The 144,179-nt window shown below is 29.2% G+C and overlaps 5 protein-coding genes across 7 annotated transcripts in view; 1 reads left to right on the top strand and 4 right to left on the bottom strand.

Annotated features, from left to right (window-relative positions):
• The window catches only part of LOC147806253 (excitatory amino acid transporter-like), a 101,788-nt gene extending 93,945 nt beyond the window's left edge, over positions 1 to 7,843 (top strand). For both annotated transcript variants that reach the window (XM_087169039.1, XM_087169040.1), the window contains exons 8-10: positions 1,109 to 1,303; positions 4,481 to 4,615; positions 6,063 to 7,843. In XM_087169039.1, coding sequence (XP_087025165.1) covers positions 1,109 to 1,303; positions 4,481 to 4,615; positions 6,063 to 6,279 — 547 coding nt within the window. In that variant the 3' untranslated portion in view covers positions 6,280 to 7,843. The remainder of the gene's footprint in view (positions 1 to 1,108; positions 1,304 to 4,480; positions 4,616 to 6,062) is intronic.
• Positions 7,844 to 18,728: 10,885 nt separating this feature from the next.
• LOC107449346 (uncharacterized) lies at positions 18,729 to 34,740 on the bottom strand. Of its 2 annotated transcripts, none has more exons than XM_016064847.5 (8): positions 34,183 to 34,740; positions 30,905 to 30,999; positions 29,337 to 29,489; positions 26,818 to 27,081; positions 25,214 to 25,339; positions 23,685 to 24,014; positions 22,459 to 22,602; positions 18,729 to 19,458 (listed from the first exon to the last, which is right to left on the bottom strand). In XM_016064847.5, exons 2-7 carry the CDS (start codon positions 30,996 to 30,998, stop codon positions 22,487 to 22,489), a joined length of 1,083 nt encoding a protein of 360 aa, XP_015920333.1. In that variant the 5' UTR covers position 30,999; positions 34,183 to 34,740; the 3' UTR covers positions 18,729 to 19,458; positions 22,459 to 22,486. The 2 variants fall into 2 exon arrangements, with proteins under 2 accessions (XP_015920333.1, XP_015920332.1); XM_016064846.5 differs by having other exon boundaries at positions 34,030 to 34,431.
• Positions 34,741 to 64,065: 29,325 nt separating this feature from the next.
• LOC147806252 (uncharacterized) lies at positions 64,066 to 70,949 on the bottom strand. Its single transcript, XM_087169038.1, has 3 exons — positions 69,815 to 70,949; positions 67,475 to 67,623; positions 64,066 to 64,484 (listed from the first exon to the last, which is right to left on the bottom strand). Exons 1-3 carry the CDS (start codon positions 70,471 to 70,473, stop codon positions 64,357 to 64,359), a joined length of 936 nt encoding a protein of 311 aa, XP_087025164.1. The 5' UTR covers positions 70,474 to 70,949; the 3' UTR covers positions 64,066 to 64,356.
• Positions 70,950 to 87,595: 16,646 nt separating this feature from the next.
• LOC107449334 (uncharacterized) lies at positions 87,596 to 134,537 on the bottom strand. Its single transcript, XM_016064830.4, has 7 exons — positions 134,408 to 134,537; positions 124,570 to 126,307; positions 103,838 to 104,314; positions 102,084 to 102,200; positions 96,740 to 96,967; positions 93,552 to 93,794; positions 87,596 to 89,101 (listed from the first exon to the last, which is right to left on the bottom strand). Exons 2-7 carry the CDS (start codon positions 125,656 to 125,658, stop codon positions 89,048 to 89,050), a joined length of 2,208 nt encoding a protein of 735 aa, XP_015920316.1. The 5' UTR covers positions 125,659 to 126,307; positions 134,408 to 134,537; the 3' UTR covers positions 87,596 to 89,047.
• An 8,121-nt stretch (positions 134,538 to 142,658) lies between these two features.
• On the bottom strand, positions 142,659 to 143,792 carry LOC147806251 (uncharacterized). The gene has a single exon (XM_087149614.1). It carries the CDS (start codon positions 143,790 to 143,792, stop codon positions 142,659 to 142,661), a length of 1,134 nt encoding a protein of 377 aa, XP_087005740.1.
• Positions 143,793 to 144,179: the final 387 nt, after the last annotated feature.

Here is a 144,179-nt window from a genome sequence, read left to right as displayed (position 1 = left end):
CGGGTAAGGCATGGATGATTCTTTCTCTCTGTGTGTGTTCTATGTCCTTTCTCCTTTGTGTGTGAATGTGACCTGCCCTATAAACGGGTTGTGGTTGTCTGAATGGCGTGGCAGAAGTCGAATTCCTGGCCATAGATAGCTCCACTGAAAAGCAGGAACAATCGCACCCCCACTGCCTAAACAGGCATACGACAAAAAAAAGTGATTCAGTGATTTTACAGTAATTATTACTGTAAAAATAATGGCTTATCAGATTTTTTGTTTCGTAACATGCTTTGGTAAAAATAGATTTTACTGTATAAAGTGCCGGCTTCTGAGTGCTGGTACTTTTTACTATAGTTTGATCCGAATTTTTTCACAGTGTAGATCAATTTGTAATAAAAATGCGGTAACAATTTGTGGTTGATACAGGAAGATGAAATATAGTAAACATAGACATGGTGTTAACGTTAGATTGTTACCGACTAGTACTGAGAGCAGTTTTATCAGTTTCTCTTACTGTATTAACATTACTGTTTATCGTAACATTTTATATTTACGCTTAAATGATTTTTATGTTACATTGGGTCTACAAATAAGTTCCCGCTTTTCGTCACAAGATGGCACTACCAGAAGGTTATGTAGAAAATTACTGGTGTTAAGCGTTTTATTGTAAGTTTGTTCATCTGGTAACAACATAACCTTAAAATATCGGTAATTCCGTATTACGCTTACGTAACTGTTTTCGTGCGAAAATGTCAAGTTTTGTACCAAATAAGCGTCATTTGCGGAATTTTTGATTTGCTTCCTTAATTTGAAGTGATAGCTGAGGCGCATCCATTGCTTGGAGAGGCATGCGGTGAAACTGCTTTAAGTGATAGAGGTTGTCGTAAGTGATTTCAAAAGTTTATCAAACCATTACGTTAAATTTTTCACATTATTCATTTAGCAAGTTAAATATTTTACTTGATTCTGTACTTCATTACTTTCCCAATTGTTTCTTAATGTTAAATTTTTCACATTATTCATTTAGCAAGTTAATTATTTTACTTGACAGTGTACTTCATTACTTTCCCCAATTGTTTTTAAATGTGTGATGAAATAATTTTTTGTGTATATTCTGTTACAGTGCAGCTACCCTTCCTATTACTTTTAAATGCCTGGAAGAGAATAACCATATAGATTGCAGGGTAACGAGATTCGTTTTACCTGTAGGAGCTACTGTCAACATGGATGGGACGGCTCTTTATGAGGCAGTAGCAGCACTTTTCATTGCCCAAATGAACGGTATTGTCCTCTCACCAGGTGAAGTTATTGCTGTAAGGTGAGAAAATTTTGCTTTCTCAGTTTAAAATTTCGTTTTTTAAAATCCCTTAAAGGTGCTTTTTTCATTGGAGTATATATATACCCATTCTTGCATAAGTTAACTGGACATGGGGACATGGACATTGTATATCGGACAATGTAAGCAGGACATTTTACTAATTAATAATTATTTGAAAATGAATAAAAATATGAAATTTTTTAAGAAAAAAAGAAATACTCTACCTAGAGTATCATTTTTCTATAAAATCGGTCATATACTTTTCTTAGGAAGCATTAACTTTTCACTAATAGAAATAATTTACCGTGTCGATTTTCACCACGTATTATGCAAAAACGTGGTTTTCACAATGTTCTATTCAGCGTTTTCACAATTCATTCAACCACATTCCATTTCGACGTCCCGTCGGTCCTTAGCGTATGAAAGCGCCATTGATTTTACATGTTAGATGAAATACTTGGGAGTCCGCATGTGCGTCTACTCAGCTTAGTTCTGTGAGATTCTTCTAGCACTATCATGTGCCACTCTGCTGCATTTTGCAATATATTTTAAATTTCAGGCTTCATTTTCCATCCTCTGAAATCGAACCAAAATATCTTTCGAACTTTTTATGGTGGCTAACATAATCAAGCGGTTTTCGTGAAATTGTGAAAAAATTACTCACATTCTTTCAACCAGGGTCCTGCTATTATGAATTTGTGTAAAAAGGGTCCGGTTATTGCAAAACTTTTTCAAGGAGTTTTTAAATTATAAATCGATACAAGATTATGCTCGGCACTGTAAAATTATAATTAAAAAGATTAAATTTTCAAAAATAAACAGCAATTGCTGCTTCTAAATTAGAGATGCAACATGCAAATATTTGGTATTTAGCCTATACTGCTGAGCGCAGAATATTCATTTCGGACGAATAATGGAAGAATCGTCTGCCGAAGACAAAACTTAATTTGTTTACATCAATCTTTCTTGTTTTCTGCCCTGGGAAGGGTTTATTCAATTAACAAAACAATAATGAAGATAAACAAATTTGTGAAGGGTCCGATAAAATGAAAAATCATTATGTGAAGGGTCCGTTTTTAAGTTGAAATATTTTGTGAAGGATCCGTTTTTATGAAAATATATTTTGTGAAGGGTCCGTTAACGGACCCAAATTTCTTCTAAACAGACCCCTGAATATATATAGTGCTTAAAAATATTTTTGAGTGCTTAAAAAGTACTTCAAAGGGGCTTATTTTTTGTTGAATGATTTGGCTACGCACCCTGTTACACTGAGGAACCATCTTTTTGATGCATTTATACAAATACTTGATCTTGTCTTATTCGTGTGTGGGGAGAAATGAATTTTTGCTCCTAAAGCTACAGTTTTTTAAATGACATTTTAAGCCTATTTTTTGTCAAAATGTGTAAGCTTAAAAACGCTATACATAACAGATGATCGCGTAGTTATTGCGATAAACATCTAGAAGAGTTAGAGCACATCATCGGGATTAAATTTGAATGCAATTCCTTGCTTGGAAATATCGCCTATTCTATTATGACCTGTTCAGAAACACTAAGAAACAGCTCATAGTAAGGAAACGATTCTATCAAAGTATGATGACATTTCCGGGCGTGGGTTCCAATACAATTTTAATAATTATGTGCCCTAACTCCCTTAGACGTTTGTCGCAACATTTATGTGACCTCCTGTTATATATAACTTTTTTCAACAAGTGCATTTTGAATATGAAATATGAAATCAACGGTAATATGAAATCAGTGATACAAAAGTATCTAAGATCTGTTAAAAAATCTCTTGCAATAGAAGGAATAGATAATGTTCATTGTTATTGATATTTCATTGGCGATATTTAACAGAATTTATTTTCATTTTTAATATTATTGCAACTCAAAATCGAGTTGTTTATTAATGAAAATTGCTCATTTATTATGATCATCCTATTTTAATAATTTATTTAACAAATATTAGACTACTTAAATTGCTATTCAAATTTATCTAAAATTATTTCGTTCTTGCATTACAAAAAGAAAACAATTTTTTTTTAAAATTCTAAATAGATAAAACTTCTTTGAAAAAAAAACGTGCTTAAAAGCAGTAGAAATTTCAAAAAAAGATACATGTAGCAATAAAGGAAACGAAGGAAATAAAAATAAAACTGACCACCGAAGCCGACGTCTTCAGGGGGTACCGGCCCCGGTAGCCATAAAACAAAACCTTTTCTACTGAGGGAGAGGCAAATGCCTAAAGTAACTCCCTCAGTACCCCGAAGGTTTTGTATAGAAGTCCAGGAAAAAACTTGAAATACAAAGAACCAATTTAGAAAAGAAACTCAAACAAAACCATCAGAAAATAAAAACTCACTTTAACCAGGTCAAACAGCGATTTCATAGGCAAATCGAATAAAAAGGAAACACTTAAAACTAAATTGGTTCTTTGTATTTCATGTTTTTTCCTGAACTTCTATACAAAACCTTTGGGGTACTGAGGGAGTTACTTTAGGCATTTGCCTCTCCCTCAATAGAAACGGTTTTGTTTTATGGCTACCTGGGCCGGCCCCCTGAAGACGTCGACTTCGGTGGTCATATTTTTATTTTTATTTCCTTCGTTTCCTTTATTGCTACATTCGTTCTTGTATCTGATCTATTCAAGAGACAGTTTCAGTAGCAGACTTTATTAACCTCGCAATACGAAGGTTCTTTTAAAACATTAAAACAATTGGATACTTGCAAGTTACGTCATCGTAGGTAAATCTAGGCATTTGTCGATTCAGAAACCAATCAGGTTACGTGTCATTGTTTATTGGTATCCAAATAAATCTGATTTAAGTCTCATGATCAGCCAATCACTTCACTTCTTCTCGAGTTGTAAGTACCAAATTATGATTTAATGATCAAAAATACAATCAAATCGTAATAAAGATCTACTTCAGATACGTTAAGAAGACTAATTTTGCTTTACATCAAAATTAAAATGTGGAAGATCAAAATTTTTTAAAAATCGGGTTTAAAAAGAATTAAAAAATAACAAAAAAGACTAACCTTGGACAGTTAAAGAAATATTATTATTAAAAAAAAACATTTTTCATTATTTCTATAAAAACATTTTTGATTTGTGGCTGTTAATTTAAGAATGCTGCAGTTGCGATTTGAATTGATCAAAATAATTTTTATTTTTAGTTTAACTGCAACTGCTGCAAGTATTGGTGCAGCTAGTGTACCTAGTGCTGGTTTGGTCACCATGTTACTCGTACTAACAGCTGTAGGACTGCCCACACAAGATATCTCAATGATCGTTGCCGTCGATTGGCTCCTGTAAGTAGGCATTTTACTGTTTCGATTATCATGTTTTTTTATTGTTTTATCCATCCTTATCCATTGTTTTTGATCAAAATATTTTTTCCTGGTTTATGCTCCGAGGACAAATTTCGGCTAAGTGACTAAATAACTATCCTCACTTTTTCGAGGAAACGAATTCCGTTAGAATTTAAGAAATTTTTCAACATTCTATTTTTTTTCCGAAAAAAAAACCCGTCGTAGTGCGTAAAGTACTAACATTTCAAATAATCACTCCTTCATGAGTACCATACAGGTGGATCAATGTCACGCTACAAGCACAAGAAGAGCAGATAGAATAGAAAGATAAATTACACATATGCCCAAAGCGAGATTCGAATCCGGGATCTTCCTGATATGAGGCTTATTTTGACCACCAAACAGAACTGTTGGCTTATTTCGTCTTTTTATTTTCGATCGTTTAGCCTTCATTATAGTTAATAATCTCCCGTGATGCACTACAATGAGTTTTATTATTTTCATTTTCAACAGCTTCTTTTATCATTCTAACCATTATAAGCTAGTGTTATCCTTTCCACCATCAGTAGCTAATTTTATCACTTTCACCATCATTAGATTGTTTCATCATGTTCACTAATAGTAGTTAGTATCATCAGTAGCTAGTTATATAACTTAAACTTTTATAAGTTAGTGTTATCTTTTCCACCATCAGCAGATAATTTTATTAATTTCGCCATCAGTGTCTAGTTTTATCACTTCCACCATCATTGGGTAGTTTGATCATGTCCACTAATAGTAGCTAGTTATATAATTTAAACCATTATAAGCTAGTGTTATCTTTTCCGCCATCAGCAAATAATTTTTATCAATTTCGCCATCAGTATCTATTTTTACCCATTTTACCATCATTAGGTAGTTTGATCATGTCCACTAATAGTGGCTAGTATCATCAGTAACTAGCTATATAATTTAAACTATTATAAGCTAGTGTTATCTTTTCCACCATCAACAGATAATTTTATCAATTTCGCCATCCGTATGTAGTTTTATTATTTCCACCATCATTAGGTAGTTTGATTATGTACACTAATAGTAGCTAGTTATATAATTTAAACCATTATAAGCTAGTGTTATCTTTTCCACCATCCGCAGATAGTCTTATCAATTTCGCCATCAGTATCTAGTTTTATCACTTCCACCATCATTAGGTAGTTTGATCATGTCCACTAATGGTAGCCAGTTTCATCATTTCCATAATCCTTAAAGTTTTACTGCTGGCAGCTATTTTAATCCCTATCAGTACCAATCTTTTTAATTTCAACAGACAGCAACTGTTTTTGTAACTTTTATTATGAGTAGCTGTTTACAATTTCCACCACTTTAACTAATTACTAGTAACACTATATTTAATAACAATGACCATCGCTCCCCAACAATTATATTACTTATTTTCCTCTCTTTTTAGTGACCGTATCCGAACATCAGTGAACGTACTAGGTGACGCCTTCGGTGCTGGTATAGTTTATCACCTTTCCAAAAAAGAACTTGACCAAATGGATGCTGAACTTGCTGCAAAAGACGAACTAGAAATGGTTGATACCAGGAAATTCTCAATTGGTGGCAGAGGAAGTGTTGGAGGTGACAAAACCCACCACAAAGGGGGTGAAGAAAGCCAAATTTAGACAAAACTATGAATTTCATGAAAACCAAAATTAAGTTTAAAAGATTACAGTACAATGCGAGTTTGGGAACAACTCAGAACAATTTTGTGCTTATTTTGAGTTTGAAAATGGAAGCATCTTTTGAATTGATTGGAAATAAAAATCCGTTGAAATGAGTGCCTCAAAACCTCAGTGTTTTGATTAGAACGCTATTGCTTTAAAAATCATAAAAAATGATGGAATTTATTTTTGTGAAGTGAACGAAGTACTAATTTGTACAATTCTCGAACGCTATGGATTTAATTGTTAAAATTTTAGCTTCTTTCATAAAATAAATGACGCCTTACGTGTTTCATAGAATACTTCCATAAAAAAAATAGCTTTTGTAATAATCATTATCAATCATATACATTAAAATAAAATGTGTGTATTCATTTTTTTACTATTAAGAAAGAATATATTTTCAAAGTGATTATTTTTCAGGTCATGGCATGAATTAATACAGAATATGCAATTATTCTGTTTTGAAATCTTTTATTTATTGAATTTCATTATTACAAAGTTTTTTTTTTGAACTTGTAAATACTACTTCTATTTTTTTGCTTCTTCGTTCATTAAAAGTAAATAAAAATGTTTTGACTCTTATTATTTTTATTGGTTGTAAAATGACAATGTATTTCATATACAAATAATGTGATCTTTGAATACGCCTATCAAATATTGAAAAATAGTTTGGTTGTTGTATTTTTTATAAGCTTTCACTGAAATAATTTACTTAATCATACTACTTGAAAATCATCATGCATAAAAAACTGTAATATAAAATAAATTTACGATTTATTAAAAATTTAATGAAATTGCAATTTTAGATATAATTATGCTCAGAAATATAAGGTTGAATAAGAGTTTTTTTAATCAAGTTATGCAACTTCTCTTCTTTTAGTTGCGTAAAAAAATTGTTTTGCCATTTATTTGTTTTGCTATTGAATTGAATTGTGACTATTTCTAAAACTAACTCTCTAAAAACTGAACTCTGGTTCATTTGTATTAATATGAAGTTTAAATCAAACTACAATTGAATTTAATTGAAATTAAATTAAATTGTGATTTATTTGAGTTGAAATTAATTTAAATTTTGACTCAATTGAGTTGAAATTTAATTCAATTGAATTCAAATTAGTAGGGCATTCTCGAATCCCTGTATGATGGGATTTCAAAATACGAGCTAAAATAGATAAATTAAAAAAAATTAAGCATGTATTTAATCACTGCCTTTCTTAATAATAGAGTGTCATTATATGAAATACAAATAATACATTACATAACACTCCATTAATAATATTGAATCTCCTTTGAACAGACTTAATTGATAATTTAATTCATCATTTATAAAATACTGTACATAATTTTAGCTTTTAGAATCATTGTAGCTTTGTTGAATGATTATTAACCTTTATTGTTCATCAGCTTTGTATTGTAATGACAGTATTTGTGGCGAAAAAGAGAGCATTTTTACTTCATTTTTCTTTCACGTTCTTTACAGTGATTTGTGTATCATTTGAAAAATAAATAAATTTCTTTTCCATTTGTTTCATTTTATTTACACTTCAAACATTATCCATTCCATGTTTGCGACGCAGATTTCAGTATTTATTTACCCACCTAAATGACTATGTATACACTTTTATACAGAGGATGCAATAAGTTCGCATACACTATTTGCATCATGTCGTTGTTGTCGTTTCTAATGACACTTGGACAAACCAAGCTCGCAAGTTATTAACCTTTTGCGAATCAAGTCAGGAAGGGTCAGATTTCGTTTGACAAGAGAGCACCACAAGGGTGAAAGTAGCTCAGCTACCGCCATTCATTCGTGAGTCCACTTACTCAATTTAGGCATAGATATGTAGGGGAAAGAAATTTCCACCAGATTCCTGTATCCATGATACAATCCAGCGATCAACCTCGGTACTAATTTTTCTTCAGATTTTACGAGCACGTATATCATATGTACTCGGTGATTCTAAGCGGAGTGGAGGATTGAACTCCGGACAAGGATCCGATTCTGTAATCACTAAGCTACCATGGACCCTATTTGCATCCTAAAGTAGCCATATAACAAAAATACTAGAGTGTACCAATTCAAATCATGAACTAATACTTCATAAGTAAAGCTTTAAGAAAGGAACAAGCATAGAACTCTTGAAAAAAAAAACCAGAGGAGGGATAGTAAATACTATATTATTACTAGTAAATATCAAGAAGAGCTTTTCTTCGCTAATGCGAAATTTTTTGCTTTACAACAACCTCATAACCCTCAAAATGAGAAATTATTTGCTTTGCAACAACCTCATAACCCTCAAAATGAGAAATTATTTGCTTTACAGCAACCTCATAACCCTCAAAATGAGAAATTATTTGCTTTACAACAACCTCATAACCCTCAAAATGAGAAATTATTTTCTTTACAACAACCTCATAACCCTCAAAATGAGAAATTATTTTCTTTACAACAACCTCATAACACTCAAAATGAGAAATTATTCACAGTATCGATTCAGGATATAAAAAGAATGATGCATATATTTCAAAATACATCGCCAATTATGGTTTGAGGAGTTTTTACAAAAGGAAAACCTCAGGTTTTTATTTTTAAGAGAGATGAAAAATAGAGATTTTGGAAAAATTATCGAATATGGAGGTGAATCTTTGCTATCAACATGACGGTCCTCCTTTGCATAATGCAAACATTGTCCAAATCGAACACAGAGACTCTGGCTTGCTCAAAAGCTTTCCGTACTCTATCCATACCTGCCCAAAGTGAGTACAAAGACAAATCTGGCTGATTCAGAAGTTTTTCGTACTTAATCCATACTTGCTGTCAACATAATGATTCTCTTTTGCTTGTTGCAAACATTTTTCAACGCAAGCACAGAGACAAATCCGGCTGGTTCAGTAGCTTTCCGTTCTTAATTTATACTTGTTGTTACCATTATGGTACTTTTTTGTATAATGCAAATATTATCCAACGTTCAAGCAAAGACAAATCTGACTAGTTTTATGCCAAGAAACAAATCATTCAGAAATTACGCGAACCTTAATACATTAGATGTATATATGTTGCGCTTTAAAGGCATTAACATTGTAAATTCATAATGTGGCCGATGCTTATTGAAAAAGATACAGGAACATGGAGAAATAATAGAATTTCATTAAGGTAAGGATCGGAACCCCGAAAAAAAAAGAACATTGCATGGTGGTGGATAGATGGAGTAGAGCCAATTGATCTTGGAAAGAGGGATTTTGTATCTTTCTGGGCAATATATTTAACTATCAATAGGTTTTAGTAACGTGGGACTGATCAATTTCCCGAGCTACTAAAGACACATCATCACATTTTTTGAGATAATTAGATCAATATTATTAATTTCTTTGGGGGAAAGGTTTTAAATGATTACGCGTTAGATAAAAGTTCTATTAATGGATTACATTTAATATATAATTCTTTTAGCATTACATATATATGTATAAATATATATATTTGCACCAGGATACTTGCTGAAAAATTTTAAGTGTACAATTAGAACAGATTTTAATAGCGAATGTGGAAAGAGTGTGCCTGTGGACTCGCGTGCGTTGCTTTCACTGATTTTGAGAAAAAAAATTCAAGCTTGTAAAATATTTGAAATATGAAATCATACCAACCCCCAAGCTTTTTAAAAATTTTGGGCAAAACGTTGTTTCTTTTATTGTTAAAATTCTAAACATATTTAACAATGCCTCGGAATTGTTTGCTTGAAACTGTACAATAATTTATTTCCCTTATACAGTTTCAAGCAAACCTATCAATCCCATGTCAGCCTGGGAAATGACACTATCGCTATTTAAAAGAGATTGTCATAAAACACTGTTTAAAAAATATTGTCTTGCTGTGAATAATTCTTAAATAACAAAAAAAAAAATGATGAGGAAAAAATGGAACAAATCGTGGACTGAACAAACCAGTTCTATAGTTATAAAAAGAAAAACTTTATAGTAATAATTCGGTGTTACTCTCATCTTGTTTTACGAATTGTTTATAATATTTGTTGTTAATAATGTGTATTGTCCATTATTTAAATTTGTCTTTCATAATTATGGCGATAAATGTTCTTCTTATGAGCAAATCTGGCATGCATTAGAAAACAAGTAAAAATTCATTGGAGAAACATATTGTATGCTGGATCGACACTCCGTCACTTTTACATGTTCTATCTAAAGTAATTGGTTGGCATAAACAGCCGAAGAATATCCAGCAATAAAGATCATAATCTTCTAAGGGCTTTGAAACTCTGAAGCAAACTGTTATTAACAACTCTCTGGCTAGCTAATGAAAAGAAAACGTTTACTAATTACTTTTTTTATTACGAGTAAACAGGCATTATTCTCCGGAAGATTAGGATTACTGGCCCATGATATGGGAGATAGCCGAAATATCTGAAAAATATGGTAATAAAAAATGGTAAGAGAGCATTCAAAAGTTTTAAATACCTTAATTTAATTTTCTTGCTCATTTTGCCATTTTAATAGGGTTTTTTTTCCTTTTAATTTTTCCTTCTCAAGAACTAATTAATTAATTTTTTCAAATTTAAAAGTACGTACGTCAAAGTACCTACTTAAAAGTACGTAGATTAAATTAGTGTAAACATTTGTATAGCTTAAAATTTAAAACTTTATTAGTGAGTTAAATTATATTCATTAGTAAGTTAAATTATAAAAAATAATAAATAATTATGAAAAAAATATTTATTTGAAATTATTTTTGGATAAACAAGTTCTATAACTGCGTTTCGCTTTATTATTTATTTTATTTTAGTTTTCATTTATTTATTTATTTATTTATTTATTATTTTTTATTTTTTTGATTCGCAATTTTTTTGATTCCAGAGTGAAGGCGAAACTCACAAAAGGGATATTGACATAAAGTGACCCACAAATTTACAAAAAGAAAAATTAGTTTAATCAGAAGAAGTTAATTTTTATATTAAATTCCGAAGCTTGAAATAATGTTTGAACTAATTAATTAGCATATTTAAAGTTAGGTCTTTGAACGCTTAAATTTGATTTTTAGTACGTAAAAAGATCAAAAAGAGATCAATATTTCACAAGATTACAGTTGGATTTCAAGTAATAAACAAACTAATAAATTTCTAATAAGTTATTTCATAGGTAATCTAAAGATAAGACTGCAAAATTGCAAATAGAAGCACTGATTTTTTCCTATCAATAAATAGCATGCTAAATCCAAAAATAATCAGTAAATCAGAAATAAAATAAAGATGTGAGAAATATTGAAGTTCTTTAGCATTTACAATATTTATTCATAGATGTCAGCACTAAAACTAAATTCTCAAAACTTTTTAAAAGCAGCACAATTTTCATGGCACATTTTTGATAATATTATCAAATTGCACTTGGACCAAAAGGCATAATTCATTCCTAATGATTTACTTCTTTTTCTTCTTTTTTGACAAACATAAAAATATTATTTTGATTCATTGCATGAAAATGAACTAATCTTGCATGAATGGTTTCGGTAATAGGGACAGAAAGAAGAAAAAAAATTCTATAAAGTTTTCTATTTACAATATTTAATGCTAGATGTCAGCACTAAAATCTAATTCATAAGAGGAAATTTCTTTTTCAGGAAGACGATTTCTTTCATCGCAAAAAAATTCAATGCTAACCTTATTAAAATGTAAATTAATTCATTCTAACAGGAAAAAAAGGCAAACTATATTTTGCATGATTTTTTGTTTATTTTTCTCTTCCTATTTTTCAATCATGAGACATAAAAATATTATATTTTTCTTTTGTATTAAATATACTGAACTTTCTCGAATGGTAATAATACACATAATTTCCTAAATCGCATAAAATTAGGGAACTAACATCTAAAGTTCATATTTAATTTTTATTTTTACACAATCAAATTCGGATGCAGTCTATAAGTAATAAGAATAATAGTAAATGGGCGAAATAATTACGCATGATAAAAATGAAACTTCAAGTTAATTCTAGAAAAATACGGAAGTGCATATTTCTGTATCGACAGAAGAAATATTTTATGCAACAATCAAGTTTAAATATATATATATGTATCTATATCTATATCTATCTATATATATATATATATATATATATATATATATATATATATATATATATATATATATATATATATATATATATATATATATATATATATATATATATATATATATATATATATATATATATATATATATATATATATATATATATATATATATATATATATATATATATATATATATATATATATATATATATATATATATATATATATATGTAATACAAAAGTTATAAAAATACTTTAGTATTAATGAAAGCATTAAAACTTTTTCGTGTTCATGAAATGCAGATATTCTATTTTGGGACTTATAGGCTGAAAACATGCCAATGAATTATAATTAGATTTATGCTTCAAAAGAGGAGTTATTTTAAGATCTTTCACTTCCATATAAGGAAAGATTAAACAACTTTCTATGAGTAATAAATAATTTTAATGAGGCGTAGGATTACAATTTACTATTAAGTATGTATGATAATGATATAAAATACACAAAAGGCACCTTAAACTTTGAAGCTGACATATTATCCCGAGATATTCCTGACAATATTGAACACAATAGTAATGTTGATTTAAATAATGTAAGCCATTTTCACATCTTTTGCAATTAGATGAAATTCGCGAAGCCCAACAAAATGATAATTTAACTGGAAATTTTATTGAAATAGATAATGTTTTGTGTTTACGTAAAAAGGGTTTTACCGAAATTGTTGTTCCATTTTCTTTAAGGCATAAATTACTTGAAATTACTCATAAAAAATTTGGCCATCTCGGAATTCAAAAAACTATTAATTTACTTACTCCTGTTTACTATTGGGAAAATATTACTTTGGGCATTACAAATTTTAACAAACATTGTCATCCTTGTCAAATTAATAAAAAACGTAGACAGAAAAGATTTGGGTTACTTCAGGAAATGCCCCCAGTTGACAAACCTTTTGAAATAATTGCAATCGATAGTGTAGGTGGTTTTAATTATTACAATTCTACCAAAAAATATTTAACTTTAGTAATTGATCATCACACTCGATACATGTGGTCTTTTGCCTCGAAATCAATAACAACGGAAACCTATGTTAATTTTTTGCACCAAATTTTTCAAATTCAAACCCCTAAAAGTATTTTGAGTGATAGAAATGCCGCGTTTACTTCTTCCCATTTACAAAAATGTCTTAAACATAGCAAAATCAAACAATTGTTAACTACAGCTCATACACCCGAAACTAATGGAAAAGTTGAACGTTTAGGACAAACCATTGTAACACGTTTAAAATGTAAAATTAATGATTCTTCTAAAAAAGTTCCTTGGCCTAAATTATTAAAAGACGTAACTGAAGAATATAATTTAACTCCACATTCGGTAACTAAATTTTCCCCAGCTTTTTTAATGCTTGGCACTCTCCCATTTAATCATCCTTTATCTGAAGAAATTTTTCCACCAATAGAAGAAGCAAGAAAAATTGCAGTTGAAAGAACTAAACAATATCATGAAACAAATAAAAGTTATTATGATGCATGATTCACTCATATTGGATTTTCCCCAAATGATACTGTAATGTATGAAGATTTTAAATACCCCCATACTAGGAAACTTACCCCAACTTTTTCCGGTCCATATATAATTCTTGAAAAAATTTCTGATGTTAATTATAAAATAAATAAAAAGAATATTCATAATAAAGAAAATTCAGAAATAGTTCATGTATCAAAATTGCGAAGGTACCACCCACCTGACAAACTGAAATTATGTCACGAATAAAAAACATGTAATTATTTAAATGGAGAAGACTATATTTTATATTAAATTTAATGATTTTTCATTGTTAAAATAAATTAAAAACACCGAATATGACAACATTACACATGGTTCAATGAACATGTGGTCCCCTTTTTTTCTGGAAGATCCGTCCTTTCAAATTTTCTTCTTCATGTTCAAGGTTTACCCAATCTAAAAGGATATGGGGCGATGGTAGTTTTTCTCTGTGGAAAAAAAAAAATAATACTTAAGCATCTGTTGAAACTAGGATCTTCCAGCACATCATTGTTGAGACTAGGGACTGTTTTCCTCCTTTTGGGGAATACAGCCCCTAATCCAGCAAAAATTTCCCCCTAATAACACTGAAGTCTTAAACTTCAGATTAAAGACCATCGTGTCAAATTTTTTTACATTTTATTTTCAAAATGGACAAATTCTGAATACAAATTTCAGATTGAAATTTTTTTTGGAAAAAAAAAAGTGTCAATTTGTATTTTTATATCTCATATCACTTGTATTTTCATGTTTTTTAATATTTGCATTTTTAGAAAATTTTTATAGATTTTCTTATCTAAGTGAAAAGTTTGCTTAAATTGTGTTTGTAGGAGGAATAACTTTATTTATTGTGATTTTCAAGGGACTGAAAAAACTTGAATCACAAAAACTATTGAAAATGAAGATCTAATACTTCAAATTTTTTTTTCTTCCTCGAGCACTCCAAGAAAATTTATTTTTCATTGTGTACTAATGTGTATTTTTTTTTATAATTCATGATACGTTATATCTTGTTAAAAGTGCAATTGATTCTTTTTATATTTTTTGTGTCTTCATAAGGAAAGTTTTGCGAAAGGATAAAACATGTTCCATTTTTTCTTTCTGTTTAGTTGCCTAAACATATAGATTGCATTATTATGTTTTTTATTGTTGTTACTGTAAATTATATTTTTCACATAAATGGAAAAATGTTGTTTATTGTAAGAAAGAGGACAGTCGTACCAACATAAACTTTATAAATTCATAGTATTCTAAATGTTATTATTATTTTTTTCGGCTTACCAAAACAATTTTTTTGGGGGAGGGGATGTAATACAAAAGTTATAAAAATACTTTTGTATTAATAAAAGCATTAAAACTTTTTCGTGTTCATAAAATGCAGATATTCTATTTTGGGACTTCAAGGCCGAAAACATGCCAATGAATTAGAATTAGATTTATGTTTCAAAAGAGGAGTTATTTTAAGATCTTTCACTTCCATATAAGGAAAGATTAAACGATTTTCTGTGAGTAATAAATAATTTTGATGAGGCGTAGGAATACAATTAACGCAATATGACTGCCCTGTTTACACATTGTAAGTATCGTATAAAACCCAAGAGCAATGGTTTTTGCTTGTCTTTTTGTGTTTTATGTTTACTATCTGAACTCCGTCGTTGTGACGGGAAATCTGTCTTTCCCCCTCCGGCTGGAGAGTGGGTGAGATTTCTGTTTACATCATACTCCAGTAAATAAAGCCTGTTAAAATCTATCGGCTTATTATTTCTACAAATGTAAATTAAAAACAATAACAAAATATCGGAGTTTGTTACCCTGATATATATATATATATATATATATATATATATATATATATATATATATATATATATATATATATATATATATATATATATATTGGTGTTAACTTGAAATGAAGTGTCCCTTTTCGCAATTTTTTCGGATGTTCAAGAACAAAGTTTCAAAGTTTCTTACACCACAGTTTTTGCGGTTATACATGTAACCGTATTATGGAGATGTTTGAATTTATTAAAGTAGAGTAGGGGAGAGTGGGGTCAATTGTAAAATTTTTTACTTAACTATTTTTAACTAACAAAAAATCCTATATATTATTAGTATTAATTGACAGACGAGTAAAGCAGACTATCTCTACTACAAAAAAAAACCTTATTTTGAATGTTATTATGTTAGTTATTAACAATTTTTGACAGTCGTGCACTTGTTACGATTGTCTCCACTTACGGGGTTAATTGTAAGGGTTCATAAATTCAACTAAAACATAGTTAATTATACGTATTATCATGGTTGTGATATATTTTTTTATTGATCAGAATAGAAGTGATATTTCAGGAGTAAAAATAATAATGAGCAGAGACCTAAAGGGTTAAACTTTTAACTTTAAGGGGTTAAAAATTTCAATTTATGCTGTGAAAGGTGACAAATAAAATAATGCACATGCAACATAATATAAGTGATATAGGAAACTATTGGTGTTTCTTTAAAAGTTAAGTAATGGTTTGTAAACATAAGATTATTTATTTTCAACTGTTACAATCGTCTCTTTACTTTATTGTTACAATCGCCCCCAAGACGCCATTTCAGCTTTATTTGTTAAAAACAATGTTAGTTAATTAACAAAACTAATCTTTTTTTTTGAAATGTTAATTAAGGTGTCCACTTACATATTCGGTTAATAATTTTTAGTTGTTTAAACAAAATTACTTTGTTACAATATAATATTCCAATACCAAAAAAAGTACTTAAGTAGCGTGAAAATATCTTTTGTGATGTAACTCTTTCAAAAGTACATAAAAATTGTTGCCAGCAGGGGTGTACATGTTGATAAATACACCTTGTGCGCCACCTAGGAACCAACTCTAGAACCCGACACTCGAAATTTTTGCTCTGTTACCATCGTGCCCTGTTACAATTGACCCCACTCTCCCCTATGCCTTATAAAAACAAAATTAACTGTGATTAAAAATGGCCTTTTGTTTTATTTCGTTAGTCAAAAGAAACCGTTTAAGCTTTTTTGCCCTATACATTATACGCCAGGCCTGCTTTTATGCCATAGTTTGTTAAAGACTCAATACAGCTATTTCTTATAATTTTTTAACTGAATAAATACTTTAGATGTAAAATCTAACAGCTGTATTAAAAATGATTAAAATATAACAATACAAGAAATTTATTCAATTTCACTACAAGTATGCTATTTTTCTTTTTTATGAGGTAGTTTTTTACAAGTGAAAAAAGTTAGTCAACACGCTTTTCTATTTGGATCTTCTAACACCTCTTATAAAACACACTTTTTAAATTGATTATAATTATTATTACAGTTTTTATTAACTAGTGTTTTAAAATCTCATTGCTCACTTTCTGAAATTGATATCAAGCATAAAAATTTCAAAAATGTAAAATTTCCTGCTTAAATAAATAAAAAAAAACAATAGACTGATATCATTAATACTGATTATTTTTATTGAATGACTTTTACCTTTCGCAAAATATTTAAAAAATGATTCATTAAAGGTTGACTACCTAAAATACATACACACCCCTTATACGTTACCTAAAGTATAAGTCATCCTTAGAAATCAAAATGTGGTTTTATTGTTTCTAATTTTATCTTTTATCACTAAATTGCTTTATTTTAAGAGCGATATGATAGTGAAACTAAGTAATATTTTGTAATAGTCTTGTTCAATTTCTAGGGAAAAAAAGAATAATTTATTATTTACACAATAGATAGTTGAAGTGTTTGATATGTATGATTAAGTATTAGTTTTTGCGTGCCTAATGCTTTTTACTTGGTGCAATATATCAATATAATTGAAGTGTTTGCTTTAGGTGCAATTGATGGTTATCTATAATTAAAATGAAATTTTTTTGCTAAAATTGTATATTTTTAATACTTGATATGGTTTCGGACTTACTGAACTGAAGTAATAGTTAATCAATAAATATTAAATAAGGGCTCAATCATCGCTAATTTTTTCTGCTTTCGTTTTAAGATATAAGATCATGGATTCCTGATTAAGTCATGCACGTGAATTGCTTTTACATTTATAATTTATCATTTCATTAATATCAATTATCAACTGATATTGTTAGTTATTATTGATATATTATCAGTTATTATTTATCAGTTAATCTTTCGACGCAGATGAACACCGGTGACCCTGTTTTATAATTTTCCAACTCTCTAATTACAATCAAAAATGAGTTTTGATATTTTTTAATTATTAAAAACTATCTAGTAGCTACTAAAAATATCTGTTTTACGGACGATGCACCCAAAATGCTGGCATTTTATGCAGTAATTTCTTTCTGCTTTTGTTTTAAGAAATAAGATCATGGATTCTTTATTAAGTCATGCCCGTGAATTGCTTTTACATTTATAATTTATCATTTCATTAATATCAATTATTAACTGATATTATTAGTTATTATTGATGTATTATCAGTTATTATTTATCAGTTAATCTTTAGACGGAGATGGACACCGGTGACCTTGTTAAATATTTTTCTAACGCTCTAATTACTATCAAAAATATGTTTTGATATTTTTTTAATCATAAAAAAACAATCTAATAGCTATTAAAAATATCCATTTTACAGACGATGTACCCAAAATGCCGGTACTTTATGCAGTAATTTCTTCCAGACTTTTTTACAGTGCATACATTGTATTTTATATCCATCTAAACATCAAAGTAGACTTTGGCAAGTACTCTTTTTCAAATTAAGTTCTAAAAAAATGAAATAAATGAACCCAACACACGTACAGAGAAAATGAATCGCTTTTAATGATGAATGAATAAAACACAAGAAACATGTAAGTTTTAAATGCAACAAAATAACACAAAACACATTTCGTTTAAACTGAACATTTGGTGGTTTTTTCTTCAATGATTTTTTTCATCATTTTTCTAATTAATGATCGATATTCTTTCAAATAAACTCCCTTCAATAAATTATATGGGCACTTATAAAATCATAAAAAATCAATGAAGAATGGGAATGAAACAAAAAAAAATATTTAATGCAGTTCAATACAATATTTTACACATGAATCCCAAACTGTGACATGATTAATAAATAATTACTGTTAGAAAACAAACAATTGAAGCTTAAATTTTCATTACAACTTAAAAAAATTACTTGTTTTCTTAACCATTTTTAATGATTAATGAAATGTGTGCTTAGTTTATAAAGATTCATTAGTTTCGTAAAATGTTTAAATATTTCTCTATTAGCAGCGTAGAATGTTTTGCAATTTATTAAATGAAGAAAATTGTTTGTTTTCTAAAAGGCATTTGCATATGCAACACCGAAAATAAACTAATAAGAGGGTTTTTTTCCATCACAGTTTGAGAATAAATACAGATGATTAAATTAGATGAATAATTTAAATAAAATGATTCATAAATAGTTCATCGATTGATTTTGTTTTGCTTGATGGCCTTTTTTTTGGAGAAATCCAGCTCCAGTTGGTGGTAAAAATAATTTAGAAGACCTGAAAAAAATAGAAAATAAAGAGAATAAACTTATATTCAACAATTTAGTTTTTCTTTTCAATTTCTAAATTTAACTCACTCTATCAACAAAGAATGAAAGATAAAAATATATTTTAAAAAAATCTATATTCACAGAATTCTGAATTATTCATTGTATTTTCACGATTATATAGTCGTATTTCTTGGTAAAAACAAATTTGATAAATGGTAAAAATTAAATAGTTTATTATTATAGCAATCTTTTAAATAAACGAATTTGAAACACATTGTCTCAGCACAAGGAATAACTTTTAGTATTTTAACATTTTTATTTTGTTTTTAATTTCAAATTTTTTTAATTTTATTTCTGGGTATGTATAACTGATTCATATAGCGTTTATATGATACTTACTAGTCACCCTTTGGTAACTTTGAGGTATCTATACATATAAACTTGTTTTCAGACTAGTTATTTTAATTCAAGGTTGAAGGGGAAGTTTTTAAATGAGAACAACACATTTTTGCTTTATTTGCTTACAGTAAAGCTTCAGTGCATTTAAAACGAAGGTAATATCTTTCGATTATCTTATCTTGATTCGTTTGTTACAAGGAGAAGAAAGTTATTGCATCTGAGGAAATTACCGTATTGCATGGTTATAACATTTCTGGTAAGAAACCTCTCACCAGAAATGTTAATAAAACCTCTCACCATGTTAATAAAATTAAAATATACGGTTCTCAAACAATTCATTTGGTAATTTTTCGGGTCATATGGTAATGGTTTACCAAAAATTCTGGTTTTCAAAGTTGTAGTTTTTTAACCACACATTTAACACAAAATACAAAACTGAAAAATAAATTTAACCAATCAATTGTTTTTTTATGTCATATTCTAAGATATCATGATTAAATGACCAAATTTTACCACAATTACCAAACTCTTTCACGCAGTATAAACTCACATTTTAGTGTAAATTATACAAACATCATTCCTAAAGCGCTTCTGTAAAAATTACTTAACTTTTTGATATTCCCTCATAATTAGAAACACCGTAAATTTTATCTAGCATATATTCTGCTAGAATGACCATGTTTTTTCTCAGTGTCTATATCGAATTTTACTTAAATACAATGCCCCTACTTTTTGCACTTGATTGCCTAGGGGTATTCAACAGAGATTCATTGATTATTTACCAATGTTTACCCCTTACAGAGAACGGATATTCAGCTGATAATTAATGAATCGAACTAAGCTTTCATATCAAAACTAAAGTCATAAACTATCCCACTGAAAATACTGGATTAGAGACAGACATGCTTAAATTGCTCAAACTTGCAGTGAAATAAACAGCTTGGGTATTCAACAGCGGATATTCAGCTGATAATTAATGAATTGAACTAAGTTTTCATGTCAAAACTAAAGTCATAAACAATCCCACTGTAAATGCTGGATTAGAGACAGACATGCTTAAATTGCTCAAACTTGCAGTGAAATAAACATCTTGGGTATTCAACAACATTTTAAGTTCTTTTTGGTGTGGCGAGAATTGAGTTTCATTCGCGTAAACCGTAACGCTAACCTTATTTTCCAACCATACCGGTTCTGAGATTTGAAAGAATAGTTTTGAGTATGCACAGTGTAGACCAAATAGTGTTAGCGTTTGAGCTACAGGAAATAGTTATGCAAAATCTCCTTTAGAGAATATTTTTTGTCTTCGTTATCATCATCACAAAGCGGTATCATTGTAGCGGCTCTAGCTGCATTACCGGCGTGTGTTGAATCAACAGAAGCTGAATTTGTATTTGGACATTTAGCCCGCAAATTGTAAAAAATTCCTGATCAAATTTTTAAATCAAATCCTGGCATTTAGGACGTATCATCCGTAAAGTCCGGTAAAATATCATACCATAATTTTTACTGTAGTATTTATTTAGTTGGAGTGATTCAGTGATTTTATGGTAATTATTACTGTAAAAATTACGGCATATCAGATTTTTCATTCCGTAACATGTTCAGATAAGAATGGATTTTACGGTGAAAAATAGCTGCCCCCTGAGTGCCGGTATTTTTACCGTAATTTTATCCGGAAATCACTTGAGAATTATTTATACTTTTCTTTTGTTGATTGATATGATTAATTATTTACTAGTGTTATACGTAAATGTAGAGAAACTCTTGTGAATTGTGATGAAGCCTGTTCTTAATTTTAAATTGCTACCTTACATTTCAAGAGGAATTTAAAAGTTCCTGTTTTTGGAATTTTTTTCAAAGCAACACTTAATAGTTATTTGCTGAAAATTGTTTATTACATAATTATGATATTTTTTGAACAAAATATTTTATTACTGGTATGAATAAAGCTTGAATTGGAATTTGCGATGTCTTTGTGTTATATTTAATGCATATCTTAGATATGCATTAAAAGCACATGGATCATAAAAACCATACTCTTTAACTACATTTAAGTAGCTGAATAAAGCCCACCTTATAACAACAGGCGTTGTGGGTTCGACGGTCACGGAGGTTAAGGATACACTATTTCGTGAACAACGGCAGGCCATTCGATGGTCAGCTTTGTCGCTTCACCAACAAGAATAGAACCCCAGCCCTTTGATAATTACAGCTCTGTGTCTTAAGTTGTTATTATATTATAGTCAATAATATGAGATGTAAAGGTTTAAAATATTAACTAAATGATTCAATCAGTATTAAAAGCGATGCTATGATGTTAACACTATCTGAGAAATAAGAAAAATAAGTTTTATACATTATGTAATAATATTATCGCAAAATTTAGTTGTCATTTTTTTATTTCTGATTTCTTTAAAAACCACCCGAAAAAATTTTTCAAAATCTTCACTTTTAGAATGAAAGTTACACAATCTTTTAAATCTATCACCTCTGCATGCAGTCATAAAAGAGGACATCGCATTAATCTATCCGTGTTTAATTAATTAACATTGGAGTTGAATACGCTAAAAAAAAGTTAAGTTACGCAAAACGTCTTGTTCAACCTTACCTGAGTTCGTAGAATAATATTTCTAGATTCAAATCATACAAGGCAGCTGAGTATATCGTAGTGAGAATCCATATTGTGAATTGTTGGCATTCGTAGAAGCATCACTGTTGCTTTTCACTCGTAGCATGAATGGCTTACTGCGGGCTAAAGAAGAAACAATTACATACTTAAAACTAAAAAAAGAACTACAAACAAAAATTTGGTGATGAAATAGGTTTTAATGTACTTATTGAAATCAGAATACAATTTGCTGAACAATTTGATTGCGCGTAGCTCTCTGGTTTGGATAACCGGCTTAAAAAAAGGCGTCCTATGAATCAGTCACATTTTAAACTAGCAGGCGATGTGCGATAGCCTCAAAATAATATTACCCATTCACAATTTAAAGCATCTGACAATTTCTCGGCAATGAAATCTTAATTCACTGGTCCTCACCGTAAACAGAGATTTCATTGAGCTGAAAATAAAATTGCATTTCCAAATCTTTTTAAATATTACTGCATTTTAAATGTAATTTCGTTCATGATGCTTAAAGCAAACTTACTTTTGCCAATTTAATGCCTGATTTGCCCCTCTCAGAAACTGTGGTTTTTCTAGTTTTCTTTCTAACCTTCATTTTTCGTTGGCAACTTGTCGTTTAATATTTTAAATCGCTTTTATTTCTTCTCATTCACGTTTGGCAAGTCCTGAAAACTGGCGTTTGCTTTTGAAAGTTAGAAGCATGCTGACTGTTAATTCTTATTTGTATATTTTTGCAGCAAACTGAAGTTTTTAATCAAATAATGTAATGCATTGTGTTACGTCGCTTAATTAAAAATGCGTCTTTTTTTATTCATTTTTTATAAAGAAAAAATTTTAAAATAAAAATTTAGAGTTCAAATGGATCACATCATTTTGAACTTGCATACAATAATTAAAAACATGTCTCTTATGGACTAAAATTTTGTTCACATTTTTCTGCCTTCTCTCCAAAATTATTAAAAAGAGTAACCACTTCACGCAACATTAAATGTCCAACTAATTTCTAACATTTTCTAAAAAGATCCAAACACAAACGAAAGGAAAAATCCATGTATTATTCGGTATAAAATTATAAAGTTAAAATAAGTTCAAAAATTTAAAATTTTAGTAATTTTTGATAAATGTATCTAATGGAGAAAAAAATTGTCGATAATTAATCATTACTAAGTCTAGCGTCTCTCTATTTATATTGGAAAAATACTTACAGATGAGTAAATCTCTGTCGTGTAATTTTGTGCCACAGAAACGATCTTCTCCGGGTCCCATTCCATCCTCTGAGCCTTGATCAATGCCAACAAAATCGTCTTCATTACAGATTGAGCCACTTGCTCCACCGTCGTGGGGAGCACCCCAAGAGAAGGACCCTATAGTTTCGGTTTCCCATTTAATGGAACAGAAATTTTCTTCCACTCTGACACAGGAGGTGTAGCGCAAATTGCTCAGATAGCGCACTTGACCTTCTGCTCTAGCTCCATAATTAAAGCTCCTTACAACATCGCTCGGGTTCCTAAAGTATTGAAGGCAACCTGCTGGAGCTGAAATTGGAAAATAGGTCAAAATAACGTGATAGATTGCAGAAAAAAAATAGTTACGTTTTGAATTATCGTTATTACATTGGCAAACGGCAAAAATTATTTTTATCAAATACAGTTTTGATTGTTTCAGAATGCAAATTGATCACCCTATTCTTCGTTAATAAAAATTCAAACATATGGCTTTTTTCATGAGCTGTTCTTAAAACTGCTGCCTGATTTTTAAAAAAAATTTGAATTTCGTCATTAAAGAAACATGAAGTTTAAGAACTTGCAAAAATTTGTATACCAAATGATGTAACACTTTTCAGTCATTTATTATTGAAATAAAAAAAAATACGAAGGAAATATATTTATTTATATTTTGCATGTGATTAATCTTTCAACGCATGCGTTTTACATTTGTATGAAAAATGTTTTCCTGACTTAAAAAAAGAAAACAGAACCATATTTCCAGAATTGGCTTCACTCATATTTCGAAAGTAAAAAAATTGAAAGCTGAAATGCGTTTTCGTTTAGAAAAAACACACATTTGTGTTCTGCTTTCGTAACTCAAGTTATCGTCTGCAGTAATTGGTTAGCTTTTCTAAATTTAGTGCTTGAATCATCTGAACAGTGGCACAATAAAAAAAATTAATAAATAAATATATATTTTTATGTTTTTACATGGGTAAAATGTTAATTACGTGGGTAAAATGTTTTCCTGTCTTGAAAAACTTAGAACCTTATTTCCAAATTGCGACTTCATTCATATTTTGAAAGTAAAAAATTCGAATGATAAAATGTCTTTTCATTCAGAGAAAACATGCATTTGTGTTCTGATTTCTGAACTAAAAATATCGTTTGCAGTAATTGGTTAACCTTTCTAGGTTTAGCTTTTGAATCATTGAAATTGCGTAGCAGTACGTGTAAATATGATTATTTTATCAAAAGTTACGCAAGTGTTCAACTTTTTTTTTGTTTTGTTTTGCACACTGATCACTTGCCTTAATTCTGTTTTTGAATATGACGATTTTACTCTGAACGATCAAAAATGTAATTCGCTAAAAACACACTAAAAATGATTATAATTTTTAAAAAAAGCATGCGTAAGATAGAACTATTACTTTCTAAAAGTAACAAATATATGTTTGTTCAGAGATATACCTATTTTATTAATTAGCCATTGAAAAATTTCAGTTATATTTAGGAATATAATTTACCCATATTCAGACTTCCGCATTCTATCATTGAAATCTTGATTTTCCATCTTCGAGACATTTTGTCACCATTACTTACAACACTCAACACAACTGGATTTCCTGAGCCACGCCCCATGTCAACATACACTGAAAATAATAATTTTTATTAATTTTTTAGCAAAAATATTAGTTGAAATTATGAATTCAAAACAATTTACATTCAGTAATAAGATATAAAATTTACAGAATTTTTTTTCAACATTTAATACATGCCGCAAGAAAAATAAAAACCGTAAATCGTAATTGTTACTTAAGTTCTAAATGAAATGGAAACATTTCAAGGTATAAATTATAAAATTTAAGGATTTTTCTTAGATATAAAAGCGAAAGTAATTCTTTATTTGAAAAATATATTACATTCAATAGTTGAAATTCGCATTGTCTTAAATAAAATTAATACCTTAAAAACCTTTAAACATCCATTTTGAAATTTTTTTTTTAAGAAAAAAAACAGTAGCTCTTTAAAGTGAGTAAAAGAATAAGTGAAAACGATTTTTTAGAATTGCTTTCCAATTTTATAATTAAAACATTTGCTTCGATAATACAATCAGTTAGATGTTTAACAATGATATTAATAGTAGTAGTAAAAAGCAAAAACAGTCCTGCAATAGCTATTTTATTTTATTTTATAACCGTCGTTGAACAGCCGACCCAATTTTTGGGTTTGCGACTAATGTTAAACTCCATAGCCTTGTAATTTTAAAACCAATCCAGAAGACAAGGGAACTCCTGGATCAAGTATTAGGAGAATTTTGCCTTCGTGGAGGACTTTTTGATGGAACTAACCCGCATTTACGTTACATGGAGAGGAAGATCACGAGAACCTCCCACAGTTAGCCTGACGTCAAGGGGACTCTAACCCATGATCCGTCAACCACTGAGGATATTTCACGTCAGCACTGTGGCCGGTGCAAGCCAGATGCGGAATTCGCATAGACCGGCCATCTCCGGGATCGAACCCCGGTTCACCTCATTGGAAGGCGAAAGCTCTGTCCCCTGAGCCATCGCGACTCTGCAATAGCTATTTGTAGACCAAGGGATCATGGAGGTTGGAGTGCCACAATTTTGAGATCTGCGACGTAATGGTGGCAATATGGTCTCAGCATTGCTCGCCGGCGACCTTTACTTCTGAAACTAGTTGCAACTCTTTAATCGAAAGCTGGGTGGCTTTAAGCCACTATGGTGGATAGTACCCCATTTCTTCATAATGCCAGATCAGAGTCATAACCATTGTGTCATCGTGGCTTAATCAACAATAGCAAGAAACGTTTTAATGTGAAGGTATTATATCATCTCACCACTTAGTAGTCTATTGCAATTGAATACCTACAAATGACGTCATCATACGCAAATCATGGCATTTGTCGATTCAGAAGTCAATCAGGTTGACAGACACGCGTGATGTCGTTTACAGGTATCCAATTAAATATGACTTAAATCACAAATTATCACTTACCTTCCCCTCGAGAGGAATGTCCCCAATTTAGAGCATAATTTGAATTTTTAATAATTTTATCAATCATTTTACGAAATTTAAAATTAACTGTAACAAGCAATAAACTTACAGTGCTGTCCTTTATTTTCTCCGCACAGAATTGGCAATCTTTCTCCCACTGTGGTACGCACCATGAAGGAATCTGTCGTGCACAAACCCATATCATCAGGTTCGGACAAGAAAAATTCGTGGAAATCCAATCTCAATTGGCAAACGTTATCAGGCTTTTCGATAGTCACTTGGCATGTGTCTGTACCATTTTCTTGATTTGGGTAATTTCTGTTTACAAACACCGTTTCATTTTGACTTGTAATATCACCACATGTAAATTTAGCTGTAAGAATAAAAACAAATTTTTTTTTTTACATTTCCAGTGAAATGAGTGAAATTGAGATACATTTAAAATACACTCTTTAGATACTTTTTTTTAAAATTTAAACTTTCTCTCGATAAGTTTGTAAAATAAATTTATTTTATGGCAATAAATTTATTTGATATCACTGTTAATTTTTTTTTAATTTTTGAAAATTACTATATTAAATAATTACGCATTCAAATTTTTAAATTTAAAAATTATCTTGCATTTATAAGTTAAATTTTTACTATAAGCAATAAATTTATAGTTAAAAGTTGATTAAAATGCTCAGTTGATGTTTTACTCAAAATACAAAAACAATGTTTAGTATTACGGTAAAAAGATACATAAAAAATTTATGGTCTGAACTACCAGAATATGGAAAAAATTTACAGTGTTTCTGGCTCGATGGGAACATGAAAAAGATTGGCAATTTTAATCGAAGTTATTTATTCAAATTTTTAAATTTTTTAAATTTTTTATTAAATTATGGTTTTATAATGCGTGATAAAATTTGCTAAATGTGGTTATTTTATCATGATACCTTAGAGCATGGCATTTAAACAATCCATTCGGCTGTATTTATTTTTTAATTTACTATTTTTTATTAAATTTGTGGTAACTATAAGATGGAAAACCTGAATTTTCGATTACCAGATGAACGGAAAGATACAAAATGAATAGTTTAAATACCGTATACTTTGATTTTACTACCGGGATTATGTTGGTTTATTTTACCGACCGTTGGTATTTCCGTTGTTAAAAAAATTCTGGTAAAATTTACCATATGGTACGGAAATTTTACCAGAATTTTTTTCGCCGTGTAGCAACAAAAGATCTGAAAATCTTTTAGATTATTTAACAAAACCTTTTTTAAAATAAATATAGCATTTCTGTATTTTTTATTTGAATTATCATACTTTGTTGGACATGAAAAATTTTTAGAAACTATTTTCCTTTCGTAATAACATGATTTAAAGAATACTATTGACCATCGAAAAATAATTATATGCAGAGAGTCTGAAAAAATTTAGAATAATTATGTACAGAGAGTATGAAAAATTTAGAATAATTATACACACAGCCAGAAAAAATAATCATATAAAAATAATTATATACATAATTATATATGTTATTTAGACTACTGTCCGAAGCCAACGCAAGGAATATCAGAACCAAATTTTATATGTTAGATGAACTCACTTGACCCCTTACAGTTTACTCTGGTTATATTTTAAAATTACAAAGTAATAACTTGAGAAGACACAATTACAGATATACAATTAAATGAAATTTGCACGGTAAATTTAAAAAGTGAAATTGTCACACTAGAGTATGTTGGAGTCATTCAGGATTAACTAACTGCGTTAATAAATCAAGATATTTTAAGGGGAAAAAATTCATTAGGAAATGCTCAAATAATCTCACAACTATGAAACAAGAGTAGTTTTTCTTAAACCTCTAAAATTATGGGAGAGAACGACACCTTTCCCACACCTCGGCTTTAGAGGAAGAACACGTTTGGTTACATTTTGAAAACACTTAGATTCTAGTTTATAGAGGTTTATCTGGTTTATGATCTTCTTAAAGCATGCAGAATTAATCTATTCTGCCAGGTATTTAAATTCTACGGTATTAAAGAGAGAATTGTGTTCTCTAAACAATTTTTCAGTGTTAAGTTATTTTTTTATTTTAAATCCAATTAAATATCCCTTAATGCGTTAGCTTCTCATCAAAATTAATTTTCCAGTTATTCCTGATGCATGAGTTTTTTTAATTATTAAATTTTTAAACTAGGCAAAAAGAAAATTATTTTGAAGCATCTTAAAAATATTTAAAAAAAAACCCTATTTTAATTTCATAATTTCCCATGAGATTTATTGGCTAAGGAAATAAAAAAGCACTAAATTTGGGATGAATGTCTCGATTAATATAAGAACGATAATAATTTCCAGGCTATTTCAGCTTCTCTATTATGTTCTCACAAAAGCACGAGCCATTACACAATGAGCTATTATCCTTCCGGAAATTGTTTTTGCGGTAGAAGTCTCGAATTTTTCTCTTCTAAGCTCTGAATAAAGCCGATCGAACTCTGAATAGAATGAAAAATTAATACTGCAGGGTATTATTCCATTCAGGGAATTTATCGCTTTTGGCGACGTCTTTGATGATGGCTAAGACTTGCCTCTTTTAGAATGGATATTGATTAAGTATTATGTCGATTTGTCACTTACACAGACAGCAAGTACTCAAACCACGAGCACATGTTCCAATATTAGTTCCTTTTCTTCGATCACAATCGTTGGCATCACTTAAACATATTCCTTCATCACCAGATATTCCTTTGCATGGAGAATTTTGATATCGAATTATAGTAATAAGGTCACCTGTAAAAAGAAATGAGTGATGTCTGTAATAAATACGGAATTAAAAATGCAGCAAAATAAAATTTGTGTATGTATAATACATAAATTATTATGCATAAATTTGATAATAAACTTTGGACAACAAGCAATTAAATTCTAATTTCTTCTATAAGTTAATATTTTTAAGTTCACAGGTTAAATACAAAATTTTAGTACAAAACTGAAAAAAGAATTAAGGAAATTCTTTTTTTCTTAAAAAAAAATCTTATTGTATATAAGCAAATTTAATTTTTACAAACGAAAGCTGAAAATGTTATATTATAAGCCTTGAGTATATGTTAGTAGCCCAAGCGCCAGACGATAATTATTATAGACGCGGTAAAAAACAAAAAAGAAATAAGCTCTTTCAGGCTGGCTTATTTCGATAATAGAGATTTTCATTTAATTTAAAAGCATGTAAAGTAAAAGAAATATTAGAAATATTCAAACCGTATTTTACATCGATTTAAACTTACAGAGAAAAAAATATGAATAGTCTCTCCTATCGTGTAAAAACGAAACTAGGATTTTTATTTACTTCATAAAGTATTTATATTATTTTAACCAAGAATGTATTTGAAATGCAAAGTCTAATTTTTTTTTTAAAAAAAGGTGAATTATTTAATTAATCAAGATTAGTTACTTATTGAAATGTGCTGAGAAAAAATTTAAACAATATATGTTTTATCTTGAAGAAAAAAAAGTTTCTGAAAAATGATGGGTTGAAAAAAAATGCCGACAGTAAAAATTTAGTAGAGAAATGTAGCACAATTAATTTAAATGCAAACGATTATTTTAAAATTGATAAATAATTGCACTGCTACGTTTCCGAATGGCAACACATTGAAAATCTGTTTGGAACAATATTTTAAGAAAGTTTCAATTATGACTCAAGAGATATTTTATGGAATAAGCGGATTAAAGAATAAAAAAAAACTGTACAATAAGCGTACTTAATAATAAACTAAAGACGTAACTAAGTATAAACTAAGACAGTGGTTCAAAGATGAAGAAATATTTTTGCAGCCAGGGTAAGTTTTATTTTATTGATAAACTTCCATCACCATTTATTTTAGAAAAGCTTAAATGCTTTTGGTACAAATCAAATTTTATCAAAGCTCGAATTTTTTCATTGAATAAACGTAACTTAGACAATTTTTAAAAATATTTCTAATTTAAAATCCAAAAAGATGAAAAAAAAAAGTTTATTTTTTTCATAAATTTAAACTAACAACTTCTTCATTAGAATTCTCTAATATCTTTCTAACTTTCCTATTTTAAAATTATAATCTATCTATAAATACGTACTTGAAATTCGATAAGTTTACTGCGCAAATCTCGACTCAAATCAATTCAGCAATAAAAATACATTTACATTTAAAAGAAATTATTCTTACCTAAGTTAGCTGGTCTATTTTGAGCAAATGCACCATCCAAGAACAAAGTTACTCCAAGAAAAATTAACGCCCCAGCAGCAAGTTGCCTCCACATCCTATTATGGAAAAAATCAAAATCTTTAATTAAAAAAATTTCAAGAAATTATCAATAAAATTATTTACACTTTTTCTCCATGACTACGATTTTAAAATTTTGGTTTTTCCATGATAAAAATTTAATAAATTCCAATTATACTAATTATAAAATTCTGTTTCTATTTGTTATTGCCTATTATTAGGTCTTCAAATTTTTAACTCATTCACTTATTAATATCTTCTTGTTTTCCGAATTTCCTTTTTGGAATCCATGCTGAACTGTTCCATATTTTTTTGCCGGTGCCATAAGTATTAAAAACATTTATCAAATTATTTTCTTTTGTTTTCATTTATACGTTGTTTTGTGTGCAATTTAACTTAAACGGTAAGATAGCTGTGAGTAATAGAAACTATTGAACTATTCTTTGTTAAATATATTATTTGTTACAAATTTTTAACTAATAAAAAATAAACTTTTGAGTATCATATGTTACTCAAAAGGGGAGAACAATTTATAAAATGGAAATTATACTATGTGTAGAATGAGGTTTATCGAAATATATTTTATTACATTTTTACATAGAACTGATGTAAATATTCTTTATTTAATATTTTGTAATATTTTTTTATTAGAGTTCACAGAAATCCAGAAACTAAGCGAATGTGTTAAACAGATTTAAAACTTTCGGATTCCAGATAAGAAAAATTATATACATACATATACACTTTAAAATGACAAAAATAATATAATGATAGTATAAGTAACAGATTTTGGTTATTTTCGTCCTTAACTTTTCCTTTCAATAACATGAAAATTACATTTTCCAAAATTACTGCTATCACTGTTTTCCTCTGATCAAGATTACTAGATGGATCGGTCCAACTAGGATGGGAATCGTGAAAGCGTACTTTAAATAAAAATGTTTCTCTTAAACTATTCATAAGGCTTTTTAAAAGTTTTTTTAAAAATTTATTTGCCATAAGATAAGAAGATAATAAATATTTTGATTTTGATCAAGATTATTGAGAAAAATGTTCACGTTTTCTATTTTTGTTGTTAAAAAAACAATTTAACAGACAATAAAAAAGTTTTTATCAGGAGTTAAAAGAAAAAATTATTATCATTTGGCTTTCTAAATAACATTTTATTGAATTCTTTTTAATTATTTTATTGTTCATTGCGTCACTCTAAAAAATTTTGTTAAGAAAAATAAATATTATTAATTTTTTCAGTGAAAGATTTTTTTCAACGATTAGATAATCTGTAGGCCATGGCATATTTGAAAAGATTACTGAGCCCGCTGAGATTATTTTCACACTTCAAATTGAGTAAATTTACAAGTCAAATTATATTCACAAATTATTTATGTTACATACAGAAATTGTTTTTAGGATTATGTTGGCCCCAAGAAATTTTTTGTGATTTATTGCTTACATTTCAAGAATTCCGAACTACAGAAAAAAAATGTGCAGTAGGTTTAAAATCTTAAGCTTAAATTTTTTATTTTTATTTTTAATATATTTTTGGATTTTCATTTCTTTTTATTTCCAATTCATTCTACTTAAACAGAATATAAACTACTTGCTTTAAAGTGTGTAGAATAATTTTCAAAGCATAAATTCCATCATTTTTTTAAAAAAATTTTTAAGTATACGCAATTTTTATCAATTTCAAACTATTTTGAATTTTTAATTAAAATTTCAATTATTAAATTTCTAATAAATTATTTAAAATTAGATATCGAGAAAAATCTCCAAATCAAATAATGATAAATTAAAAAAATGATGTTTGTAGCAACTAAGATTGGAATTTAAGATATTTATAAACCTGTCAATCAGGTTACTAATAGTAATGATTTTAAAAAATAAGCATCAATCTTTAAAAAAAATCTGTGTAATATTTGGGTACTGTTTCGAGAAAAGTTAATTTAAGCGGCTTATTTTGTTTCGAAATAGATACAACAAATAACAAAGTAACATTAACGGAAAAAAAACTTGAATTCAGCTCTAAGATTTTATAAGATCACCGCTATTAAGGAATATTTTATTCATTAATTCCGTATTAAAATGTCTCATGAAATATAAAATCGTAAATTTAAACAATATAACATTTCAAGGTTGTGAATTCCCGGAAGATAGGTAACCGACGAACCGTAATAATGGCCTCTGGCATTGAATCCACTAATGGACATTCCGGTTTGAAATCATAAAACGTGAGTTTTACTGCTCAAGCGGGCATGAAGCCAGACGTGTGACAGATATTAATATGGTAGAGAATCCACATTAATTGTTTTGTTCTTTTCAATTATCCTTCTTTTTCAGATTCATACACTTAGTTATAATTAAAAATATATAGTTACATATATCAAACTCTTCTAATTTATTGCTTTAGTCTAAGTTAATCAAAATTATCCTTTAATAATCATATTTTAATTTATTCTAAGAAAACAAAAACGCTTTATAAATACTTTTACAGACATAATGGTACAGTAGTTAAAGAAAAGCTTAATAATTACGCGTTTTCAAAAAGTATATCGAGTCTTAAATTTACTTCACAGTTAACTTTATTTTGCAGTTTGATAATGAAATTCTTTTTTAAAAAAATTATGTAACGGTTGCTTTAATTTTACGCCCAAAAAATGCCATGCATACTCCAGTATTTAGCAGGACTTAGTTAAAAAAGGTTAGCTTAATGAATGATAACAATTTAACAACTCAAATAAATCGTGAAATAATTTTATGTTTCGTAATTAACAGGTACCTTAACAGGAATATACACAATTGTATTTTTTACTATGAGGAATTATAAATAAACGCAGTAATTTTTTTTTTCTTATTTAATATGTCAGCTAATGCAATTTATGATAACAAGAGGGAACATCAAGAATATATTTTCAAAACATTGCAATAAATATGGAGCAAAAAATTTAAAAAAAGTAGAATGTAACTTTAATAATAGCATCAAGCTAGAATAATATCATATTATTTACTTGATATAAAAAAAATAAGTCATGCCATATTTACACGTTAAAAATAAAATTTACACTTACTTTATTGGCTGATGCTATTTGCTGGAGTTACTTAAAGAAAGTGGTATTTTCGGCAAACAGAATTTCCTAGGATGTTTGCCCAAAAAATGTTTGACACGATTGCCAAAATATCAAAAGTACCCCTTTTTTAATAGAGTAGCATGTCTTACTCACCTAAAAACTCAAGGGTACTTGCTTCTCTGAACCGATCTGAAGGTGTGTGGGCCACGAGTCATGCAATCCCAATGTCTTGGCAATCCGGAAGTATGACCTGACCTTGCTTTATAGATTGCCTAAAGCAGGTTGCCGAGGAATCCCCTCCCCGCATCTTCACCAATAGATGTCTTGAAATCTCACAAGCGAATCAACACGGTCGTTGGCCCCGACGGGGTCACATCTCATCCCCTCCGGCTGTGTATTGACCTCCAGTCTTTCTCCAACCTTGATCAAGGATGATAGAAGATGAGGAGGATGAAGTTGGAGAAAGCGACCACTTGCTGATCAAAAATATTCTTGGAGAGGGTGGTAGCCCAATTTTTCTGGATAGGGTGTCAACGTCAAAATGACAGAAAGTTTTTTTGTTTTTTGTTTGCTTTTTGTGATTGACAAGTTAAATCCCCGGAGTATGAATAGATTAGTCATAAATACAAGTTTCGGCACTTATAAATAAGGGATATTTGTTTCTTCTTCTTTTAATTTACTTGAAGATGTCTAGTCCTTTAGTCGTCTTGTCTCGAATTCTTTATGATATCTTCTTTATCCAATCGCAAACACTTTCTTAAACTTGTTTATCAATGTTTTTATAAACAATTTTTTTGCCAGCTGGGCATGGAAGGAAAATTTTTCTAATTTTTTCCTCCCAAGTAATTCGCTATTAAACAATCAACATGATTTTTTTTTTTCAAAAATATTTTTGTAAGGCAAACTGCTCTTTAAATTTTGTATGTTTACATGAGTTTTTTTTTGCTTTTTTTTTTTGCTGCATGCTGTAGTTATTTATGATTATATATATGTAATTTGATACTTGAAATTTCACCATACTTAAATTGAACTAGTTTACTTATATCAATGTCCTGTTTTTAAAAAAATTTATAACAAAGAATTACATTTAACTTAACCGTTGGATTTATAAGAGAGAATGAAAAAATATACGATGCATGAAAAAAAATGAGAATACAAATACCGGGTGTTCCATGAATGTAATACCGGATGTCCCTTTAATGCTTTTAGAATATTTTAAAAAAATGAAGTAAAAGAAAAATGCGCATGAGGGGTCTGAAATTAATATTTAAGCTAGGAAAAATGACATAATTGAAACGAAATTCTTATTAAAGTATGTGAGTCAAAAATCATTAAAGCATGTTTGATTGCAGCAGGAAACAGAAAAGAGATGGCTATGATTAGAAACTTCTCTAAGTGACAAAAGGCAGTCAAGCTGGTTCTAATTGTTTATCCCGCTTTTCCCACTTGTTATTCGATAGATTTCTATAGCACTTTTCCTTGAATTAAATTTCAGATGTTCAGAAAAATCTATTATATATTTAACTATGTAAATGGTAAATCAAATTATTTTTTTTACCTTTTTTTTTCTCTAACGATTCTTTCTTCCGTAAAAATTAAATATTAAATTTTTTTTATGAGTTGTAAGCAATGTCATAATGGATATGCATCACTTGTTTTTTTTATTTTCTTTTATGCAATGTATGATGGAAGTATGTAACAGTTACTAATATAAAATTTAGCAATACTGTTTATAATTATCAGTTCTTGCAACAAATATTTCATAAATGCTACTTTGTGATAATCGAAATTTGTAATAATAATGCACTCTTAATCAGTGTTTCGAAAAAAGTTCATTTATTCATAGTTAACGATAACTACTTTCTTTCAACAAAAAAAATTAGTGATATAAGCTACTTTCGAAATAAAGTCCCTACTTTACTACTTTCAAGAGACGAACTTCGCAAGAGCACTCAATTTACACTCGTGTTCCAATTTTTTTTTCCGAATAAAAATCAGACTTATTCAAACAGGGAGAATTATTAAAAAAATCTTTATTCATGTTTACATAAACCAGTTTATTATTCTAAACCATTTTAATTTTTTTCTCTTAACCTTCAACTTTTTATGCCTTTCTCGAAAGATTACTTCCATTGGCTTCAAAATGTTGCTGATGGTACACAATTTTTCGCAAGTGATTTTAATTTTACTTAGTGTCCTTTTCTTGGCGCGGAAATGTCACTTGTATTGACGTCATTAAAACGGGATGGATGAATAAAACTTAGTTTCAATAAAAATGACACCTACTGATATAATTATGTGTAAAAACAAATTTGCGAATTATGAGTGATAGAACTATTTTAAATAAATAAACAATTATGTTTTTTATTTAAGTTTGCGTTTACTTACATACCATACAAATTAGTTTACTTGTTTACTTTAAGACATTAGAGTTTTGTTTGTTTGAGATGTTTAGTTTTCTTCGAAAATAACTTTTTTTCCTAACTCTAAAACTAAATCTTTGGTAAAACTAAATCAAACATGAGGTTACTAATCTCTTTCAGCAATCGTCAAAAAGAGCTCTCTAAATAAGATTTGCACTCATCAATATTTTGAATACATTTGAATCTGCTTATTGGTTTAGTTAATATTTTTTATTTTGATATTTTTTCGTGTTTCCTCATTTGCGCGGCCAGTCTGAGAGGTTTTAATGGTTTCTCTTAAAGGTTTTCTTCAACATAAAGTCTATGAAAAAAATTCCGTGTCTCCCAAAAGTGGTCGTGAATAGAGGAGGTTGCAGCGCAGAGATGGTCTTTCCTGGAAGTTTCACTGTATTAATCATTATATATAATGGATACATTAAGGAAAAAATCCTGGTTTGGAGCATCAGGCGTAATTCTTATTAACACTCACCCACAGAGACATTCTTATTACGTCTACCAACGGACTCGAGAAGATTTGTACCAATAGTACTTTGAAAAATTAGTTACGCTTGAACCTTGTTTCCTTACTAAAAATAAAAGTAATTACTAGGAATTCCTGCAAATCATAGTTTAAGCTGTAGCCAAGGATTTCTTAGCGGAAGATCTTAACTCAAAATAAAAAAAAATCTCCACCAAAATGCTAATATGCCACATGGCTTATCTTATGAATAGTACTTAGCTTATCATTCTAAAAGCTTTGGGTTGCTTTATTTGTATACACTATTTAAAATTTCACTGAAAAACAATTTTTCTTACAAGTGTGGAGCTAAAACTTTCTGTTTTTTTTTCTAATCAATTTCGTTATTTATTTGTAGCACAGAATTTCCATTTTTTTTATTTAGTTTGAGAAGTATTTTTTTAATGTTTGAAATTTTGGTGAATTTTTTTCTTTCAAGAATCTGTTTTTTTTTCTTACCAACTTTGTTAGTAATTTGTAGCACAGAATTGAAATTTTTTATTTAGTTTGGGAAGTATTTTTTTGATATTTGAAATTTTGGTGAATTTTTTTCTTTCAAGAATCGGTCAAAATAATTTAGCGACAAAGCTAAAATGTTTTTATTTTATGATAGTATTTTTAGATAACTTTATAGTAAATATGCTACTATAGCTGAAATCCTGCTACAAATTGCTGAATTTTTTATATCTACCTACACTGTTTCTTTTTAAAAGTAGCTCATTACACTTCAAATTCAGAAAAATAAGTAGCGACTACAGTAGTTTCACTATTTTTAGCGTTCTACTTTGGACTATTACTTAAAAACAACAAATAAACACCAATATCGTTTTTCACAAAATTTACTTAAGAAAACAAAATAAATATTTTTTTAAAAACTGAATAGAAAAACATTTGGAAGAAAAAGTTATAATTATTTTTTTAAACCTCATGAACCTTAAAAAATTATTGACCTTGAAAATTTATCTATTTTAAAAATAGCGCTTAATAATTCAATTATGAATAAATTTTAGAAAATGTATAAATTGAGAAATAGAATATATCTTTTCGCAGGACACGCCATTTTTATTCACTTTTTGATTTATTGAACATTTAATCTATCTTTATAGCATTTTAAATCTGTGCGTAATATAAAGAACAAGAATATAAATGAATAAGAATGCTTTATATTTTATTTAGAATGGAAAAGTTAGGTTCATTAAATTGCTGACTGTTTTTTTTTTTGTCTTATTATTGTTTCTTGTAAAGCAGAAAATGTTCAATGAGCACAAATGAGAAAAAAATGAAGACATGCTGCTGTTTTAGAATAATAAAAAAAGCACCATCATCAGTTTTATAACACGGCAAACATATTAAGTTTGTGTCTCGGCCCAAAGTGAAAAGTTAAAGTGTTAAACGAATACCCAAAGTCTTGAAAAATCTCTTGACTTCTTAAAATAAATTTAGTAGATATGCAAATGACCCGAATTTCAGAAAATTATTTAAAAAAATTTCGATATAAAATTATCTTTTTAATCAACAAAACTTAAAATTAAAGAGAAGAAAAGACATTAAAAACTTTATAAACATATAATAATTATAATTATAAACATTATAAACATATGAATATGTTAGTTTCTTCAATAAAAAATACAAAATTGAGAACTTATATTAGCTATATTCAGTGCATAATTATTTTTATTTTCATAATAGCTCTTTAAAATATTATATCATCAATTATAATTATGTTATTACGAAACTTAGTGGTTTGTTATACTATAATTATTTTACCCGTATGCCCTAAGTAAGGACGGGTCGGGGTAAATTTTTCCATACTATAATTATTATAAAATGAAATAAGGTATGAAGATTCTTAATATGTAGTTTATTAAACTTGTAGTATTATGCAGTTTTGTTATGCCACTATATTATGTAATATGAATAACACAAAAGTAAGATTCGTAAAGTAATAATCTCGCAAAAATTGGAAGATTCTTAGTCACCTATTTTTATAATAATTTCCTAGATGAAATAAACTGCTAAAAACTGTCGAAAAATTTTGTGTAACCAAAAGTAAATTTATTTGTAATTAAGAACTTAGCATTTCTATTACAAGTAATTGGCTAAACAATTCAGAACTTAAATTGTCTTAATGGAAAGAGGAGACGAAATGTTACAGATTAGGGAGTTAGGATATTGTTTGTATTTACGGTTTAAATCTATGACACATGTTGATTTAAATAGAGTGTCAAATTTGAAACAGATTTTTTTTTCCAGTTCCGTTTCTAGGCGTGACTGCATGCAGTTCATTAAAAAAAATAGTTTGCAATGAATTTTTTTTAAAAAAATTAGTCGACCTCGATATATCTAATTTTACTTACGCCTTCACACCAGGATTTGAATATTAGAGTAGTGGGCTTTTGTGCCAATCATCGCAAAAAGGCTAATGGGTACAAAATGACCTAATGAGCAACATTTTATTTCCCACATCCACTGTAATAGGAAGTGCGACCCGGCGTAGAATATTTCCAAAGGGTGGAAATAGTATCTTCTCTTTCTGAAGTTCTTCATGATACTTTTTTTTTGCCATGGAAATTAGAAAAGTGGATGACGATAACTGTCTTATTATGTAAATATGTGTTGGTTGCAGGTGCTTGGATGCAGATTCTCGTGAATTTGCAGATGATTAATCGGACGAAGTGTTCTCATTATTATTAAGAACGTTTCTTTTTTCTTTAAAAGATGCAACAATTTTATAGCATTAATAAGCAATATCATGCATTTAATAGAGAAGTTGTATGTGACTTTAGCGTTCTACTGACCTGATGTGAATTTTATCTTGTGTGAATAATTTCTAAACGGTTAGAGGTTAAATTAAATTATAATTCGTCTTTTTAAATATTTGCACGTGTTATACAATTCTTTTTTTTTGGTGTTGAATATTATGGTTAATAATTAAATAAACTAGTTTTTGAGAGCACCTTTTCAAGGAATTCTTACTGATGCAATAAAGATATAAAAAAAGAACATTTTTTGCCTTAAATCTGTTATTCTATTCCTTATTATACTTATCGTTTTAGACGAACATTAGTAAATAAATAGCAAAATAACTCAAAATAAATTTTTAGGCTTATTCTTAAACCATTGAGTTAAATTATTAATGACATTATTATAACAATGAATTTTTAAAACAAATCATAAAATGATGTTTGGGGTCTTTATTATTAATCTAAAAATTCTCCTCATCCAATAAAATACAAAAACGACATTAAATCATAAAAAAAATATTTTCCATAAAATTTAAATACGTACCAAAATTAAAAATTGCTTTATGATTCAAAATATGTAATTACTAAATAAAAGCATTGCTAAGAGGAAAGAGCTTAATGTGAATACGTTGGTGCTTCTTTTGTAAATATGACTTATAAATTCACACATAGATATCATAATAGAAGATAGAAAAAGTTTAACATTAAAACAAAATAGAAAAAGTGTAATTTTTTAACATAAAAAATATAAATTATAATTTATGAAAAAACCTATTTAGCAAATTTAATGAGCGATAAAAGAGCATGGTTTTACTTAATACTTTTAATCAGAATATCAGAAACAAAATTGTGAGCCTTACATATAGGTAAGCTCTAAAAGGTTTCTCAAAATTAAGCAAAAATAAGTCAAAATCGCTCCGAAACAAATGTAGTCGAATTTGAAAACCCCACGTATTCAAAAACCAATTATGATCCTTGGGTTCGTAGTAGGATACGATACCCACTATAGTAGTATAGCCCAGTTTAGGGAGAATTAAGAAGCTTTATATAGTGGCCGCCGCAGTGATACACCATATTATACTTATCTCCATTTTCAATAGAGCAAAGAATTGAAATTTTTTCGGAAATATTGGTTTCAATAGTTTAATAGGAGATCAGTAATTCTAATTTCACTTTTTTTTTTAAATTCCCTATCCCCGAAAACTTTTAGGCAAGTGGAATGCATGTTAGGATGTGTCATTGCAGCTACCACTTAATAAACCTTCCTAACTTTCCCGGCACTTGGGGGAACAGTGCACCAATAAAAAAAAGACCATCCTGTATAATTTTTAGTCTAAGGATCGTATCTTCACGTTCTGGGACTCAATCTTGATAATTCGAGAGGATGACCTTAAATATGCTAATTAATTAGTGCAGACAATATTTTAAGCTAGGAAATCAGACACATAAAGTACTTTCTCTAAATAAAAAGATCTTTATTTCAACTGATTTGGGATTCCAGATTCTCACAATATATGGAGTAGCCGCCATCTGGAAAATATGTTCCCAATAGTTAGGTCAGGAGAGTGAAACTAAGTTCGAAACCCTTAATGTTAATTTTACATTTAGCATATTTCGCCATAACTCGAGAATTTTCTAAGCGAATTAAAACATTTCTGTACAGAATTGTAACATTTGTTTATACGAAGACAATTCCATGTAAAAAAAAAAATTAGTAAATAATTATTATTTCATATTGTTTTTCTCAATAATAAAGAAATATTTAATAATAGGCGAAGCATTTTGAATTGTAAGGTTGGCAAGTTTTCAAATAATTTCAAAGTACTTAATTTTACATGACAAAATGCAAAATTTGAATAAAATCGAACGAAAAGTTTCTAAGAAATTGAATTAAAAAAAAAGTCACATATTTAATCATCTCAGGAACTATTCGATCGATTTCACTCAAATTCTGGACTTCTTCATGCGAAATTAAATATTTTAAGTGATAAAAAAAATGTGTGCCTGGCAATTTTCCAATATCATTAGACAAAATTATAACAAATGATAAATATTTACTGAAATAAATTTTTTGAAGGGAATTTTCCACAATTAATTTTTCAAATCGTTGACAAAGTTCCCGAGATATGGCGAAATACGCTAAAAGCAAAATTAATAAAGGGGTGCAAACTTTGGATCGCTCTCTTGACCAAACTATTGGGACCATATTTCCTACATTGCTGTTACTCCCTCATTTGATTCTTTAACTTAAAATATCGCATGTACTAATTAGTTATTATAGGTGAGGTTAACAGCACAAACCATTAAGATTGAGTCATAGAACTTAAAGATCCAATCATTGGATCAATTATTCAAGGTAATCCTTTTTTTTTTTTTTTCGCGCACTGTACAACTATACTAGTTAGGGAATTCATCTTTATGTGAATTCGGAGGTTCTTGATTTTAAATCAGCCGGCATCCTACTTACTTCTTTCTCACCCATTCCTCCCTTCACCTCAATTTTGAGACTAAGCATTTCTCTCAATTAAGAGTATATGATGTTTTATTTTTTAATACACGAGGCTTTCAAATTTAAATTTAGATATTGTCACACATTTTTGCTCAATTTCGAGAAAATCTATTTTACAGTGTATTTATTTAAACTTTCAGCGTATTTTTGAAGTTCAGTCATCTATCTATATTATATAAAACGCTAATAAGTACGTATGTATTAATGAAACCGATGATATTTCTTTTCTCGCGCTGGCAACAGTTTTCATTTTTAATTGATTGGATTCGGCGCGCAAGAGCACGTAGTGAGCATCATATGGCTAATATATATTATATAAAACGTTAATACGTCTTAATTGATAGGCTTCGGCGCGCAAGAGCACGTAGTGAGCATCATATATCTAATTGGGTGAATTCTCACCGAATTGGGTATAATATAAAAAAAACACAACTACTTCCACTTAGTAGGAATAACATTTACCATGACGCAATGCTAAATTCTATGCCACTATCCACATAAATCAATTATGAATCAAAAATCGAATATCAATTACTTTTCTTTATAATGCAATAAAATCTGGCGAGCAGCTATTTAAACGATCAAACACTTCGTTTGTTTATTTGTGGCTTGAAGTTAGGCTCGCAGAAAATGCCGTTCATGGGTTAAATTTAGTAGGAATAACACAACCTGTGACGTAGGCTATAGTATACCCAATTATCAAATAAATTCTCACAAAACTGTCTTCATCGAAGCCGATGCTTTACATCCGGCGTTCAGTACTATTTATTTCATATTGTTTTACAACACATGGTTTTAGCCCTCTGGTGGGAAAGACTTTAAAACAAAACTTACAACAGTTACTTTTCTCAACAACTGAAATTTAGAATAGTGTGATTAAGAAAAATATGTGAACTGTTTGCAATTTCAAATTAATATTGAAATGCACAGGTTTAGAATTTTCTACAGTGAAAAGTTTTCGGAACTTCAGTGTTCAAAAAAGTATACAAAAGCTAGACGTTAAGAACGTATCCAATGAGCGAGCAAAGCTAGCATCGGATTGCGAAGCAATCCGAAACGAACTGCGAAAGCTGTTCCGGGGGTTGGCAAGCGCCAGCGAGCAGGGGGCGAAGCCTCCTAGTTTAATTTATTTGCAATATTGAAGAAAGTGAAGGAAAAATAGAAAAAAAACTTAAATAACTAAAGAACTTTTAAATTTTTTAATCGGATTGTAATGTAGAATACAATGCCATAAAACGTAAGTGTCGCATTAATGTTATCATCATCGAAAACACTACTGTCAGAAATCATTACATTTTATACACAATGAGTAGCTTTGACAGATAATTGAGGGCAAAAGATAACGATACCTTTCTATCTAAAAAAACCTCCATATCGTGGCACACGGTTCTCTGTTTGGCCTTCTAAGGATATTTCACTTGCTGGATAAGTCATTTTCACATAAATATGCAATAATAAAATGGAACGGAAAATCCCTAAACGACTTTCTGCACTAATGTATTAAACTAAGGAAATATACTATTATAAATTTCTCGAAAAAATGGTTAAATAACAGTTAATTTAATTCTTATTTTACCAGATTAAAACAAAAACAAACAAAAAAGTAGTGCGTGGGGTCCCTCCGCGCGGAAGAAGTTAAACTTCGTAACCTGCGACGTTAATTGTAGAAGAATCAGCAGTCGTAGAAGGATCACTAGTTCTACTCAACGACTCTTTTTCCTGCTCCGCTCGCTTCCGTGCTCTGTAGTCACGGTAATATTGTGCATTTTTCCCACGTGGACCTCTTGAACCAGTGGAAGTGTTTGTGGTTGCCTCATCGTCTCGCCATGGAAAATGTATTTGTATTAATAATCTATGTGAATGCGTCATAATGTAATTTCAGAAGAGAAACAATCAATTGATATTCACAAGAGACGTACCTTGACATGACCTTAAATCCGTCGCATTGTCCGTGGGATTGTTTTCACTCATTTTTTACAATTGTTATCCACTAAGTTTGAAAATAAAAAATACTACCCTATTAAATTATATGTGTATCAAATCAAACTAAAATATTTATAGAAAAGCAATACTTTTATGACTTTTATTATTTTTATGCTAGTGAGAACCAAAACAATATGGAAATGAATGAGGGAAAACTGGATCCTACCACGTGATTTCCCGGCCAATAAAAATGTAGCGTTAAACGTTTAACGCAACCTTGTTGGAAGTCGCATAAGAAGTATAACTTCAATAAAATAACCATGGTATTCAAACTGTGAACTGTTAGAAAAATCGTTTATTGATTGTTTTCATCTAACACGGTTAAAAAACACGAACTTTATCTGCATCAGCTAGGCCCTAGCAGTATAGTAGTTGTCTAAACTATCGCAGAAAGTAGTCTAAATTATTACAGCAGTCTAAATTATCTGTAAAAAAAGGCATTTTATTCTTCATTCTCAGAAGATGAAAAGTTATTTTCATTAGTTAAATTAAAATATTTTAAAATTATAATTAACAATCAAATAACTTAATAATAAATGTAAAGATAAACAGATTTTTACTGATTACTCATATTTCTTAACAGTTTTTTAAGAACAATTTTTGGTGCACAGAATTGTTCTTTAAAGTTTTTATTCAATGCAATTAAATTGACTATAAAAATTGCACACCACAATTAGCAATACTAAGGGAAAAGTCTTCATAGATATTAGTCACCAAATATTATCAATTAAAAAAAATTCGAAAATTTTATCAAAATTCATTTAATAACTTTTGAAATTAATAAAAATTTACTTCAAAAATTTTAAAATAATTTTTATAATACTGAACGTTTAAATACCTTTCTTTTCAGAAATACGATATGTTATTTTAGTAATGTATTATCCCTAAATTTTATTTTCAATATTTTAATTGATTTCAAGTGTCCTGTTATTATAGCAATTTTAAGAATATTTTAGAATCTCTGTACCAAAGCTCTATGTTATGTGATTTGGTCCAGGACTCACGTAGCTGAAATGCAAAATTTACACAATTATAATTATTTCCTAATTTAGTTATTAGCTAACAGGTTGAACATATTATATTCCTAAAATAATTATAAGACCTGTTACTGGATGTCTTTGTTTCTTGTTCTTATAAATACGCATCTGTTATGCTAGATTTCATATTTACATTTGCTAAACTATAATACTTGCTGCAATAGATAGAGAATTAATTTTCAAAACAAAAAATTCTTTTCTTGAACTTTTACTTTATTTTAGATACTAAGAAAAAATGGGAGGGAATTTTCATTTTATTTTTACGGATTGGAAAATCTTTGATTATAACTATTTCTCCAAAAGCTTTTTATATATTCAAGTAGTTTACCTAAATGGGTTAAAGTTGAGGGTTGTGCATCATAGTTAATAATAGTCCTATGTTACGCTGTATGCTACTAAAAAATATATTGTTTATAAATTAGGATGTCACTTTATTTTGACTATCATGCAGAAAATGAAATTGTCTGATCTTTAAACGTACCTGTGATTGTTAAAATAGTATTTTCAGTTAACAGGAAGTCTCACGTTTATCACTATCAAATGTTATTAGGATTGCATATCAATAAAAGCTTTCTGCGTATATTGTAACTCATTTCAAGTTTAAACTCATTTTCAAGACTCAGAAATACCAGTCTACATGTTCACATCCGTTAAATTATATTATTGCCTACAATAGACAGGAAATTGATAGTTTTTTTTAAAAGAAAAAAACAGTTTTTTCTTTCCGCTTCTACACTTTATTATTAAACCTTTATTTATTTATGAAAACATTGATAGAATAGTGAAATCTTAGTGACCATCACTATCAAACACAATACTGTTAAATCAAGCGTTAATTTTGACACAATATGACCTATATATTTCCTTTCAATCATGATTTGAGTAACAATGGAGTTATTAGGGATGGTTCATAGAGTGTTCGAAAACGTGATCGGTTTTCTAATTTTTTTTTAAACAAACTTTTAATTTAGAGCTTATTTCCAAAAGGTAATAAAGAACAATTCTTATTTTCTCAAACGAAATGGAAATAACTTATTTTTTTAATTATTTTGTTTGTTAGTTTAGTATGATTTGTTGTCAAATCTAGAGCCATAAGAAATCTTGTTTATTTAATAAATTTTTCAAGCTGATTTTCTCCAAATCTTAATTTAAATATTTAAAAATTTTTAATGGTTGAAAAATTTTCAGATATGTTTTAAAATTTAATGATTTTTACTAGTTATTCGAAATATTTAAATTTTTGAGACACGAAAAATTATATAAGTCTTTTTCTTAAAACTATGTTTCTAAATTTTTTTTAAAAATCAGGGTAGTGATGGATTCTTGTGTTATTTTGTTTTTTCAAAACAAATAGTTTTGGAACTTCTTTTAGAGCAAAATTTATTGTTATAAATGTTTTAAAATTTTCATGATTTGGGCTAGACGTTTGAAATACTTACATTTTTGTGACACGGATAATTAAATAAGTGTTAACTTTTAACTTTTTAAAAAAAATCAGAATAATGATGAATTCTTGTAGTATTTTCTTCAAAACAAATAATGTTAGGACTTCTTTTAGTGCAAAGTCTACTTAATTTACTGTTCTATGATAGTATGATAAAAGTAAGCTACAGATACTTTTCGCAAAATAATAAATCTCCATATAAAATCTAGAAAAAGTTCGTGAATAACTTGAGCACCGATTTGGATCGTGTTTACCTCAGAAGTTTGCAAATTTCAGAGGAATGGTTTGTAAACTATCACCGCTTCCCGTCGTTATGTGGTTCGAGCACAATATCGAAAATACGAAATTTCATTGTTGAAAACAATTGTCACAGATTAAAACTAAACATTTTAATAACAAATTCAGCCCGATATCTACGATAACATACGAAAAAATAACATAGAAAAATTAAATCCTCTCTCAGTTGAGCAATATGAATTTTATATATTTACATACTGTCTTGATTTTCGACTGTAGGATTTTAAATCTTGAAATATTTGAAATTCTACTTATCTAAAAGGGTGAGCCAGTTGATCATCAGCATATTAATAAAATTATTAAATATGTTCTAACCATTCAAACATTTATTTGATGAAGTTGTTCGTAAAATCTAGGTTCTCGTTGAACCTCAATCTGCTTAAATTATCAGAAATTAAATCTATGAGAAAAAAATGCAACTCAAAATGTTTAAAAATTTGCTACGTCTTATAACTTTTTATTTACACTTAAAGTGTGAGCTTTATGCCTTTCTTCGGAAATTTTTCGACTACGCTAAGACTAACGCTTCTGATGGAAAAATGCAAGAGTTGAGCAATGAAGCAATTTTATTAAATCTTTGTCTCCCCTTCCTTATTTGAAAATAAATGCTATCTTTTTCCCCTGGTAAAGCGAGTACCCATTTTACGTTTTCCCATTATAAAAGTTGTGTGTTGATTAAATAAAAGGCAGTTAGGGCTCCAAAGCATTTGAGTAAAAAAACTAAGAAAATTAAATAAAAGTAAAATATTTACAAACAGACAAATAATATTTTTCCAGCAGTTTTAACTAAATGATTTATTCGGAACATAATTAAAACTATATAGCCACTACTGCATTAAATGCGAGTTTGCACGCAATAAAAGAGCCTGAACATTAAACCAAAACTTCTATTGAACATTTCTTCGCAAAACCGGGGTTCTTGTTAAACTAGAGCGAGTTCAAATGTATTTTCAAACTATAATAAAAATGATGCACTTACCTATACAGGTAAATTCGTTGAATACAATGGTTAATAAATAATTATCACAAAAATTTACAGATATAAATTAAAATGATTAAATTCAAATCAATTTACAGATATAAAATGTTATTGCTACGAGTTTCTCAAAAGTGAATTGGGTAAACTTCAATTAATGTTCTATTTACAATGCGCTGCTTTTATATACTTTTTTCCTGATTAAAAATTTAAGGTAAAAACAAGACTGGCGCCCATTAACCAAAAAAGGGATACATGACCTCAGAAAAACTGTTATAAATGAAAAGATTTATATTTGGGGTCTGATTAGGAGTCACAATGTATTTTAAAGTACAGAAATCAATGAAATTCCAATCTCCACCTATGGAATTCCCAAAGATACAGATGAGGAAAAGCCATTTTTGTAGTTTCGAAAAAAATGGTTCTTTATCAAAGCAGTGAACTTCTGGCCCCACTTTTTCTGTATCATCGGCTCTTACTTGCCACGGTCAAGGTCTAAACGAAGGTCATACCTGAGTTTTCTGACGAAATAACAGAAAAAATCACGTTTACCTACTTTACCTTGCGTTGGATAATAAAAGAAAAACAGTTACATCAAAACAAATCCGTTTGAGTGTTATGTAAGCGAAAATGTAAATATTTGCATAACAATTCTGGTCAATTTTCTTTTTTTGAGAGTATATTTATGAGAATGGTATTCTTTTTAATAAAATTATTAAAAGCACAATGTTATAGAAGAAAAATTATTATTCTAAATATGTATTGTAAACACCTAATAAATTTTTCGTACTTTTTCAATTGTTTCAATTTGACGCATAGAGTTTTAATAATAATTAATATCTGTAATTAAAATTGCTATAGACATCAAATAAAAACACTTTTTTTTAAAAAAAAAAGACTTATGTCATTAGAGGATGTTCATACAATTTGTTTGCTAAGAATGATATAAAGTTTGTACATTCTTAGAATGGGCAGCAAAATAAAATTCGTATTCATATATAGACTTAATCTTTCTCTACTGAGCCCAGTCATTTTATGAAACAGTTGCAATTAGTTTTTTTTCAAGTATATAAGATGATCGCTATACGTTTATTAACACTTAATATTTTAAGTGTGCGAACCCATCAAAAGGATTGCTGATGATGAGCCCCCTGGTTATTTTCAATTTAAAAATAATAATACGAAAGAAAGAAAAGAATTAGTAATTTAGGTAATACTGATATTATATTTATTGGTGCGTTTTAGTATGTACTATACATACTAATGTAGCAAACAAAATATCTACTATAAGTACTGTGAAACTAGGTTTTTCATGGCTCACCAAATATTATATATACCAAACAATACAGTTGATTATGGTAATTTTTAACTATCATTGAGTTGACCTTGAGCAATCGCATTATGCAAAATGATACCGAACATCATTAATCTTTATTTTAATGGGATAAACTTCGAAAACATGTTTTGTTTAATCCAATATCGTAATGTTATCACCAAGAACAACACATTATAATAAATGAAAAGTCTGAAATTGGTTTACCTTAATTTTGTCACTATATCTCTTACAGTTTTATCTCACTTTGTAGCGCTGAGCATTTCCATTTTATTGACCATTTAGTTTTTCTTCAGCGCGTACGAAAAGCGAGTATTCAACCGTTAACAGTTATAATATACTGAAAAGTGTATAAATAAATGTTATGAGCACAAAATACTTATTTTCAACGTGGTTTTCCTCAACCAAAAAATTAAAATCATTAAAGGGCCAGTGTGTGAGAAACAAAAATTATTACGATCAAGACGCAATTAAATTAGATGTTGAATCCTTTTAAGGACTGTTTTATTTTTCTTGTTTTTAATTCGTGTAAGGCTCTACATTTCTCCTTAATGTATGTAAGATGGTTCAAGTTTTTCTGCATCTTAGCGTTCAATGTCAAGCGAGTGATTTTCTAGGGTATTTAGTTGACTATTTATTGTTAAGAGCACTAACCTTGCTCTTCCACCCAAACAATACTAAAATAGAGTCACTTACATTCTTCATTAACTGAGTACCTATTAAATAATAGATTTATCAACATAAATAAATGTTATATATTTAAGACTAAAATAAGAACTTTTCTCCGAAAAATCTGAATTTTTTTAAAACATTGTCGCTTACTTACTTCTTCCACTTAGCTACTTACTTAATAACTTTCGAACAGGTTTTAAATTTTTTAATTAAAAGAAAAGATAAAGTGATGCTTTGTGAAAGTCTTAAGTGAAGAGTTTTATATGCAAAAGTATCGGCTTTTAATATTCTCTAATTAGAATGTAAGTTGTGCGTCATAATTTATTATTTCTAATAGTTAAATAAATACCTGAAGTAATATGAAATGCTTTAAGTAAATTTTAAATAATTTCTGTTTAGAAGCACATGACATATACTAATAAATGTCTTCGGTACAAAATTAATATCTTTAAGAAAATCATCCAAAAAAGTTATATAAATATGTTTTTTTTTCTTTTTACGAACTTGTCATTTCCATATCTCGAATATTATCTCTTCAAATATTAATATTGGCACGTGTCAGTCAGAAGTACACGTCAAATATTTGGCAATGAAGTCCTCTCTAATCATATTTTGACAGACTGTTTTGACGGAACAATTGAAAAAAAAGGAACCCATAATTATTCACTTCCTCCATTTTTAATGTCAGATATCGATAAAAAAACTACCGATTTAATGTTTATTTGAGTTTCCCATATTGCTTGGCAACGTTGATTAGTTATCTCATTTTTAGTGCTACATTTGTTATCCTGGGAATCTGCCTCGAATGTTCTTTTTTGCCCACTTACTTTAAAAATATGAGGCATGGCAAAAGATAGTGGCCAACACTGTTTTTTTTCATTAAATTAAACATCAATTTACGCTAAACAAAACAAGTCCTATACATGTACTTGAAATTTGAATGTCAAAATGTAACTTTTTGCAACTGAAGGCACCAATATAAACCTTTTAAAAATTGTCTACAATCTTTACTTAAGGAAGGACTGGAAATTTTTAATTTTTGTGCTATATGAAGTGTTCTATGATTAAATACATATGCAAAGTAATTGGTGTTTCTGTAAATTAGTAAAATTATGGTTTATATACTTTTTTGTGTATAGACAAAAAAATATTGATTTCATCAGGTTTCTGACTAAATAAACCGACCACGGTGCTGACACAAAATATCCACTGAGGTAGACGGATCATGGGTTAGAGTCCTCTTATCGTTAGGCTATCCACTGCAGGTTTTCGTGGTTTTTACTCTCCATGTACCGCGATTGTGAGTTAGTACCCTCAAACAGTTATCCATGAAGACAAATTGCTCCCAATACTTGATTCAGGAGTTCTCTTGTCCTCTCAATTGTGTTCAAAATTGCAAGGCGACAGAGCTGAACCACGACTTAATAATTAACCATATAACTAACCATAAATCATACCAATGAAGAAAATATAGACGATTTATGTTGCAGACTTATGTAGAATAAAGTACATTTGAATCGATGAGTTCGAAAATCCTTAATCTCCACTAATTTTCAAAATTGAAATTCTTGCACTCATAAATTTTGTTGAAGTAAATACACAGATAAGGGTATAAAAAATTCATTTACTTCTACTTGATAAAGAATATTTTGTGCCGTAAAATCTCAATTTAGTTCAGAAACATGCCATATTCTTGAGATGACCTGTTCTCAGAATAAACGTGGAAATATGCTACTTGGCTGCGTTGTTACGTATGAAATCGTTCGCATAACCTGACAATTAATTATTTAGTTTAGGCTTGTTATTTTGTTGATACTTTTTGCTACCAAATGAGTTATTAAGAGGATGGTTCATTAGATGGTATATGCAAGAAAATAAAAAGGGATAAAAGTAACTATGAATTTTAAAGGATGTGACTACAAATAATATCATACTAAATTTTAAAAACTGCTGGTTGAAGCATTACAAAAAAGTTTTATAAAAATGCTCTTACTAAAAAGCAATAAAGTAGAAACAACAGTTTCAGGTGTCATATTAATTTAACTTATAAAAGCACTACACCTGGTGAAGTTGAAGTATCTCTTTTTACTGGTGATTCATGCAAATTAAAATATTTGCTCTGTACAGAAAAGTACCCTAAAAATGGCACAATAAGCAATTAAGGAAGCATATTTTGAGTAAGATTCTATAAATTAAAGAAAATGGCTGACATCAAAAAAGGTTTTTACAATCTAAGCCAAATGAGTTTTTATCTTTCTATGAAGAAAATTTTAAGCGCTCAGGACACATAGACATAGCCCAAAAGGTTACTGAATCTACACCAATACTCATGAATATGTAGTCTAAGACTTAAATAAAGTCTTTATTTCGTTTCTAAATGACAAATTATTAATATTTTAGCTTGTTAAAAGTAATGTATAATATTTGCTTTAAGGTTTCGTCCGAAAATCAGTCATTTCGGTCACCGGTAATGTTATGACACAATTGCAATAGAATATTTTGTAACCAGCTATATTTTATTATCAAAAATAAAAATAATTGTATGTATCTAATTGTTACTTAACTATTCAGTTGTCTCTTCGGTTAAATTCGTTTTTTTGGAGATGACTGGTTTTCGAACTCTTTGGTTCATTTATTCTAATGTTGCACAAATACATTGGACGTCAACTTTTACACAGATTTTATTAATGCCGCATGTTCAATTTGGGTTCCTATCAGAGCTCGAAAAACCGCCCGTCCTCGGCGGTCAAAAATTCCCCGCGGACAACAAATTTCTAGAATCCAACGTCCGCACGGACGGCCATTTTCCCGTTAATGTTCGTGATACATTGTTTTTGTTATCTTACAAGAGTTTAGCGCCTCACTTCTAAAGTGACCCTCTAATCTAGAAATATAGCAACATACTGATCATGATGGAATTGATATTTTCTCTGTCTGGGAGTATTGCAGATGTTGAAAGAGGTTTTTCAGCAATGAACTTACAAAAAAACACATTACGTACTGGTCTTAAACAAGAAACGTTAAACGGAATTATGAACATCTACCTAAATGGAAAACCCCTTTCAGATTTCTGTGCAGAAACCTCTGTTAATCATTGGCTTGATTGTGGAACTGGCAAACGTCATATTTGATTCATTTAGAAAACACAGTACCCTCGGATAAATTGACATTCCAGATAACTTGACCTTTGTCATTTAAATTGTTTCATAAAATAAATACTAGGTTTTACTATTAGTAACCTAGTATTTCTTTTACTGTATAATGTAATCATAGTAACTACTAATTCAATGAGCAATTTATATAAATGTTAGTAATAAATAAGAGAAAATTATATTTTTATTTATTTAGAAGCTACGGGTTAGTTTCAAAGGAGGACGGGGTACATTGTTGGACAAGCTGTCCTCGGGGACGGGTAAAATTACTTATTTTCGAGTTCTTTCGAGTCCTGGTTCCTTTATTAATCTTTGGTTTCATTTTATGTTTAAATTATAGAAGTACCTTTGATCCAGTTATAAGCAGTTTTACTCAGTTTATAAGTGAATTGTTTTGGATTTCTGCAGATAAACCTGTCATTCTTATCTTTCATAATTCCAAAATCACAAAACTTCAAGAGCTCACAAGATTTATTGATATTTGTTTATTGATATTTAGAAGTATTACATAGATATAAAAACATTAGTTTAAATAAACAAATGTAAAAAAATTTTTTTGTTAAACTGACATTATTAAGACTCATAAATATTACTACTTGTGTAGATGAATTTTAATTATTGATTGTTCCTTTAAGAAATGATTTAAAAATGTGTATTCTATCGAATTTTGCTTATAATTTTTTAAAGAATCAGTATATATATATTATACAAGTATAGATAATTAACTGATGCTAATTGTTTGAAATATTTAATTAAAAACTGAATTCCGTTGATTAGTAAGTTTATAAGAATATATATATTTATTATTTTTATACCATTTAGCATAATACTAATTTTTGAGTAAAAATAATAAGTAATTTTTTCTATTGTTTTATAATACCAATTTAAATAACTTGCAATTACTTCCATGGCATAATTTATAAAACATTTAACATTTCTGCCTGCTTTTCCAAACGCATTTATCTTAAAATTGAAATTTTTGTTTCAATATACATTTTTTAAAGTTGAGTCGTTTAACAAGTTTTTTTTTTTTTTTTTTTTTTTTTTTTTTTTTTTTTTTATCTCATTTGAATTTGTTAAATTTCTCTTTATTTCCCAATGAATGAAAACCAGAACTCCTATTCTATTCTCACCTAATCTATTCTCAAATGATAAAAAAAAGTTTTTTCAGAGTCAAATTCCAAAAATAAATTTAAATTTTGACTCTTTCTAAGCTACAATATACAAAAGTGTGACAAAATGACTTTGACTAAGTATTTTTTACTTTATGTAAATTTCCAAATGAAAAAATGCGATATCTTTTATTTAACTTTATACCACAGACAGAAGCTATCATAAGTTAATTATTAAATTTTACTAAATGTAATTAAATAGGAACCCTCGTTGTATCAAAAAATAATCATGAAAATAAGAAGATTTAGAACTAAATGAAAAAACTATAACCTGTAAAACAATAATATTTTGAATTGTCTAATATAAATTATTTAACATTTGACATATTTAATAAAAGGATCTTATTTAAATTAACATTATATTAGGGTTTATCCCAAAAGTAAAATAAAAACTCGATAATGTAATCAAATAACGCAAAGTAAATGTTGTATTTTTTGTTCTCAAGCGATAATTCTCGTTGCGGCAGTAAAATATGGCCGTTGGACAGTCTGAGAAATGTAATTACATTCTTTTTCCCCGAATTCGGGATGAGATTTGATTGAAAAGGTGCCCTTCATCTTGTGGCATACTCTTCGGTTGCTGGACACATTCCAAGTAGTTCAAGTGTAATTTTTGACTTATGATTAATGATTAGATTTGACCTAAGAATGATCATATTTTGAAAAATAACTCATGCATAGTTTTGAAATGTTTATAAATTATTGAATTTAGAAAAAATTAAAAGTGTATATTAAAAGATACTTAAAATTCCCCCCCCCCCCAAAAAAATACTGCGTTTTTCTTAAAATGAAAATGTTGCTCTTATTTTCTATGATCAGCAATGTCCTTTTGAGTTAAATTTTTTATGGGAGAATAAACTACTGATTAAGCATGAATGCGCTCTTCACACTTAGAAAAAATAATCATTGTCAACAGTACCTGAATATGGTAAAATTTACCGCATTTTTGGCTCTATGAGAACACAAGGTTCGATAATTTTTACGGAAGTGCTTCCTTAATAATTTTAGTAAAATTAACAGTAAATTATGGTATTATAATTTGGGATAAAATTTGAAAAATTTATCTTAATACCTTAGAACAAAGCTCCCCAACCGTTTTATCTTTGTGAAAAAGTCAGCGTTAAACGCGGCCCTCTGATTTGGGGGAGGATTGTTTGTATTATAAATTGTTTTGATTTAATAATTTGAATTTAATTGCACTGAAACATGTTTTCAGAACAAATGCAAATACATGCGTGGTATTAGTGCAGTTACAGGTGACGTCTCTCAGCTCCCAGTTAACTTCTTGTCTATGGGAAGATGAACAAACACGAGTGAAATAAGCAAAAGGAAATAAAATGGAAATAATTTAATGTTCTGGGCATTGGTGACCGCTGCTCTAGAGCATGGCATAAAAACCATTTATTCCGTTATATTTGCTTTCAATTTTGTATATTTTACTAAATGTGTGTTAATAAGAACTATTATTTCGAAAACCAGTATTTCCGGTAAACTGTTGTCATATGAGTAGAAAAATTGCCAAGTGAATGGTTTAAACATCGTAAATTTTGATTTTATTAACCAGAATTAAGTGTTTTTTTTTTATACCAGAAACTTTATTAGCATGCAGTACGTTAAATAAACAATAATGTTTTTTCTCCGTGCTCAGGTGGTAAACATTAGTTCGTTTCTGGCAATTCGTCCCGAGATATCATTCGCGAAATTTTCGTCCCTATTTAATTAAAATAAATGCCTAAATCAACAAAATTTCACAAAGGCACTTTAAATCTAAATTATTTACGCTTTTCTAAGACTTAAAACAACCTGACATTTAAAAACCAATTAAATATATCCTCCCTGACAATTATGACGGAAATACAATGACATCGATGTTTTCACTACATTAGCATGTAACTAGGAGAATTACATAAATTAGTTTAGGAGCAGAACAGTGAATGATAAAATAATAAAACAATGAGCTACCAAATGAATGGATGAGGGTGAAAATAAACCAATGAATTAATAAATTTGGAAATAAAAAAAGAATCAGTGAATCAATCGATGAACATCTACGTGAATCAACAGATCAACGAAACCACTATTGTGGGAATAGACGAATCTGTGAATTAATTTACAGTGAATCAACGAAGAGGAAAATCAGGGAATCAAACGGTCAAAGAATAAATAAAACAGTACTTGAGAGAATTACTACAAGAGAAAATCAATGAATCGTGCAATATAACATTCTCGCCTTCGTTTTTTGTTTTTTTTTTAGTAATTCATATATTCTGCAAATTGATTAGATATTTAGGACATTCGATGGCTTGACAATGAAAAACGCGTATTCGCTTTTTCGTTGGTTCTATGATTTTTAATTTGATGTTTAATTCTTTAAAACAACAGTTCATTAATTCGATAGTTTGTAAAATCACTAACTCATGTATTTGTGTCGTGCATTTCCTGAATAATAGGTTTATTGATTCATTTATTCGCTCATTAGTTGATTAGGTAATTTATTCACAGACTTTTATATTTGTTTTGCGCCAAAAAGAAAATTTTATGTATAATTCGTTTATTAACAGCTATACTTGTAGTAAGAACGTATTATCATAGAAAATTGCTGAAAACAGAAAAAATTTATTTTTACACCGGCTCTATTTTAACCTTTGTAATAAGAATGCGAAATCACATTTAATAACTCGAAATAACGAATGTTTGTAGACATTTATCATTTTGTTTTAGTTTTCCGTCACAAACTAAATAATCTGAGTTTTCGATTCGAGTTATTTGACTTTTCGTTAACCTTTTTTTTAATATATATTCTCTTATCTTATATCTTTATTTTAGCTTTCTTTTTCCCATTTAAAAACAGTTTCACTTCCTTTTTCTCTATAAAAGCTCTTCTCTTCTAACCCACCGATCCTAGATAAATGCCATCGCCTCCATATCGGAAATTTATCAATTCAATTCAATGCTGCAAATGGCAGTTTGCTGTGGTTGCTAGGCGACAGAATGGTAAATTTAGCGAAAATTCGAAAGAAGTTTTCTAACATGTTTCGTTTGTATTATGCAGCAGAATTGATGACTACAAATAGTATTTTCTACAATAACCTATGTTGAAGAGAATTATATAGTTCAAAAGCCTCTTTTAAAACTCATATCTTATAGTTTGAATGAAACAAAAGAACTTAATGTTAATAAATGAGCTTTTGAATTGGTTATTGCTTAAAAAGCTATGTATTTTTGATTTGAAGAGTAATTCTTATGAATACCGTAACTTTGCAAAGAAGTATTAGGTAAAAAATGAATCTCGATTTGATTATTTAAGGGGGGACCCCACCCTGAGATGGTAAAATATTAACGTTTTTCTTGAAATTTTTTTTAAGTAGAGACAATGCAGAGACTCCTTGTTTTTTTATGTTATTTAGCTACAATTTAAGTCTATTTTAAAAAAAATTTATTTTACAAAATAATAAAAAAATAGGTTGCGGCAGCTCCGTGTGTGGCTGGTCATCAAAAAGTAGCACCTCACTGGCCTCATGGATTTAGAAGTCCTGAAACATAGGAAAACGATTTTGTTTAGATTTTCAGAAACATAAAGACATTATCTAAAAAGTAGCATAGCGGTTTTTTGATATTCGCAAAATTACCAAAATGGCGGCAACTTAAAAAAAAAAGTTAAGTTTTTTATTAAAAAAATATTCATTAAAATACTGATATAAAATCGAAATATAAAAATATCAAAAAACTCCTAAACTACTTTCTAAAGAATATATTTTTACGTAATTTAAAATAAAGAACAGTTTATTTCGTTGTATAGATCATGAGAAAAACGTTAGGCCAGATCAAAACACAGTGGTTTTGAAAAACGCTTTTAAAGTTTTGACTAATGGTAGGGAAAAACGTTTAATTTCATATATATAATGGTCGATAAATGAAATGCCTACAATAATTTTCTATATACAGTCAACAAAATGGATGAGGCACAAAAAGAATGTCGCCCCTCCTAATCCTGCCGAACGGGCCTTTCTACCTGCTTAGCGACGACTCTCTATATTTTCTTCCAAACGAAGTTAGATACCGAGAAATCGTTTTAGACAGACATCAGGAAGGGTACAAAGATTCGAAAAATGCAATAAATTATTTTTCGAAATTTTGAAATATTCAGGGTGGGGTCCCCCTTAAGTAGCATACAAAAATTGCCAGCTTCTTTACTTTTTAATAACTGAAAAAAAATGCGAAATATGAACGAAAACGCAAGAAATTGAGTCAAATGTAAAACATTGTTATGTCAGACGTAAATGTTATGTCAAACTCTCTTTCCTTAATGCTAAAAAAGAGTTCGAACATGATTTTTTTTTTGCATTTAATTAAATGTATAAAAAAGAATAATTAAAAATTATGAATCAGTTTTAACATAAAAATTGAAATTAATTAATATAAAAATTGTAAATAAAATTTTTTTTATAAAGTTTGAAGTTTTTAAACTTGAATTTTAAAATTGGACTGCATGAAACTTTTTTGTTGCTATTTTAGGTATTAAAAATCTATACTATCCTTTTACAATTAGTATCGAAAGTAGTATTTTTTTTAAAGAAAAATAATGTCTTAGCCTGAGCCTCTAATCAACGGACAGTGACGTTTTTCCTTAAATGACCATTTCAGCTTGTAAGATTAGTAATTTTCAAGTTTGCAACTTTAATCAGATGGGATGAAATTTGGGTACACTACCTTTAATGTTGAGTATTATGAAGATAAGTATATCGGTATAACTTTATGTTTAAAAAAGGAAACTAGATTAAAAGGAGTACTGTTCGAGAATAAAAAGCTGTTTCAATTGATCTGTTCGCAGCACCTGTTATTGTGAATAAAACATCTGTTTCTTTGATATAGTTTCATACAATTTGTTTAAATTTAAAGTAAAAAGGAAAAAAAACCTTTCTATGAGACCATTGTTCTCGTCACTGAAGATTACTTTGTGAATAAATATATGATCAACCTTGTATTTCCCTTTAAAAAAATATCTATGACGCGGATTAAGTTTCTCTCTTACGTTGAAGACATTACGTTTCTTGATTTTTATCAGTTGCTATTTTACAATGTATTTATAAAAATAATTTACTGAATCTCAGTTGCTACAAGTAAGGTCTATTAAATTATGCTTAAATGGGTTAAAAGTGACCAAGAAACAACTAAAAATATAAAAACAAACTCAATTTGAAAAAATGTGCACTTTTCTTTTTTATTACAACTGTTCAACTATCATTCTAGAGATTTTATCTTAAGTACTTTATATCCAAATTCAGCATTTCAGCAAATATAAAGGTTTATAAAGTAAAGACAGGCCAGCAGCTGAACACTCCTTCAAACTTTATTTTGCAAAAAAAGTTAATGAAAACCGAATACCGTTTTTTCATAGTTTACTGTACACTGAATTTAATTTTTAGTTTTGCATTTTTTACTAGATGTGTGGTAAAAAGAATTATAATTTTAAAAATTCGAATTTCCTGTAAACCGTAACCATATGAACGGAAATCGTTACCAAATGAATACTTAAAATACAAGCAAATGTGTTTTATTAACCAAACTGTTATTTTTTTTACCAGCAACGTCATTACCGCACAGTCCGGTTGTTTTATTCGACATTTTTTCCTTATAGTTTTACATTGAATCATTATAGCAAAAAACTGTCACCACATGTCCTTCTGCCGAGCATACCGTTTGCGAGAATGGAATAAAAAATTTTATAAGGGTTTTATATGGTACGGATTCAAGGATTCCGTTACTATTAAAACGGAAAAATGGCTAAATGAATGGTTTAAATACCTTATATTTTGTTTTTTTTTCCCAGAATTAAGATTTTATTTCCCTGAAATGCAGTACGGCAGTTTTACCAGAATTATTTTCTCTGTAAACAGTGAGCTCTTTCATTGCTTCTCTTTTAATTGTATTTGGTTTTAATTGTTTTCTTTCTCTTCAAGGAAGAATACGCTTTAATACTACCTCTCTCTGAAGACTAGAATCTGTAAAGAAAGTCCGGGTTAGAACAGTTTTTAGCGTATTCTTTGCTTGTAGTATACAAACAACAAGGAATAATAAACAAGGAATAATAAGCAAGGCAAATTTGACCGTCATTTCCGAACTATTTGAAAAAATATCAGCTATGATAGTCGGGGTAAAAAATAATTATATATTTAAAAAGAAGGATAATTTTTATAGGAAAAAATCGCAAAAAAAGTTATTCTGGCAAATACAGATATTTTGTTGAAAAATGAAAATTCTGCAGATACTCGGTTAAACACACATTTAATTATTCATTGTCTGAATGTTTCTTACAAATTTGAATTAATATTATATCTAAAGCAAATTATAAACATTATTGTTCTGAAATTTATACATAAAATGAATAAAAAAATCTATTTATATTTAAAGCTAATAATTTAAAGATTAATAAAAAAAATGCATCGTTGAAGAGTATGCGTTTTCCCTAAAGGTAAAGGAATAAATTTTTTATGTTGCTAAATATATAACTACTAACTATAAGCGACTAAACTTCAGTACTGTAGTTATATAAGAGGAAAAGAATCTCTTAAAAGTATTTCTAAAGAAAGTCATGCAATTGACTTTTAGTTCCATATTTATGCACCGCATAAACGTTGTTTTTTAAAGTGTAGATATGAAAATTTAATGAGTGTTGAGGTTGAACCTATCTCGTATCATTTTAGCACAATGTTAAAAACTGCACACTAATATAATTTTTTTGTTACTCTCCATGTAGCTCTACTTTTTAAAAATAATTTGTTTTTCATTTTTTCAAAAAATTGCTTATTTTGCTGAATTGATTATTATCATTTTTTCCTTTTTCTGATAATCAAAAAAAGTTAGATTGAATATTTGCTTATGAAAATGAAAGTTGGTTTACATTAAAAGTTTCGAAGGATAATTCGATGCAAATTTTAATTATAGTAAAGATTATTTTTAACTGTAATGCTTATTTAAAACTACTTTTTTCGTGAGAAATTCTAGTTTCTAGAAAATGTACTTTTATCAAAAATTACAATTTCTGATTAATTTGAAGCTTTTAAAGTAATATAAATGAGCATGTACATAAATATCAAAAGAAAAAGAAAATTAATTTGAGTGAAGTACTTAAAATTTTGAACTTTTAACAGAAATTTTTTCTGAGTTTAATTAAAAATTTTATTATAGTAGGTATTAAATACATTATATGTTTTTCAGTCATTTTTTAAATACTTTTTTTCTTGCTAGTTAAAACATCCGATAAAATTATTTTTGTTCCATGAAACGCAGGAAACAGTATAAACAAAGATAAATAGTATTTAAAATTCAGGTAAATAATAGATATCGATTTTTGTAAAGATATAATTTTGATAACTAAGATACCAAGTATAACTGAAGACTTAATTTTATTGTTCTTTGTTAAATATGACAGATATGAAATTGAATTTATCACTTATTTTGATTAAAGATAGGCATAAACTGGCCGATACTCGTAAACTAATGGCGCAGATACATTATAAATTTGCAGATAAATTTCTATAAAAAAAACGAGAATGTCACTTGAATGAACCTTAACGTTTATTCAAGTGTCTTTCTAAACCAATACTATTTTCGATTATATTAATATTTGTTAAGATAAATTTTATCGTTCAAATAAAAAAGTTTAATTCATTAATCTGTTTATTCCCCAATTTAATATATATATATATATATATATAATAATAATAATAATATATATATATATTATAAAACTTGTATATCCAGAGATGATTTTATGTAAAATATAATTTTAATAGATCTTTTAATGTTTTTAATATTTACTTCAAGAATGAATAAATATATAAAATTGATGGGCTTACAAATTTTACAATGTTTTAAAATAGGCCATTTTAAATGAAAAAACTCAGTACGTGATAATCCAATCATAACATCAAAAGCTATTAAGTTGGTCTGTTTTTATTTGACAATCCTTATTACTTAATACATTTTTCGAAAGCAATCTTCAGTGTTCATACTGTCTTTTATTTTGTTGCAAATACACGATTAAGCACATTCATTATTACTTCAGTAAAATTAATGTCCTTATTTTATTAACAAAATGAATTATGAATATGATATTATGAATAAATAATTATACATACAATTATACAAATATACTATTACAAAAATACTAGGAGCAACTTATTAAACTCTGAATTTACTAATTTAGCTTTGTAATACCAACTGCGTCAAAAGTCTGATTTTGACAAATCAATAAGACTGTCTCTTGCAAAATATAATGCATTTTTAAGGTAAATATTTGGGTATTTGTTAAGTGTAAATGATGTTGAAATTGCTGTGTATTTGTAAAGGTTATATTTATTTCAAAATATAACTTACAATTTAAGGTGTTTATCTTTTAACCTCTAGGAGATTTTCAATTTATCAATCTTAGTGTTTAGAATTTACTTAAAAACAACTTAATAATTAGCAGCTAATAATTTTATTCCTTTTGATTACCATTGTAATGTTTTAATGACTTGTATACAAGGTTAAATATGAGGTATATCTGGCAAAGCTGTATTTATTTAGAAACATAACCTCACATTTCTATCGCGTTTTTTTTACTCCTGCTGGAAGTTAACAGTTTTCAACCTCTGATTATTTTATTTATGCTTTAGGTCATTATTTGTCCACGTAAGGTTTTAACTAATTGTTATAAGGTATAAATTAAACAACTTAGTTTGGTAATGAGGTTTATGAGGGGAAAATGAGGGTGAAATTGAAGTATGTTTGCAGACGTGGTATGTGTTTCAAAACATCTCCTCACATTTCCACTAGATTTCTATTTACAAAATCTAAACCTATAAGAAGTTGTCATTCATAAATATTAAATAATTTATACTACAACTAAGGTTGATTTTTAACAACTACTATTAACACCTTAGGTTGGCAATGATGTATTTTACGAAGTGTGTAAATGAGGTTAAATATGAAGATCATTTACTGAGGTTGTGCTTCCTTACTATGACGTGTTCAATAGTGCACAAAGGAATTGTTCATATTAGAGTATCACTAGCGGTATATGACGAATTTTCGGGCATGGGTTGCTATGCAATTTTAATCCTGAGAATGTGCCCTAACTTCCTTAGAAGTTTGTTACAACATTTATGCGACCTTTTGCAATCTATAAAGTTTTTAAACGACCAAGAAAATAGACTAAAAATGACATTTAAAGAAAGTAGCATACGGAGAGAAACCGATTGAATATTTGTATTTAGCGATACAAAAGTATTCAAGCACTAATAAAAACAAAACAATATGTATTTTGAGTTGCAGACAAGACTTAATACAGCACAATGTTCGGAATCTAATTTTTTACAGAATTTACAATAAATAAATAAAATAAACACTACTTTCACTTTTGAGAATCAAATATTTAAATCTTTTTTTTAAAGCAAAATATTCTGAATTTTATAACCAAGTATAAAAAAGAAATGTTTATCCGATAAATATCCTATAAATTTTGCAAGAAGTTACATTATGGGTACATTTTACTGTCTAATGTTCTATATTCCTGGCTATAATTATTAATTTATAAGAAACATTTTTTATGAAAATCGAACAATTTTATTATAAGAATATGAGTTTTAAATAAACTGCAATTATAATTTTGATATTTATATTCAAATAAAACTTTCACAAGCATTACGTACGATATATAAATATGCTAGAATTTTAATGCAGAGGAATGGTGCTAAATTATTAGATATTTTATCAATAATCAAATGAATACACAATCACTTAAACTGCAGACAATAAGTATATAAAATGTTTATTTGTAAAATAATAAATAAAAACTAGCAATAAAATAATCTTCTTACTCTACACTCAAGACACTGAAAACTTAACGGCAGGAGTAAAAATAATTTGTCAACATGCATTGACATCAACAAAATGACAAAAGTGAAGTGAAGAATAACACAAATGAAAAGAAATGAATAACACAAAATGATATTCCAGTCCTATTTACAGATATTTATTCAACTCCTCTCTAATGATACCGATGAAGAAATAAAATGTGGGGATGAATCAATATTTCCATCTTTCCTATGAGTATAATTCATTAATGGATCTCCCATGCATGTTCTTTGGACCTTTGCATAATCCTTTCAATTCTTCGGGCTTCCTCTTATTCTTTATCCAGGATATTTCTTCGTCACATTCCATTTCAGTTTCTGGAAAACAGATGTAAATAAAATATTAAAACTTAATATATATAATTAATAATAGTTTGAATTAAAACTAATTTGACTTTAAATTATACAAGTTCAAATCAATCAGTAGCATAAACTGCATTTACATGGGTTTTTAGAATCCTTGTACAGGAAACGAAAATGGAATGAAAGTTACCGATCACAAATATTTAAGAGAGGAAAAATCAGTTTTTAAAATTTGCTGAAACACTACTAAGGAAAGCAGGATTCAAAACATCACATATTTTTTGATTTTCAGATGAAACAAATAAGAGTTTAGAAGCGATTATTCGATACACCTCCCGGTTTTTAGCTGTCAACTTAACTTATTTGTTTTTCATACAATCATTCTTGCTATTTATTCGTCAAATTTAAATTTAAATCTGATTTTTTAGTTATTTAAATCTTATTTTATTTGGAATTAGTTAAAAAAAATATTAATTTATTGTTAATAGCAGTTTTTTACAACTGGCACATAAAGGGAAATCTGAAATTAAGTTGAATTATCTAACTGCATTGTCTAACAATAAGTACTTGAGCATATATCACAGAAGGAAAAAAAATTATCATATTCAACAATTGGTAGAACCTTCACGAGGACACAATCACAATACAGTAATTGTATGAAGGATATTGTTACTTTGTTCTACTTGGTTTGGAGAAGATACGCAAGTTCCTTTTCTGATTTTCGATGGTGGTGTCCTACGATCTTACTCATTCCAAAGGTTTAGATCAAGGATCTCTACAAGTCAACTCATTCGATTAATTTCATTATTACCATACCAATCCAAGGAGGACTCGTTGACATGGCATAACATTATTTTAAAATACTCCCTGGTATAAAACGAAGTCTTTTAAAAATTTAAATGCTTTCTCGCTTTTAATAGAGTTCTTTAAAGTTCATAAGTGTTTTGAAACATCTATCCCAGATGGAAAATTTAATAATCAGGAAGAATATTTGTTACTCGTTGTTCATATCGGTTTCTACATAGATTCATTTAATTTTCATTCTTTTTAAGCACTGTTTTGGAATTTTAAAACTTATGTTTTTCATTAAAAACTTTAAAAATAGGATTTAGTCTCATATATTCTCTTACATTGAAGGAAAAGAATATATTATTCGAAGTTTCAGACAGTCGTAAAAGAATGTTTTTTTTGTCTTCAACGTACTCTTATATTCGATGAATAAAAAAGCAACTTAAGAGTCCAAAATTTTGTTAAATTCAAAACAACTTAAATAATTTAGAATTGAAAAAAAATATAGCCATTGAAATATTTTCGAGTCAGTAAGATATTTTTAGAATTTGCTAAATGTGCTTTGATGCCCTTAAATACACACACTCAGTCATTGCTATCATTATTTGAATATAGATGGTAAATATGATACAATTATCATGTTCGATGGTAAATGTGAAGTAACAGCCGTGTAGAAAGTTTCATAATGTAATCATTATCTGAAGACAATACATATGTAGTCTTGACGTAAAACGTGGATGTCACTGCTTTGATATATCTATAGATAAAAAGATATTGATATGATATCTGTTCTGCTACTCATTCTAAGTTGTTGAGTTTACATTTATTTTTCTGAAATGTGAAGCTATACTTTATTTGTTTCTGTCTAGAACTGAAAAATAATTTTGAGGCTTATTTTTTCATAATTAGGTTATGGCTTTAAGATTTCTAAATGGGTCTTAATGTCATTTGGTATTTAAGTGTATCTAAAATAGCGGAATGAAATCATACATAGAAAAAAAAATAATTTCTCTAAAAGTAGAATAAAATAAATAATTTTAAAATGTACCTTACTTTGAAAGTTTGATCTATGGGAAAGTGGCAATAGTAATAATATAACAATAATGAGATTATTGAACCACAATGAACCCTTATTAATAGGTTCGTAATGGGCAAGCTTTCAATAAAGTTAAATTTCAAAACAATTATAATATTTTCTTTTCATTTTTGAAACCTAAAGAAAAATCAAATAAATTTACTTTTATCATTTCAGGCTTAAAGAGTTCAATTTTTTAATTGTTTAAAGTTTTTAAAAAAATAACTTATTTTATTATTTTTCAGATTAAAAATTTATTTATAAAACGTCCAGCTTTTCCATATACAATAACGTATTTTATATTTAAAAAATAACAGAAAATATTTTTCGTGTAAAAGATAGGCATATCGTGAATCTGACTAAGTTTTGAACATCCAGCTTCCATTTATAACATTGAAAGTACCGAGAGAATAAGACTTATGAAAGATTCATTTTTTCTTTACTGCAACAGCGTATATCTGCTAGCAAGCAAGCTCTAGTGACAGACACAGAGATGAAATTTGCTTTTCTTTTTAAAATCCTGATGGCTCTGTAAAATAGAGTCTTGACTGTTTTTCTACCTCTCTTTGATATATTTTAAGTTGATGTCTAAGTTCGGGAAATTATAATTGCTCAAAATTCTTATGTTTGGACCAACATAAGTTGCGCTGATTGCAATGAAATGAATATGAAACAACCTTTCTTACTATATTTAAAGAAAAAAAAATTAGTTCCGTATTTCTTTTAAGAAATATAAATTCCAACTATACCTTTTTTCTTATTTCGATACTAGTTTTTACATTTTAATATTGCAAATGTTAGAAGATCAATCTATACACCAGTATTTCAATTCATTTTATTTAAAAATAATTTTTGTAAAGCTTTGATCATTATGTGTTGTTATGCTTGGTTCTCTTCCTTTTAGAGCAAAAGCTGTAAAAGTTTATCTGTTAAGCATGCTATTCTATAAATCGCATTTAACAAAAGTAAGAGATTAAAATAAATGCGCGTTGACTTTCACGTTAGTATGAAGGACCAGGCTTCTAAGAAGTTCAACAAAAAAACAACCAATGGTAGGAAAAAATTAGTAGGGAATAGGAATTGGTGTAGATCAATTTTATCAATAAATATACCAGTAATATAAAGACGTAGTGTAACTTACCGAAAAGATAAACTTTTGTGAGTTGATCCCATACGCAATTCCATGTTAATTCAGGTAAGGATCTTAGTGGATTACCAGATAATATCACTTCCTTTAAACCGGGCATCCTTTGGAAAAAATCTTTAGGCAAACTTGACAAATCATTGTAACTAAAATTAGAAAGAAAAAAGACTTTCATTACAACAAGATAGTCATAAACTAATATTCAGTGCGTTACTTCTTAATCTCTATTTTATATTTTTAGATATTTTAGTCTTCAATTTGATCTAAATTGTGAGATGACAGAAAATAAAGGCACAAAATTAGTCAGGGGGATGGTCCATCATCATCATTGGACTGAAAGCAAAGGCTGGGCAGCCTTGATCCCAAGAATTGTAATTTTGGTCCTAATCCAGAAGACAAGGGAGTTCTGATTAAGTATCGGAAGAAATTTGTCTTGTGGGGACTTTTTGAGGGAGCTAACTCCCATTCGCGCTGCATAGACAGGAAAAGCTCCCACGGTTAGCCTGACGGTAAGGGGACTCTAACCTATGATCCGCCTACCACTTAGGATATTTTACGCAAGCACTGGGATTGGCCCGAGTTGGATGCATAATTCGTATAGACGTGGAAGAGACTCGAACCCGGGCTCCTAATTAAGGGAGAGGCGAACGCTCTATCCCCTGAGCCACCACTACAATTTTTAAATGCAATCAAGGCTAACAATTATAATTATGGCGACTAATGCAATGTATTTAATTATACACGTCTAAAATAGTGCGTATATAAATATATAAATATTTAGCCTCGTTATGTATATTTTTAGCCTAGCTGGATGATCTACTTGCTGGATGTGCGAGACTGCTGAGACTATTTGGCTGCTAGGATTCTATTACACACACTATCTTTATGTGTATTCATATGAGTCACTTAACCTGGGGCAAGTTTGCTGAAAATTAATTAACTATCAGATATAATATGAAATTAATAATTTTATTGTAATCTGCCATATGAGAGGGTAACCTTAAATATCGACATCTTTAATTTATAAATACACTAGTATTTTTGTATGCAAAGTGTTTTTCATCATTCTTGCTTATACATCCCATCTAAAATACAAGGGTAAAGAAATTCTATTCCGGTTAAAATTAATTTTTAATTGAATCTCCACACACTGAGTGGTACAAAACTTAATTACTCTCTTAAAAGGGGTTTCAATGCTTGACATATATTTATTTATTTTACCTCTTTTGCTCTAGGTGAGTTTACTTATCACTTTTGAGATCTACGGATATTTTAGGTGGCCCATAGATTATAAGGTGGAATTATAATATAAGATTATAAAGTAAAATTGTAATATTTCTGTCTTCAACACATTTACAGGAGAGATTCATACACTAATGATCAAACAGTCATTTGAAAAAAATCAACTGGATTTATTTTCCTGCACTTGTTAAGAGTAATTAAAAACCAATTATGCTTCTGAGAATTACATTATAATTCTTTATTACAACTCTAAGCTTCAAAATCACACGAATATATCAAAGTTTACATTTCTGGGACTTTAGTAAGTAAATGAAACTAATTTTACTTTAAAATTATTATTAAAGTTCATGCTCATTTTAAATTAAAAATTTAAAAATACTCAAAATGTTTGGTTAAAAATTTTAAAGCTAACGAAAATTTGATATTTTATAAAAATTTCTCATATTAATTTGGTTGTCTATTTAGTTCCGCTAACACTAAATTACTTGAATTTAAAGATTGCTTCAGCTAAAAAAAAAGTTGTCAGTCAAGATTAAAATAGTTTAAAATATTTGGATCAAGAAAGATCAAAGACTAGGAAAGTTTTTTCTAAAAATTATTTTTAATTTAAAATTGAGAACACAAGTTAGAGTGCTTAGTTTTTAGTTTCAAACCCGATCATACCACATTAAAGAACTTATACAGCGATGTTTATACGACTTTTAACTATGATCTAGAAATACATTTCATCCATAATTTGTAATTAGAATTATTCAATGAGTTTTAGAAACATACACAATTAGTATTAAAAAAAATTAAATTAAAAACCTTCTCGATATCTATAAAAATTCTTTGTAAAATTAGGAAACTAATACTTTGAAAACACTTTAATTTTAGATTTTTAAAATACTTTACTAAAACTAAATTTTAAAAATACATTCTATCAAATGTTAATGAACGATACATATTATTAACGTTTTTCTTATGCAATAAAGTTTATTTTTTCAAATGACATTAATTCAATTCACATTTCGCTTAGTTACTAGATAGATCGAAACAATTACAGCAATATATCTACTAAGGAAATCTAAAAAGTATTACAACAAAACTAGTTACCTTATATCTATCTTAAAAAGATGCGTGGCAGGATTAGGGAACATTGATCGTTTCACTTCTTTAATTCGATTGTCAGATAATGATATTTGTTCTAAGTACGGCATACTTGCAAAGGCATGGTCTTGAATCAAATGTATCTCATCATAATCTAACACTACCTCTTTAAGATTCGGTACTTTATCTTTCAGCCACATATCGTCAACTTGATTGATGTTGTTGTGCTGCACATTTAGGACATTCAATTTTGAGAGTTTTGCTATTTTAAATGTCTCTTTGCTCCTAATCATAGACTCTGTTTCAACATTTAAGACACTGAGGGAGGAATCAAGACCGGCAAAGGCTGGCTCGTTGAACTTCAAAAACGAATGACTTATCTGGATTTTCTTGATCTTCAGACCTTTGAAAAGGTTGATGGGTAACATTTCTTCAATATGTAGATTATGAAGCAATAATGTGTGAACTTCATAATCACCGATTATTTTCAAAACTCTCTCCAAAACGTCTGCAGAGTTGAAATCAGCGCATCTTACAAGAGAACCATAAGCAATCCTACCACATGTGCATGGTTTTAGATCTTCCATGTATGGGCAAGTAATAGAAACTGAATTCGTTGCTGTCAGCAGCACCGCAAAAATGCTAAGTAGCATTAAAGTAGCCATGTTCTACAAATCTCTTCAAGCTCTTTTTTTTTAAACAACCTATCACTTTCGTGGCAGTAAAGGGAAATGATCGTTCCGATACCGGTTGGCTTTTATCACCTAGCGAAATATTGACAAGTGGCAACTGATAAGAACCGCTTTTAGCGACACTTTTGTTTCAATATTTAAAAGTAGCTAATGCCGTCTTCTTAAATGGCATATGATAAGCTTCTGACTTACCTGCGTTAAATAAATAAAGAAAAAAATGCATTGCGTAAAAATATAAGAAAAATGATGAATGGTTGCACAATATTTGATCTCAGATTAAAGGATTTGATAGAACTCTATGGATTTCGTGGTTTAAATACTGTTTAGATTAGAAATGTACTGGAAGTTTCTTTTAAATAAAAGAGAAAACTGATTTTAAATCTTAATTTCTTCTAATGTTTATCTAAGGCCACTAAGTATAGAAAATTGTGGAAAACATCCGTGTGAGTAGAATATTGCTACACCAACCATATTTGCTCAGAAGCGTAAAGGATATTTAGTCCAATTTCTGCTCGTTTGTAATGTTTTTTTGTAGATTTGTAGATGAGTGCGACGGCATCTTTGCTTTTGCTTACAGCTCTGTATTTAATTGTAATGTTTTTTTTTCTCTCAGTAATGCCAAACATCTGATGGGTATGGTTTCCCCTTCTACGGCTTGTTTTGGGGTTCGATACTTCCTGACAAAGGTGTTAGGGGAAAACGGATTAACCTTTCCTCGGTCCGTTCTTGGTGGCTGGTAGTTTACTCTACTTTAATACTCCCCGTGGTTACAAATCCGAAAAAGTTCTCGCATAGTTGGATTCTTAATAAGAGAGGTTCGAGGGTTGAGAGAATACCATCACCATCTGCCTTCCGATCTGAAATTTAGTAGTGTAGTGCGTTACGCTGGTATTATGTTTTAGATTACCGTTTAGATTACCGTTAAGGAGGAATCCCAAACCATTACTAACTACCAAAGCTATATTAAAAGCCAAAACAAATTCTTAGACGTCTTTCTTTATTTTGAACCATATTGTCTTTTAGTTTAGAAGACGGTCTGAAAAGTTTTTTTCTCTCAGATTGCAGCAGATGTATGCAATGAAAATAAAATGATAAAATGAATTCTTCGTACAATTGATACAAATAAGCTGTGCAAATAATGTTTATTTAATGATACGTGAACTGATCGTTAAGACACGGATCCCAGCAGATCCCCGAAGTCAAGCATAACTGGCTGTAGTCAGTGTGCAGGTGGGTGACCACTTTGATCAGCCTGTCATGGTGCTGAGGGTACATGTGCGGTATTGGTTCTCGTTGAACTGTTCTACCGTAAAGGGCTAGACTTGACGCATAGATAGTCCGGCTAGTGAAGAGGGGTTGTCATCCCCTCTGCAGAGAACCAAAATTGTGATGTCATGCCTTCAGATCGTTGGGGATACTTTTAACGACCGTAGCTACTAACCTATTTCTGAGCTCTAGTGTGACGCAAGTAAATTACAACTACAACTTATTTGTTGATTTACATGCATATGCAAGTTTGTTCGATTAAATGAATGGTTTATAAATTCTTGCCAAGTACTAGAACAAACAGCACATAATAGAGAAAGATAGAGTAAAGATGCATTCAGGATCATGGTGGAATTCGAACCTGATGCTTCTACTATTCAGTGAGTTTTAGGAAGAGGCGATACCCCTCGTCGATGGAGGACTTGTAAATTTCTACTTTTTCCTTAGATGCTTCAATACCATTTTCTTTAAGTTTTAAGGTTTCTCATTTTAAATCTGATTTTTCTAGTCAGACTTCAGGAAAGAATTATTATCGCTAGTTGGATCTTTGCGTCACGAGCGGTTTGTTACCCATTCTAGCAATGTGGGATTCTCAACTTCAGTTACGGTCTATATTTGATAAGATTTTTTTTCCTGGTTAATGACGTCAGAAGACTGTCCACACTGAACAGTTTTTAGACTATATATGAATAAGATATAAGTAATCGCAAGAAAAATGTAGATGCCCCTTTTTGTTACGAGTTTTTCTTCCCCTAAAAGCGTAGGTTAATACAAAACCTAAATACAAAAGTTTCGAAGCATAAAAGTACCAAGTTCGATCTCTGAAGGAAACAAAATATTATCCTTGCTCTCTTTATATCTTACGGATTGCCATTTTTTAGGGAGTTTATAATCATATTTTGATTTATTTTTCAGTCATAGTATCAGTTCATTCCTGATTATTCAAACGAATGCTTGATACTTCATTATTTCTTGACCTTTGTATGCAATGACTCACTTAATTGGACATTCAAATTTTTTATACAGCATTCAGTTTTGTTTAAATTTTGAAGCATTATATTTTTCCTTGCACCAATATCGATTTCAACTGGCATCTCTTTTACACATGCTTTGTAAAACAATTCTGCTAAGATACAGAAACGTGTGGTAAGAAGATACTTTATTTATGTCGCACTAGAGCTGCAAAATTGGGCTATTGGCGACGGTCTGGGAAACATCCCTGAGGATGATCCGAAGACATGCCATCACAATTTTGATCCTCTGCAGAGGGGATGGCACCCCTGCTTCGGTAGCCCGACGACCTGCACGCGAAGTCGAGCACTTTACAGTAGAACAGTTTAACGAGGTTTAACGAACAGTTTAACAGATACCGCACACCCTCGCAGTCTGATTCAAGTAGTCACCCACCCGCACACTGACCGAAGCCAGCGATGCTTGACTTCGGTCATCTGCTGGGAACCGTGTCTTAACGATCAGTCCACTGCGGCACGCTTTTCTGTGAAGTAAAGATGGCTTCTGTGCGATGTTGACCATATCGTCACAATCATTCCTTCGGTGTTGAAATTGTGACCTCTTAATGCCTAAGACCCCAAGACTTAGATAAAAAACATTTTACGAGTAAAACGAACGAAGTAAAACTTTTTCACTATGGGTTAATCCTTGAGCAGAATTAACTTTGAACAGGGTTGACCTTTAAAAATAGAATGCAATTGTAAATAACAATGAAAATCATATATATTTTAATTGCAACTTTTTTAAACATTTGATAATGAGAGTCACAGAAAATTTTCATTTTCACACTAAAAAATGCCAAAAAAAGATTATTGCAGAATAAGTTTATTGGTTAGAACAAGATTAGATGAGGGAATGATCATCCGTTTTTGATACATTTTCGTCTGCATCCATTTAGCTAGCCATTATTCTCGCATTTGGAATATATTATTAGAATCCTTTTCAAAGTAAAATTAAAAATGTATATATCGTAAACTAATGAGAAAATTGGAAACTGTCAATGTCACTTTGCAAAGACTGACTGCAGTAATTCTAAGAAAAAACGTCATCAGTCTGCAAAGAGCCGCATTTTTCAATTAGCCTTCGGCACATACACATGAGAAGTCGCATATTAACATTTAAATTAAGAAGAAACTATAGAAGTTTTTCAAATCCCGAAAGACGATATGAAAAATAAGATTTCCTGATAAAACTTTGAACTTATGCTATTGTTTATAAATTCCTTTCAGATTCTATTGAAAATAAAATAGATTTTAATAAACCGGCCAGGTGGCCGAGTGGTTAGCGTGCCTGACTGCGAAGCCAATGGCTGGGGGGTTCGAATCCCGCTCTGGGCATGGATGTTTCTCTCTCTGTCTGTGTTGTCTTCTGATGTGTGAATGTATGAATGCGGCTCACCCTATGAACGGGTATTTGTGGTAGTGTGGCGTGGGTAATGTTGCTCGCCTCCGTGACTTAGGTTCACAGGTGCCCACTGGGTAACGATACAAAACACTTCCGGCATCTTCTAAGGCAAAAATCAGTGCCTGCCGTTATTGGAAAAATTTTTTTTTAATGTTTTCAGTTATGTATAGAAATATAAATTAACTTGCTATTGTTTGCTCAGTTTGGCATCCTCTTGTTTTTTCATCGAATTCGTAATTTCTATTCGTTTATGCGATTTTTTTAATTAACTGGTGAAATCCATAATAGTCCGATATTTAAAAACATGATTCAGTCAATTTGTTTATTAACTTCAATAAACAATCTGTTTTGCGATTTGATTGCGAACTTAAACGCAGTCATTTGGTATGAACTCGTTTTTGTTATTGGACTCTATGTTCTATTAATCATTTCATTACGTCATTTTGCGTCATGATACCTATATTATTCATACTAGCTCTATATACATACTATGTCCCTTTATCACGCCATATCGTTTCCATTGCGATAAAAGCTGATCCCGACAGACTTATTCGTAGATACTGGCTAATTCGTAGATTTTCCCCGCATTTAAATGATATTTAATGGTATCCAACTGATATTTAATGACTTGATATATTTAATCATTTCCCTGATTGATTAGAATAATAGTTCATTAGATTTCTATAACATTTCCAATTTCATGAGATTTAATATAATTTAGCAAGGTTCTTGTTGAGTATTCAAAAAGTATATTTTAAGGTTGGTAATTTAGAAAGACTTGCTGTTAATTCTTTCTAAATTGTAGATTTGATGTTGATCATCGGAACTAGGCAAGTAAATGGTTTAACTGCACCTTATTGTTTGCATTGGATTATTTGAAAATGTTAATAACAAGGTTTGTTATTAAATATTTTATGTAATTAAAATTCATCGGAATCACATTAAATGCTTGACTTTTCATTTTGAACCGTATTCATTATTATTTGACTTCCATGCTGCCTAATCCACTTTTATTCACTACTAGCTGAATACCCGTTCTTCGCACGGGGAGAGTAAAAAAATCAATAAAGAAGTGTTACGAAACACTACGAAATCATGCTCAAAACTGAAAATCATATACCGACACAATTAAAGAACTTGGTGGAAGAACCAGGTAAGTGAAATTTTTTAGGGGAATTAATGAATCAGAGAAAATAAAAAAAGTGGTTAGATCAATACGGGTATGTTTAATGTAACAGAACTGTTTATGCCTTCACTCAAATCTCAACATAACTAATTACATCAGTTTTTAGCATGCTTGCAAAATTATATTTCAAATTAGGCGTAAATAAATAAAATCAAAGAAATATTTGTCCCGCTTTCTAATAAATTTGCTATAAAATAGTTCGGATGTAACTTTTTTTTAGGTTCTTCCACTAAGTTTTTCAATTTATAGATAAATTTTCTTTATTTAATATTATTGTTGTTAGTTTAATTGTTGACCTTTTTGGTGGCTTTGCGTTATTGAATTAAGCAAAACTCGTTTTTTGTTGTTTATCCCATTAGAACAACGATAGGATGTATTTAGTATCACTTCGCATGATGCTATTGCACAATCACGTAAATTTCTAAGGTACATATTCCTTTCCATGACCGTAAAATGCTTATTTCCAAAGTATCAGTATGAAAACTGCTAAGTATTGGTGCTGTCTTAGCAATCACCAAATATATCAATATGATATACCTATATCAGTATATTTGGAACATATTACATAACCCTTCAGCATTTAAGTTTTGCAAAAAATACATTTGCTCAGTGACAGCCAACTAAAGGTGAAATTTTTAAAAAAAATAGAATTCTTATTAGAACTTGATAAGATTTTTGGATCATGAACATTTCTCTATCTGACCTCTAATTTACTACTTAAATATTTATAAGTAGTAAAGAAACACAGTTCTTTATATTCTAATCCGTTAAAACATTAATACACTATCTTTGCTACCACTGAAAAAAAGAATTTCTGAAATTACGAGAAACCCGTTGTAGAATTCTTATCAAAACCGCACCAATTACCATGTACATATTAACGTGAGTAGTGCACAATAAATCAACGAATTTCCTATCAACCTTTCTTTCCTTTAACTTCACTTTTTAGCACATAGCTTGCTTTGTTTTACTTCAATTAATTAATATTATCAATATTAATAGAGCATTAGTGTCAGTAATAATATCATGATTTTTTAAGGCTCCCCAAATAGAATAAATATATTTTCTCCATTATTTTTGCTTTTTACTACGTATTTTTTCATATCAATTAACATATTAATAACAAACAAGATTTATTTGAACTCTAAGGCTCTTCTTCAAATTCCTTTCCTTCTAAAAAGGTAAACTGTAAACTTGAAATCCCTTCTTAATTAGTTGTGCAAAGTACTTCTTTAAAAATGAAAACTGTTGCCAACGCGAGAAAAGAAATATCTTCGGTTTTATTGATACATACGTATTAGCGTTTTGTATAATATAGATAATTAAGCATCATTACACCATTACTTTTGCGTTCTAATGCATAGTTAATTTATTTTATTTCAATACGCATATATTACCTAAATTAAGCCTCATTGTTGTCAATAATGATATTGCGATTTCTTTTACTTTTCTTCTAAGCGAATTAGTACCCATTTCCCATTAATTTTGCCTTCGAATACATAAATAATTTTTTTATTTAATTACCGTAGATTTTAAATAATTATTTTTTAGAAACACGTTTTAAAGATTGCCACAAACCTCTTGGTATCAGACAACTTTAAAAGTATAAATTTGGTTACGTAGAACACGCGTGCTGCCACGTAATGTTGTTTATTTAATTTATCTGATACAGCGAATATGAAAAAAAATATGTAAATCAGCGAAATAAACTTTTTTTTGTCAAATAGAGCTATAAGCTAGAAACTATCACTAATTTTATCTTTAAAACATATGAAAAACTGAATCACTTATAGTAAAATTTAAGACAATGAATAACGTTTAACCAATCAGATATTTTACTCATTTCGTTTTTCACTCATCCCGCTTGAACAGATCGTCGTATAGTGTTCTAATATTGACAGTGACTTTACAGTGGCTTCAAACTATCTGTATGCCAAGTTTCATTGCTTTCTGTTGGATTTTTTAGGAACCTATAAAGGACACACACACGGACATTCATTTTTGTATATATAGATTAGGCAGTGGTAAATGAAATAAAGCAAAGAATTATTATTCCCACCTTCTAATAAATTAGTAATAAAATAATTCGGATACATATGTTCTTTTATTGATCTGAAAATGTCCATTACCTTGTTCTTCCTCTAAGCTCTTCAATTAATAGAATTAAAATAATCGCAATTTTTTTTAAAATTTAATGTTATATGTTCGAATCCTCGGTGGCCTTATGTTACTGAAATTAGCAAAGCTCGTTGTTTGTTGTTCATACCATTGGAATAAAGATAAAATGTATTTAGTATCTCTTGACATGATGCTATTGCTCTCGGCCGATTTATAATAGTTAAAATTTACCGCTATTAAGTGATTTTCTCAGGTACATATCCCGTTCGAGGTACCGCAAAACTCCAAAGTATTAATGTCAGAACTGATTGGTGCGTCTTAAAAATCACCAAATATATCAATATAATATTTTATACCTATATAAGTATATTTGGTACTTATTACATAACCCTTCAACATTTGAGTTTATAAATATTTGTCACTGGCAGCCATCTAAAGCAGAAATTTAAAAAAAAAAAGAATATATATCAGAACTTTATAAGGATTCGGGAGCATTTCTCTATCTGACCTTTAATTTACTGTTAAAACATTCATAAGTAGCGGGGGGGGGGAATTTCTTTTAATTCTAATTCTTTAAAATATTAATACACTATCTTAGCTACCACTGAAAAAATATTTTCGAAACTACGGAAAACCAGTTGTTGAATTCTTATCAAAACCAATTCGCCAATTACCGTAATACTAGTAGTACATATTATCGACAGTGATATATATGAATTAAGTTTCATCTGTGAATGACGGTTTTTTTCGGTTTTCTTAAACGAATTTCCTATTCATTTTTCTTCCATGAGTTTGGCTTTTTATCACATAACGTAAACCGGGGCGAGTCTACCCATACATGGGCGAGTCTACCCATTTTAGTTTTATTTGATTTTCACTATTTTAAATTGCAAATAAAAAAATTTTTACCGACGGAGGACTTAGTTCAGACTCTAAGGAAGATGGCTCTGTAGTAGTTTGATCCGTTTTTATTTATTTGGTGTCTTTTTAACCGACCTGTTCAAACGTCTTTTGAGAGATTTGTATTGAAAATCAGCAAACTTTTAGTTGGTGCTCCGTAAGTATATTATTATTATTACTATTTTCACTTTAGTTAAGTGATAAGCTTATCTAAGACTAAGATTACATTAATTTTATAAGAAAAAAAACAAAAAGATTGTAAGTTTTGCTGTTGTAAACAAAAAGCCAGAATTCGCGGGGTGAGTCTATCCATTCGTATTTAGTTTTAATAAAGCATAATAATATAATTTAGAACTTTGTTTATATTAAAATTAAGTCATTTTAAATGAATTTGAGTATATTATTTTAATTCTGCATTGATAAATTTATCATTAATAAGAAAATTTATAGGTTAAATATAAATGTAAATATAAAATTTGTATACTTTACCTATTTTTTAAATTTTTATATTACAAAATTAACTTTTTTTATTCAATATTATATTTCAACGAGAAAAAATTGTAAGAAAAATCACACCTCCCAAAAGAATGGGAAAAGGATTTTTCATGATTCCCAATGTTTGAATTTCTATTTTGTTAATAATCTTTAATTATTATTATTTATTAATTATTTAATTGTAAATTTATATTAATTTTAATTTATTTTTATCAAAAATAATCAGAAAAAAATGTTATTTTATAATGTTAATGATTATAAAAACAAAACTGTGATCAAAATGTGATAATCGATCAAATACTCAGTTTTTGTAATTTTATGAATAAAAAAATGGAATATATAATAAAGTTATGAGTTTTACTTCATAAATATCCTATATAGTAACTAAAATAACAATTTAATAGTAAAATTTGATTATTTACAATGTTAACATTCATTTTAGTAGAATGGGTAGACTCGCCTCATACGAGAGATTTGTCAGCAGTTCTATAAAAATATACAGTAACAGCGTAACTGTTAATATTTTCTAAAATCAATTTCACAGCTTTAAAGAGGGATAAATAGCGATTCCGAAACACCTATTAAAAGCCTTTTTTCCTTAATATTTACAAAAGTTTGACCACTTGAAAGTTGACAAACTGAAAAAATTTGTAGACTCGCCCCGGTTTACGGTAGCTTTTTTAAAATTTTATTTCAATTAATACACATTATCAATACTAATTGAGCATTAGTGTCAATAAAAATATACAGATTTTTCTACGATCACCCAAAACGCGAATAAGTATCTTTTCTACTTATTTTACATTAAAATAAAAAATATTAAATACATGAAAACATTAAAATTATTAAATACATGAAAACTGATTCGTTAAATTTAAAACAATTGCTAATGCTTGACCAAATGGAAAATTCCATTTCGTTTTTCGCTCATCCTGTTTGAACGATTTGTTGAAGAACATTCTAATGCTCACAGTGACCTTCCTCGTGCTTGAAACTATCTGTATGCCAAATTTCATCACTTTCTATAGCACTCTATAAAGGACATACACACACAGACATTCATTTTTATAAATATAGATTATAAACACTCTTTTATTTCTCTGTGTTTATCACAAAATAGAATCCGGGTAATATAAATAGAGAATAGGTAATGTTAAATAATTGTTTACATGGTATGTCTATTCTAAGAAAGACGTCAAGAGAGTCAAAGAAAATAAAGTGCTTTTTTAAAAAAAAAAAAAAAAAAAAAACATTTATTTTACATCCTTGACTACAATACTTATTTATACCACAAATTTGTTTTCTTCAATACATTGATTTTATCTAAAGTTGTTATTTATTTGAGAGGAAAGAAGATAGTGCATCCTTATAGTTTCTTTCTTTATGTATTTTTTATCTATGATAAGAAAAGCAAAAATCGCAAATGATTCCTTACATTATTGGTTAAAATATAATTTTATCACTTAAGAATTACTTATTACATTACAATTACTTATTACAGAACATTAGGAACTTTTATTTGATAACTTTAAAGTTAATAGCCAATTGTCTTTTACTGTTCAGCTGTTGGTAACATTGCTTTGTTCTGGGGACGAGATATATGTTCAAAAGGTATCCTGTTTCATTGCATTACTTTATGCTAAAGAAAGACACTTATAAAATGTTATAAAATTGTTCATATTTCAGAATTTTTTTTTCGTTGTTGCTCCAAATAATTTAAAAATGCATAAGACATAAGATGATTTTGTATTTCAAGTCTTGTTAACTAGTAACTTTGATTAAAAATGTACCGCAGACATTCTGAATTATAATTTTCATTGCAATGTTCTATACTATTTGGAAAAAGTGAGTGCGATAATGCTCAAAATTAGCAAAACATGTACCCAAAATGTCACTGTTTAATCAAAGTATATTTCTCACTCACATAAATTAACCTGGCCCGTGGAGATATTTGTCCTCTTAACAATGCTTTTTAATATAAAATTGTAGTTAGTAATTATAGGTGGGTATTTCGAAACGTGAATTATGTTTGCTGCCTTTGAACTTATTAAATGCTGTAACAAAGATTTTAAGGGACAGTGGATCCTAAGTACTACAACATTTGACGTTAATTCAAATCAAATACAAAACAATTTATCTATTTGTAGAAAAAAGACAACATAAACCATAATGGGTGCTTATAAACCATAATCATTTGAATAGCCTCCTCTAAATGTAAAAACGTTTAATTTTAATATATCTAGTTTTGCATTAAGTTTAAATTAGTTTTAATGATTAATAATAAGAAACTGAAACTTTAAGCAGACTAAAGTACAAATATATTGAAAGATGAGCAATGTCGAAGGGGTCATTTCCCTGATAACGCTATTTTGTGCTGAGAAAAGTGTGTGTGGAGCCTTACGACCTCCTTGCTTTTAGATTAAACAAATAAGATTAATGTTTTATCACTTCTACTTATTGTTAGTTAAGTGGCAAATTATCGTCTATCAAGTTTTTGAAGTGCTTTGATTAGTATTAAATAAAGCTTGTTATCTTATTATCGTATTTTTGAATTGATACACCTGACACCAAAGAACATTAAGGGGATTAAATATTAATTTGTGGATATAGGAGGGGATGTAGGACAATCAAGTAGCACCATTAACTCCTTATCTACTGAATTTATTTTTCACATAAATTTATGTCAAAATGTTTGAAGAGGTAAAAATCAATGAATTCATAAAATAAATAAGAGATAACATTAGTATTACTCTATTACTATTGGATGATTCATAAATAAATAAATAAAAAACGTGACATAAGTTAAGAGTTCCGCTTTTTACCTGAATTTCCGCGCGAAAAAAAATATGACCTCGGAAAATACTCAAAAGTTCTTGAAGATACAAACTAAGACGTAGTTCCTTATTGAAACAGTTTACGCAATGAAATCATGAGAGTATTTTTGTCAATTGATAATTTTCTGTTTGTAAACACGCTTTAATTTTATGAATGAAAATAGTAAAATAAAATGTAATTGTAATCAGCCATTTTTAAAAGTTTTCTCCATTAAATTTTGCTTTAAATTGTGAAAGGTAATTGAATTGTATTGATACATGCAGAAATTTCAAGCAGTTTTTAATCTGTGCTTGATTTTAAGATCGGAGCAACTTTCCTTGTATGGATAACTTGCCCTTACAATTGCCCTGAAATCTTTCAAACTACAATTGCATACCTGCCAACTTCTATTCTCTCCGAGGTTTATTTACCACATTTCTACCACTTGTACCAATCTTGCATAATCTGGATGTCAAAATCTAATAGATCCCTTAACTATAGATTCCCTTAACTTCAAATATGTACTCATTATTACAAATAACACAAGCCTTATGACTACAAGTTATCATGATTAAATTCAATATCGATTACTAACAATCATAAAATACCGTTACAAGATATCATAACTTTGTAGCAATTATGATAAAGATTTTTGAAGAATCTTGATTACAAATAATCATATGATTTATGATTGTAAGCATTATCGCGATTGCGTGTAATACCGGTGGCATGTACTTTATATTAAAAGCAAACCATCAATTATATGAAAAACCTTCTTAAGTATTCGGATAAACATTTATCATGAATCATGATTACATACAATGTTGACTACGCATAATGATGTGAAAAATAGGAAACATTTTAAATTATTTAATTTATCTTATTAAATCCTTTAAATAAACTCTGATTTTTTTTTATTTAAGCTTTTTTTCTCAATGTTTTTAACGTTTGCATGAAACTTGTTCCGCTTTTATATCTACATTGAGATACCGACCAACAGGCATAAGGTTCTAATCTACGATGGCACAGTACTGCCATTGTGAAGCACTGAGGTTCTTTCTTTCGTTGGCGTCTTAAAGCCCCCTCAGCTTCAGATCGATAATTGCCAGCTTGTTTGTGAAGTAAAAGCAGGTGATGAGCAATGCTGAACATATTGATACCATCATGAACCTAGGTACATGCTCAGGGTTTGGAGGAAAGAAGAAAAAAAAAATGATACCATCATGACCCTGGGCATGAAATTGTGATAGAATTAAATTCTATGGCTCTTTTGGTCTACTATGGGCAGTTGCGAGAAATCTTGTTGCGAGAAATCTGCTTTTATTTTTTGTAATTTTGATTGCTTGTAATCATGATGAGTAGAATAATAAGCTCTGATTTAAATATCCTTTATTACTAATTACGATGTTTCAGTTGGATATTTATTCAAACTTACTATGAGGTTCCTGTAAAGCAACACAAAGTAATGTTTTTTTTGACAATTTTCCATAGAAATCGTAGTACTATTTTAAACCACAGTGAATGTTAACTGCAAAAAATTCCTGATCAAATTACAGTAAAAAGTACCGGCACTCAGGTTGCTGGAATTTTTCACTGTAAAATCCATTTATACCAGAATAGAAAATCTGATATACAGTAAATTTTAAAGTAATAATTACCGCAAAATCACTGAATAAATTAAATTAAATGTACTGTAAAAATTACGGTATAATATTTTACAGTGAAAATGGCCCCCAAAGTGCCCCAATACTTCATTCAGTAACTTGATCCAGTAGTTTTTACAGTGTAATCAATAAAATTGTTATTCTGGTTCACTATGTGTTGAAATGATCCATTCATATCTGGATTACTTGTAATCGCTGATAATTAGTATTTGTTGATTACTTGTAGTCATTGATAACTCTGAAGAACAAATGAACAAATATTTTGTTGCATTTATACAAATGCTTGATCTTGCCTAATTCGGGTATGGAGATTTCAAATCAGAAATTGGTTTTGCTCCTAAAGCTACAGACTTTTCTTAAATAACATTTTTAGTCTATTTTTTGTAGAAATGAACAACGTTATATGTGACAGAAGGTAGCATAAATGTTGCAACAAACTTCTAAGGCTGTTAGCATACATCATCAAGATTAAAATTGCATAGGAACCCATGCTCAGAAATGTCGTCGAACGTGGTTAGATGTGCTTCCCTTATTTGACTTGTTCGGAAGCACACGAAGAAACAAATTGATGCAGAAAAACAAACTCCTAACTGTTGTAGAAGTTTGTAGCAACATTTATGCAACTCTGATACATAAAACGCTTTTAAACATGTTTCGACAAAAAATAGACGAAGAGCGTAATTTATTAAACAAATTGTAACTTGGTGAGAGATACCGGTTACAAATTTGAAATTAGTGACATGAAAATATACAAAATCTCTTAAAGTCTCATACAACAGGAATAAATTTTTTTTATTTGTGTAATGATTAGTCATTAATATCCTGTAAGAACAATTACAATATTAGTTAAAAATTGTGATTATCTCAAATTGCAATGGATTAACATGTATTGATCACCTGAAATTGATTAATATTGTAGTTGATATTTGAAATCAGCGTAAAACTTAAGCATAAATTCATGACCAAACATTAGATTTTATTTCTCCTTCGTTCGACTCCTATACTGCTGACAAAACTGAAAGAATAATATAAAGTATTGATATAATAATGAAACAAACCGTACACAAAGCTAACAAGCATTTATTAACATTTTTAACATCAGCACAATTATATACATTGGCGTCTTGCAGGTAAACAAATTGTCAACGAAATTTTTTTTTCTCTGTAAAATTGCACACGAATGCACAAAATACTTACATAAATAAGTAGTATTAAATAGTTTTTTAAATGAAATATGAAAAATACTGGAATAAGATGTTTGTGTGTGGGGCTAAACAAAAACCGATAAAGTGCGATTTGTGCACCCAGCGAAATAAACAGTGGAACGAAACAAATTACAGAAATATCTATAGAGTTAAGATCGGTATCTTGCTTTACTTTCCTGGGAGATTTATAATTCTTTGAAAATAATTTAATTTTGTTTTGCCTTGCATAATTGTTTGGTAAATGGATTAGCGATGAATAATTGCTACTGTATCGATGGATAGTTGCTGTTGTAATATTCGTTAAGTGAGTGACAGCTTTGTGTGTTTTCTAAATTTAAAAAATTTAAATTTCAAGAATTTTGTCAAGAAAACAACGGCTCTGATGAAATTATATCAAAATTTTCTCAATTGCTAGCTAATTGAAAAGACTTGGATAAGTGTCTTTACATCTCTTTGTTGATACAAGATATTTTTCTATGGTTTCTAAGAAACAACTTAGTCTTTGAACACACCGTTTTATGAAACACATTCAAAGTTAAATGTCAGATAACAGTTTTTTTGTAATCGTATCAAGTTTGAAAAATCGGTCTGATATAGTTTTTGTACTGACCAACTTTAAGGTGGAAAGTAATGTAATAATGGTAGCATATTATGTTAGAAGTTGTCACAGGGTTATGATGAGCCGTAGTGAGAATTTTGCAAACAGCTTTCACGAAATTGGCAAACGGTAGATAAAAAAAAAGTCATTTGCGCAGAATTATCAGATGTTCCACATGCTTTGTCTATTTATTTGCGTTAGATGACCAGATTCCAGGCACAAAATGGTCACTTTGTCTAGAAAGCGATTCGATAGAAAATGAAATTAAAAAATTGTATTTCTGATCGTTATCTGATGAAAAGGGATTTAAAATGTTTATTAAAAACAAGCCAAAAACCATAATAATACGTTAAACTTTTCATTCCTTATTTTTAAGAAGAGTAAAATAATGCAAAGGCTCTATCGGTTCTTGTTTTACCCTTTCAGAGAATATATTAACTTTAGATTCTATATTTTTGATACGTAAGTATCATATAATGGCAAATAGCTTTGATTTTGCAGTTATAATTCTAATTTTCTGTTGTAGTGTGCTATAAAGATTTTTAAGAAGTGCATTTATCCCGTAAGAGTTTATCTTTCGTTGTCTGCTCGTGTAATTTGCACTTTGTCTTATTCTATATAGTTTCCTAAAAAGAGGAAGACTAAAATGATGAAAGCTCGAATATGATGAAATATATATGAAAAAGAGTTTTTCTTTTCAAACGATTCGCTCTTTTTTTTAAAAAAAATTCTTATTAACACTCAGAATTATGCTAAATCATTGCTGATTTTTAAAAGGAAAATAATATGCATTTCTAAACTTACAAGTTAAACGGAATTGTTATTTTTTTTCCTTTTTCAACGAGTAGTACTTCGGTTACTGAACACATACTTAAAATTTAAATAACAGCTATTAATTTATGCCAGTTAATTTAAATTAAATTAAAAATTTGGTTTTAAAAAAAGCCCTTCAAACATAATTACGGCTGTAATTTTCAGTGTTAAAAATTCGTCTCAAAGGGAATAACTTTTTAGAAGGTATATAAATTAAAACTTCAAAAAATGAACATAAGGCCGATTTTATGCATTCAAATTTTAAATTATAATTATATTAAATCAATTAAAATCAACCATTCTATAAATTCGACGTAAAAATAAATTACATATAAAGAACCTTTACAGTGATATAGTTACCATATTAATATTAAGTCGAATTTCATTGTTATTAAGAAAAAAATAAGTAAAAAATATTGATTTAGAAAATAAACGAGAGTTATTTTCCGCATTGGTTAGATATTAAAAATTTTTGTTTTGACTCAGTTAATTCATTATTTTTATTTCGATGTTTAAAATTACCTATATTTTTTGTTACTTCTATTCTTATTTTATCTGATTGTCACTCAATTTGAGCAAGAAACTGTATAAAATGTCTACTTTACAAATTTCTAACCTCCCTAAAAATGTAATAGATTGTTTACTTTATTAATTCTACTCGTAGTTTTAAACTAATCAAGGTTTGTTGGTTTTTATAAAAGTGTAAATTAATTTTTGACTAATATGTAATTTTCTAGATGCTTGGAGATTATTAAGAATTTATAACTATAATTTGTAATAAACAACTTACAACTTTCCGTATAATAAGATAAATGGATAAGCTGCACACTAGTTACATGTTATTCAAAATCTGTATCAAAGCTAACTTTGTAACGATATATTTCTTTAACAGAGGAAACACTTTCTTTTACTCATGCACAAATCAGAATCTTACAAATTACATGAACTTAACATCACACTATAGACTTCTCTGAATTCTCACTATATTCTAGTCATTTATAATCTATAGAAACATGATTGGAATTTACATGATTAATTTAATTACTCTTATTTCAAAAGTTTTAAGGAAACACAACAATTGTTTATCCATAAGGAAACAATTGCGAGAGAAAACTTATTAAAATATTAAAAATAAGAAAAAAATTAATTTAAAAGAATATTTAATCATATATTGAATTAAAAAAAAACAGAAAATATTAAAACTTACTTAATTATACAAATTTTGTACCTTTGTACACACTTTAAAATAATTAATTATTAAAAACATCAGCAATAAATTTTCAAATTCTTGCAAATAAAATAATCTTTAACTTTATTTCATGGTGTGAATAAGAAATACAAGTAGAAGCAAAATAAAATTATTTTTTAAAGGAAGTAAATGTCTCGAATATTGATTAAGACTTATGTTTAAATTGCATTCATTCGAATTTTTTAGTTAAAAGAAATTATTGACCAGAGAAAATAAAGTAACAATATGTAATAACAAATCAAATTTTAAGTTTTTGCCAAAACACAATAAAACAATTTATAAATTTAATTTAAAATAGTACTTTTGCCCATTCTATTTGTAGATAGTCTTAAGCAACTCAAAAATGGTGTCCTATATAATCATTATTAATAATTTTTTTTATTTTTTAAATTTTTTTTCTTCTTTTTAATTAATTTGTAATAGAGTTGCATAAGGATATATAATAATAAATTTAAGCAATACCCCAAATTCTATAGGTTAATTTAATTAAAATAAAAGCAAAGATTTACTTTCATTTAAATAAAGCTCAATATTCAGATATATAAGCTCTAAAATATTAATTTAATATAATAGTTAGTTGTAAATAAATATTGCGGCTCCTTCAAGCAAAAATAATTTTAAAGAAACACTTATAATGTTCTCTAAAGACATTTATAAAGTCCTCTCTTTAGAAAATAAATTTTCATTTTCAAAAAGTCTTTCCATTTGTAAATCTATTTCTTTTCGTTTCATTTCTTTACATTCATACAGTTTAAAACTCCATTCTTAAAATCATTTACTCATACAATTTCTTTTCAAGCTCATTTGCAAGTTATAAGATGTTCAATATTAGAACTCTTACTTACATTTAAAACAATATTAAAAGCTTTTCTTACTCTTATATGGAGTAGATTAACTTTTAACACACATGAAGACTCACAAAATTTATAAATGGGTTGAAGTAGTTCCAATTTCAAACTAAGCATATGGTATTACACTGAATCAGAATTGGTACTTTAAAAGATCAGCATGATTCTATCATTCAAATAAATACTGTTGCAAAATTATGTGCATGATAATTTTTATTAATAATTTTCAAACGTAATGTACCGAGGCATAATAGCTTAAGTATAGAAATTAGGGAGTTCTATAGTACTATACATAATAGTCAGTCCCAGAAGAATCTTCCGAAGTCACGTGACTCGCTATATTAAAAACTGAAATGTGAGTGTTCTTTTAGAATGCGTAAGATGATTAAGTTTGTTTATGAAATAACTATGCGCAAAAATTAAGAATACAAGTAAGGGAGAGATGTGCATAATAATACCAAAAGAAAATTTTGAAGTCACGTGACTCAGTGCATTGAGAACTAAAATATCGATATATTAATGTTCTGATGGAATTCATTAAACAAATTAGTACTTTTTCATTAAAAAAAAATTTTCAAGAATTATAGATGCATTTTTTTTTACAATTATTGGTTTTTGCCCTTCATGAGCAAGATTTGAGACACTAAAATATACATTTTTAAATTTCTAACTCAAATTCGTCCATCAAATGAATAAAAAAAATTCGTATTGTATTGTATGGTAATCTAGTAACAAGTACCAGATGTTTAACCTGCATTTCGGTTAAACTTTTTTAACTGTCGAATATCGGTAATTAAACTTCTTTTAATTATCGAAATATATCTTTCAAATACAAATATTTCTGATGCCAATAAATCTTATAAGAACTGAATAACTTTAACTGATAGACGTCAAAACAGTGTTAAGGTGAATCTTAAATAACATCAAAGTACAATGACATAAAAAAATATAAAGAAAGTAAGCACTTTGTTAAGTTTTAATAAGCATTTTCTCTTCGATACAAACCACCACTTCGAGATATATAACATGCCTGAAAAAGATAAAAAATATATTGTTTTAAACGAAGAATTTAATAAAAAATACGCATTGAAAATTAAAACTGAATGAATTTTAAGAAATGCAGTTAAAAAACTAAAAGTTTTAAATAGCAGAATTTGCAAAAAATTAGGATAAAAAAACTTTCTCGGTTCGTTTGTTTGTTTATAAGTAAAATTTCAATTACAGGATAATTTCCCACAACATAATCACGTGCAGTTTTTTGTTAAATTCTAACAAAAGTAACTGGATATACATGAAATTATTGCCGAATTTATTTTTCCAAATTTTTATTAGATTGACTTTAAAAGAGCTAAAATATTGGATTTCATAAGTTTATATTTTTATTTTATTTAAGAAATATTGTGAGTTGCAGTAATATTTTTCTTAGAAAAAAAAAACTTTTTTGTTTCTAATTCTTATTTTTCCTATTTCTTTATAAAATCGAACTAGTATTATAAATTTTATTATTTTTTAAAACAAATTTACTGAGAATTTTCTGGTTATTCTTTCAGTTTCAATGCAACTCACAAACGCAATAATCCATTTTTCATGATTTCTTGAAAATTACCTCTGAAACTAAACAACAAAAATCTAAGTTTATTCAATATTCAATATCAACGCAAGCCGAATGTTTTTAGTTGCTGTTGTTTCGTTATTTTCAGCAAAATGCTTAAAAGTAAACAAAACTTATTTGTGAAGTATTAAGTAACTTTAGCATGCTTTTTAAACTATGCTTTTTATCGAAAACAAAAATAAATAAATAAAAAAAATAAGCTATGTTTTCCAAAATAGGCTGATATTTGGAAATTTCGTACAGTGGGAAATTAACTTTTAAGAAAAATTAGTATTTAAAAAAGACTAATAAGACAATTTATGAGCAATATTGGGGGTTATTTATGATATTTATTTTTGCTCTGTAAATCGTTGATAGTGCCATCTATTGTCAATCTATGAAGACAAAAATTAGTAGTGAAGAAGTATTAAAATAAGATTAAAAAAAAGTGCAAGAAAATAAAACTTAATTATTTTTATAAATAGAAAAACTTATTTTTAAGAGCTTCAAGTAATTGTGAAATGTAAACTGAAAACTCTTAAGAAAATATTTACAATTTATATTTCTTGTATGAATATTTATATTCACAAAAATTACTTTTCTTTCATTTTTTTAGCCAAAGTAATAAGAAATATTTTATACAAGTTGTAGTTTGCAAATTTTTTTTCTGTAAAATTTATTTTATAACAATTGTAGTAATAAGTCGAAATCACACGGATTCTTTATTTAATCTATAGCTGTTCGTTTTCGTCAGAAACATGTATAATTTAATTATAATAATAATAAATAAATAAATAAGAAACGCACGTGCAATGAAATGCTTAAAATGTAAATTTTTAATATATTTATAATAAGTATACATTTATAATTTTTTTATATTTATCATAGGAATGTAGATAGTAAAATTGTTCCATGAATGGGGAACATCAGCCTTACACAGAGCATAAATATTTTTGTGTGATCCAACGTTCAATATATTGAGCAAGTTACGGTATGTTTTATAACTTAAATAATATTTAAACTTGTTTTTTGTTTATACGCCTTTACAAGGCGATTGTCGATATAAAAATCGGATACAACGAAGCATCATTAGAAAAATGATTAAAGTAACAGTTTCAAGGCATATAAATATCTTATTATTTGAGTTTAGTAGATTTCATTACATAACAGTGCCAAAAATTAACAATTATAATTCCATGTAATAATTAAAAATGTCCAGAAGTTAATTAAGTTTACTTTTATTCTAATCTATGTGCTTCTAAAAGTAATTTCTGTCATTATTTAAGCTTGGACGGAGTAAAATTTAAAAAGAAAAGCCTCATGTTTCAAAATTATGAAACATTTGAATATGATTTTTGGTTATGACGAAACATTAAAAATAATGATAACAGAACGTATGGAGAAAATATTATAACTTCGCTGCATATGTCCGATTTGATGTTATGAACATTCTTAGCGCATAGTAGAGATTATACAAGAACTTTTTATTTTTATCACTGAAACCGCGTGCGTTTTGCATATATAAATTATTAATTCGTAAGTTTCAAATTCAATAAAATCATCAGAAACTAGTCTCAAGTTATTATTTTAGTTAGAGAGAAAATACCAATGAAAATTGAAGAATCAGTTTGGAGAGCAATCACAGTAAAAACAGAGTTATAAATCCTCGAAAGCAATTTATTCGTCGAATAAAGCTCTTGAATGATGTTCTTTACTATTTTTACAACCTATTTTCCCATCATTTCAGCTTAAATACTTTTCAAAACTGAAACCTGCCAAATAATATTTCATCACTTCTTTTTATAATATGTGGTTATGATATGACTAGTAACTGTACAATGGAAAAAAAGGTTTCTATAAATCGAGCAAAATTGTGTCAAAATAACTCCAAGAGAAATAAATAATAGTCGAATTTGAAAACTCCATATATTCAAAATTGATACAGCGTATACTTGTGGCATAACTACCACTATGAATGTTAAATACCAATTCCCTAGTATATAAGACATGTTAACTTGATTCTATCTTGAGGTACCTTTTGATAGATGAAGGTTGACATAGTAGATAAATTAAATCCCCTCAATTGGTGATTGGACGTGATGTGAACTCGATAACATGATGGATGGTTCACATTAAACAGTTGATATGCTTCATATAAGACTGCTAAAAAAATGATCCGGTGAAGTAAATAAAGTCTCCCGGTAATAAAAACAATATAGGAAAAAAATGAGCGAAATGCTATAAACAAAAAATGAAGGAAAAAAATGAGCGAAATGCTATAAACAAAAAACGAAGGAAAAAAAATGAGCGAAATGCTATTAACAAAAAATGAAGGAAAAAAATGAGCGAAATGCTATAAACAAAAAACGAAGGAAAAAAAATGAGCGAAATGCTATAAACAAAAAATGAAGGAAAAAAATTAGCGAAAAGCTATTAACAAAAAAATGAAGAAAAAATATAATGAGCACAATTGATCTAAATATATTAACAGCATGAATGAACTAGTGGTAATCGTTCATCTAATTCTATCAGAGATAAAATTCTGGAAGGCTAGTAATGTGGCGCAACTACCACTATAAATGTTAAACACCAGTTCCCTATTATATATGACATGTTAACTTGATTCTATATTAAGGTACCTTGTGATAGATGAAGGTTGACATAGTCGATAAATTAAATCCCCTCATACTCATTTCTGAGCAAAATGCATGAGGAGCGAGAAAGGAAGTGAGAGATATGATCGTTGGTTGCAGGTAGGATTCGTATCAAAGATCTCCGCGTTCGTAGTATGATGCCATAACTTCCATAGGTATATATTCCAGTCCAAAGATAGCTAAGAAGTTTTGAATAGTGGCTGCCGCATTGATAGATCATGACATACCAATTTCCGATTTTAATGGTTCAAAGGTTTTGGATTTGGGAAATATGGTCCAGAAAAGCTTAATTAGAAGATTGAAGATTTTAATTTCACTTTTTGCTTATTTCGCGCAATTTAAAAAGAAAATCAGACAATGAAATGTATGCCATGATGTATCATTGCGTTGGCAATGATGTATCCTGTCGTACTACAACTATGAAGGTTAGATCATCCTGCTATAATCCCGAAAGTCCTTGGTTCGAATACTGTTGACTGCTAACGAGCATTTCTGTCACACGTTTCTCCCATCACATCACTTTGGAGGTTATGTATTTTGTTCATAAAAGAGTATATGCTGTTTCAATTTTGAACACACGGTGTTTCCCAATGTGATTATTGCTTCGCTTCAGATTGAACACATTTTTCTCAATCTTGAATTCAGATTTTCTCAATCTTGAATTCAGATTAAATTCAGATTGGGCACATTTTTCTCAATCTTGAGAAACCCTTATTTACAGTGTAAATTAGGTTTTCAAGTTTATAAACAACTCATCATCTATCTAGAAAATCTATAAAAAAATGCACCTTTCAATAAATTGGAGAAACTGTAAATACTGGATGTTGGTTTTCATTTGACTATTATTTAATAAAAGCGTTCTATCTTAATTAAATGTATTTGACACGAATTATTTTAAAAATTCGATAAATGTTGTGAAAAAAAGCGTTATTTGTTATAATCGTTAGAAAATGGAGAGAAATAATGTCATAACTGTTAGAAATGGCTGCCGTTACCTTACTAATGCTGAAACGCTAGTTTTTATGCGATTACAGTTAATTTTTCTTTTAACATCGATACAAGTTTGACAAATTTTTATATTATTTATGGTCTGTAAACGAAAGTGTATATTAATATTTTCATTTTTATACGGATTGCCAATATACATATTAAGACCGGCGACAGTGATATTCCTTATTTTTAAGTAAGAGTTGCATTTTAAACCTTTTAATCTGCATTTCAACGATTCAACTTACTTCATTACTTCTTGCAAGGAGTGCTCTCTGCTGTTCAGGTGTTCGTCGTATTTCCAAATCGGGGTCCGATGGGACGTAATACAATGCTTGCTGGGCGGCCGTTGGGGCATACTGTGTGAGCAGAGGACGCGAGGTAGACAGAAGCGTGGTTAGCGCGGTGAAGCTGGGCCGCCTGCCTTGATTGGCGAGCATCCGTTTCGGTCGCCTCAGCTGTCCGTCTAAGTCGTGGTCGTAATGTACATCCTACGGATTGCAACATCAGAAAATAAAAGAAAAAGTTAACAAATTAAATTTTGCATTTAGTAATCATGTAGCTTTGTTAAGCAATGTAGAACTAATTGTTAGTCTTGTCAACAATTTTATTATCAAACCCTGATAGAAAATTTACTTTTAGAGAGTGAAATTGTAATTTGTCACAGTCAATTTCACACCTAAACAGCATAATCATCACATATTTTGACAGCTGATATAGCAAGAATTGATTGTGAAAAATTTATTCTACGCAGTAGTATTTGGTTGATGCCGTTTTGAATATGAAAAGCGAAAAGTACAATTGTCGGCATAATTTACTTTTTTTCAATCGAAAAGATAAGAGTTATGCATAAGCAAGAAAAAAAAATATCTGATGCGTATGAAGAAGATGTGTTGTCAGGAAGCCATTGCTAGTTTACAGAACCGGAAAAATTGCGATTGAGATGTATGCACCACTACGTCTGTTTCAGCATATTGCGACAAAATAAAAGCAATAACTGGTATAAAATAGTGAGTAAAATCAAGGGAGATTACTGCATAATTAAATTTATCAAATTCGATCATCCATGATCATTTGAAAAACCCGAAGTTTATTCTCATATGGGTAAGGAATTTTGAGCCGTTGCGTTTACGTCTGTGATTTGCTTTTCAAACGTCAAGAAAATCAACGTCAAGAAAACGTCAACGCATATAGGGGCAAGAAAAGGGCTGTTTACATTTTTACTTTCTGAACAAATTGTTACTTTAAGATGGAAATAACTTTCCAAACACCCCGATATATGAATGTGTGATACTAAGATTTGGTGAACTGTATTTTTGGTTTCGTAAAGTATTTATTACATGCATATATGGCAGTACTTTTACTTTCGTTACTTGTACCGCTGGTACAAGTAAAAAGTACGTACTTTTACTTGTACTTCGTTACTTTTTAAATTTAGTACTTTTACTTGTACTTTCGTTACTTTTTTAGGGAAAAATTACAAGTACTTGTAACGGAAATGTCGAATGAAATCGTTACTTTTTTCTAAAACTCGGAAAATTTTTCCAAAAAAAAAAAATTTAATTTTAAAAAAATGCTTAAGTTTTTTTAATTTGTAAAATTAATGTGCAATATATATGCATTCACAGCTAACTTCGTGTTTAAATACCTTGACCTCCCGTGGAGCGTTTATTCAGCGTGGATAAGCACGTTCTGAGAAATTCTCGCAGCAGACTCAGTGACACCACTTTCGAAATGCAATTATTTTGCAAAATGAATAAAAATATTAATTAGCAAGTTATTTTCATTCATTTTCGAGTTTTATGCATTTATTTAATACATTTTAAATAAAAAATGTTGGATTTTTTTATTGCGTTTTTCAGTTTTCTTTTTGAACTCACTAATAATACATTTTTGTCTTAATACATTTTTTACTAAATAAATTTTTACCTAGTACATTTTTTACTGAAATTATGTTGATGCCCGACCTTGTCAAACAACGCCCAGTCAAATCTCTAAGAACTTCAGAACTATTTGTGCTATTGAAAACTATTATAATTACTATTTTAACTCTTGAAAACTCGAAGGTATTAATTTAGCCGCTGATACTAAAATTCGTTTACAAATTTTAATTATTCCGTTAGACAGAAATGTTTGGAAAATGAGTTTCTCGCATGACTTCAACATTAGCCATTGTTACAAATAAAACTGTAAACTGTTCTGTTTCAACTTATACTGCACATTCAATTATTTTTTACCAACTCAAAGATCACAAAGCTATCTGAAACCCCGTGTTTGCTTTGTTTATGTTTGTGCTTTTAAAACGCGTTTCTATAGAGTAAAAAAATTTTAAATCAATGGTAATTTAAATAAATAAAATTAATAAACTAAAAATTGAAATCAATAGATAAAATTTCTTTTTCGTGCAAATCCATAAAAAGTTTGATATTAAAATTATATTTGATTTTAAAATTATATTATACGATTATATTATAAAATTATATTATAATATTCTTCCGAATTTAAAAATAAATTAATGTCCATAACTTTCAAAATTAAAAATAATTAAATAAATAACAACAATTTCGCAAAAACTTTAAAGAACATAAGAATATTATTCAATAAAATTTAGGTTACTTTGAATTTTCGATTTCCTAGAAATGTACTTTTAAATTTTTACTTTTTTTGTTTAGTACTTGGACTTTTACTTTTTACTCGTTACTTTTTTTAAAAATACTTGTACTTTTACTAATTACTTTTTAAAAGTAACGTTGCCATATATGATTAAATGTCAGCTCTAACTTCTTGTAAATTAATTACGTAATCAATAATTTGTTGGTAAATTATTGCTAGGTAAATCAATTGTTTATTATGCTAATCAATGATTCTATTGTAATTCATTTTTGTAATTTTGTAATGTAATTATTTACTTATTTATAAATTCGTAATACGCAATACAAAATAATGTATGAGTGTGTTTTGTTTCGATTTTCGAATTTTAAACAGCATTTTTGTAAAAAAAATTCTTTTTAATTTTATAATTTTCTTACATGACTAACATTACACCATTATTTTAATTATTTTTAAAAATGATGAAAACAGTCTGCTGAAAATTAAGATTATTGCTTTAGTTCAAATGCTTTATATTTTTGTTTTTAATTGTTCAATTATGCTTAAAATAATGATTAATAATAAATAAAGAGTACCTAAGTGTTCAGAACACATATTTATGTTAGCTTCTTTCTGAATACCATTTACAAAAATTAAAATTATTGATACACGTTAAACTATAACATGGTAAAATTGCGTAAGTGACAAATTAGACCATATTATTGCTTATTTTTATATTCTTGCTTGCACGATTGTTAGGAATAACAATGTATCTAACATTACTAACATATTAATATATGTATTTAAAAACGAGGCAAAATATTTTAAACAGTGGAACTCAATTTACCTCGATATCAATAACAACTCCACCAGCTACTGTTTTTCTCTTTCTCAGTTCTGTAATAAGTTCCACGAATTCTTCTTTTAGTTCTTCCATGCGATGATTTAGAGCTTTCTGGTAGAGTGGTGCCGGGGCGTATTCCGGAGGATGGATATAGCCTGGCATCGACATCATCTCCAGCTTCCGTGTGATTTCGTGTAGTTCATCTTGTACTGCGTGCAATTTGCTATTGATCTATGTAAAAATGAATTTCAATTTTGTAGTAAGCGTTGAGAGCCATTCTCGAATTGAAAACCGGAGAGTAACACATTCTATAGCTTACATGATAAGTGGTTTTTATTGTTTGAAAGCTTTTAAAACGCATATGACGCTTCATACTCAATTTTCTTTAAACTTTTTTAATATTGTGTTGAAATGTAAGTGTATTTACAGTTTGCGTTTTTAAATTTAATAACGCAAAATGAAACGTTTTCAGCGCCGTAAAGTTAATATTAAAATCTGGCTTAAAAACTGGTTGATATTAAAAACTGGTTTTCCAAGACTGTAACGAGAAAAAAAGATTTATAAACTGAAGACAGATTAATAAAAGTTCCATTAAATTTACTGACACATAATAAATCTCATTAACATGGTTTTTCCCCCCAATTTTTATGAGAGATGTTTTAGTTGTGTTATTAGTTAGCTTTTGGTAGCATTCATAATTTATATCCAAATTCAAAATCACGCTGAATTGAAATAGTCTTGCAATAAATGATGATTTAATAATAATGACGACAGCAGTGTTTTACCACTTAGAGTGCTTGTTCATAAAGCGAAGTCATAGTTTTCGGTAGAAAATGCTCAAAACAGCTAAATATTTTTAAATCTACAATGAATAGTTCTGCATGATTTTAAAAACTTCTTTATTGTAAATATTTTTATTTACTAAATCTCACTAAACTGTAATTTAGGTCAAGTCATAGGCTATTTATGTCATTCATCCAATAAATCCAACAGGAGTATTTTTTCAACTGAGAGAGAAAGATATGCGTAATTGTCACCTGGTTTATACAATACATCATATGTTTTCTGAAACGAATGCTTTCAATAGTTCATCATCCTTAAATTTGTAATTATTAATACTGCATGTTTCATTTAAGATACATTCAATTTACTAGCAAGAGGTACAAACGATATAAGCATTCGCATGCATTCTTGTAAAAAATAATTTTTTAATTAGCTTTGACCTTGTTTATAAAAAAAATCTATGACTGTAAGTACAACCATAGAATTTTGCAGTAAAGGTTCTGGAATATTTAAATCAAAATGTAAATTGTTGGCCACTTAAATATTAGATAGAAGCAGCATTAAAATAACTCAACATAAACTAAATATTGCTTCCTTGAATGAATATCTTGATATTTATCTCCTTTAGACTCCAGATAGCCATATTTTTCAACGATTACTATTTTTTATTTTGTTATTAGTTTAGATTAATTTCTGCCAAAAACGTTTGAATACCAATCGCTACCTAATTTCAGTTCTTTTTTCTTCTCTATCCTTACAACAAAATACTTGTTACCATATAAGAATTTCTTAGTGGTAACAAATGTTGCAGTGTTAGTTTTGAAGTGTCTTAATGGCAGCAAGTGCAAGTAAATATGGATTTCTTGTTACTGATTGCACCTACTAAAACAAAATATTAAAAACATAATAACACTATTTAATCAATCTTTTAAGTGACGAAGCAGTGAACGACTGCTTGTTGCACGAAATGGAAACAATGGAAATTTGATAAGTTACGAAGCCAATACGTTAACTTGAAAAACCAGTAAATTATATGAGATAATGATCCGAATTGATTTGAGTAGAAAACTGTTTGCTGAAATTAAATGCATCCAAAATTATACTGAAAATATTCCTGCTTTAACAATGCTACGATTTCTGAAACTGAATAGAAAGCCAAATCATCAGCTGTGTGTTTAAGAGGTCAATTTTGTTCTTCTACGTGGAAATAACAAAATAGGTTACGCAAAATAGGTAAGAGCAAAAATACCAAAGCTTAGCAGAAGAAAAAGGGTCTTACATCATTTTAAATGAAAAAAAAGTTAAATTGCGATTACATATTGATTTGAAGAACAAGTAAATTGTATGAGACAATAAGTCCAATTGAAGTGAGAAGAAAGCCTTTGGTAAAATTGAATGCTCCCCAAGCTGTTAAAATAATTCTTCGTTTTGAAAGCAAAAATCTTGAAAGCATGTCTCCTTGATCAAATGCTTTGACTTCTGAAACTAAATAGAAAGACCAGTCATCTGCTTTGTGCCTGAGGGATCGGTCCTGTTCGTCTACTCGAGAGGCAAAAAAGATGATCGCAAAAAATAACAAAGTCTGCACAGCAGAAGATGAACTATTTTCAATCGTGTAAATTAAATCTGAGTACAATCTATATCCGATAAGTTCTGCAAAGAAATTGAACAACAAAATAAAATAAAATCCGATGAGCCAAAATATTGGTAACGCCAGTGCTAATTCCGTTTCAATAAATATACTATGGACTTTCTTGTATAGAAAAATGAATTTTTCTACACGTCTTTCATTAAATCTGGAAGGAATAATTATAGTTTTTTCGCATTTTTTTATCATTTTGCTTAGCATATAAGACCAATAAGCGTAAAAAATGCTTAAGATTGAGGGTACAAAAGTAGATATGAGTCTTGAGGAAAGAAAATACCACAATGAACCTACTGCTTTGGTGGTATAACCAAAAGTTGCATTGAACCCAAACGTTATGGACAAAAACCAAGTGTCTGCCACAGTGTGATTGATAAAAAATAAAGTTGAAATAAAAGCATATAAAATTATAATAAATAGCAAGAATACAATGGTAGCAAAATTAGCAATACAATTATATTTTTTCATGAGATCTCCGTAAAATTGATTTAATGATTTGATTGTTTTAAATAGTTTATTAATTTCATTTCTTTTCATGCAGAGGGATACCCAGCAAACAAACATAAACATTCTCCAAAATAATAAACACATAACGGCTTTTTTGCTTTGAATGTCGTTAGGAAATATTAGCAAATCACTGGCGTATATTAAAATTGAATAAATTAAGAAGGACGGTACAAAGAAATATGACATCCCATGTAAAAACTTTTCCCATTTCATTTTGGAATTATTATCGAAGCATTTAATACCTAATAGGTACAGGAGATTCAAAAGGATGTTATATTCGTTTAAATTGTAGAAAATAAATATTTTTAATTTCAAAATGCTACATTTCATTTTGATCTCTTCAGTATTCTCAAAATATTTGTTTTCGTTCAATGTGACAGGAATTTTAATTAGTACTACCAGTCTTAATAAAGTTAACTTTTTACTGTAAGAATTAGTAGCTTTATTAATTTATGCAAACAATCATCAATTGTATCATTCTCGGCAGTTATCAAAAGCAAAATATGACAGCAACGTTACAAATGCGTACAATATGATCCAAAATTTTATAGTACTATTTGATTTAACGACAAATGTCCATTTTCAGTCAAAACAAATGCATTTTCAATACGGATGAAATTGAAATTTTTATCTAAAATCAGTAAAACTCAATGTAGTCAAATTACAACTAAATTATTCTCTGAAAATATCATTAAAAAAGATAGAACAGTAATGAAAAAAATACACACCGAATACTACTCCAAACTTCTTTCACGTTAATTAGTTTCCTCAATACTAAATATTAGTTTTTAAATAAATATTCTTCTTTTATGTTTAAGTATTACTTTATGTAAGTAAGCAGCAATTGAATTACCCCTGCAATATTCGAAACCGAAATATATAAAAAATAATGTAAAGTTTATACATTTTTTTCTAAATATTTGGCTTCTTCTTTGGCCTATTTTCTAAATATTTGGCTTGATCAGCTATCAAGATTTTAAAATATGCAGTTCAATTAAGGGTGTTTTTCTATTTTTGGTACTTTTCTATGAACTTGTGATTTGATATAAGTACACAAGTTGGATTCAATTCTAACGATTTTATATGCATAGTTATAAAGAAGATTGATTTTAGATGAACCGAACCTTCTCCGTAATGTTTTGTTCAAAATTATCAAGAATGCTTCTTAATTTTCAATGTCCAATGTCCTCTATTATTATACGTTTTCGTCTTTAAGGTAACTTTGACTCAAAAAAGCAAAACACATGTAGATGCATCTAAGAGAACTCAAACTGATTTCTTGCAAAACTTTAAGAATCATTCGTAATTCTTAAAACACCAGTATCATGAAACATATAATCAATTTCAATTTTTATTGTTAAAATTATGCACCAATTTTAACTCGATAAAAGTAAAATATCAGTTCATTTCTCAAGAAATCGTTAACGATTAAGACTGACGATACGACTACGATTAGAACTAACTCATCACTGATTAGAAAGAGAATGTTGGAAAAGAATCTGTAGAGGACTTAAAAAAGCTCATTTCTTACATAATATCGATTTGCTTCAGAGATGGCAATTAAATTTATTTCTTGTTTGCTACGCAATGCCTAAAAGTCAATAGTCATCCATTCAAATGTCAATTTTTAACAAATGAAAGTATATGCATAACTTAGATTGCATAGAAAAAGAAAATTAAAAGTTTGAGATGAAACTGGTTTTATATTTAAAATGCAAATAACATTTTTGCTTGTGTTTCATAGAAAAAAGTTAAACTGTTTTCTTTCTTTTGGACCTTATTAATTGTTGACATTTTACAGAAAAACAGTTATATCTTTATAGTTTACATCGACTTTTTATTAGGAAATTTAATTTATTTTATGTACTTACATTTATTTCTTAAAAAAGTCTCTGAAAGGAAAGGAAATGACTTTTTCCTTCTTTCTTAATTGTTGTGTCTGTTGTCATAACATTTCTTCGGGCATCAATCGAAAATCAATCATGCTTTTATAAAAAATTATTAGCAAAAAGTTAAAAAATAAATTAAATTATTCATTTCGTAAAAATTTGTAATTTATTACTTATAGAAGCATTAAATCATATGCTTAAATTTGTAAACAAGAATCCTATCCAAATTCAAAAGGTTGAACTTATTAGATTGTTTGTTAAAATAAAATCGATCAATATAAATACACTTGTTTTTTTTTTAAGTATAAAAGTTATTTTTTTCACTTCAAAAATAATTTAGCTAAAAAAGAATCAAATTGGAAACGGAAAGAATTTGGACTAACGAAGATTTATTTAAACATGTCTTTTACATAAAAAGTGACAAGAAAAATAAAATTTATTAATTTTAAATTTATTGCCTTGATAGCTCCAGAACGATCTTTTCTTAGAATAGTCATCAATAAAAAAAGGAAATAATTATTACCTCCTTAACAGATGGCTTGAATATCTCTTCTCTCCTCCGCTCAGCAGTAAACGAGCTCCTTCTCCTTTCCTGACCAGGAATTTTACGTTTTGCTATAATACTGTACATCCTGTCTAGCTGCAATGGTAATCGTAATTGAATAAAGTTACGTCAATAGTCTAATTGAATAAAGTTACGTTGTTTAAACATACAATTGCAACACAATCTTTTACAAGTGCTAAGAAGAAGAAAGAAAATAACAGTAGCTGTCATAACTAAACGATGCATTTGCAGTTGATTAAAGTGGTAAAGTTAATTCTTGTACATTTTGCTTGTAGGATGTCCTTTAAAATGTTTCTTTATTAATATAAAGGATAACAAAAGTTACAGAAAAAATTTTATTAAATAAATTTGAAAGAAAAATAACAACAAAAAAAAATGTTTTTTTACCCTCTGATATCAACTGTGAGTTTACCAGGATGCAACTTAAACGCAAAAAGCTTCGTGGCTTGTCTTTCTAAAGATAGCTTTGTCACGAAAGATCAATACCTTAGCATTCCATTTTACCCAATATAAAACATGATTTCCTTTTTATGTAAATATTTTGCATGAAAAACTCGTTTTGAAGGAGACGGTGTAATTAGCAAACCTTAATAATGATTTGAGGAAGAATTAAAGGATTGATAATCTAGTATGCTATCACAGAATCTAACGTGAAATTTCACTGAAGATACTTTAGAACAGATGTTAGAAACTTAAATATTTTATCGTATGGGGAATGCAGTCTTCACCTAAGACTAATAGCCAAAATTTGATTCCCCGTACGGAAGCTGTTGTCTGATTCAATTGCACTTTCATCGATTGTATCTTTATAGTTAGGAATCAGCCATAATATTATGTTCCAGGAAGTACTAGAGAAGAAAAAGTCCATGCATGGTTGAGACAAATATAGAAAGGAGAAAAAGTACGGCTCTTAGAATACGTAACTAACGCAGGGACAACTTACAGAGTCAACAACATACTCAGATTTAGCAGAGTGTCATTTGTCTGAAGATCCAGCTCATACGCATAAGAAGCAAAGTGACTGTCAGGAGGTACATCACCTGTGAACCGTTTGTTGGGCAAATCTAAATGTATGGTTGGGTATGGTGCCTCTCACACAACCATTTCTTTTTATGTCAACATGTGTTAGCAAATGTAATCAACATGGGTGATATACATTTACTCCTAAGGGAAAATCTTCATTAAAAGTACAATAGCGTTTATCAATATTGTAAAAATGCAGAACACACCAATAATAAATAGAAAGAGAAAACTTTTTTACTTATCCCTAACCCCAGTAGTGATTGGGCGGAGAGAAGGGTTAAAGCCCGTTTCAAGAACTTTTGCTGCTGTTCCCTTAAAAAATTTATTTTTCCTTTATACACAGGGATCGCACTAAATCACCTTGGGGGAATGGTTTACAATATATCTATCGAAGCAAGTCTTCTTCCCCTATGTATATTCTTTGGTTGAGTTTCGCATTAAGGAAATCGAGTGAATACGACCACCACCTGCTCTCCGTTTTAAATTGTAACAGTGTAGTGCGTGCATTATTCCTAGTAATTATGAGTAAATTCTATACCAACATAAAAGCCGCGATTAGTCATGGGCTAGTTAATAATCAAATCAAACAAACTTCACTTTTGTTTGGCATTGATCATATAAGAAAGGAAATTTTTTTGGATATGCAGTATTCGATGCATGATTTATCAGAACGAATTTAGAATACTTACATGCGTTGTAAAGCCTTTCACTAGAATCTTCGGCGACGCAATGGTGCCACTGTCTGCAGACACACCAACATAAAAATTTCCAGCGTAAGAAAATATACAGAAGGCCACAGGAACATCTGGATGTGAGTTCATCCAGAAAGTGACGGATTTGAGGCGGCAGGAAGCTAGCATCACTTGCCTCTCGGGACCAGGAAGGCTGCAAAAGGAAAGACTAGCATTCTTGAGGACGGTCCGCACCAGCCATTGGCACACGCAGGCAGGAAGAAGGGTCATCAAGTAGTGGATTGTGCTGTACATGACGACGGCATCACAGGAACCTTTTAATTCGTCCATGCACTGATGGACGTCCCAGAGACCAGGAATGGCGCCTTCAGTGTTGGTGGGTAGTTTGGCATTGACGACAGCAAAACCAGTACCAAGCTCTGGGTAGGACTCCATGGACGTAGGCTCATAACGTAGATCAAGTGGTATGTTTACCTAAGGGCATACATGATACTATATCTTTTTTTCTGAGCATACAAATTTTTGAAATATCTATTACTTAAATTATAGTATATGTCTAACAGTGCATGCTAGGATTATTAAGATTAATAGGTAATATTTAGTTATCGTTACAGTTATTTTATGTAAACATGGTGAGAACTTATTTATAATGTTATTTATCTAACTATAGCTTATTTTTTTAAATTAAAAATGACTAATATATGTGTATTTAATTTAATTGCACTAAACCCAGCACACAGAAACATACTTGATTCGAACAAAAACGTGAAAAAAAATTTCAAAAAATGGAAATATGCATACAATCCTCCGAACACGTAGCCTGGTACCTTAGGTCTTTTCGACCCTTTAATATACATACAGTAAAAAATAAAATAATTTTCAGTACCAACGAAACTAGAATGGATTTTGAGCAAATCGAGAACAATGGTATGTCTGAAGTAAGCGCATGTTATTCGAAATATAAATTTAATTTGTTTATTACCTCACTAAACTCTATGGGACAAAAGGGCTGTTAACCAAAACACCCATTCATTCATCCTTTGGGTATTGTTCAACAGTTAAGCTATAATACATCTACTCTTTCATAGAATAGGTACTTCAAGAGTATCACTTTGAAATCTTTTTCAGTGTCCTTCTATATCTCCAATAGATTCGTTGATTTTTAACTCTCTTTCAGACAATTAATTCTCTGTTGATGAAATTTTACCTAGTCCCTTTTTAAAATTTCCAATCTAATTTAGTTTTTATTTCGTTTAATAGTATTTTAAGTTTTGAAAACTTTTTTGCCATCTCTTTACTAACTACGTCAGATGCATTGCAACTGCAATATGAAAAACAGGGCAAGCAGCATGTAAGTGGTCTTGTGTTGCTTGCTTTGTATCGTGTTTTAATTCAGTGGTTGTGTTAAAATCAAATTTACACTCTTACTACATGTCTGGAACTTTTTGAGTTGATAATGTAATATGCAAATAAGGTGTATTACGTAGTGCAAATATAAATAAGTCATTTTTACAGTAGAATTTGCCGAAAATATAAAGAGAGTTACTGCATAGAATTTTGTTGTCAGTAATTTTCCTTATGTTCCTTTGTGAGATAATCGAAATTTATCAGGTTTTTCGCGTGAAAAATGACATTACAGCAGAATGAATTTCGTTATGTATGTAATTATTAAAATTTCAAGAACAACTGACGCAGTTTGAGTAGTTTTTGAAAAAAACTAAACCTTTCTAACTCATTAACTCTTTAAACCTATCTAACTTATTTATTAGGGGCGCCAACTAAAAAGAAACTCCAGAAATGTTAATAAAAAAGTTAAAAATAGCACATTTTATTCATAAAAATCTTTATATAACCTATGACCCAATTACTTGAGTTTAGTTTCATACAATTCAGTGTAAAACTTACATCTAAAACAATACTTTACTTTTCCAAATATCATTATCAGATGGATAAACAGCTAAAAGTCCAAAATGCATTTTCATGTATAAAACCATTCTGAATTTCATAAATTTAGTCCTATCATCGCAAACTTAATCTCACTCGATTTAGTAAATACCCCGTAAACAGTATCTCAGCTGTCTAGAGAGTAATATTTAATCTTTTCCCAATTTTTTTTACCCCTTTTTCCTCCTCAAACCAAAGCTCGAACTATCGGGTCATGCAACTTTTGCCTCTTATAAGAGAAGAGTACTTGACAGTTAGCTGATTGATGGCAGAAAAAAAAAGTTCCGATTTCGTTGAAGCCCTATTTTTACTGTGTAAAAAGTGAAGCTTTGATTTTACTCATTATACAAACATTTCATTAGACATTTCTGAAAAAAAAAAGAGTAGTACTGCTCAGTACCATCAGTCACATTTTAAACATAAATAAAATTAGCAATGTTTTGTGGCTTTCTAGGCCAAGCGATCTCGCCGTTCAGCAATAGCTTGGAGATAGCAAGCTCGAATCACACCAGGAAACTCAATGTATATTTGTGATATACTTTTACAACTTCTGATTTTTTTTTTATAGGGTATAATATAAAAAAAACACAACTACTTCCACTTAGTAGGAATAACATTTACCATGACGCAATGCTAAATTCTATGCCACTATCCACATAAATCAATTATTAATCAAAAATCAAATATCAATTGCTTTTCTTTATAATGCAATAAAATCTGGCGAGCAGCTATTTAAACGATCAAACACTTCGTTTGCTTATTTGTGGCTTGAAGTTAGGCTCGCAGAAAATGCCGTTCATGGGTTAAATTTAGTAGGAATAACACAACCTGTGACGTAGGCTATAGTATACCCAATTAGACAAAAGCTTATAAGCCGTATTTTGTAATAAAAACATAAGACTGAGTGTGTACGTGTAACAATAAATAAAAATAAATAACGTGACTTGAAAAAAAATAAGCTAATCCCTGCAGTGTTTTTTGAAAAGCAATATAATTCGAATTAAATTATATCATATTCAGATAGTTCCAAGTTTTATTACTCTGTGACTTTTAAATGTGTTCTTCGTTGTTCTTCGCTGGCAATATGAAACTTTGACTACTTTCCACATCACTATGAGGAAGGCGGTGAAATTTTAGCTGCAGATGCATTTATTGTACCACAGAATACTAAATTTTTGCAAAACAAACTTGGCATTAGGTTGCTCAACAGCAATCAGGAAAAAACAAGACGTTCGGTCTATTTTTTTAACAAAAAGTTGCAGTCCTCTTGTGGTGGAAATTGGAACTATTTACCCCATTTAAATTTTTTTTTTAATTTTTTTTCTTTTCTAATAAGAATGCAGCAATGCCTTTTCTTCACTTGAAATTCTGTATAAAAATTTTGCATTAAAAATGGGTCAGCCATTTAGTGGCCAGTGTTGAAATAATTTATGAAAAATTTATAATAAATTTACAATTTATAATAAATTTATAATTTATAATAAATTTATAATTTATAATAAATTTATAATTTATAATAAATTTATAATTTATAATAAATTTATAATTTATAATAAATTTATAATTTATAATGAATTTATAATGAATTTATAATTTATAATTTATAATTTATAATTCATAATTTATAATTAATTAATAATTAAGTTTGCCTTGTGCGTTAAAATAACATTAAAAATCAAAATAAGAAAAATATATGGAGGCAACATAAGTATCCATAATCACGAATCTAGTATATTTCACATAAACCACTAAATTTTTAAAAAAAATCAACATTTCACTTCCATTTATGAAGCGCGCTATAAAATAATTTATTCAAACGAAAGATTCATGAAATCGGTACATGCCAAGGTGTCAGGAGTATTTCGTAGAGAGACGGTTAACCAAAGAGAAGTTTTTATTTCAAGGAAATCTTCACGCTAATGCGAGTTTTGCCAGACGAAATCCCATTAAATGTTAATTTTCTATGCACCTACCTCTAAAAATTTCCCATTCGCTGATTCAGATTTCCGAGAAACCCTGCACTTAATGGAAAAGTTTAGAAAGCCATTAAAAAGAAGGAAACTGCATATGATGATCGTTTGAAATAGAATTTGGAGTCATAAAATGAAATATTAAGCAGGTTTTGGCTTTCTCACAAGCTATAAAATATTTGCATCTTTAAAACTTATTTACACAATCTTTTCCCGTTTGAATTTGCAAATTTGAAATACTTCTGTAATTGGACTATGTCTTGGACTATAGTTAGTACTGAATATTATATTTTTCAATTTTTGTCCACAAATTGTGTCCCATTTTTCTTTCATTTTTGTAAAAATAAGGTATACCTTTTCCCCCATAGCTTTTTCTTAATTATTTGTCTTTAAAAGAATGTATTTTTTTGAAATATTTTTTTTCGAGTTCAAATTGTTAAAAGTTTATGCACTGGTAAAAAAAAAATTAGAAAGCGTCCAAGTAATTACAATTTTTGCAAAAAAAGAAAATCGCAATTTAGTACTAATATTTGGAAATTTTGTAAATTACTGTTTTGTTTTTCGATTTGAATGTTTAAGAAAATATTTTTTATCGTCAACTCGCCTTCCACTTACATGATATAGTATTTCCTTTATAGTCCTCTCAACTTATAGGTTAGAGCCACATTACTGTGTTGAACTTTGGTTTTGTTCATGTTTTTTCCTTAAATGTAGCCACCCAGTAGATAAGTTAGATAGATTCCTCTCCTTGTACTAACCTTCCGCTTGTTCAATTGATTTTATATTTACTTTAAAATCTGGAAAAATCAGTGCATGGTTCTAATTTAGGAAACAATGTGCATTGGCCAGATAATTTTGACCCACTCTGACTCTTTAACATAAAAGGTAATGCGAGCATATTCCATTATTTTCCTTGGTTTATCTAAAAAGAATGAATCCCATTTTATTTGAGAGATTAACATGCACTGTAATCAAATAAATCCTCAACCAAGTTCTTCACGAAAGAAAATGTTTTCCAAACCTTGCAGGTGAATTCCTTCGTTTTTTAGGTAGAATTAGAAATAACATATACTCGGAGGTTTATTTCGTTGTTCTTGAAAAGTCTAAATCAAATAATGCTTTGGAACTATATTCGATTTTCACAGCAATAAAATGAAATAAATCATAAATAAGTGCTACAAAACTTTTTCAGAAGAAAAAATATCTGGATTTACCTTTAAAGTACAACTAACTATTAGTTTTACAGTAAAGGTAAGATAGAGTTGGTGCTTTCGCCTGTCTGCCGGAACCTTTTTCGCTAAATTCTGAAATTTAGATAATGGATGCGTGGAGCAATTTCAACACCCAATTTCGTAAATTGTTAAAAAATTGCAATTAGTTTGCTCGAGAAAGTTTTGTGAATAATGAAGTTTTTCCATACGTTTAACATTACACGTTGATACATACAAGTTTTAGACAATTCTGTTATACAGTTCTTCAAAGATAACACCAGTAGCAGCTTAATGTGATCGTATTTCACTGGAAGTTTGTTGCACTTTCGTCAAAACAATTATTTTTCATTACATCTCGTAAGATTAGGTATAATTAACATGTGGGAATGAAATTACTATTAATATTATGAAAATTGACTTAAACTACGTGCATATTTTTGTTTACTGTTATACTTTTGTAACATATTCCTATTAACTTAAATAATTTGAAGTCAGCAGTAAAAAGTAAATAAAAAATTGTAAATAAAAATATATATTGCTCTATCGTTATAAATTTTGACTATTTATGTAGCCTGAGCTTAATAGCATTAAATTTTGCTTCAAATCTTACTAAGTATAGTAAATCAGGTTTTTTTCTTTTTTTTTTTTAAGATTTGAATTTTCAAAAACCTTTTCTTATATATCTAATAATGTATATTAAATTTGAAAAAAATAAGTAATTAAAAATTGAAGCTACTTTATTTTTAATTGTGTCACCATATGCATGTTAGTTTTAAAAGAGTTTCCACTGAGAAATACGGCATTTATGCCATTAATATGGTAATTTTTCAGTTGATATGGTAAGGGGTTTGCCAAAAATTCTGGTTTTCAATATTATAGTTCTTACTACCACATATTCAGCAAAAAATGCAAAACTTAAAAGTAAACTTATTCCCGAATAAATGGTTTTATGCCATGATCTAAGGTATCATGATAAAATTACCAAATTTTATTACATATTATAAAATCATATTTTATTGCTAATTTTACCAAAGTCATTAACAATGCGTTTTGGTAAAAATTACCGAGCTTTATGGGGTTTCCATATTGCTAGAAACACGGTAGATACCTTATTCTTTTAGATTTGTCCATTCCTTTTTTCCAGTGCCATAGCGAAATTTAGTTAAATACAATGTCTCTAAATTTTGTACTTAATTGTTAAGTAGTAATTAAATAGAGAACCATTGATCATTTACTATTTCTTTTTACCTTCTACAAAGAGCAGATATTCAGCTAATAATTAATGTACTGAACTGATCTTTTATGTCAAAACTAGTCTCATAAAGTCATAAGCAATCCCACTGCAAATACTGGGTTAGAGCCAGATATGCTTAAATTACTCAAACTTGCAACGAAACAAGCCTCTTGGTATTCAACAACATTTTAAACAACAATAGTTCTTCTCAGAATGGTAAAGGTAATTAACGGAGGGACATCAAAATGAAATCTCGCTCGAGAAGGCACTGTTGGCATGTCTTTGTGTAGTTGAATAATGAGTTTCGTATTTTAAGTAGAAGAATTTATGCTACAACGCTTTACGAATTCACCAGTTTAAATCAAATTCTTATAAGATGAACCAGTTTTATATCATGTTTTTGCAATATGTCAATATATTTAATTAAATTCATTTATATGTAATATGAAATGTAATAATTTGATTTTCTATAGAATTAATTTTTATTTATTTCTGGTTATTCTGTGTACTGATTGCATGTACTATTTGACATTAAATTTATTACTAGTTCAGAGATGTCAACTTGCTCCGGACAGCAAAAAAATATTTAAAAGTGGTAGTTTATCAATTGTGATTCTTGGTTTAATAAATTCAATTTAGTAGATTTTTATCCACCACTATTTCTAAATAATTCGTAGACTTATATAATTCACCACTTTATAGTAGTAATGTCATGCTATACCTTTTAAAAAGCAAGCAAAAATACTATTTCTAAATAATTCGCAGACTTATATAATTCACCACTTTATAGTAGTAATGTCATGCTATACCTTTTAAAAAGCAAGCAAAAATAGTCAAATATTTTCAAAATTTAGTTTGTAGTTATTTACTTGTTCTTTTTAATTATTTTGGCGAGACCGGAGCAGTTGGCATCTCTGCTAGTTTTGTAAAATTTATAGAGTTATTTTACTTCTACTGATAATTTCCACTAAAAATACAAGTCAAGCAGCATATAGTTCGCTGATATCTTTGTTTCTTTTATAAATAAATAAAAATTCCTAGAAACAAACGTTTTGGCAACGGCTAAACAGAAGATAAAAAATTGTTAAGTAGCATTTTAGTTGAAAAAACTCGCATTAAAATGCAAAAAAAGAAAACGTCTGATTTTTATAATGAACCGAGCTTCAATTATTACTCTTCCCTCAAGCTTTGCTTTCACTCTTTAGATTAATTGATGACAGTGGGAGTTATTTAACATTTTCTTTTACTATAACAACCATTCGTTTCTGAAACTAAATAAGAATCATCATGGGGTTGGAACAACTGCTTCAATATATTTAACATTATTTTAAAACTATGCCTCATTTCCTAGCACAGCTTTTTGTGAATGTGAGTATGAACAATCGCAAATAACACCACCATTAAAATGTATATTTTTGTAGCATATGTAAAAACTCTCGTAAAGCTATAAATTAAGTTTACAAAGAATTTTGTATTGCAGATTTTTTTGCGCATTTTCTGTATTTCAAATATTTTAGAGAAAATTTCTTTTCAAACAAGACGATTAGATAAGGATTTCGACATCGTCAAGAAAAATCAATGAATTTTATAAAATTCTTTTCAGTTGCTTAGAAGAGATAATTATGTCTAATTTTCCCTAAAAATGGATTTTTTGACATATTTTCCAGAGTTAGTTTTATGATGAATGTAGTTTTTCTGTGACAAGGATTAGTTCATTTATTTTATTCTTTAATATGTTTGTTATAATTAAGAATCGCCATCTTGAATAAAACATTTTTCATACTGAAAAAAAGGATTTAAGAAACTTTCTAAAATTTCTTTACAATACAAATTTTATATTCAAAAGAATTGTCTCGCCTTTTTAACGCATTTAAATATTTCAACATTTAGTTGATATGTCTGATGGAGGAGCATTTACACGTGATAATGATTTCTGACATATATATTTTTCTGGTGTTTCTAAACATTGATGAAAAAAAGGGGAAAAAACAGAGAAAAATTATAAACAAAATTGATGACAATTTTGTTCAAATAATAAAATATATTTAAATTTACTGGCTCAATTATATATGCAAATTTTAGTATTTCATTTTTCAATTCTCAATTTTTAAAACAATTTCGGATTTTTTTTCTTTGCTTTGATGCTTATTCCCTTTAAATTTACCTTCAGACATCTTTATAACGCATGAAAGCTATTTTCTGATAAATAAGCTTTTATTCTGTGAATAGTATTGTTTGTCAACCATAAATTATGCTAGAAGGTAAATCGTTCTCATTGTTTCAAGAAAAATGATTTTTTTTTCAAAATAATTCATACATCATATATTTTCAATCTCATTTTTTTTCCAATTTTTTTTCTTCAAAAATATGAAGTTTTTTATCATCTATTATCAATAAGTAAGCAATAAAACAATATCCCAAGAAGTCATAATGCCCCTTCAAGCCTAAGAACTATCCTAAAAAGTCATAATGGCATTTGGCGTGGGATCTTTTTTTTTTCTATTTCAAAAACTTTTCTCTGTCAGAATGTTCTTACATAAAATAATGTTTTTAAATAAAATTACAATTGAAATTTGCCTTTAAAATTCTACGAATTTTTGTATTTTGTTCATCTTATAGTTCTTGCTTTAGTATAGAAGGAAACCCTACCGGTAAAATTTTTTGAAACAATAGTGATGACGATGACAGTGATTTTTCTTTATATATGAGTATATTGAGAGTATGAGATACACTTCTTTTCGATTAACATCTGGGTGTGAGTTGGTTAAGTAAGAAAGCAAGAAGTCGCGCTAAATATAGAGAAATTTAATCTTAAGAAGTGTAGATCAGCGATTCCCGTTGTCTTCTTCCAGGTATGGAAGCCTAAATCATCGAACTTTTTTTTTGATGGAGTGCCGATTTTTCAGTTTATTCTTCTTCAGCACGACAGCCCATTACAGGCCTTAGCTGCTTCAACCACACGTAGCCTCCAACGCCTCCTATCCATGGCGACTTTTTCCAGTTGTTAATCTTTATTACTTTGAGATCTTTATATTTTTTAATGTTAATAAATATAATAATAATTTCAGAATAGGATGAACTCAAGGTGTTGAAATATTGTAAAAAAGAAATAGTTCATTTTCAATTTCCAAATTCAGAATCAAAAATTCTGAATCGAAATTAAATTCCCCCTAATGTGTTTCATGAAATGAAGCATTTAGCAGCCCCTTAAAGAAAAGAAATTAAAAGTTCACTCTCATGGGGGCAGTAACCATGTAATTAAAAGTTCCAGAAAAAATCGTACTACTTTCATACTTTCTTTGTTTTTTTAGTGGTTCACCAATGAACACAATTGGTTCACAAAAACAAGTTTTACATTGGGTAATATAACCTTATCATTCTAACAAAACTATCTCAACTTTATAGGTTGAAATTTTGGCTTATTTTATTCATCACTAAGTTTATATCATATAGATTGCATTTGAGCTATAAGCTAACTTTTTAAACTATTGAAATAGCAAGTTTCAAAATGATGTTTATCGTTTTTGTTTAAATATTAATAAATCTGTTTGAATATGCATTTGAATTTCTTCTTCTCTATGGAAAAACTAAATCAAAAGAAGATCATTTTCTTTTTATATGTTAACAGAACTGCTTCGGAAAAAAAACATACTGTGTAGAAAAAGAAAGCAATAGGCTTGTTATTGTTAAAAATACAAGCGATAGTATCAAACCACTCTGCGTTTTTGCTTTAATTTAACATTACTTAAAGGTGATCTTCCAGTTGAAATGTCCGCTAGAATTCAAGAGCTTGCAATTCCGAAAGGTAGTTTCGTGCCTCTTTGCGACCTATGCGGTAACAAATCAACTACTAAATGTGAGGAATGTCGTGTCACGTACTACTGCAGTCAAGAACACAAGCTAATTGATTTGAAAGCATTCCATCCTTCTGTATGCACAATGATGAAAGAAATAAAAAGTGAAAAACCAGTACCATTTTCAGAGACTGACAGAAACGAAGAGAAAAATAATCTTCTCCAGAAAAAGAAGGACATTTGCAAGTTAGCCAAGTCAACAGCAAGAAAATGGGTCCTAGAAAAAAACCCCAGCTTTGCTTATCCATCAGCTTTAATATCATGGAACATGGCTAAAGATATATGGTCACCAGATGGCGTTGAAGTCATTTATCCAATGTGTTTAGTGTCTGAAGTATTTTTAGGCTTAGGAAATTTGAAAGCGGCCGAAGATTACATGACAGTTGCTTGCTGGACGTCGCAAAAACATAACATTATCAATCCTATAATACTGTCTCAGTTGTACAGATTGAAAGGCTTGGTTTATATGGTTTCTGGGAACTGGCTAGAAGCAAAGGGGGCTTTTGCTGAATTTGTATACGCCACTGCGACAGAGCATGGTGCTCCCGATATTAGAATTGCTATACCCTATGGTTGCCTTGGCCTTTCCCTTCTGGAACTAAGTGACATAGACGGTGCTATGGCACTCTTCCATAAAGCGGCAGATAAGTGGATGGAGTATCTCTTAGCACAGTATGAGAATAATACAATGCGTTGTGCAACACAAACTGAGATGAAACCTGGCAGCAGTGTCGAAGATTTGGAATTTCAATTTATGGAGAGTAAAATTGTGTTCAAGTGGATGTATGAAAAGGTTAGACGCCTGACTATGGATTCAGTTTCTGATTTAATTTTTTTCAAGATATTGTGTATACAAGCACTCTCTGAGATAAGATCCGGTAGTGCTAAAGATTCAAAGGTGTTTAAGGAAGAGGCTCTAGCTGTTGCTACGCGCACAAAAATGGATAAAGTTGCAACGAAGCGTAGAATTGAGCTGTTGAATGCAGTCTTAGGTGATGACTTCATAATGAGATGGGAAAGGAAACATAATCGTCCACGAACAGTAGCTACTAAGTATCTTGAAATGATAAAAGCGATAAATATTTAAGTTGTACAGTTCAAAATTTTTATGTTTATAAACAGTTGACATATCAGAAAATTTGGTGCTTTTTTTCTGTAAGCTGGGTGCAAGGAAATTCAATTATTATACATGAAATTTTATTTAATTGGATTTTTTAAATTTTGCTTAATTTTTATCTGTTTAAAAAAATTAATAAAATTAAAAGGAATTTTAAAAAAGTTGGTACAGGTCTACATTTTTTGGCGTTTTTTAGCTTGCTACCATCAAACCTAAGAAGTACCAAAAACTTGCAATTTTTCTCAAATTCAGTAATAACTGAATATTGATTTACCATATGGCTTCGTATGTTTCAATTCTGATAACTATTGTAACTAATATTATTTTACTGAATCAAAAGAATGCAATGATAGAATTTAAATGACGATATAATTATTATATAGTGCTAAATCGATTGCGAAATATACAAAAAAAAACAGTATGGAAAACTAATTGAATATCTTCTGGTACTTTTGGGGGAGAGGCTTAAAAACTTATTACTACAGTACGTACATAAGGTACCTATATTAGTGTATTAAGTTCTGTTGCTAAATTATACTTCCTGAATATCACCACAGTAATAGCAAAACACATCTCCACAACTAATTGAACATCACATCAATAAATATTAGTTAGACACTTATTACTTCCCCTACGAAATGGATTTGTAACAATATTTTAAAAAGAAGGTTAGATTTCATTTTCACTTAAATGCAACATTGAAAAATTTAATTTTAAGTAGGAAAGAAAAACATAATAAGAGGACACATTAATAGTTTTGAAAATTGTTTTCTACCAAAAATGTTATTGGAACTCGGTTTATTAAAATTTTTCTAATATACCAATACCATTACTTTTTTTTTCCAGTATATCATGAAAGGTTCGAGAAACATTATTTGTCTTCATTTGAAAATAATAAAAATCCTTGCTGAGCGTAAATAGGCTAAATCCAAATATTATTTAACATAATGAGTTCCTTTTTTTCTCGTTCCGTCAAAATAGGGAAAACAAGTTTTAATGAAAATACAAATCAATAGAGCTATAACTACATCTATATTAATTATATAACTACATTTATGTAAGTAAACTTACATGTATATTAATTAATTTAACGGCTAACTTTTTATTTGAAACTTGCCAAAATTCGAAGCATGCCAAATGGCGTCGTGCTGTTTGCTATGTAAGGAAGAAACTAAAATGAAATATTTTTAGAATTTTACTTGGTTAAAGATTCTAGAAGTTAAAAGTAAGAATTTAAACACCTCACCTCAAAGAATAAAAATAGAACTTGATATAGAATGACTCAAAACGTAAATCAATAAAATATATGTTGGGAATATTATTCGAACATGGCATGGTTGAAATATGTAGAAAAAATTAAATGCATTACCAGAAAATTATAATCTACTAATAATGTATTTCCATCTAAGTGAATTTTTTAAAAAAGAAAATAAGCGTAAAATGTTTGTCGAAATTGCCGTTTATCATACCGTCGAAATCTTATGAAGATGAGTCGCTTTAACAAAATCTTTTACATCTAAAATGTCGCTTCCTTGAACTTAGAATATCTCATATGGATATAATAATGCTAAAGGGAGGTAAAAATTAGTGTTTATAGTATTGTGTCACAGCATCATATTTTATTCTCGAGAAAATTCGTTTTCCCAGATAATTAAAATCAATAATTTGAGAAAGGGCATGAGTCCCACTTCTATTCCTTTTCATAATTTACGAGGAAGGATTTATTTTATCGATAATTTGAAAATGAAAAACATTCCAGATGTAAATAGGAACACTGAAATCATAAATTATCATTTCATTTAAGTCATTTATATTTTTTAATAAATAGAACTAATGACTTTTAGGTAGTCTATAACCTATTAAGTTAGGACTCATTAAAAAATTACGCAAGTTAACTTTAAATACAGCATTTTAACTACTCAGTTTATAAAGGGTGAGTTAAAACTGTTGTTGTTGACATATGCCTGTTCAGGCAGAAGGGGTGCGATTGTTCTTATTTTCCAGTGGCGCCATCTAGGGCCAGGAATTGTGAGTTAAAACTGTTTAATATAATTAGAGGAACGGAAATACCATATTATTTAATTCAATAGCGACACTTACGATCCCACACTCTGAGAGAAAGGTCCCGCATTGAACTGATCGTTAAGACACGGTTCCCAAAAGAACACCGAAGTCAAGCATTACTGGCTGCGGTCAGTGTGCATGTAGGTGATATTCTTGATCAGCCTACAAAGGGAACGAAGGTGTACGGTATCGGTCCTTCTTAAACTGTTCGACCATGAAGTTCTCAATTTCACATGCAGGCTGTCGAGCTACCGAAGCAAGGGAGCCACCCCTTCTGTAGTGGATCAAAATTGGGATGGCATGGCTTTGGATCACCCTGAAGGTTATTTCCCAGACCGTTACCAGTAGCCCATTGTGCAGATCCTGTGCAACGTAAACCAACAACAGCTGAGAGACAGAAGAGTAAAATTTTTAGCCTGAACTTACAGGCTAAAAATGTTAATGTTAGTGTTGAGAAAGTTAATGATATCAAGAGTTTAATAAACTGATTTATCAGAAAAGATTCAAAATGTGTCGTTGCACAATTCACAACAGCGTAGGAATGATTGATTATCATAGATCTTTTTAAGTTTGTAAATTTTAACTCTTATTAGGATTTCTATTATTAAATCGAAATAATTATTAATTGCTATTAACTACTGTTAGCAAAATTTTTGACTATCAATTAAAAGCTCGCTTCAATTCCCATTTGTATTACAATTAAAACCACTTAAAATACTTTTACAAAACAAGTTATTTCTATTCAAAACTAAATTTTGTAAAATTATATTCGTGAAAATAGTTTCTCGAAAGCATCCCAACTCATTCAGGCTAGACTCAATTATTTTTACTCGTTCCAGAAAGCCTATTTGTTTAAAATAAAGCAAGCAAACTTTTCTAAATTACTAAAGAAGCCAATTCTTAGAATCTAGTTTGGATGCAAGAAAATGAGGATTTTTCCTTCTTTCACCCCGTTTCGCAAACGATGCAGCTCATTTTCGAAGGAAAAGTTCCATTTATAGGCGACAACTCATTAATCCTTTACAATTCTGTTGGGCGCAAGAAAACCATGGAACAACAAAATTGAAAAGCAAAAGTTGTCTTGTCAGAATAAATAATGGATAGATCAGTTCGTCCAACTAATGGAATCCATTGTATGTGGGACGGATTGTTAGAAGCTCGCAATAACGCGAGGTCTTTGGGGAGATGAAAATGCATATCGAAATTAAAGTCAACAAGGACAGATAGGATCTTTAAAATTACAGCGAGATGGAATTTTCTAATTATTCTGCTTCTTTTTACTCTGAATAAAAAAATAATCATTGTTTATTTTTAGAGTGTTTTTATCTGCGATTATGTAAAGGGAGCTTTATTATCAGACTGTTTTATTAAACTGCATATTTAGGTAAAAAAGAATACTTTCAGATATCATTTCAGATATCCAGTTATTTTATAGATTTGAGTTTTTATAAAAAAATAAAGAACTATTTAACTTGCAAACTTGACAAAGTTTGCCAATTAATCGCGTATATACACCAAAGAGCCATTACATTATGACCACCCTCCATCTATATCAATGAGCTCGCCCAGGTTTTCATGGTTTCTCGCCCAGGAACAATGCTTTCATGAGGCACATTTGGACCCATAATCCTCATAAAACAATCCCTGACGTCTGTTAGCTACTTGAACAAAGTTGTAGATCAGGTTCACCCATTTATGGCAACAATTTTTCCTGCGGGGGATGGTGTTTACCAACAGGATAATGCACCATGTCATAAGGGTCAAATCGTCCTGGATTGGTTCGAGGAACATTTCAGTGACCTTCAAGTCATGTCTTGGCCCCCAAATTCACCTGACCTTAATCCAATAGAGCATTTGTGGTCCTAATTGGAAAACCAAATTCGTGCTGCCACGCTACCCCCTCGTAATGTGAGGGAATTGCAGACCAGTTGGTGAGAGCTTGGTGCCAGATACCTCAGACTACCTATCAGCACATTGTGGAATCAATGCCATGGCGGGTGCTAGCAGTTTTGAGGGCTAAAGGTGGTCCTACATGTTATTAGCAGAGTGATCATAATGTAATGGGTCTTCGGTGTATATAACTGGCTTTCTTTGCAATGCCTCTAACTTGAAGCTCACGTTAGGGTTGAGATAGGCTGAAGCATAGGGTATCCAGAATTCCAGCATTGTCGTTCTTTTATTCGCCTCATGATTCTCACCCTTAACTTGGTTTTTGAAAGCTCTGTCGCCAAGGAAAATAAGAAAGCCATAGTCTAAGTGCCTTAAACTTAAGGCAAAACGATTATTGTAAACTATATACAGGTATATTATCTTGCTGAGGAGAACTATCTGGACTATAGAACGGACGAATAACTTAACCATTTAAAAAGTTATTTAAATCTTTTTAAAAATTGCCAATCCACCTCAAAGTTAATTATCAGAATCACTGCTTTGTTCCAAATTTTTAAAAATTTTCATGAGCTCAAAAAATGCAGAATTGATTTAAGTTTTAAAATGTTGCGTGTTATTAGTTATTTTATTAACATGGATGGGAACGTTATTTTTTTTTAAAAAAAACATGAAGTAAAATGTAAAATAAGATAAAAAAGTAAATCAAGGTAAAATAAAAAATAAAGTGTAAAACAAAGTAAATTAAAGTAAAACGTAAAGTAAACGTCAAGTAAAATGTGGAGTAAGAAATGAAGTAAAGCCTAAAGTATAGAATAAAGTGCAAAATGTAAAGTAAAGCATGAACTATTTCTGTGTTAAATAAATTTTCGGTGCTAAAATGAGTTCTGAGCTAATTATTTGTAGCACAAAAACAAAAGTTCTAGAACTCAATCTTGTTTCTCATAACGTTAAATAGGGTAGTTTTCAATGTAAAAAAAATCAAAAGGTTAGTTTTGTATTTGACCAGTAAAAAACAAAAAGTGGTTTTCAGCTAAAACAAATAATTTTTTTTTTTAATCGAACTCAGGTTTTTATTATTTTATTCATGACACTCGAATTATTTTGTCTGAAAACTAATTTTGTATCCCCTCTCAAGAACCACTCGCTGATCTTGATATTTTATTCATGTTGAAAGTATGATATTCGACATTATGAGGAAAAAAAACAGAAGTAATGAAAGTTGTTACTTCCCAGTTAAAATTTATGAAATTCACCCCAAAAAATTCTTAAAAATCATTTTAATAAAACTTTTTAAAAACTATGTAAATATTTGATCATTTTAATAACTTAAATACACAGTCTTGACTAGTACTTTGTTCTAATGACATCAAATTTAAGAAAATTGATTATAAATAAATAAAAAAAAACTATAGACATTTTGAACATACGAGTCACCATCTGTTGTTGCGCCATTTTCTAAATTCAAGTAAAATTTCAAACGTTGTTTTGGTCCAAATAATTCTGAAAAAATTAATTTAGCCTTTTTTCATCAAGACATTTTCTACAAAAAAGTTCATGAAAATCACGGTGTCGAGAGATTTTTTTTTTGGTCGATTTCATTTGGAATGAGCCAAATGGGTATTGCCTTCAACATTATCATAAAAAAGAATTAAATACGTAAGAACTGAACCAAAAAAAATTTAAGCACTTAGCGTTGTTAATTAATTAACAATTAGTATTATTAATATTCTAAAAAATAAGACTTTTAACAAGATTAACTTTTAACAAATCTAGGTTGCATTTATCAACTAGTATTCAGAATTTGTAATTCCAACGTTTAGGGCATAATTTAACAAAATAACTTAAGTGTTCTTATGAGAAAATTACTGCAAAATTAAAATACTTTTTGAAATGAAGTGATAAGGCATATTTTTTCCAGGGGTATAATTTTTTTCATGAAACTATTACTTAGTATTCTTTCTTGATAGGTATTTTACAAGTTTCAGAGAGTTTCAGATTACAACAGATCATAATACACAGAAATATCTTATAATTCTTTCATATAAATCATACAGTTTTTCACCATCAAAAAACTTTCTTGAACAACTCGAAAAAGTTGTTTATCATTATATTGCCCAAAACACTTCAATTGATTTATAGAAAAATTTAATTGCTTTAATTACTTCAAAATTTAGTTTAAAAACAATATTTTATAGAAAAAAATCATTTTGTTAAACTATACGCTTCTAAATACTTTTTATCCTTATTAGGATGTAATTTAGTTTTGAAACCAAGCATGACATTTTGTATATACTGTCTAAATGCGAGAAAAGTACTGTTACTATGCAATATAAACTTAGGATATATCATATTAGATATATTATTAACCAAATAAAAAACATTGACATGTTTAAAATTACATAACTGTAAAAAAAAACTATATAATATACTCTAAGTGGTCAAAGAAGCCGCAAAGCAATTTCACTATTTTATATTTCTTTTTTCCATCTTCTAATTATTTGAAGAAAAATATAATGCCTGAAAAATATTTTTATTACTTCCAAGCATAAAAAAAGCACGTTTCTTCGTACAGGCAGAATGTATACTTAAACTTACAAATTTTCCTGTTTCAAACTTGCAAAGAATAAGACAATTTTTTAAATTATATCATAAATTATTTCAAAAAACTAACCCGAAACTTTATTGTTTTATAATTTAAAACAAATAAAAAATTTATTCTATAAATGGAATCTCGTAAAGCATTAATAAATATCCATAACTTATTTAAACAAAACTTCGAATTAACAACTCATATAATTAGTGTTCCTAATTGTATTGCTCACTGGCCAAACTTTAAAAAAATATTTTATTAGGAAAAAATCACTTTTCCCCTCATTATAAAATCTATTTTATGAGGAAAACTGTCATTCCATTACCCAGGAAACGCCTTTAATACTTTCAGTCTTCAATGCTTTAAAAGTTTCAAGTTTCATACATCAATTTTATTCATTCCATTCCTTAAAATGAAACCATATAATATTTTTTATGATGAATTAAATCTAGTTTCTCAGTGAATTTTTTCACGCAATTGGAGTACCAGGTAATAAAAGGGCTGATGCCTTGGCGAAATCCGAAGCCAAAGACTTATCTGGAACTAATGAAAACATGGCACCTCTCTCTGAAAATTATCATTGTTCCATTTTAAGAAAGAAAAGAAGCCAACGTCAAGCCCTTATTCCTCAACGGTATGCTATCAAATCTGCTGGTGAACTTTTGAAGTTTGAGGTCTTTCAAAGCATCTCGACAATGCTTTACAGACTCAGAATTAGTCACATCAAAGGCATGAGATCAGAAAATGGAATTAAAACTTCTCCACCATGCTTAAAACTGCAACATCTTAGCTACTCCCGAGCACATCCTGGACTGCCTCAACATTACTGTGAAGGATCTATTCCTAAAACCATAAATACTTGCCTCAAAGTTAATGAGACATTTACACAATTTCAAGAACCTGGTTTAGAACCAATCTAAGTCATGAGGATCAGTTACAGCACCACCAATTTTGAAAATCGATTTTATGCTTCTTTAAGGATTGCTGGTCATGCTTTTTTTTGAGGAACATTACTGTGTAGGATCCATTACTAAAATCATCAATGGTTGCCTCAAAATTAAGGAAACATTTGTACAATTTTTAGAACCTGGTTTATAACAAATCAAAATCCTGGGGATTAGTTCCAACACCACTCTTGAAAATCAATTTTATGCTTCTTCACGGAATTTCTAGAAATGCTTTTTTAAAGAAATGGTTTTGATATTTTGAAAATATAATTTATTTCCTATTTGAAGTCAGGAAATATGTCATTCTCATAAATTACAAAAAAAAAATAATATTCAAAAAGCTTAATTTTAAGATATACTAAGAAAAAATTTCTATCATTTTTGCATTAAACACATGAAAACATCAATGATAATTTTTTTTAAAAAGTATTTACTCTTATTTTACTAAAATTATTTTACTATTATCTTTCTGTTCTTTTAAGTTTCTTCTTCCTATTTCGTAATTTTTGGTGTGGTGTAGTTTGATTCAATATTTTCTAAAATAATGATAAAACTCAAAACTTACAAACTTATATTATAATATTTGCTCTTAAAGTTTTTAACTTTGTAAACCACCCCTCTTCACCCATAATAAGCATTCTAATTAATTCTTATGTGGCAGATAATTTCTTCCAAAGAGTTATTTTATTTCTTCCTTTTTTGAAACTACTTAAGACATTCCAGAAATGAATTAAATGAACAAGGAAATCCAAGCCAAAGCAAAATATTTTGTATGCAACTAAAATGCTAAATGTCAAATCGCAGAAATCGTTCAAGTCATGAGAAATGGAATTACTTTTTTTCATTCGTGTATTTAAAACTTCTTTTAAATATAAATCTTTACTAAATATTGCATTCAATATGCATAGTAATCATATCTTCAATATTAATTTCATTTTTATATAAGTGCCATTTCTTTCTTTTTTTTTTAATTAAAAAAATTAAATTTTCTAATGGAAAAGAACATTTATATGCTGCTTGTGCGCTATGTTAAACCTCGAGGTCAGTAAAGTGTTATTAATGCAAGTGATGTAAAGTTGATACAGTGCACAAGAAATTTGAGTCTACTTTTGATGAGTTTGGTTGACTAATAAGCTATATGGATTCATTCCTCGATATTCAGATGGATTTTTGGAGGTAACATGCATTTTCAGATAACTATGCACCCAGTAAAGACTTGACGTCTTTTCTTACAAAATGCTTAATATGCATTGATTGGCGTCTGTTATTTACTAACCAGATATGGTTCACATTTTGGAATAAAGTATTGACTCTGTTTGTGTGTCATGATTATTTGATACACTGCTTGTTAATGAATCATGCAATGGCTAAACGAAATATTTGAAATATATTACAGTAAAATTCAGTTTATGTTTAGTACATTTTAATGTTTATCATATAACTCATTTGAAACTTTATTCAAAATAGTTGAATACATTTATGCCAATGTTAGAGGGTGACCAGTATAAAAGCAACAATATTTGATAATAGTAGTTGCATCTGATGTACACAATAGAATAAAGATGTGAGAGACAATTCTAATGTTGACGTTTCGCAAAAAAAAACTAAATGTATTTTTTTACAAACTCTAGATAAATATCAGTCTAAGAAAAAAATAATTTGATTTTCAAATCACATTTATTTGAATTAGGATGGATTTTCAGGTATTACTTAAAGAAATTTGAAGTTTTATACTTATGTTTCTAATGCTGATTTTAAGGATTATTCGACTTATAGGACGAAATTTGATAGAGGTACCAAAAAAATGCATACTATTCTTAAACGGTATTCACCAGTGCAACTAATACCTGTAAAAATGTTCATCTAAAAATTAATAAACACTATGAGAACACTACTTTATGAACTTACAGTGACATCTGGTGGTGAGTGCAATCCACAATGCTTCTTAAAGTAATCCCTTATCGCACCTCTTGCAGCGGCCATAAGAACATCGTTAACACTGCAGTGGGTCACCTGACGAATACGATCCACCGTAGCAAAACGGATGCCCGAAGACCATCCAATAGTTCTTTTTCCAGAAAGAGGTTGGCGATGAGATATTGGATTATAGTCCCTACGCGTTAAAAGCCATGTCAGAAGAGTCAATGGAGCAACAACAGCAGCTCGAAATACATTCAATGGAAAAGTTGTACCACCGATTCGAGGTTTGATTCGCAACATTTGTGGATGATCTGCCAAGAAGTTACCTAATAATTTTATAAAAGTTACCCCATCGCTCAAGGCATGGTGGACACGAACTATTAACACAGTGTCTCGGGCATCGCCATAGTTTTTCACCATTCTGACTTCCCAAAGTGGTCTATTCGGAGCTAGAGGATGGCTCATCAAAGACGATATCAGGTCTCTTAGTTGATGTCTAGTTCTGATGCGACGAGCCTCTTCAAACACATGCTTTTCGATATCGAACTCACTGTCATCAACCCAGCAGTAACCAGCTGATACTGAGACCACTTTTTGAGTGAAACGAGCGAAGGCTCTTTCGCCATTTTCAGTTGTTTTTTCAATCACTCTGCTTTGTAGGATTTCTCGCGCAGTTCGAACATCCAGTCCACGTTCTACGAAAAAAAGGCAATGTGCGACGTAGCAGTTAAAGCGGGAATCATGCAACCAAAATGCATCTGTAGCAGACATAAATCCAGTACAGCCAGCAAAGCCATAGCCCAATCGACTAGCGCAGCAAACGGTTGTTGCTATCCTAATCATACCCACCACAACTACAGCTACAGTTAGAGTTGCAACCACTGGCAATCCAAAGGCAAAGCCACCAACCACAAATATAGTAGATATAATAACTGTCGGTACAATACTACGTTCTGCTGGATGCCGTATCTTTTTAACAGGAACATTTTTCATATACTGCGGAATAACAACAGGACTTTCTAACGCGGTTTTCTCTGTTGGAGATTCCCTTTCCTCCTCTCCGTCGCTTACCTCCATGTTTTTATTCAAAACATTAATACGTAATACAAAAGTGAAAAACGTTAAATACTTATAAAAGCTTTCCTAATTAAGTACTTTTGCTTTTCGTCATAAGGAATGGATTAGTTTGTGCTTTAAGCAATTTAAACTTGCTCGCTTCATAATATCCACTACACCATACGCTCTAAATTAGCTCAGTTAAAGAAGCTGTGGTGAATCATACGAGTCCCCTCATTGTATTTTTAAAGAAGTGTTAACTGCCATGCGAATAAATGGGAATTTGTTTTTTGTCATTCTTTTGAGCTATACTGAGATGTTTACTTTGCTTTTTATTTATCACAGGTTAGGTTTCTGCGTTTCTTGTTCTTGCATGTATGTTTTCCACGGATGGAACATGAGATGTTTCTTAGAAATCATTACTTTCCTTCACCAGGCAGTAAATTATTCGCTGTTCTTGGGACAGGGAAAAAAATAAAAATGATGCGACGTGTTTGGAAATCTTGGATATTATTCGTTGTTATATTTTTTGCTGCTTGCCTTTCTTTTTTCCCAGCTGAGTGAGGGAGAAATGATCGAGATAGTAAGATAGATTTCTAAACAAAACATCTGGTTACTATGGTGACGAGTACCGACGCTGTAGAGGTCCTCTCATCGATTTGTTGAAAACCTGTAATAAAAAATGAAAACATATCATTGCCATTTCCCTTTAAAATGATTGATATATTTTTTTATACATTTTGAATCAAACGATGGATTGGATCAATGTAGATCAACCGTGAAATTTCACTGACTTTTTTTTTCTTTTTGAAGCTTAAGTTTCTTTCCAAGCAGGAAATACTGCAAACGACATAAATTACATATTAAGTATGATATGTTGGATAAAATTTTACCGCGACATTTTTTCTTTTAAGTCACTTTAACAGAAATTGGAAAAAGATTATTTAACTTTCAGAGTAAATAAAAAAGGGAAAGGAATATTTCAATGGTTACGGGAAATAAATGATAAGCCACAGAAAGAAGTGATTAAAACATTTTTTAAAAAAATCAGAAACCTCTGTTTTTCATTAGACCACTTTGAGTATAATTCTTCTAATATACATCGCTAATATCTACCATATACCTAATATCTACCATTTCTAATATCTACTTCTATTAGTACAGTTAACCTAAAATTTACCGTGTATGATATAAAATTCCAATGAAAAATATACTACTTTTAAAACAAGGTTATTACTTTCCAATTCTTTAGAACCTTAAATTAGGAAAACATTTTCAATTACATGAATTATGTTTGAATATGATAAATACATTTTTGATCATATGTAAATATAGTTAGCTACTTTATGCAATTCAAAACAGAAAATTCTCAAAAAAAAATTTTATGATGTTTCTTTGTAATTTTTGCTTAATACAAAAAAATTCCATTCTGATAAATCTTTAACAGGATAAAAAAAAACTAATTAACGGAAAGTATTTCTGACACCAATAAAATTTTCGCTTTAAAAGAAAAAAAAAATGAGGATTGAGAAACAGCAAAAATCGTTAACCAATCAGAGCGACCGATCAGTTTAGCGAATCAGAGCAGCCTGTATAAAAATTCTTCTTTAATTAAAGCATGATATAAATTCTTTCCAAAGTAAAACAAAACAGAAGTATTCCTAAAATCCAATTAAGCAAACGACATAAAGTTCTTGTTTCCATTTGACAGCAGAAGGAAAAAGATATCGCAGAACAGAATGAAGAGTTTTCTGATCAAACAATAATTAGAAAAAGATTTTCTAAAACATCTAAAATGTCATTAGGAATCAGCCAAACTGATATCTGACGAGGTATTTAATTTAGAATTTTTCTCACTAATGAATAGTAAAATATAATTCGCAAAAAGAAAGTAAAAGTTTTTTGAGTTTTTTTAATTTTCTAGACACATTTTTAGATATCCTAGAAACAGTTTGCAAGGAATGTGGATTCAATTACCACTAATACTTTGCCTTAGTACTAGTTTAGTATAATAAATGGTACATTACTGCATACCATTCAAAATATTTTTTACTTTCTCTTCTAAAACATTAACTATGTATAAAAAAGAGCAGATAATATTTATTTTTCTTAGTTATGAAAAACTATTCTTAGAAAAAGAGCGAGTTTAAAATATTTCGTTTATCTGATGAGGTACTAACCATTCTTTTATTACTGCCATTCAATTGGTTCAAAAAGCTTATTAAGATGCTTCCATATTTCAGTGGTCCATAAAACCCATTAAGGAACATTAGTTACCGATATAAGGTATCGATATTAAATTACCCATTATCGCAATACTATTAATACAAATTATTACTAGAGATTAATCATCATTGGCGACAATAATAATTAGGAGGCTATTCCAAAGTTCTCTCCCGAGACCGATGACTAGACTTATAAATTATATGAAATTTTCAAAGTTGTGCGCTAAAATGTGCCTTAATAATGTAAATTCACATTTCTCTATGCATAGTCATAAAGATAAGTATAGCTTTAAGTTGCCTTGCATTCTCATTGGATATAAAAATCACATGATATAATCATTAATCAAAGAAGAAGAACCAAATATTATTGGTTATATCATCAACATAAAATTTATGAAAGACATTACGATGTTTACCAGTAACATTTATTTATCGTTTCTTCGTAATATTTTATTAGTTAATATTATTTTCTTGATTTTGATTATTATTTAAAAATAAAGGCTTTAAAATATAAACGTTGTTCCTCTATTTATAAAAGAAGTAAAGCATTCCCACAACAGCTCATTGTGGGCCAGGGGGTCATAGACGTTGAAGCCATAAAATTTCGAAAGCAACTGCATGATTGTGGCACTGCTCCCAGACCGCCTTTACTTTCCAGACAAGCTGGTACGCATTGTTCTGAAGATGGGTGGGCTTCAAGCCGCCACTGGGAACCAAACCCCATTTCTTCACAATGACAGTTCGTTGCCTTAACCACTGAGTCATCGTGGTGCTTTTACTTTTGCTTATATTACTTTTGCTTTTTAAAATTTCAAGATGACGTTATTTAGTTACTTTTTAATTAACACCATGTGGTAAATAAGTTATAATTTTTTTTTGTAAGTTTATATTTACTTACTTTTGTCATATTTACTTATATTTACATGATAAATTTTATGTTAAATTTCCCTTAAATGTTAATTACATAATATATACTTACATTTTTACAGAAATGTTAAGAAATAATTTTTCGAACTTATGCTAACAACTTCCTAGTTATCACTAGAACTTCAGTATTGTAAAATAAATACTATTATTTAATATAACATAATGACACATTATCTATCGTGTGAATTAGTTACGAAATATTACATTTAAAAAGCTACAAAATGTATTTTTATGTGTAAATAATTTTTATGTTTTAGAGTTGAAGGTTAACAGATTATAGCCAAGCTTGTATTTTAAATCATAAAAAAATATGTAAGGTTTATTAAGAAAATAGTTCTTCTGATCAGTTATTTTTGTAATCATTATTAATGTTTATTTATTGTATCAATTTGGCCGGGATAAAATGTATGGCTACCATATTAGTTTTTTTTTTTATCAATCATCTCATATCGAAATAAAGCATCACAGCTGCCATTTCAACAAGCAATGTTTTCAATCAGTTTACGGTTAGTTTCCCATCTGTTTCCTTTTTCCTCTTCTTTTACCTCGATGTTTGAAAAAAAATTTTGGGTCCAAAATTGTGTCAGAGTTTTTGTATCCTCTGAAAATGCCGATAAGAAATTATTACCACTCTGAGGAAGAAAAAAAGTATGGTAAAAACTACCAGTTTATGGTAAAATTTGTAGCATTTCTGGCTCTATACGAACACCAAAAAGCTCGGTAATTTTTATTGAAGCACTTTTATATTGTTTGTAAAATTAACTATAAAATATAATTTTATAATGAAAGATATTGCAAATTTTGCATATGTGAAAAATTCAGTAATTTTATCGTGTCTTAGAACATGACTTAAACGCAAAATACTTGGTTAAATTTTCTTTTAAGTGTAGTATATTTTATTAAATGTTTGGTAATAAGAACAATAATTTTGAAAACCATAATTTCCGTTAAATCTTTACCATTTGAACAAAGCAATTACTTTATGATTGGTTTAAATTATGTATATTTTGGTTTTTAATACCAGAAATATTGTTCTTTTTTTACCAAAAATGCCATCACCATTCAGTAAGCTAATTTCATCAAAATCTTCTTCACCGGGCACTCAAATGTTATGTGGATCAAATACAAGCTGTTTTACAGTTTTTGTGCACTTAACGCTGTGATGACGCATTGAGAAGTGGACATAGAGTGTTTCTTTAATGAAGTACTCATGTTTGGGGGGCAATTAAATACATTTAGATGGTCATGTGAACAGTGCATTGGATTTGGTAAAGAAATAATGAATTAAAATAAACATTTTATAAGTAGCTCATGAATTCATCATTTTTTAATCGATATGCTAATAAAAACTAAATTCTCTTTAGAATCTGGCAACTTTTTTGTACTGTAGTATCAAGTTTTTAAAAATCCTAATAAAAATTATTTTTGAAAAATAAAATTTAAACGTAATCAGTGAACAGAAATGCAAAAAGGAATTATAATTGATGATAAGCACCTTAATGGAATACGAAAATATATAAAATCAAATGTCAATAAAGGAAAGCAAAGGCTCTGCTATATGAAAATCTTGTAAAGCATTCATTTCCAGTTGTTCCATGTATGTTTTAATTTCAATTACAGTATGTAAGAAGTGATATGAATAAAGTTAACTTAAAAATATATGTAGAAAAATTATTTTATGCTGCAAATTTAGCAATTTAACGGCCCCATCGGTGAAGAATTGACCATGAAAGATCAGAACGCGTCAAATTATCAGAAAGATTTTTGGAAGATTTTTGGATCAACTAATTACTTTGTATTTGCAAGAAAAATAAAATTTACATCCAAATCTTTTTCCTTTGAACTATTTTAAGAAATTGTATATGCAGGTGCATAAAATAGAATAAATTTTTATGTAAAAAAAAAGAAAATATCAGTCACAACTGTAGTAAAGCTTTCAGAGCTTAGATATATGCATCAATGATTTTCACTTCCACTTGTCGCTTGTTGTTTCTGGCAATGATATTTTTATCACCACTGCTTTATAGAGCTTTGAATTAGCTTTTATATTCATTTGAAGTTAAATATTGAGTTCTTGTCTGATTTAAAAAAAATGAAGAATACTACTATATTCATTTTTTTAAAAATCTTTTTAAGTTTCAAAGGTTATTTTCAAATATTTTTGTATAAAAACATCAATTTATTTTATTTAACTTTTATTTTAACGGCGAAACACATACTACAGATGAAGAAATGTATGAAAAATGTATGAAAAAATGTATGGTCAAACTACCGGAATAAAGTAAAAATTACCGATTTCTTGGTCTATGGGAAAACCAAAAAGCTCTGAAATTTTTGCGGAAGTGCTTTAGAAATGACTTTGAAAAAATTAACAATAAAATATGGTTCTATAATATGTGATATAATTTGGTAAATTTGGTAATTTTATTCAGATACCTTTTTGTCTGGCATAAAAACAATTTATCCAGTTGAATTTAAATTTCTGTTTTTTTCTAACTAAACGTATTGTAATAAAAACTATAATTTTGAAAACCGGAACTACCGATAAACCATTAGCATAGTAACTGAAAAATTACCAAATTATTGGTTTAAATATTGTATATTTATAAGAATTAGGATTTTTTTTTGCCAGAAATGTCATTAGCCTACATTACGGTAATTTTACCAAAGTTGTTTTCGCCATGTAATTTATCAATAGTTATACAAATAATCAAATATCACAAATTAGGAACGTAATGGGAAAAGCTAAACGAATAAAAAAAAGCTATGCAAACATAAACTTATGCAAAATTTTAATTTCTTACTATTTAATTTGCTGAAATATTTGTTACGTTCAAAATGCTTAGTTATCAAACAATCTAACACTTCAACCATTTTCTCTCTGAAATTTCGAAATATTTAGTTTGAATTAGTCTTAGAAAAGGATTAATGAATTAAATCTGATTTAATTGCGATACCGTTGCAATTTACTATGCAGGTGAACTTTGGCATTTACGGATTTTCGAGATTTAGCTCTCATTAAAATCACGTTTCGTTAATGATAGAGAGGAAAGACAACAAAAAGCAAACAGTCAATATTCTGTAAATATTTTCAAAAACTTATTTTCTAAGTAAGCACCTGGTTACTTAGATTAGATTAGCAGATTAAACTGCATCAAATAGTGAAATAGAGTAGTGATTTCTGGAGATAAATTATAAAATGTTGATTTATAAAATTTTAGAGAATGAATTCCTTTACGTTAATTTTTTACCATAAATATGCCATTCAAAATTTATTTAATCCCAAAATAGCTTAACTAAAGAAAGTACTTAAGCAATTAAGTTATAAATTGTTGATATAAATTTACTTATCATTTATTTATAATTACATTTTCTGTCTCCATTTGATTATAGATAGTATTTTACTAATTAGTTTGTCTCTATAAATTAGTTTATGTGCTTTTCAGATAAATATAAACAGCAACAGTACTTTTTAATATTTCAGTATCAATGTAATTAAAAATAGACATGCATATTATTTTAATATCTATTCAAGTTCATGATTTGTATAAATTTGAATGGCATTTATATTTGGATTTGTCAGTGTTTAATAGTTATTTGAGAATATTTTTAGTATAATTATTACTCTAAAGATAGAGCAGAAATATTAATATTTACTTATTATAGTTCATTTATTATTGTTTGCAATTAACGTTAATTTCCGAATGATAAATATTATTTAGTTTTACTTGCATATTAATGAACCAATCATATCCACATTTTTAAGTATGTTAGGTACTTAATATTAAGCATTATTTATTTGAATTGATATCTTGAAGTATTTTGCAATGACTTCTTAAGAGAAAACTATTCATTTATTATGGAAATCTTCCCAGCTCTAATTTAATCAGTTGATTAAATTTGATATAAAGTTAGTTCAGAGAGTTTTTTAGAGTGAGCATGATTTTCCAAGCAAACCATATAAAATTGCACTGAAATCTTCGGGAATCCGGGAGGGTCAGTGAGCAGAGTTCAAGCCCATTAGTTTAATTTTATTCACGATCCGTAGAAATACTAACTATACAAACCATGAGCTATTTACTTATCTTTATATTTATAGTTAATTAAACACTTTACTTATACTTTTCTGACAAGTATATAGTAAAAGAACAATAAGATTATAAATAAAATAATTGTAACAAAAAATAACTATAATCACAAATATTTTTGACAGTTTCTAATTTTTGATTATAATTAAATATAAAAAAATAACTCTCACACATTTAATAATTGCCTTAAAAAACGAATTTTTTTCTAAAAAAATTTTACAGTAAGACAATTCACAAATACAATTTTAATACTTTTTTTTAGAGGAAAAATTAACACATTTGATTTACCTTAAAATAAGTATCAAATTAATAAATTGTATTTAACAATACTCTAATTTTCAAAATGCACCTTAACACAATCTATATTATCAATATTTATTCAAGTATACAATTTTATTAGCATTTATAGTATCAATTTTTTAAGCATAAAACTTATTCTATTTCTTATTGATAGCTAGACAAAAACATTTGTAATCTCTTAAGTAATCAACAGATCTTTTATATTTAAAATTAGATTTTTCTATAAATTCCAAATGCACTAAAATTCTAACTTCATGTATCAAATTTATTTATATAATGCGTGTTTATATCAACTTCATTAATATTTGAATCACATTTATTTATCTTTGTTTATGTTTGCCTAATTTATGTATGCAGCTTTTCTTATAAGTCTTCTTACTATTATTTTAAAATTTATAATAATTTGACGATTACTCATATTCATTAAAAATGTCCTATTCGTATGTATAGGTCAACTTTATGTCATCAATTTATTGGTACATCAATTTTTATTGATACAATCAATTCATTGATACAATCTTATTATAAAAACTCATAAAAAATATCCATTAAAGATAATTAATTATATTGTTCATCTGTTTATATTATATTATTTCGATAATGTGCTAAAGCAATTGTATTTCAAGTACCTAAACATTAATGTTTTGTTCCTTAATAACTTTAAACTGTTACTAAATTATTTTATAGGCTTTCATTAACATTTGAAGTTATTTTAATTATAGTTATTTTAGGTTTTCCTTAATATCCAAAGCACTTTTAATTCTTGTTTTCATCATATATAATACTTTTAATCAATCTCCTTATACATACAATATGTATTAATAATCTTGTATTATCAGAACAAAACTGTCAAAGACCAAATCTTTGGGTTGATTAGGTTGTCAAGGGCTTAGGTTGTCATATACTTTATGAAACATCCTGAGACACGTATAGCTATTTAATTACCTTATTTAAAAGATGTAACATTAGTAAAAAAACAAACACATAATCTTTTAATCAGCCATATTGTATCGATTAAGATTTATAAAGCCTACATCATTAGGCTATTTAAATATATTTATACAGTCGAAAACGTATCATACTTATATCCATGATGTTATGTGTTGTCAAAAAAGTTTTGTTTAAAAGTTTAATGTCAGAGAAAGGTCAGAAAAAAAAGTTTCGCTGTAACATACAAAAAGATAAAAATCTATGATCAAACAAAAATTAAAATAAGGAAATGTCATTTACCATAAGTTGCCGGACGTGAACGGGCACGCGCCGTGACCGGACACAGTATTATTCTCACGCTTTAACTCCTTCCCGGGTAAAGATTCTATGCGTGTTTGCTGTTTCCATGCCGCAGGGCAATCTGCCCTGGTGTTGGGGAAGATCTAGGACCCGGTCTTATTGATCCCCACCTTACACTAGGGCGGCGCAGGTACTCCGTTTTTGGGACAGAAATGGCCGTGCGCAATTCACCCCCACCCTTCAAACATTTTATCCTTTTTTTTTGGTTTTATAATTTTGTTTAAGAAATTTCTCTTAATTAAAGAATAATAATGTTTGCAAAACTTGTATGATTCAATGAAATTATTTTAAGAAGATATTTCAAAATGACAGAGTTATCGTAAATAGTGTTTTCAAACTAAGGATTTAAATGTACTGTTTAATTCCTATTTTATAAATATAAAGTGTAATTTTTTTTCTCCATTAGCTTAATTCTTCTCAAGGACTATATATAAAATATGTAAACATATTTTCGATAAACTAACTGTAATGGTCGAACTAAAAAATAATAATAATAATAATAACAATGGAAATAAAAAGAAAATTAGGCTATATTTTCGGAAATTCTTCATTGATTAATGCTCATATTAGTTTACTTAAACATACTCGTGCATTTAATACTTTTAAATGAAAACCTTCAAAATAATAAAAGATGAAAAATATAAAAAAACTAGTGGGCTGCGCCCCCTGCTCGCTAACGCTCGCCAACCCCCGAAAATTGTTGCTCAGTCTTATATGGTTTGCTTCGCAAACCAAGCTCTCTTCGCTCACTATTGACTTAGGTACATTGAAAATGCACAAAATTCTAAGAATTCAAAACAATCATTCAAATCCATAAAAAAACTTTTTTTTTAAAAAAAATTACATCTTTTTAGTAAATACTAAGTCATTAAAATAAATTTGAACTCAAATAAATGACATGTAATTCGTTAAACCTATTAGAAATGTGCTATAGTATAATTCGTGATATAAATCAAAAATCGTCAAATAAATTCGTAATATATAAATTCGTGAAAAAAAGCGCTTTCGACAAAATACTGAAATAGAGATCTATCGACAAAGACTACTCACTTCTGCCTAGCTTAATAGTATGAGATTGCCGCAGCTGATGCTCTCTGGTTATTTCACTTTCCGTTTTTTAAAACGCTATATGTTGAGCCACCTCAGCTAGATTTGTCATGAGGCATTTTTAGCGGCAATCATTGGTCGATTCGCCGTGTAAGAGAAATAGTAACGTAAACAAAACAAAGCAAACGCTGCCACCGGCGGAAAAGAAATACAGCTAAAATTTGGGAGCTACGTAGGAGAATTATACATATTATTAATCGAATACACACAGGATGTTCTGTAATGGTCACCCTTCTTGCGTAGATTTAGAACCCTTAAAAAATGAAAACAAAAAAAAAGTGTGCTCATTGGGAATTGCAAATTATTCCTATGCAAGGGAAAAAGGGCAAAAAACTATAGAAATCTCACAAATGTAATGAACAACAAGACAGGATTGATTAGAGGGGAAAAAAAGAGAAGAATTAAAAGACAAGAATTAGAAATACCTTCAAGTATATCCAACAAGTACATCTTTTCTCTTCCTATACATTTTACATAAATATTATAGGTATTACTCTGTTTCGGGAGCTGCAAAAATTCGTCAGCTCTAATTGACGCTTGAGATGCCTATGTATTTCATTGGTGAAATATTACAGGTATTTATTAAAGGTACTGTTGTGATACGTTTCTTTACGGCCCGGTGAAACAAAATAGTACTGAAATGTCCGTAAATCAATTGTTTTACAGGGTGTATACAGTTAATATTTTAAGGACTGCTTTTTAAAAATAGTACAAAGCTATGATAAATTACATTAGAATCCAATGAGAGATAAAAAGTGAGCTCGGATTGCGAAGTGAAACTACGATGGTAGTCCTGGGGGTTGGTGAACTCAGCGAGTTTATTTTAAAATATTTCATTTTTAACGTAAAGAAATTTTTGAAATTGCTTTTACTGTGGTATTTTACATTAGTAATATTCAAATGACAAATTTTAAAAAAAAGTTATATTGCAGAGATGCTGACTTTTGAATTTTCGTAATTTAAACAAATTATTTCTTTAAACTTTCAATTTAAATCATCTGAATTTAAGTGTGTTCTAAATTAGAGTGATTTGATTTTTATTATCAATATTTACAGGTAAATAACCAACGATAATCTCGTATGATTATAAAAAAACAGCCACTTTGACATCCGGTAAATGCTCTCTTTTATGTAATAAATTTATCTCGGATTATTTGTTAATTTTTAATTAATTTGTACAAAATTTATTTTAAGAGGCATTTTTCTGATAACGGTATTCTTGATAAGTGAAGAGCTATCTGAAATTAAATGAGTGAATGTAAATAAATGATTTTAAACTATGCTTAAAAAAAAGAGCAACAAATAAAACAAAAACGGAATATTTAATTTTATTAAGCTCATTTACAAATGGGAATGAAACAAATCTTGAAGCTGGTGTATTTGAAATAATAATTATAAATGTTTTTGATTGAAGAAATTATAACTATTAGCATTGTTCTTTTTAATTAAAACTAATCTCTAGAGTATTATGTTTCAAAGACATATTTTTTAACGATATTTTTTTCATTACATTTCAAACAACTTTTTAATTATAACATTTTAAATGACAATAGAAAAAGAATATGAAGGAGATTGGATTTTAAAAAATCATAATTGTTTAGTTGTTACTTCAACAAAAAAAATGTTTGCTTATTTTTTTAGCTTATTAAAATAAGCAATGTATTGTTATGAAATTAATTGCTTTATTCTGTTTGCTTTTAAAAGTAATGCCAATTGTTTATTTTTAATTAAAATACTTTTTAGAAAAAAAAACTGTGTTTTCAACAAGAAAAGTACCGCGTTGATTTCATTTTTAAGTTATAAAATTGTTTCTTTTCATCAAAATCATGGCTATTTCAAACGAAAGAAAAATGTAAAAGTAATGACTTTTTATTAATCTTTTGATAATTGAAAACTAACATACTCATTCTTCGTACAGGGTGATTAAAAAAAAATAATCAATAGAACGGAACAGCAGTACGAAATCATTCGAAAAACTGACAGGGCTAACATAATTAATATACCAACATAATTAATAAAACTAAAATAATTTCAGACATTTTCTTATTAACTATTTGTTGTCCTTCTCTGTGGCTTTACGTTATCAAAGAAACCAAAACAACTTTTTTTGCAGTTCGTTTCTTCAGAATAGAGGTTAACTGTATTCAGCATCACTTGGCAAGATGATACTTTTCAGTACATAATGATTTTTTTTTAAATTTCAGTTACCATCGAATTTAAAATGCTTTCTTTTACAGAAACAGGTTTTAAAAGAATTACTGTAAGCAAAATAGACACGTGATTTCAGATAACTTTAGGAATATTAATTGGGTGACGTAATCCTCTCATGCTCCCACGTTAACGTTGTTCCTTAAATTTTTCTGATATACACTGGATAAAATTAAGTGATGGAAACCATTTTCGCACATTCATTCGCACATGCAAGATACCCGCACACCACTCCATGTGTTTGACAATGGTTCCGTGAATGCCCAGAGGTACAGGCAGGAGGTCCTAGAGTCCTATGTGCGTCTTTTCAGGGGAGCTGTTGTCCCTGAGTTCATTTTTATGGGCGACAATGCGTGACCACATAGGGATCTCATGGTTGATGAGTATCTGGAAAGCGAGGATATTCCACGAATGGATTGGCCAGCCAAATCCCCTGACCTGAATCCTATTGAACATGCTTGGGATGCTCTTGGGAGAGCTATTGCGATGCGCCAACCTCCCCCCAGAACCATTATGGAGTTAAAAATTGCTCTGGTGGAAGAATGGCAGGGTCTTCCACAAGTCCTCCTTAACTCCCTTATTAACAGCAGGCACACTCGTTGTGCAAGCTGTCTGTCTGTCAGGGGTGACCATACACCATACTAGAGGCAACACACCCTGTACAAGCCTCACTTTTATTGTCATCTTTTATCCTTAAGTTCAGACTACATTAGATTTATTGGCAATAAGTCTTGCCAGTGAATGGCACTTTCATTTTTGTTTTGCATACTTTATTATCATGGAATAAGATATATCCATACCAAATTTCATTTATTTATATTCAGTATTTTTTGAGATATTTGGAAAAATGTCTTCCATCTCTTAATTTTGTCCACCAGTGTAGCTAAAATTAAAATAATAATGAACTCTTTTTTTCATCAAATAGATAGCAAATGTCACTGACGCCTACTTTAACATATTAGAAAAAAATGGAATAGTTTAGAGTTAAGTTTAAAACATTGTTTAGCATGCCGGTCAAATGATTCGCAGTAGAATGTTTTAATGTCGCTGGTTGCCTTCCCCGTGCTTCAAACTGTCGGTATGCCAAATTGCATCGTTCTTGGTCATATGGTATAGGAATCTATAAAGAATAGACATACAAACTTTCATTTTTATATTTTTAGATTATATCAAAATATGTTGTTTAGTGTTGACTCAATATTTTTATAAAATACAAGTAATTATAGAAAATATACATCAAATTTTTCAAATGGCTTATTTTTTTTTAATATGAACTGCACAATAATAATTTGTTAATGATTAATATAGATGCGAGTTGCAATTTTTATAGACTACTTAAAAAACAATATTATTGCGTTAATTAAGTCGCACTACGAAGTTTTTTAAAATGTAACTTTGAGTGTTATTGGACCCTAAAAATAAAGAAAACTAGTGTTTGCAAATTTTTGAAGCTTCCATGTAAATGTGTACGAAAATATCAACATGCTGATTAACATTGATGAAATGATTGGACTCAACTGGCATGCACTCAAGGTGATGTAAAAAAAAAAAAGAAAAAAAATGGCATGGGAACATTCGGTCGATGATTTTTTTCGGAGCCCAAAGTGGTGGCAAAAATTATACTAAGAAAAGAAAAATAAACAAGAATTATTTTACATTATTATGTTTTTACAGCATTTTATAAACTTTATAACCAGTATTTACTACAGGATAGGCTTAGGAAGATCCCGGAAGTCAGGTGTTACATTGGCATCTGTGTATAATTTCACACGTTTTCAAACACACCATTTGTGTTTCTAATGCATTCTGCAGCCGCAAAAGTTTGTCAAAAACTTTTAACATCTCCTGTTGTAGTATTGTTTGTATTCGTGGTGAATGCGTCGAAATAGCTCCAAATGGTCCATAATGGTCAAATTTGAAAACCCCATGTATTTAAAATTGAAACAGCATATACTCACTTTTGAGCACAATGCTCAAAATGATTATGAGAGAAATTTTCGTTGGCTGTCGGTAGGAAAGCAAGGACCACCTGGTTTGTTGTAGGATGCTCTAGGGAGAGTTAAGAAGATTGATATAGTAGAAGATTTATATACATTTCACGCCTTTGGTGACTCAAAAAAATAAGGTTGTTCCATTTAGGATGTTTTAACCTATTTAGTATATTCACTGGATTTTAGGCCATCTGATTTTTACCAATTTAGTTTATTACCAAATTTGATTAATTTCAAAATAGTTGAAAAAATTTTGAATACTAAAGTATAAAATTTTTTACATCATTTTAAAGAATGCTTTTTTAGATGGAAAAATACAAAAGTTGAGCAAACGTAATCCAACTATTCCCAAGAATTCGAATTTTTTATAATTGCTTGCAAAAAGTTTTCAATTCGCTTAAAAAATTCTCGAGATATGGTGAAATACGCAAAAGGCAAAACTAACATTAAAGGTTCCAAACTTTGGACTGTTTTTCTGATCAAACTATTGGGACCATATTTCCCAGTTTGCGTTGAAAAATCCGAATCCGTTGGGAAAAAAAAGGTAATGCTTATTCAGAGAAAGTATATTTTTGTATCCGATTTCGTACCGGAAATATCGTCTGCACTAATTAGTTAGCCTAAATGAGGTAACCCTCTTGAATATTTAAGATTGAGTCCCAGAAGTTGAAAATCTGACTGTTAGATGAAAAGTTATTCAGGGAATCCGTATTGTATTTTTATTCTGCGCACTGTACAGCATATCTTAAGCGTTTCAATTTTCTGTTAAAATCGGTGAAAACTTCTAAGCATCCCATGTAATATTATTTCTACGATACCTTGTTAACAAAAGTTGCTGTTTTTTTTTCAAGGAAAGGAATCCGCATAAAAATTTATTAATGTCTTTAAAAAACGATGAAAAATTCAAATTTTAATATCCCTGTAAAAATTTAGAATTTTCTTTCTCAAAAAATAAAGCGAAGCAGAAATAAATGTTTTTAACATTCTCGAACTAAATTATTTCTGAGTTGGCTATTTTCCAAAAGGACGAGAATTTTTACCGCCTATTCTCCTTTTGAGCAGCGCTTCATTTTTGAAATAATAATATGGAAAGAACTAGAAAAGTCCATTTTTGTCACTAAACTGCATTACATATTCAGCAAGCAAATATCATGAAATCCAAACATGTGGTCAACAAGGGAAATATTCAGAAATATATTTAGAAATTACTTTGAGTTATATTTGCAAAATTCATTCGTGATCTTAGGAGTTTCCTAAACCGAGTTTTTTTAATGGATTTAATGAATAGTCCAAATCATTTTTTTTAACATTTTTATCTACTTGATGTTTTGATATCTGCTAAGTAAAGTCGCTCATTTAAAACAGCAAAACCCTGCTTTTTTTTATTCACTTGTGTGGAAATTGATAATAATCAAAACATCACCTTTTCAGTATTTTGCTAAGAGCAATTCACTCACAAATACGCTAAGCAACATAACAAGAGTACAGATATTGCCAAATAAACAGACATACTCTATTGTACACTATTATAATGAAAGAGCTTCATCGCTCTCGAAATACTTAAAAATAGAAGGAAATACAAAAATTCGGAAGGAAATGAACAAGCTACTGGATGGAAAATTAGCTTAAACAATATCATCAGGAAGATAAGAACTTTGCGAGTAGGTAAAGAGTTAATACCAGGTTTTGCAAGAAGTTGAAATAAATATAAGAAAGTTTATAAACATCGCTAAAAAAGAATTACCATTAATTTCATTTACTGAATTATCAAAAATTTCAAGATATGAAATGATTCTCAGAAATAAGGAACAGTAAATCTTGATTTCTGATTTCTGAGCGGAGCAGAGTTGAATTCCTTTAGCAGAAAAAAAAACTCAAATTATGATTAGAACAGCTTTGTAAGAAATTGGGAGATTATTTGAATTCTTCAACTTGAACGTATCCTTCACGTACTATTAGTGATTGTTTAGATTATTTTTAATTTGATTAACAAATGCAAAATCACACTTGCAAATGACTGAATAAATAACCAGCTATTAATGTCGGCAAAAGGGTTTTAAAGGGTTGTGAAATTTGCTTTGCTAACAGGAAAAAATCTATTTTTAATTCAGTTTTGTTTAAATTATTAGCAGCGTAGAAGGCTGGTTTCGAGATAGTAAGGAAAATTATTTAAATCGCTATAGGGTAAACCAACCAGTGAAGGAAAACGACCTAGTGAAGGAACATTTCATGTATATTGATTAAAAATAAGATTTTGGAAGTTTTTCTTTAGATTGATTGGTAACAATAGATTACTGCCAATCTATAGGAAGTCATCTAACAATGTATTGGATTACCTGGTCACATAGTGTTCTCTGGAAAAATTATTGAATTTATTATTATCTGTGCAACGCCTTGTTTCTTTGATAAAATTATAAGGTGAGTGCTTGCATTTCTCTGTTTAAAGTAGAATTAATTGTATGTAGTAGTTTTATTTTTCTCACTGTGGAAAAGAGAATTCAAAATATAGTTATTGAAGTTGCGTTTTATTTATTTTAAGCATCATAGCATAAGCAAGTACGGAGATAAGGGGGTGTTTATTTACTGGATTACCAAACGATGAAAAACCAGTGAAGGAACAAGCGTTCCTTTACTGTTTTTTTTCCTAAGATCATGAAAATATCATTTCTTGTGCCTTTAGTGATGTTCCGCATCAAAAGTATATCAAAAATACAAAAAACAACTTCTAACCAGTGAGGGAACAGGCATGTTCCTTTACTGGGCATAGATTTCCCAGTGAATGAACAGTATGTGTTCTTCTTCTTCTTCTTCTTGCTTGAGCTTGTCAGATATGTGGCACCTCTGCACATGTTGCATTTTGTACCATACTCCAAGCCCAATTTTTCCTAGTTCCATTGTCTCGGGTCGCCTACTTTATTAATATAGTCTGACAGTCCCTTAATGGAATTAAGGTGAAGCTCTTTAGGATATGGATTGCCTAAGGTAGTGAGGCGCGTAAGGGCGAGGGCATCACATTCGTATAGGATGTGATGTGCTGATTCTACCTCTTCACGGCATTTCCGACATATTGGTTCTTGTTCGAAAAGTCCCAATCTATGTAGATGTTTCCTGAAATGATAATGCCCAGTGATGAAGCCTACAATTGTTTGAATCTTCAATCTTGGGAGCCTAAGAATTTCAGAAGCAATTTTTGCAGAAGGGCTGCTGATCATGCTTTTAGCATGTTTTTGTCCAGGAGAATTGCGCCAAACTTTGTTCATCTCCTGTTTTTCCCATTTTAGGACAGCCTTCTTTGTAGTCTTCATATTGATTCCACAGAAGGGTTCCGTTCCTATTGGATTGAAAGAGGATCCCTGTTTTGCGAGTTCATCAGCTCTTTCATTACCATCAATTCCCATATGCCCTGGTACCCAAATAAGGATGATTTTATTCCTTTTTGCCAGTTCTATTAGGAGATTCTTGCATTCCAGAACAATTTTTGATTTTACTTGAAATGAGTAAAGAGCCATCAAGGCTGCTTGACTGTCGCTGAAAATAAGAATCCGCTTACCATGGTAGCCTTTCTTAATATTTATCTGCAGACAGTTTACAATAGCAAGTACCTCCGCCTGAAAGACAGTAGCATGCTCCCCAAGACCTTCAAAAAGGTTGAATCTTGGTGATAAGCCACAGACACCCAGTCCTGAGAGGTTACCTTTCTTTGATCCATCGGTATACCAGATTAGATCATCATTTTTTGTATCGATCGTGTTGTTATCCCATTCTTCTCTGGTAGGAAAAACTACTTCAAATGGTCTTTCAAACACGTACTTTCTCTCCATGCAGTCAGAAGGCATAAGGAGAGTTGGATGGTAAATTTTCTTAGTAATACTGGTATGACCTCCAGAAGAAGGCTTGTCATACCATTGATATTGCAATTTCATTCTATATGCAGTCATTCTGGCAGAGCTGCACATGAAGATATCTAAAGGAGTCAGGTCCAGAATTGCCTCAAGTGCTCTGGTAGGGGCCGTGGACATTGCACCTGTGATACACAAGCAGGCTAGTCTTTGCAGACCTCCCAGCTTATCCTTCACAGTTTTCTGTTCCACTTTACACCACCATATCACTGAAGCATATGAACAGTATGTGTTAATATGTTGACACTTTAATTTTCAATTCACGATTACAAAAAAAAAATAACATTTTCCAAGTATTTGTATGTTATAATTTCAAAAATAGGCTTGTTTTTAAATATTTGTATGGCATATAAATTCATAAAGAGCATTAAGAAATAACCAAAATTAAGTGTTCCTTTATTGGGTGTTCATTCACTGGTAAGAGTTGTTCCTTCACTTGGTCTTCTTACTACTTGCTATGCGAACCTCCAAAACTTTAAAACAATATTATGTAAGTTCTCTAAAAAA

The sequence above is a fragment of the Parasteatoda tepidariorum genome, chromosome 8, assembly GCF_982258835.1.
Source record: "Parasteatoda tepidariorum strain Cologne lab strain chromosome 8, Ptep-v5.0, whole genome shotgun sequence".
NCBI lineage: Eukaryota > Metazoa > Arthropoda > Arachnida > Araneae > Theridiidae > Parasteatoda > Parasteatoda tepidariorum.
Note: the sequence above shows the minus strand (reverse complement) of the source record. Positions and strands in the feature narration are given on the sequence as shown.

What these genes read in the sequence shown, in the direction of transcription:
- LOC107449346 (XM_016064847.5), bottom strand. Translation starts at nt 30,998, where the DNA reads ATGTGGAGGCAACTTGCTGCTGGGGCGTTAATTTTTCTTGGAGTAACT. An exon ending in AGAAAATAAAGGACAGCACT is followed by an intron (nt 25,340 to 26,817) that starts GTAAGTTTATTG and finishes TATTATTTTCAG; the next exon opens with TGTATGTTGACATGGGGCGT. An exon ending in ATGCGGAAGTCTGAATATGG is followed by an intron (nt 24,015 to 25,213) that starts GTAAATTATATT and finishes TTCCAATTTCAG; the next exon opens with CTCCAGCAGGTTGCCTTCAA.
- LOC147806252 (XM_087169038.1), bottom strand. Translation starts at nt 70,473, where the DNA reads ATGGCTACTTTAATGCTACTTAGCATTTTTGCGGTGCTGCTGACAGCA. An exon ending in CTTTTTAAGATAGATATAAG is followed by an intron (nt 67,624 to 69,814) that starts GTAACTAGTTTT and finishes TTCTAATTTTAG; the next exon opens with TTACAATGATTTGTCAAGTT. An exon ending in CACAAAAGTTTATCTTTTCG is followed by an intron (nt 64,485 to 67,474) that starts GTAAGTTACACT and finishes TCTGTTTTCCAG; the next exon opens with AAACTGAAATGGAATGTGAC.
- LOC107449334 (XM_016064830.4), bottom strand. Translation starts at nt 125,658, where the DNA reads ATGGAGGTAAGCGACGGAGAGGAGGAAAGGGAATCTCCAACAGAGAAA. An exon ending in ACTCACCACCAGATGTCACT is followed by an intron (nt 104,315 to 124,569) that starts GTAAGTTCATAA and finishes GTATGCCCTTAG; the next exon opens with GTAAACATACCACTTGATCT. An exon ending in TCAAGCCATCTGTTAAGGAG is followed by an intron (nt 96,968 to 102,083) that starts GTAATAATTATT and finishes ATTTTTACATAG; the next exon opens with ATCAATAGCAAATTGCACGC.
- LOC147806251 (XM_087149614.1), bottom strand. Translation starts at nt 143,792, where the DNA reads ATGTCCACGGCCCCTACCAGAGCACTTGAGGCAATTCTGGACCTGACT.